We start from the raw sequence: 144,179 nt of genomic DNA, 5'->3' as shown, positions 1-144,179 counted from the left end.
AGGGATGATTGCCCGCTGCTCGTGCGTAGGAATCACGGTATGCCTCAAGGGTATTTTTGTCCTCTTCTATCCAAAAATTCATGTGCCGCCTTATGATTATTTTTGACTCCACATGTACAATTGATATTGTTCTAGAGATCATACTTGGGACCACTCGACTCTATAGCCTCGAAACGGATTATAAGCATCATTTCTCCGAGTTAAATTACACATTTTATTGTAGATATCTTGGACCAATAAAATTTGTTAATACAAATGACTTCTTCAACCTAATATATATTCAAAGAGAGTAGTTTGAAATTCACATGGATATAAAAAAACAAATGCTATAACCATTACGACTACGCTTACATCTTCGGCCTAGGGTTTATTAAGATTTTGAGATCATACTTAGGATCACTCGACTCTACAGCTTCGAAACGGATTATAAGCTTCATTTCTCCCAGTTAAATTACACATCTTTTATTGTAGATATCTTGGACATATAAAATGTCTTAATACAAAAGACTTCTTGAACCTAATATATATTCAAAAAGAGTAGTTTGCAATTCACATGGATATAAAAAACAAAAAACAAATGCTATAACCATTACGATTACGCTTTACGTCTTCTGCTTATGGTTTATTAAGATTTTCTAGTTTCACCACTACTTACGTAAATTGACTAAAAGAAGAAAACCAAAAGAACATTGACTACATAACACAATCATAACCTCCCTAAAAAAAAAACAAAAAAACAAAAAAAAAAACACAATCATAACCAAAATCATACTTAATACTCTTTCTTCAACTTGGTAAATTAAATAATACGTATTCAACTCTCATACACGAACCCCAACATCCTTCTCTCTCTCTCTCTCTCTCTCTCTCTCTGTCACCCCAGCCTTGACTCTTTTCGCACTGCACCATGAACACACACCCCACCACGATGGCTGTCCCCCTTTCACCATGCTGTGCCAACCTAAAGACAATGAAGGATAAATAAATAATAATACCACGATCACAACTGCAAATCAAGAAGTGACAAAAGAACAAGACAAAAATATGAGAAGCTTAACAAAGATCTATACCTATTACAAGAAAAAAGTTATCTTCGAATTTAATGCCATGTTTCAGCTGCAGCTGTTACAGAAAAATCAAGTTTGTGATGTTTTCTAGTATGTATCGAGAATTTTAGAGAACATTTAGTTTACACAAATTTGATTTGGAATAAATTTATTGGCTCCTCAATTTATTTCGTGACCAATTCACAAAATGCCTGGCTTATGATCATAACCTTAAATAATTAATAAAATATGAGAATTTTTAGTCATAAAATATATATAAAATCAGATAGATGAATTTGATAAAAACATTGTGAACTGTCTATCTATTTGCTACAATTTATTAACTAAATGACCTCAATTTTAATTGATTCTTTGTAGATAGGACATTTACATAATGATTTGTACTATAAATAATGTCGATCATAAACATGAAGTCTGTGAAATCGGCTAGAGAGTAAATTGAAGAGGAACTCCTCAATCTTACAATCTTAAGAAGCCAAGCATTCCTCATATAGTTAAGGACGTTTTCCATTTCAGAAAGTTTTGTTTGTACAAGGGATTTCCTCCAATTTCTTTTAGTTTTAGGAGCCCCCGCCAACTTTTGCATACCCTCCTCTTTCCAACAGAAGGTATGGACCAAAGGGAAGCAAAAAGAAAGCAGATCATACTAACAAAAAATTTTACGATGCATCGATATATTCCATATACAAAAGAAAAGGTTACTTCAAAATTGTTAAATAGATAAATTGATCTTCACAATTCAGTAGGTAACTAAGTAGGCATAACGAAACTCATTTAGTTATATCACTAAAATTACATAAAACAAAGGAAGATAAAATTACAAATTAGAGAGAAGCGCCAAGCTGAGAAGCTAATCTTGGATAATTCTTCTCTGTAACTTAAAAAGATATAAAAAAAGACAAACATCAACGTAGAGGAGAAGCAATATGCCACACTCCCAAATATGAAGGGTATTACTACTATTGCATCAAGGCTAGCTAGCTAGCAAGCTTAAATTTTCCTTCTAATAAGTTATCTGTTATGTAAGGGATTAGGACCAGTGGGAACAACCCTTTTGCTATCTGAGGTTGCGTTCTTAGAGTGAAAGAAAAAATCATGAAACTGGTGCCCCTTGGACTTGCATAACTCTCTGAAATTAGCTGCTGACCCTCCCAACACTCTTCCATTTGCTGACGAGCCCTTCACCCTCTTTCCAACATCGTGATGGTGATCATGATCAAGGGGAGGGAGGAAGAAGCTAGACTTTGAAGCTGCATTATTTGATCTGATACAAGCCAAAACCAAGGTCAACAAAACTGCAATCTCAGCGAGTCTCATTATACAGAAAAATCGACAGACCCAGAAGTCAACAAGGAGGACCAAAATATATGCAGGAAAGTCCCACAAAAGCACATATAAAAAGAGGCCGGGGAGATAGAGAGGCAAAAGAAATAGTGGGATTTGATATTTGGGAGAGCGAAAACAAAATCAAAGAAAAAGAGCTGGGATAATTATAAAAAGAAGGGTTATGAGGACATGCATTTACTGAGGGCATCTCAGGATATACAGTGAAAGACTAGTTTGGCATATCAACATCTGCAGCTTTGAACAGAAGGCCTCCTCACCAAACATCATTAAATGCCTTCAGCAGAATTCAACCCATCAGACATAATTTCCTAATTATGACCAAATTAAAACAAACATAATATTTTTTAACGGGGGTTACGTCAGTTAGGTAGCAGTTAGTCCGTCACTTCATGCTTGAATTCAATTTTTCTGTAGATTAGAGTAATTTAATTACAACCCCGCTTAGTTATAAAATAAAACAAAACAACACAGAATTTCTTTGAACAAGTTTGAAGTTTTGAAGGGGCCATATGAGAGAGTCAAAGGGCTCAAACGCCTAAATAATTAAAAAAAAACAGCAACATTCTTTTGCCTGCCATTCAGCTGCCTAGCTTAAAGCTACGTATTCATACATATTACATACCCTTTCTATTGCATCTCCCAAGGCATGCAGTGCAATCTAAAGCTGTTTTGTGTTTTAGGAGAAACCCTTCTGTCCTCCATGAGAGAGCTATTAATTAAAGCCCGTATGTCAAAAGCTGACACTCAGAGGAAAAGGAAGCAGCAAATTAATATTTTGTTGGGGTATGCAGATGAATGTTAATTAATGGGGCCAATGAGTCATGGACCTGTTTTGATCACATTAATTTGTAAAGCATGTCATTTGCTTAATAGGGTTGCGATTGAATTGGTAAATGATGGAATCAGTTTTTAGTTACTATTTTTTTGTCTTTTGGCGAATGGGAAGGAAGTGATACTCAGACAACCTTGTAATAAAGAAGCAAAGTTAACAATTTAAGTTCAGTTATTAAGTAGTTTGCTTTTGCTTATAATTGCAATTAGTAAAGATAGTTAGGGACTTGATGTAATTAGCAAATATACTCTTTCTTTGTTGTAATTATCCATTCATTCAAATCAAAGAGAAGTTTTTCCAGATATTTCATTCTTTCACGATCTCTCGCCGTTTGCCTTGCAGCTCCGATCCTTTCTCACTTTTGCTCTGCTATCTCTTGATTCAATCTTGTTGTTACAACTCCTAATTCTCTTCTCCATTTCTTCTCGTTGTTACGGCTTCTTCATCTGAATCTTTTTCTTCGATTGATTCAATTCCAGTTCCAATTCCTCACCCTAATTCCCTTTTCTCAAACCTCAATTCTTCCAATTCATACACTTCTCTTACGATTCAGAAATTTGAAAGCATGGTATAGATGAGGCTCAAGCGTGCCAATTATCTCTTTGGTTCAGAAATTTGCAAAAAATGCGTTAAATGGATTTATAATGAAAGAGTTACTAACATTTAAAGTTAGGAACATTTTTGTAATTTTGACCCTCATTTAGAATTTTCTAGATTTTCTGGATAGTGAGGAAGTGACACGTGGACGGCTGGGATGAAAATAAAAGAAGAGAAAGGAGAGAGGAAAGGGAGGAGGCGAGGTGGAGGATGGGCCAATGGAAAAGGGAAGAAAGGAGGGAAAAAGAAAATGAGGGGGAAAACTAAGTCTCTCTTGACCTGTGCGACCCGACCGGCGGGAACCATGGAACTCAGTGGTTTCTCAGCCAATTTCTGATGAATAAAGCAGAGACACCACCTAGAAAATATTTAACGACCCTCCCTCTTCCATTTCCACCCAAGATCAAAAGGAATTTGGTTGTAGTTTGGTGCAAAATCACCGTGGGTGCCGCATGAAACCTTGCCTGAGATCCACCAATTGTGAAACAATCTCCTTCAATTACCACCACCAAAACACTCCTCTAGAGGTCAAGAACAAAGCCCAAACAGGTTTGGGGGCCGCGGAGCACCGGAGGTGACGGATCAAAATCACCCATTTCTAGGGTTTCCGACAGATTTGAGTGAAATTGGGGTTTTTTTCCGGTCAAATTGGCCTTGGTCATAGGTATGAAACTTGCTCTACTCATTGAGATCTACAATTATGTGAATTTTGGTAATTTTTGGAATTAGTTGGATTTTCCGACGAGTCGAGGTTGCCGGTTGCCGCGTGTAGCGGTGCGTGGGCCAAGACCCACCTGACCATCCTAAGCTAATTTTGATACCCCAATTTCGTATTTGACATCCGTTTAGTGAAATTCGGATGTTTTAATATAGTTTTGTAGTTGACCACCTAGTTGGCTGCGCGGGGTTATTATATGAATTGACGATCTAACCGTTGGATCGACACCAAACTTAAGTACATAATAGTACATAATATTTGAGAATAGTAGGAACTAGCTAATTGGGAATCTTAAGTATGGATCTTCCCGAATTTGATTTTTAAGTTTGTAAAACTAATTGTAGACCGCCACTTGAATTTGAGATTGGTGGAGATCCGATCGTCAGATCGTGATGAGATTTTAGTATGTTGTTCTAGTAGCATAATGTGGACCTTAGGAAGTTACAGGCCTAAAATACTATGTGTGGATCTTCCGGATTAAATTACTAGGGTGTGGACCCCACTGTTGACTAAGAGTTAACTTTTGGTCAATAGGTCTTGAACCATTTGAATTATTAAAATTAGTATTACTGGAGACTCAGTGAGGCTTTGTGAACTTGTCTCGGTGAGTGACTTTAATATATGTGATATGGTTATTACCCTTTTTTCTTATATTAGTATCCTTTGTGGATATGACTTGGTTTTATAAATGTATTTTATGTTAAAATGTGATTTTTACAATTGGCCATCGATCTATTTTTATTAAATTTGATTTGATTCATGGATTAGAAATATTTGTAAAAAAGTGATTTGAAGTGCATATTGAAATGTTCGTTAAACTGAGGGCTAGTAGGGGGCTGTTACCCTAGTGTCATGGGGTTAGGTGACACCGAGTCTGCACCACGTAGCAGTGGTACATGGACGGTCCTGTTTGGTTAATTCACGATAGGGGACCATACTATCTATGGATCGCGCTTGGTTAATCCACAATGGGCGATCCTTATGGCTATGTATACTTAGGAGTGATCATGCTTGGTTAATTTGCGATGGGTGATCACTACTTAACAGTTTCGTAGGTGTGACCCTGCTTGGTTAATCCGCAATAGGGGGTCACTACCTACTTGGTTATCTTGGTCTTGCCTAATTAATCTGCGATAGGGGACTATACTATTTATGGATCGCGATTGGTTAATCTGCGATGGGCAATCCTTATGGCCATACATACTTAGGGGTGATTATACTTGGTTAATCCGCGATGGGTAATCACTGCCTAATAGATTCGTAGGAGTGACTCTTCTTGGTTAATCCGCGATGGGGGGTCACTACCTACATGGTTACTCAGGGGTGGCTCTGCTTGGTTAATCCGCTATAGGGGGCCACTTCCTGTTTTGTTACTTATGTAGGCTTTGGCCAAATTGCGTCCCTCTAGCCCTAGATTTTTGTGTATTTATGAGCGATAGTTTTTGAGAATTTATGGTTTGAATTGGAAAAGCTGTTGGATGTCTGGGTGACTTCTTCGGAGTTTTTGGAGACTTGACTATGGTTTCATAATTACGAACTTATATTTGAGGTTTATAAACTGTGATAAATTGTCTTTCTTTTTATTGATTATCACATACTTGTATTATTGTCACTCATCCGAGCTTCGCAGATTCGCAGCTTATCAGAGTTTTCTGGTTTGCCCAGTGCACTATTCCTATGATGTAGGCACTGATTATACATGCGACAGGTCTGGGTAGATTACGAGAAATCGCTTGATATTTTTGTTTCGTTGAGTGGTCTGGAACCCGATGTTATTCAATTCTGTTAAGTGGTCCGGAATCCTTACTCTTGCTTATTTCCATAAGGTCAGTCTAGAACCCTATATTCGAGTGAATGGGAATTACCCACAGTAAACCTTGTGAATATAAATTAGATTTACCATGTTTATTACTTATAATCCAAGTAAGGAATTATATAGAGTTCCTTAATTAAATTCGTGAAATGATATGTTATTGCATTGATTGATTAACGTAGTTAAATGCTAAGATCATGCGTCTTTGATTCATGAATTGATATTGATGGGATTGTGGAATGACGTTGGATATGATTGTTATTATTAAGATTATTTTAGTTAATCAATGTGGCTTGAGAATAACATTGTGCTTCTTTGGTTATGTGATATGCTACATGTTGTGGATGGAGGTATCATGTTGAAAACATAGTGATTTATATGATGGATGGAATGGAAACCTTGAATGTCATGTGGGTTTGTTATGTAGCCCTGAACCTAGTAATTTCATGCTTGCTAAGTTTTAATAATTGATTGAGGAATGCTATGCTTTTCGATTTGAACGTACTGTGATAAAGGTTAAAGTGTAGTAAATAGTGAACTACGAATGGCTTGATCCCTATTTAGGGTATGTAGGCAGTCTAACGAGGAGATTAGATGTAGCCATAAAGTATACAAAACTACTTTGAAATTCGAATCTTGAGTTATGCTTTGTACATATTCCGGAGATGGGGTATGTTAGATATACGGACATTTGGTGACGTCACGCGTCGATTTTGGACGTATGTTGGGAACAGGGTGTCACATGCTGAGGCACCCCTGTTGAAGCATAAGAGCTTCCCTCCAACCAGGAGACCAATCATAACATGACACATGTCAACGTCATAATAAAGCTCATAGAGTCCCACATCGACCCCAGACAAAAGCTGGAGATTCTCCTCAACTATAAAAGAAGATCATTCTTTTACAATGAATCCTTAATGTCATTATTATACTTGAACTACTCATTAGAACTCACTAATGATGATTATGCTTTAATCTATGTAATTGTGTAAACCTTTCACTATTAATGAGAACTCCTCTACTCCGTGGATGTAGCCAAACTTAGGGTGAACCATGTACATCTTGTGTTTGCTTCGCTATCTCTTTCTCTTTACATATTTATCCTCATTAGTGATCGGAGCAACCGAGCGAAGGTCATAAACTTGACATTTTACGTTGTTCCAAAGTCTTCACTGATTTTGTGCATCAACATTTGGCGCCGTCTGTGGGAAGGACACTTATTCCTACTCTATCTAGCTTTGTCAAGTTAGTTTCCATCGTTCGTAAATTCTCCTTTGATCAGGCATCCCTTTCCAACATGGGAAGGGAAGGAAGCCACAACACGCAGAACGACACCTCTTCGTGCCTAGTGTGAGACAAGGAAGGAAGGAAAGAAATAAGTTTTCTTTTCATTCTAAGGGCGAAAAGCTTGAGGCTCAGAACAACAAGATAACAATGAAAAATGAGATCCTCCAAGAATAGTATGAGAAAACCTTCGAGAAGCTCCACGAGGCTAGGCATATTCAATCTCACAAGCCTATCGCCCCTATGGATGGTAACCATCACCTATGTGCCCCCCCCCCCCAACATAGAGGGTCACTGGTCTTCAACATAGATACTCCTAATGAGGAGTGAACTACCCATCAATGTGTTGATCAACACGAGACTTCTTTTAACCCAACTGCTTCGACATGAAGCATGAGAAGTAGAGAGAGGCACCTCATCACAGAAGGAATTTAAGAATCGAAGGCTGTTTATCACAACTGTCGAGACTTCCTGAGGCAGCATCAAGAAAATCTCATCCACATAAGCTTAAGGATCAAAGACCTAAAGGTTATCGAAGGGCTTAGTCCCCTACCACAACGTAGGCCAACCCTCATTCTAAGAAAAAAAATGACAAGCCTTGGAGGGACAAGAAGGTGTAGGAAACTCGGAGGATTTCCAATGGGCACGTCCCAGAAGTGAGTACTTTGAATCTAAGGAAAGGCTATATTCCTTTGACCAAACTTTCCTACTTCCAAAGGATAAGGAAAACTTACAAAGAAGCATTTTAATGGTGCTTGACTCCACTCAAGACCCCTTTATTTTGCAGCTCCTCGAAGAAGTGAACAGGTTAAAGGCAGAGTGTCAAGCCATAATACCTGACAGGAATGAGCCAATGCCAGGCCCTTGTTAACAAAGAGGATCATTTACACCCCTCTACAAGGAAAAACTAAACATAAGCTTGGCTTACAATCGTATATTGGGAGGGAAGATCCATTTGAGCATATCTACGTCTTTAAATCTACCATGGCATATCGAAGACACAGTGATGAGGAACGATGTCTTATATTCCCCTCAACTCTCTTTGGTGAAGCTCTCAATTGGTATTGTTGTCTTCAACCTAATACTGTGGATTCCTTTGTCGAGCTAAGAAGGCTCTTTGTGGCTCAACACATCTTTCAAGCTGATCGTTTACACTCCGCTGATGAGTTATACACCATTCGTTAGAAGTTGGATGAGTCATGAAGTGAATATGATGGTCGTTTTAGTGGAAGACTTACTCTGATATGGACAAGCTTACAATCATGCCTTTGCCAGAGGCAATGACATACCAAGGGAACCCTCTTATGATTAACCTCTATCAACAAATAGGGAGTGGAAGTCAAGTTCTACCAAGTGAGAAGGTTTTGGCCATCCAGACACCCATTGCATCCTCTCCTGCCTCACTTAGCTACCTGCTAAGTCACCAAACGTATTTGTTTCTTGGCAAGAGAAATGATTTTTACTCTCAGTGAGCTCATTACAATAAGAGGGATAAAGGTTCGCATCAAGACAACCAGGGGTGAACATACCTTCAACTATTATGACCATAAGGTCAAGTTGCACTCTTTCAAAATGGGGGTATGTGTTGAAGGAAATGCTTTTACAAGGCATACGCATTACAAATGTTTTGACCTTCAACAGTTTGAGATCCTTTATAACACAAGTCATTCGACAAATATCTAATTAAGAGGGAATTCAGACAACTTAGTCTGAGTCTTTCACATTCTTAGCATTGGAACACTTGGTCTATGCTGACTTACCTCTATACTTTAACTCAGAGCTTCTGCATGCGTATTTGACATAAAGTAAGTGAAACTAAGTGTTACAACCAACATGGTTCACATATCTAAACAATGGATTCCTTCATGCATAACAAAACATTCATAAGCATCACTCATGTCAATCAACATAAACATCATACATTTCAACACATTCATACATAAGCCAACTGAGCTTCGAAGAGGTATCAATATGCATTTTGCCATTCGACACTTGTACAATGTGCCTTGGCAACTTGCCTTTATTCTCACCAACTAGGTGATGAAGGAACTCACCTTGGTATCACCAACCAAGTGATGAAGAGTACAACATATACTTTAATATCCTTTGATAACTTGCCACTCTTTTCACCAACCAGGTGATGAAGGCACTCATCTTTGTATCACTAACTATGTGATGAAGAGTACAACCAGTACTCTAAGAAACAATTTTGTGTTTCAGCAACTTGCCACTTTTTTTACCAACTAGGTTATGAAAGAACTCACCTTCGTATCACCAACCAGGTGATGAAGAGCACAACCAGTACTCTAATAAACAATGTTGAGATTCGGCAACTTACCACTTTTCTTACCAACTAGGTGATGAAGGAAATCACCTTTGTATTATCAACTAGGTGGTGGAAGATACAACTAGTACTTTAATAAACATTTTTGCCTCGACAACTCACCACTCTTCTCACCAACTGAATAATGAAAGAACTTACCTTCTTTTCACCAACTAGGGAAGAACAGTACATCATGCACCTGTGGATTCTTAGCATTCATAAGCAGTAAAAAAATTTCAAGCCTTACAACTTGAAAAAAGGCATATACAAACTCAACAAAGCCTTCCAGACTCTTGCTCAAGAGTGTGGAAGCAAAAACGTATTATATGGTTCAACAAACCTTCAACATCTATAACATGTAGATTGTCTTCTACACTCTTGCTCAAAAGTGTGGAAGCAAAATCGTATTATATGATTCAACAAACCTTTAATAGCTAAAACATGTAGATTGTCTTCTACACTCTTGCTCAAGAGTGTGGAAGCAAAATCGTATTATATGGTTTAACAAACCTCCAACAACTACAACATGTAGAATGCCTTCCACACTCTTGCTCAAGAGTGGGGAAGCAAAATCTATTTATATGGTTCCTCCGAACTTTCAACTACTAATACATGTAGATTGCCTTCCACAATCTTGCTCGAAAGTGTGGAAGCAAAATCTATATATTTGGTCTCTCCCACATTTTCTTGTCCCTAGTTCCAAAAAAAAAAAAAAAAATCAATCTGCCAAAAAAAAAATAATTCAAAACTAATTAATTAATTATGACATGTGGAGAAGGCCCACAAAGCTTCAACACATAAGAGATAACTACAACAAGTAGATTGCCTTCCACTCTTGCTTAAGAGTGTGGAAGCAAAATCAATTTATGGAGTCCTATAAAATGCTTCCCACACTTTGAAGGGTAGAGCTTTCCACACCGTTGAAGGGAGGGAGCTTCCCACCCCTTCAAGGGAGGAAGCTTCTCACACTTTGAAAGGTTGAGCTTCCCACAACCTTGAAGGGAGAGAGATTCCCACACCCTTCAAAGGAAAAAGCCTTCACACACATTGATGGAGGAAGCCTCCCACACCTTGAAAGGAGGAAGCTTCACACTTTGCCTAACTACAAAGAAAGGAAAAAACGTTCCACACTCTTGCTCAAGAGTGTGGAAGCAAAATCTATTTATGTGGTTCAAAAAAGCATTAACTAAAAGTTTCAACAAAAAATTCAAAAAGCCTTCCAAACTCTTGGTCAAGAGTGTGGAAGCAAAATCTATTTATGTGGTTTAAGAAAGCTTCAACAAAAAAATTCAAAAAGCCTTCCACACTCTTGCTCAATAGCATGGAAGCAAAATCTATTTATGTGGTTCAAAAAAGCTTCACCTACAAAACTTCAATAAAAAAAGCTTCACCTATAAAGCTTCAACCAAAAAGCTTCACCTATAAAGGTTCAACCACAAGCTATGTGCCCAAAGGAAAGAGCTTCACCTACAAAGTTTCAACCAAAAAGTTTCACCTCCAGAGCTTCAACCACTCAAGCTATGTGTCCAAAGGAAAAAGCTTCAACCATTCAAGGTATGTACACAAAGGAAAAGGTTTCAACCACATTTTCTTTTCTCACTAAAAAGAAAGAAGGAATTGGGCTTAATAAAAAATATATATACTTGGGTTACATTAAAAAAAAAAAAAAAAAAAAAAAAGAGGAGAGAATTTTTTAAGTTTTTTTTTTTTATAATGACTTAAGAATATGAAGCCATCTCCTTCGGCTATCCTATTCGCTTGGAAACTTGGGGACTATATGCTACTACACTTCAGTACTAAGAAGTTTCGTGATTACTTAGTGACTTGGATTTTTCAAGTCCCCAATTGAGAAGCTTTCCTTACTTGGGAACTTTGGGGAGCACTATTTTCACCCCTGCCAAAGCACAAAAGCTTCCTTCCAACTAGGAGGTTAATCATAGCACGACACATGTCAACGTCAGAATAAAGCTCATAGAGTCCCACATTGACCGCGGACAAAAGCTGGACTCTCCTTAACTATAAAAGAGACCATTCTCCTACAATGAATCCCTAAAGTCATTATTGTACTTAAACTACTCCTTAGAACTCACTAATGATGATTATGCTTGAACCTATGTATTTGTGTAAACCCTTCATAGATGTAGCCAAACTTAGGTTGAACCACGCACATCTTGTGTTTGCTTCCCTAGCTCCATCTCTTTACATATTTATCCTCACTAGTGAATGGAGCAACCAAGCAAAGGTCACAAACTTGACACTTTACGTTGTTCCAAAGTCTTCACTGATTTTGTGCATCAACAAATGTGAAGAAATATAAATGAGATGGATAAGCAATTAAATAGGTTAATTGAGAATGGTCAAGATTGATTAATTCGTTAATTGATCATACGAAAGGTTCGTATTGGGCTTTTAAGTTAGTTTCGAGTTTCAAGCCCAACAGGGTTTTTGTCCACAAGGGCCAGTGAGTTAAGTTGTATGAGAACTAAAAACTAAATGGAAATTAATCCAATGACAAAGCTAAAACGGCCATTGAGAGAGCTGTAGTGAACTTAGCTTAATTGCAATCTTGCCACTCAAGTGTGAGGTGCTATAAAAGGAACTGTATAGCCTTAACCTCGTTAGGGTTTTCTTTGAGGAAAAAGAGTGAACCTCTCTCTCTCTCCCTCTCTCTCTCTCTCTCTCTCTCTCTCTCTCTCTCTCTCTCTCTCTCTCTTTTCTTTCTATAGAAGCCGGCCTACCTAAGAGGGCTTACTAGCATCAAACTCCTTTTGGGTAATCCATTTCATCGTCACACCACCATCATTGGTGTGGAGACTTAGAGGTACGAAACCTTTGGTACTTTTGGAGATCCTTTCCTCACATCCTCAAGAAGCAAAGATTCAAGAAGTAAAGAGCCAAGAAGAAAGGAAAAAACTAAGCAGCAATGAGGTGACTTAAAGGCCCTCCACTTGGGTGAATCCCTTGTGTAAATAAGGATGAGCTTCAAGGGTGAGAAAAGCTCAAACTTTCTTCTTTCTTTTTCAAAGAGTCTTTAGGCTTTGAATTTCTTTGGGTCAAAGAATTGTTTGAATGCCTACCTTAAGAGTTATTTGTATGCTTGTATGTTCAAATATTCTCACATATTTTTAGTTAGGATAAAATTTTTCCTTCACATTTCACATCTAAGCCCACTTCTTCCTAACTTATTGATTCGGGAGTAACTTTACACACCTCTAATGATATCTCCAACATTTCTTCTCCTGCTCCATATAATAGGGAAGAAAATGTGTACATTAGTGATGGTAAAGGTCTGTTTATAAATCATGTTAGTTCATTGATAGGAGTATATTTATGCTACTTAGCTATGTTGTTTCCTTGCATTTAGTTAGTTAATTACTACTTATTATAGTCTTTTAAGCTATTTTCGTATGTTTGTAGGTCCTAATGGCAAAAGGAGCAAGAAAGTGTATTTTGGAGCCATTTGGAGTAGTTTTGGGCATCAATTGGATAACTTATGAGTGGAGCAAGGTGGATGGACGAAATTGAAGTCAAGAGAGGCTAGGAAATGCTACAAATCTGGAGAACAAGTTCAAATACAAAGAAGATAAGGAAAGAGCAAGACATAAGGAACATTATCCAACCTTATCTTATCCTATCCTAACCAACCTTATCTTTTCCTAAATCTAGCATTATCCTATCTTATCTTATCCAAATTAGTTTGTGCCTTAATTCTAGCTATTTAGAAGGGATTAGTTATACATTTAAATACATAACTCAGATTCTAGATACCTTATCCCTTATGTGCCGCATATATGCCATCCCTTGGTGGATTGGGAGTTGTAATCCCTCTCCTACAAAGGTGCCGCACCCCTTAGACTAAGTTCTTCTAGAAATCTGCCCTAATATTCTTTCTAAAAGACCTTATCTGCTCCTAATTGTATGTCGCACCCTCTCCATATTCTATTTGGTTTTATGATTTCTAGAAGGTCCAAAACCCTAGTCCTTTTCCCATTGGATTGTGCAATCATTTTCCTTCAGAAATTGTGCAAGACCTAGCCTATAAATACAAGCCTTTGCCGTAGGTTTTAACCATCCATTCACTCATTCATTCATTCATACATTCAGCCATCAAACACCATAATTCACACCACATCACCCTAGTGCCGCAAGCAAGGAAGGAAGGAGAATAAGACTTGTGCAATCTGCCATCCAAGGAGGGTTTGAAATCTACCATTGGAGTGTGGAGTGCTTCTAGGTGTATTCTATCCTTAGTTTTAGTTCAATGTTTATATTAATTTGGTTTTCAATTATGATGAACATGTGGGACTAATTTCTTTTTAATTGGAGGTGAATTCGAAGCCATGATTATATGTTTTATATGAATTGATTATATCCAGTTATTGTTTCTTGAGTCTTGAATGTGATTTGCTTATCTAAGTTATCAAAACTTGTTTATGCATGTTGGTTGAGGATCGACACTTGATTTGCATGCATGAATTTGATGCTAGAGTATAAGGGAGTTTCATGTAATAGTTATTCACTTATATTCACAAGTAGTGGAGGTTGCTAGTCACAATCGTGTTAAGTAAATCCTTGGTATAAGTCTCATGCGTTTCATAGTGATGAATGCCTTGTCAATGCTTATGATTTTCATAGAACTTAATGACTTTTGATATGTATCTCTATCATGCGTTTCATATAGGGAACTGGAGAAAGATAATTTGGTTGCGATGCATATCCCATCTAATTCAATGAAATAAGGAAAATCTGATGGTTGATTATGCGATGCAATTAACTTGGGGCGTTGTCATTCATAGTTTAAAGGAATAATAACTGGAAATTGGTTTATATGCATATATCAAGTGTGGAGAAGGACCATCTAACTAGCCTTTCACCCATTTAATTCACCCAAATTCATTTTTATACAGTGTTTTATGCAAAGTTTATGTTTTAAGTTTTAATTTCGTAAAAAAATCCCCCTTTCATTTAGTCTTGTTATTTGAGTCAAAATCTGTTTTCTTTTAGTCTTTTGAGTCAAGTTAAGTTTTGTTTTCGTCAAAATCACTTGTTAGGTCTAAAATTGAGTCTTTTTTATTGTTTGTTGCTGTTTTGAGTGTTTTAAGTTAGTTTTGAGTCTATAGAGTCTAGTTTAGTGTTTTTGAGTCTTATTTGTCTTGATTAGCATCCCTAGTTAATCCCCAGTCTAGAACGATCCCTACTTGCGTATATACTACAATTGTCATCAATAGGGTTTAATTTGTGTGTCAAGTTAATTTTCACATCAAATTTTGGCGCCGTTGTTAGGGATTAGCAAACTTGCTAATCCCTTTTGTTTGTGTCGTGTCAAAGTGTGTAGTGTGTTTCTTTGTGTCTTTTTGTTGTGTTTGCCGTGCCCTTTAAAGTGGTTGCTGATTGTTTTTGTTCTTGGTTTCTGGTACTAGTTTATGACTCGTCGTTCTCAACTTATTCGTACAAACATATTGGATTTTGATGACAATTTTGAACGAACTTTGAGAAGAAAGAGGAAGCAACCAGAACCTAATCCACCTAGTTCAAGTTCAAAGTCCGAATCTGAATTTGAAGAAGAAGAAAGCATGGCGGCGGACAATCGAACAATCAAAGAACTTTCAACCTCGGGGTTGGACAATGCCGTGCCTATTTGCATTCAATACCTTAGGGCAGCCCCCGATAAGACCGATGAGTTTGAATTAAAGTCAAGCTTGCTGCATCATATTCCAAATACCATGAGTTGTCCGTGGAAGATCCAAACAAGCATTTGAAGGAGTTTGAAGTCGTATGCTCAAGCATGACACCCATTAACGTGGATGAGAATATTTTGAAGATGAAAGCTTTTTTATTCTCTCTTTTGGAAAAGGCTAAAGATTGGCTATACGAATTGGCACCTGGAACCGTCACTTCTTGGGAAAGCATGAAGCGAGCATTCTTAGAGAAATTCTTCCTAACTTCAAGAGTGATTCTTTTGAGGAAGAAAATTAGTGGCATTCAACAAAACCAAGGGGAGTCTTTTCCAGCGTATTATGAACGTTTCAAGACTCTAGTTGCATCATGCCCTTAACATCAAAAGAAGGAAGAACTTTTAATTCAATATTTCTACGAAGGACTCTTTCCAATTGAGAGACCAATGCTAGATACTTCAGCAGGAAATGCTTTGGTTGACAAAACACCGGTGGCTGCAAAGATTCTAATTGCAAATCAAGCAACAAAATGACCCCCCACAGCAACACCAAGTGAATGAGGTAAGTTCCATGTCCGAAGTTCAATCACAATTGGCTAATCTTACTCTCCTTGTGTCTCAGGTTGTTGAAGGAAACAAAGTGCAAAAACATAGTGTTTGTGGTGTGTGCACCATGCAAGGACACCCCTCTGAGCAATGCCCTCAATTGATTGAGAATGGAGGATGGGAATATGCCAATGCCATAGGTTATCAAGACCAAAATCAACCTAGGCATGATCCATACGGTAACACTTACAATCCGGGGTGAAGAGATCACCCAAATTTCAAATGGATGGAGCCCCAACAACCTTAACAACAAGGAAGATTTCGTCCAACACCCCCTGGGATGTTTCCAAAACCATACGCACCAATTCAAAACCAACCACAATCTGCCCAACCAAAAACAGGTTCGTCCATGGATAATGATCAAATTGTTCAATTACTAACCATTGTGGTGTAGGGAATGCAAAGCCAAAAAGGTGGATGAATTGGAGAAGCAAATAGGGCAGATTTCAGAGTTCCTTGGGCAGTTTCGAGAGCAAGGCAAACTTCCTAGTTCAACCATTGTGAATCCAAAGGGAGGTTTTCAAACCGCCAAGGCCATTACATTAAGAAGTGGTAAAGAGCTTGGAAATCATCTAAAACCATCCAAACAAGGCCTTAACGAGGAGGAAAAACTGCTGCAAGAAGAAGAACAGCAAGCAAGGGCCACGACAAGGGAAGATTAAACCTTGCCGCAGCCCCCTAAGGCACCAAAAGCGTCCCAAACCTTCAAGGCAAGTCTAAATTCAATTTTTTCTAGTTCTATTCCACTAAATGTGCCCTTTCCTAGTAGATTTATGCAATCTAAGACAGAGGAGGATGAAAAAGACATTCTGGAGACGTATTAGGAAGGTGCACGTCAATATCCAGCTCCTTGATGCTATAAAGCAAATCTCGAAGTACGCTAAGTTTTTTAAGAAGATTTGTACAATAAGGAAACGGATTCGGGAGAAAGAGGTGGTACATGTAAGTGAGAATGTCTCTGCAATGTTGCAAAGAAAGCTCCCACCTAAATGCAAAGATCCAGGTAGTTTCACTATCCCTTGTGTAATTGGTAATACAAGGTTTGAACATGTTATGCTAGATTTAGGTGCATCAATTAATGTCATGCCATATTCTGTTTATGCATCTATGAATCTAGGAGAGCTTAAAATGATGGTGTTATTATTCAATTAGCTGATCGATCTAATGCATACCCGAGAGGAGTTTTGGAAGATGTTTTGGTGCAGGTATACCACTTGAATTTTCCTGCAGATTTCTATGTGCTTGACATGGAGGATTCAACCCACTATCCACCATCGCCAATCTTACTTGGATGACTTTTCATGAAAATAGCCCACACCAAGATTGATGTGGCCGAGGGAGCCTTAACTATGGAGTTTGGTGGTGATATGATTAACTTTAAAGTTTCTGAATCCATTGAAAATCCTAATGATGTTTGTTCTTGTTTTGCCATTGGTATAATTAAAAATATAGGGCAGGAACATTCAACACCAATAAAGAAGGATGCATCTAGAACTACCATCGAGGAAAGAATTGGAGTGAAGCACAATGAGCACGCCACTACCCTAAAAACACCCAATCTGGTCGTGCCTAATGATAAAATTGGCAAGATGGTGGCTACCCTAGGGGTATTGCCACAACATCCTAGTAAGTTTCCAAACCTAAGTCCAATTCCCATTTCAACTAATAGGCTGTTACCTTCTTTGGTGCAGGTTCCAAATCGATTTCAAGGTGGTGGGAGAATTTACATGGACTTTAGGAACCAAAACACCACAATTAGGGAATATCACTATCCCCTCCCATTCATTGAGCCATATTATGAGCATTTTGAGGAGCATGTAGTGGAGGATATACCCCTCCATGTCGTGGGCTCCAATGAAGCCTAAAAGGAGGTCTCGTCCGGCTGGAATATGTTAAAGCAAGCGCTTCTTGGGAGGCAACCATGGACGCAAATAAAGAAGACCTAGGAATCTTCAACACTCCATAACCAGATTTGCGTTCCTAAACCCTACTCTTTATTGCTTTTACTTTTCCATGATTGTCATGTTTGTTAGTTGTGTTATTTGTTTGTTTGTGAGTCTATGCTTAAAACATTGAGGACAATGTTTGGTTTAAGTGTGGGGGGGGGGGTAAACAAGCTGTTTTTGCATGATTTTCGTGGGATTTTATCACCTATCACTTCTAAAGTTGTTATTCACTATTTTTAAGTGTTTTTAGTGTGTTTTGAAGTGTTTTTATGTGTCTTAAACAGAAAATCCGAAAATTTGAAAAAAAAAAAAAATCAAAAAAGAGTGTTTTAAAAACCCAAAAAAAGTTGTTTTTAGAGTCGTTTTTGTTTTTATGTTTGTTTGTGTCTTAGGATACCTTCCAACACAATGATGAGGATTTGGTTTTTAATTGCATGACTATTAAAGAAAGTTACAAACATGGATGGAAGTTTGATATGCTCTTTGGTTTATGCTTAGTTGTAGTTGACATTTACGAATTCACATGTAATCACAAAGGAAAAAAATCAGTTTTTGTAACATGCTTGAAGGAAGAAACTCAAACTAACGCTACAACCCTGAGAGACTTGAGCCTAAACTTTATTTGGAGAGTTATTAATCTTGAATTTTTGTTTTCTAAAGTCGTTTCATGATCTCATTATTCTTTGCTTGGTTGCTACTTAGAATGCGTATTATCACTATAGTTCCAAATACTAGAACTCATGCCCATTTCATTCAAAGCATAAAATTGAGTGCATAACATAAAACAAGATGAAGTTATTTAGTTAAAACCAGTGCCAAAAAGCCCTACCCTTTGCATATGTATTGTAGGTTTAACCCCTTTGAGCCTTAGTTAGCCTATTTTCTTTGTTAGCCACACTATCCTTACCTAACCCAGAATAGGACTATTCATACCCTTGTTCTTAAAGTATAGTAAAGCATGACTTAGAGGGAATTCCTTTTTGATCTAAAAATTGCAGAAAAACAAGTGTGGGGGAAGGTGTTTTTCATGGGAATCTCATGTATGATTTGTGTGCCAAAGAAAGAAAGGGGCACGAAAGAAAAGAAAGAAAAAAAAAAGAAAAAAAAAAGAAAAAAAAAAGAAAAAAAAAGAAAAAAAAAGAAAAAAAAAAGTGTTGAAAATAAGTGAGAATGAACTCACAAGTGTTGATTGTTGAAGAAAGTGTCCAAAAGTTTGAATCTAGCCCTAAGTATTGTGTGAATCTTCCTTTGGTGTTCAAAGTTGATTTCTGCATTCAAAAGTGAATTCTAAGTGTTTATTTCATTACTTTGCTTACTATTGCTTTAAAGAACTTTTGTTTATCCTTACCTTTCTTTTTTAGCCAATACCTTAGCCCCATTACAACTCTTAGACTTCTATCTTGATTGTTATATGTTTCAATATGTGGAGTTTAAAATTGGTTTGAGCATATGGTATCCCTGGTTCTCGCATCTAAGTAGTGGCATTCCATTCATGAGATCATATTATTCATGTTAATAATTCCAGAAATTGCCTTCTTTGATTATAACTTATGTGAGTGCTAGTCTACATGTTTACATCAATCTTCTCACATATACCTACATGTGTGAAAATAGAGAGTATATCCGGTGAGGAATTGAGGGAATTCTCTAAGGCATGTTACTACATTCAAAATCATGTTTTAATTGATTAAATGGGAGCTAATGAGTGGTAACTATGATTAAGTATGGGCTCGAGGGTAGCAATAACTAAAATCTATGTGAGTGGTGATCTTTAATATGTCATGTTGCATTAGAAATCCCTGAGGCAATTGTTGGAAGGTTTAGGTTATGTTTTGTTGTTTTGTTTTGTTTTGCTCGAGGACTAGCAAAAGCTAAGTGTGGGGGAATTTGATAGGAGCATATTTTTGTTACTTAGGTATGTTGTCTCCTTGCATTTAGTTAGTTAATTACTACTTGTTATAGTGTTTTAAGCTTTTTTCATATATTTGTAGGTCCTAATGGCAAAAGGAGTAAGAAAGTGCATTTTGGAGCCATTTGGAGCAGTTTTGGGCATCAATTGGATAGCTTCTGAGTGGAGCAAGGTGGATGGATGAAATTGAAGTCAAGAAAGGCTAGGAAATTCTAGGTGTATTCTATCCTTAGTTTTAGTTCAATGTTTTTATTAATTTGGTTTTCAATTATGATGAACATGTGGAACTGATTTCTTTTTAGTTGGAGGTGAATTCGAAGCCATGATTATATCTTTTTAGTTGGAGGTGGATTCGAAGCCATGATTACAAGCCCCAAATCTTCCATCACATAATAGTTATTCACTTATATTCACAAGTAGCGGAGGTTGCTAGTCACAATCGTGTTAAGTAAATCCTTGGTATGAGTCTCATGCATTTCATAGTGATGAATACCTTGTCAATGCTTATGATTTTCATAGAACTTAATGACTTTTGATATGTATCTTTATCATGCGTTTCATATAGGGAACTGGAGAAAGATAATATGTTTACGATGCGTATCCCATCTAATTCAATGAAATAAGGAAAATCTGATGGTTGATTATGCGATGCAATTAACTTGGGGCGTTGTCATTCATAGTCTAAAGGAATAATAATTGGAAATTGGTTTATATGCATATATCAAGTGTGGAGAAGGACCATCTAACTAGCCTTTCACCCATTTAGTTCACCCAAATTCATTTTTATACAGTGTTTTATGCAAAGTTTATGTTTTAAGTTTTAATTTCGTAAAAAAATCCCCCTTTCATTTAGTCTTGTTATTTGAGTCAAAATCTATTTTCTTTTAGTCTTTTGAGTCAAGTGAAGTTTTATTTTCGTCCAAATCACTTGTTAGGTCTAAAATTGAGTATTTTTTATTGTTTGTTGCTGTTTTGAATGTTTTAAGTTAGTTTTGAGTCTATAGAGTTTAGTTTAGTGTTTTTAAGTCTTAGTTGTGTTGATTAGCATCTCTAGTTAATCTCCGGTTTAGAACTATCTCTACTTGCATAAATACTACAATTGTCATCAATAGGGTTTAATTTATGTGCCAAGTTAAGTTTCACATCATTCATCATTTTTACATACACCTCCATACTTCTTTTAAGTTGCATAATATTCTTTATGTTCCTAAAATGAAGCACAATTAAATGTCTTCTTATCGAATTCTCAAAGACAATTATTGTTCTTTGACTCTTCATTTGAATGGATCCCTTGTTAAGGATCGTTCTTCATTTTCCTAAAGTTTATGTTGTTCATCTTTTGCATTAATAAGTGTCAAAGCACCAATGCGAGTATGGCACAATAGACTTGGTCATCCATCTTCTTCTATCTTTAGAAGGGTTACTTCTCGCAATAAATTAATGTGTAAGGTAAACTATGATGATTTCTTCAACTCAGTTTGTACTATAGGAAAGAATTATAAGTTGTGTTTTGGTGCTACTAGTTCTTCAACTTAGTTCGAATTGTTGCATTATGATCTTTGGAGCCCTGTTCTTGTCACTTAGTGAGTGGTCACAAATTCTTCTTGTTAATTGTTGATGATTACAACAAATATAGTTGGTTTTTTTTCCTTTAGAGGAAAAGTATGAAGTGTACTATACTTTTGTTACTTTCAAAAGTTATGTAGAAAATTTTCCTGGTAATAAAATAAAGACATTGCATTCAAATTCATGGGTGAGTTTACCAGTGCTGTGTTTCAATATTTTCTTAGTTCCATGAAATTTTGCATCAATTTAGTTGTCCTCACACACTTGAACATAATGAATGTGTTGAAAGGAAACATAGACATTTGGTTGAAACCACTAGAACTCTATTGGTTACCTCTAATGTTCCTCACATTTATTAAGTTGAAGCTTTCTCCACTGCAATATATTTGATCAATCGTTTGCTTATCTCTAGTTTAGCTCAATCTCCATGGAAATTAATGTTTCATACATATCCAAATTACTATAGCCTTAAAGTCTTTGGTTGTAGTTGTTTCCATGATTAAAACCTTATGTCTCTATATAAACCCAAGGCATGCTTTGCTACCAAACATCCTTTTCCTGCACCTATGAATTTTGTTTATACCACATACTTGCAAGCCTCTAAACATGCACATTGGAGATCAGCAATGTAGGATGAATTCAATGCCTTTCAATCCACCAAAACTTGGATTTTCGTTCCTTCTTCTCCTTCTTAAAATTTAATCGATCGTAAATAGGTTTTTAGAATCAAGAAAAATCTTGATGGTTCTATTGAGAAGTATAAAGCTAGACACAAGGGGTTTCATCACCAAAAAGGTCTTGGTCATCAAGAAACATTTAGTCTAGTTGACAAACCAGTGACTATCTCTTAAACTTATTGTTCAATTCAAGTGGTTTTTTTAATCAATCACTATCAATAATACATTTTTGAATGATGATTTGAAATAAAATGTGTTATGCAACAACCTTTAGGTTTTAGTGATCCTAGTAAAGCAAGTCATGTGTGCAAACTCCAGAAATCTCTTATGGTCTTAAACAGGCTTCAAAAGCTTAGTTTGATAAGTTGTTTCATGTTCTGCAATCTTTTGGATTTCATCAATCATCTTTTGATGCCTATATGTTTGTTCTCAAAATTCTAGTTTAGATTATTGTTTTGGTCTATGTAGATGACATATTGGTTACAAGCCCTAACTCTTCCATCTATCAGTTGTTTCTTTAGAGGTTGAGGAATGTATTTCCAGTTATGGATCTTAGTCCATTGCATTATTTTTTGGGTCTTAAGGTTCACAGATTAGCATAAGGTTTCCCTTATTCAAGGTTAATATCTCCTTAATCTTCTAAGAAAGATCAACATAGAAGGTGCCACACCTTGTTCCACACCTCTCAGTACAGTTAAACTTGATCATAGTGGCCCTTTATTGTCAAATCCTCCAAAATATAAGTCTATTGCTGGAGGCTTACATTACCTTATATGCAAGCTGTTGAAAAGATACTTAGATTTCTCAAGGGCACAATTTCTCATGGTTTTTGGTCCAAAAAGGCCATTTTTATTTCTCTGTACATCTTGATGAAGATTGGGCATGTTCCACTTTTAATGAAGTTCTACTAGTGGTTACTGTTTTAATGGGTTATAATCTATTAGTTGGAATGCTAAAAAAGCAATCCATTGTTACTCGATCATCTATTCAAGCTGAGTATTGTTATTTGGCTCACACGGCAACTAAGATCACTTAGATTTGCAAGGTATTTCATGACTTGGTTTTCCCCTCTATGAGACTCCTACTCTTTGATGTAATAATATTTATGCCATTTCCCTTGCATCCAATCCAATATTTCATTCTAGGATGAAGTATATAAAGATTGATTACCACTATATTAGAGAATTGGTGCTTGCTCATCTTGTTAAAGTGCAATATGTGTGCGTAAAAGATCAATTAGCCGATATTCAAACTAAAGGTTTGTGCAAGAACATATTTTGTATCTTCAGTCTAAGCTTTCGCCTGGTCTTTTTTATTCTTCGAAGTTTAGGTTAAGGGGTGTAAAGAGGAAGAACTAAAAGCCAAGTAATCGAATATGTAGAATAATCCGAGAGACGGGCCAAAGACCCACTTCCAACAACACCGATATTGTCCCTAACTTGGTAATTACCACCTACACAATTCGTCAGTTGTGGGGTTTTATCACAAAATGCCTCAATATTAGTTGAAGTGGGTTAGAATTTTTGAACTCTTATTTTCTCAAAGATACAGCTGATGTAGGATATTTTAACACACCCTATCATGTGGGACACAATTAGTGGGACACAATTAGTGGGTTACAATTAGTGGGTCACACGTGGGAAATCCACACATTGGCAACCATGTGGAGTCAAGGAGACTCACCCTACACAGAGGGCAAAGGGACCCACCATCATCGCACAGGGCCAAGGTGACCCATCCATCACGTGGTAGTATGAGCTGCTCCCTGGCTCTGATACCATATAGAATTATCATATAGATGGGCTAAATGCTCACTTTCAACAACACAAATATTGTCCAAACTTAGTAATTACCACTTGCACAATCCATCAGTGTGGGGTTTTATCACAAAGGCCTAGGTATTAGTTAGAGTGAGTTTAGAATATTCAAACTCTTCTTTTATCAGAGATACGGCCGATATGGGATTTTTTAACACAATACAATTAACAATTTAAGTCCATTGATTAAGTAGTTTTTTTATACTTGTAATTGTAATTAGTATAGATAGTTAGAGACTTAATTGTAATTAGGAAAAGCTATATGTACTCTTTCTCTGTTGTAATTATCCATTCATTCATTCAAAGAGAATTCATTTTCTTCAAATATTTCACTCTTTCAAAAACTGTTAGTTTGGTGCCCTTGCTGGAGTTTCCAACAAGACGCTTGTCACCTCACAAAAACCTACATATAACTTAGATTAGCAGTAGTCGTTATACTAGTTGACCATATAAAATAATGAGAGAAATGTTGGATGTTGGACCACAATACAACGGTTAATAGGTCTACACAATTAATTTAAGGATTGCATGGAATATAAATAAGATTAGGATTTAGTTACTAGCTATAACTTCTACCCCAAGTAAGGTTAATATATTCCGAATTTCCTTGGGGAATAAGGGCTACTCATTCTATCTTATTTGGAATGAGATTTGGTGTATCAGTTATCCTTGGACTGCAAGGATTCCTAATGACATTATTATGAGAAGATTCATTAGGGTCAAGTCCATATAAATACAAGGCTAAGGTCCCTACTCATAACACATATAAACTCATATGAACGCCCCATTAGTTCGAGTATAAAGGAGTGTTGAGTGTGTAGAAGACTTTGGTCAACTAACATATTATTCCGCAAGATTCCAATATAATTTCCACCAAAGGAGAAGTCTATGGTTGAGCCTATTCCGCAAGGTTCTGTCAAAGATGGTTCATCCTCCTACGTGCCATGTTGACTTGGAGTACTTTATCAATTGAGCATAATTTATGGATTCTTTCATATTAGTGTTTTTAGTTGTTTATGAAATATATAGTCTAACAGTTGGTATCAAAGCTCACGATTACGGGCCCGTGCAAGCCAACGAACTTGTCACCAAGAAGTATGGGCTTGGAAACAAGCTTGGACTCTTAACATAGAGTCAGCCTCTGAGTTCTAAGAGTCATTTCCTGAAAAATATTGAAAACAAGTTTAGATTTCATTGGAGCCAACCTCTGAGTTTCAATTGCCGATGTGTGGATCTCCACATGTGAACCACTAAATGGGTTTACACATAAGGAGGAGTGTTAAAGTCCTACATCGGTGGGGTAAAGAAAAAAGCAATGATTTTAAATATGATTACCCCACACTTGAAGGATTGGGCCGGTGGTAAAGTTGGGGATAATATCAGTGTAGTTAGAGTGAGGCCCCCTGGGCCCATCGATCTAAAAAAATTTCAACATGGTGTCAGAGCAGGTCATAATACAATTAAAGACCTACTTGGTAAACCCTAAAAATTGATGTCTTGAATCGATGACATGTTTTGAGTTTTGCTCAATTTCCATACTCATGTTTCACGGCAAAAAGAATTGGTTTTCTATGTGAATTGTGTTTTAACTTAAATTTCATATTGAAATTTGAGATAGCTATATATTAAAACTTGTCCTTTGACTTGAAGGAATATTATTAATTGATATTGCATCCTATTTCGATTTCATTGTCCTATTGGGTTTATACATGTTTATTAGCTTTATCACAACTACCTTAATCAAGTCTCCTATGTGGTTGTGCACATATAATTTGGGATGTTAAAATTAAAAATTTCTAAAAAAATGCATTAAGTATATATAATTGTCATGAACTAGAACTTCTTGAGGTTGGCATATGTGTGTGTGTGTTTTGGTTTTGACTTTCAGTTCTTAGTTTGAATGTTGATAAAATTCTTGGGAATGACATATGGCATAGTCGTATAAATACTACCTAATATGATGGAATAATATTTTATCATGCTTGTATTCCCGGAAAAAGGAAAAGTACATGGCCTTATTAGTTTTATGATTATTCAAGGTTATTGCATAATTTTTTAGCAACGCGAAGAAATCAAGGATGTTAATAAGCATCAAGAATAGATGCGGCAACCACAACTTATTTTAAAATAAGCATCAAGACTTAAGGTTCTTGGATAATTCACATACGTTGTAAGTCTTGATATGTGTATAAATATATGAAAATTTTGATAGCATGAAAGTGGTAATTTAAAGTGATTATAAAATTCATTAAGTTTACATGTTATATGCATATCAGTGGTACTTGCAACCTTGCAATTGATATGTACATATGTAAATCTCATGTTTCTTTCAGTGATATACATTATTTTTCAGGCATGATAGGTCCAGATTGCATTCAGCGAGGTATGCATATGGTTAATCCATGTCTATTTCAATGGATTTTAATTTAAAGGTCATATCCACATATGTGCAATGACTTAGTTTTCAACTTTAACTAATGATACTTTGTAACAACCCGTCCCAAAAAACTAAAGTTTTTACAATTTTAAAATGTGAAATTTTGAAAATGCCCTTTGAGGCAAATGCATTGACTTTTGTTGACCGCCTTGTCAAGTCATGTAAGATCTATTTTCTTGGCCTGTCCTTGTAGTACTTGTCACTACGAACGCGTAGGTGCAAACGGAACATGATTTGGAGTTATAACGAAGAAGTTATGGGCGAGTAAAAATAGGGACAAAATAGTCATTTAAATATTTTCTAGAATGCTCCAGATTTTTGGAGTAAAATCTGGGAAAGCCACGTGTGTGGCCCAGATTAAAGGGAAGAAAAGATGGGCGGTGGAGATGAAATATAAAGGAGAGAAAGGAGGGGCGGAACGCCTAATCAGGAATAAGGGAGGGAGGGAAATGAGAGAAGAGAGAGATGAAGGGGATCGGCTAAATCCCCCTTGACCCGTTTCGACCCGTGACCCAAACCGATCCTTGGTGACGATCTGACGATTTTTTTGCTTTTTTTTTTTTCCAGCGATCCAAGGCTCACCATCACCTGCACATGACTCCACGACCATTCTTCTACAAGTTCCACCGCAAAACCAATGGTGTTTGGTCTTGATTTCGTGGAGATGGTGGCAATTTGCCAATTTTTTAAGCAAATTACCTTGATCACCACCACCATTAGATTCCCCTTAAGGCCAGGAACAAAGCCCAATCAACATTTGGGGTGGCGGAGCGACGGAATGGACGAATCAATGTTCACCCTTTTAGAGTTTTCCGGCGGTTCTTGATGATTTCAGGTCACTTCCCGGCCAAATTGGCCTTGGTCATAGTTATGAAAATTGTTCCCCTCATTGAGGTCTACTTTCTTGTAAAATTTGGTAATTTTTAGAAATAGTTGATTTTTCTGGCGAGTCAAGCCGGCCGACTGCCACGTGCGGCGGCGTGTGGTGGCGGCACGTGGGCCGGGACACCCCTGATCTTTCTAGGCTAAAATTGATACCCCAATTTCATATGTGATGTCCGATTAACGAAATTCCATTGTTTGGGTACAATTTTGCTAAGGTTCGCTACTTGGTTATTATAAGAATCGACGATCCGACTGTTGGATCGTCGCCAAACTTTAATAAGTTATTATTCATAATATTTGAGGACCTTAGGAACTTATGGATTGGGAATCCGGCGTACGGATCTTCCCGAATTGGATTTGTAAGTTTGTAAAATAAAACGTTGACCACCACTTGAATTTGCAATTGGCGGAGATCCAACCGTTGGATCATTCCAAAACTTTAGGATGTTGTTCTAGAAGCATAATGTGGATCTTTGGAAGTATGGATCAGAAATATGTGATGCGGATCTTCCTGATCGAGTTACGTAGGGTTGTGGACCCTACAGTTGATCTTTGACCGACGACTGACTTTTGGTCAATGGGTCTCAAATCATTTTAGAACGTCCTTGGGGATGTGTTTTATGTAAGTTATGTGTTCAATCAATAAGAATTCTAAGACGTGACTGAATATTTGTTCTAAGTGACGATCGTTCGTGATGCCTCGATATTCATGCTAGGGAGTTGTAGCGCGGACCTCAGGTGAGTGGGCATTTGTTATATATATATATATATATATATATATATATATATATATATAGAAAGAGAGAGAGAGAGAGAGAGAGACTTTACGATTTCCAGAAAACATTTTAAAATAAATTTATGTCTTGTATGCCATGCCTATACCGCTTATTACTATATTGTTGCATTAGTATGAATTGTGAATTATACTATTTGATGTTGCGAAGGCTTAGGTAAGCTTTAGGTGAGTTAGCATGTGATTGTTCTTGTCGCATTGCATATTGCTATACATTTATGCATTTAGAGCTTATTACACTGCACCCTGGTGTTAGTGTTCCCGCCTGAGGCCAGGGCACAACTTTCATGTGATTTTTCACCTCCCGCACTGCACGTTCACCTTGGATCCAAGTTTTGGTGCTAGCTGTCGTACAAACCATAATAGGTGGTTCCGACTAGTAGGTGACTTGCGATCTATCGCACAGCTTTCATGTGATCGTAGTACTTAAGCGTATTTATTTACACCCAGCCTATCATACAGGTCATATTAGGTGACTCTAACTCGTGTGCAGACATATGTTGATGAGCTACAAGTCTAGTCGTACAGGTCACGTTAGGTAACTCCGATTGGCATACTATTTTATATTGGTTTCACACCTGGCTTACATTTATTATTACTGAGATATTATGGCATGGCATATTTATGTTTTCACTACTCTTGTGCATCGGTTTTCATACCTACATAGTAGTATTTTTTGGAAACTATACATCTTTTACTGCGAGGGGTTATAACGTTTTAAAAAGGTTTTTATTAAAATTTTATTTTCAGACCCACTCACCCTTGTTTTTTGCCCCTCCAGGTGTTAGTAGTAGAGTTTTTGTACCGACGAGGATTATTGGCAAATCACGGGGTAGACAATGATCATCAATGGTATAATTCTTACCTTATTTTACTGTATTGTACTTATGCTCTGTCATAATGTGTGAAATGGGTTCACACCTGCTTACCGCGCACTCTTGTACGTAGGCACTTTTAGGTTTAAATTTATTCACAATTTCCACATCACTACACTTTATGGCTTCGTCACCTTCCAGGTGTCGACCAGCACAACTCGATTCGGAGTCCTAGTGGACATCCTGGATCGGGGTGTGTCATACTTTATGACCTTGAATATGTATATTGCTTATGTTATAGCCCATGCTTTGGTATTATGAGATTAGTTAACTATTGCGACAATGGTATGCAGACTATATTATTGATTGAATACCATATATGTATTACTGCTGAAATTGGCTAAAAGAGGGAACAACCTCATTAAGAACATTTGAGGACACCTTTGAGCAATATATGGGACAACTATTGTCGCAAAGCATGTGAATTCATAAGTTTAAATATAAGTACATCCCTACAACGTGCATAAATCACATTTGTTTCATGAATATCTATTATCGTTGCATTAACGTGCTAGTTGAAACATATGACTAAATGCATGTTAAAAGGGTACCTTACAAAATCAAGGAATATATCGTATTCAACTCATGAGTTATATCTGAAATAAGACATATATCAGGATTTAATTTGGTCTTCAAGCTTATTGCTACTCAGATTTTATTTGCAATTTTGCTTTATAAAAATTAGTATCTTTTCTCAATATGTTAATATGCTACGGCATGCTCAATCTCTATTAGGATTGGTTAACGTTTTCAATTTGATATATATGATCAAACCGAAAATAATTGATATGAATAACTAAAACTGGAAAAACTATTCTTACATATCAATAATTTTGTTGCCTAATATTTTGCATAAGTCATGCTAGAATTGCTTTCAGTTTTTCAATTCTATAGCAAACTATTTTTCTTATCATGCGTATATGGAACTAATGCATGGTTAAGATCCTAGATGAAATTAGCTTCACATGTTTTAAAATATTAGGTCTAATTAAAACCAGAAAATTGTATGTTTTCTTTAACTTTGGTAAATAAGCATGCTCTTTGATTGAAAATTTTATTATTAAGACTTGCTAAAAGTTATCATTAGATCAATGTTTTTGAAATGTTCTTGGGTGAATGGGACACAACAAATCTGTTCCATTAATTCAAGGGCTGCTAAAAATTCAAAGTTTAGTTGATTGAGTTGCATTAGTAGTCATAACAATATTGTGTGACTAGTTTTATTGGTTCGATTACTAGTGGCTTAGTGTATAGATTATGTGAAGCCTGTGATAACTGATTACCAAACAAAGGTGGATAGTTTTCATGTCTATATTTTGCTCACATGATTTATAATTTAACACTAAAAATTGATTAAGCTTCAACAAAACAAAGGTACGAGTTGTTTCAGTTGCAAAGTATGTGGGGCATTTGTTCATTTGTGAATATAAAGTCGTAATAGTTCTATGTTTAAAGCTTTTGGATGCTTTTCATATGAGCCCCCTTAAATCCCATATTGGGATAGATAAAGCATGGCATAGAATTTGTTTGGTCTTAAGGCTTCTTGACCAAATGTAACCTTCATTGGTATAAATTAATTTTTGGATCGAGATACACATTTGATTAAATTTGCCTTAATTCATTTCAAAAGTGGCATATTGCAATGTATTCAGAGTGGTGGTATGTTTAGCTTGTTAAAAGTTTTGGATTTCTTCAAGATTGGCTATGTGATTTAATGTTTGTTATGTGTTGTCTTCTCTTCTCAAAATTAAATGAAGCACATATTGTTGAACACATGAAGGATAATCACAAATTGTCTAAGGTACACATTGAAATCTGCTGCTATGTTGTTTATTTGCATATCTTTATGGTCAAAGATTTATTCATGATAGAGTTATATGTTGAAGTAGACTTCTTAAAGCTTCCGTAGACACCAAAATTACGAAAATACATGAAGAATTGAATTTTTGGTGGTTTTATGACATAGATGCACAGAATTTTTCTGTTGGAATATGTATTTTGGAATTAACAAACGAATGAGCTATTCACAACAAAATAACTTGAAATTTGAATATGTTCTTTGTATATATGTCTATTTTTAGACTGCAAAATGTCTTGATTTTAGGTTGTGTATTTTATTTATACGGATTTTATTAGTAATCCGTGCTCAATTGAAAGTCTAGTTTGGCAGTTTTCATTGTTTCAATTAAGTTTAACAAACGCATGATTGAATGACCTTAGAATGACTTGAAATTTGGATATGTTGTTCATATATATATATATATATATATATATATATATATATCTACTTATAGACTGGAAAATTTTGTGCTTATTGTTGGAGTAATAATAGAAAATATGAAAATAACACAAGAATTCCAATAATAATAATCATAAAGAAATTCACAACATCAATTATATATAAGATTAATATAAACAACTAGAGAGAAAGTTAGAAATACTAACAAACTTAAAGATTGAGGCTTGCATAAATGCAATGTCCTAAAGACAAAATTTCGCCCCTACTCTTATGCTTGTAGTTCGGTAGGCGTCCGTCTCCCAAGATTTAACAATCTATAATCCGAAGTCAAAGCACTTTAATCTTCAGACTCTGGCGAACTTTATATATTTCGTACTCTCAAGACACGACTCGGAAGACAAATGAAGAATGAGAGAAATAGAGTGGGGAAACCCTATTTCTCAAGAGTAATTCATTCTGTTATTTTCTACTTTTTCAATGCCATGGTTTGTGAGGTTAAATAAGTGGGTGTCATTTTACACCTGCTTCGCTCCTGTCACTAGTAAAGGTTATCTCTCTAATTTTGACCTATTTTATAACACGTTATCAACACGACTCTCTAAATATAACTATTCCTCATTTCTCTTTGCCGAGAGAAAAAAAAAGTTTCCTCTAAGGATTTTACTATTCATCTTCTTCCTCTACCTCAACTAGTAGATATACCCTCGCGAAGAACTATTTGCACCATGCCTGCTTTTAGTTCTCAACCTAACAGTTACATATATCTTTGATTTCTTGTTTAGTGTAGATCTTGATTACTACCCAGTGTTTATTTATGTTAAATTTACTGCAATCCAAGATGGTGTGGTACAATCGCCCAACTTGAACTGCAAATTTAATTTTACTGCAATCCATAATGGTGCGGTATCATCTCCTATCTTGGACTGCAAATCTAATTTTACTGCAAATTTTAGGTGGAGCGGTATTATCGCCCATCATACCCTGTATATTTAAATTTGTCTGTTTAATTTCATTGCAATTTTAGGTGGTGCGGTATAATCGCCCACCCTGCTTTGCATATTTAAATTTTCCTGCTATTTGAGTGGTGCAGAATAATCGCTCATCCTATGCTATGAGCTTGTGCAGTACAATCGCCCTTCTCATTTATCATGTAAATCTCGAGCCAGAAGTTTCGAATGCTTATCATTTTGGCTTGAAGATCAAAATGAAAAATTTGTAAGAACCAGAAGTTCTAACACTACATCCCCCAGATTACATATTATTGCAAGTCCTTACACATCTCAATTTTCTTTCAGAAAAGAAAATGACAAACTTGGCAAAGCTTGATTTCGTTGCCCTGGACATTACTGGGAAGAATTACCTTACTTGGGTACTGGATACCAAGATCTATCTGGAAGCAGGGAATCTTAGAGATACCATTAGGGAAGAAAGTAGCTCATCCTCTCAAGATCAGGCAAAGGCCATGATCTTTATTCGTCGCCATCTTGATGAGGGACTAAAGAGCGAGTACTTAACGATTGAAGATCCGTTAGCTCTCTGGAAGGCATTGAGAAACATATACAATCACCAGACAACGATGATTCTTCCAAGGGCTCGCTATGAATGGACTCACCTAAGGATCCAAGATTTCAAGTCAGTGGCTGAGTACAATTCTGCGTTGTTCAGAATTACCTCTTAAATGAAGCTCTATGGGGATACAATTACTTAGAAAGATATGATGGAAAAGACTTTCAGCACATTTCATACCTCTAATGTGCTCCTGTAGCAGCAGTATAGAGCGCGAGACTTCACTGAATACAACCAGTTGATCTCTGTGCTCCTGGTTGTTGAACAAAATAATGAGCTCCTGCTGAAAAATCATCATTCCCGACCTACTAGATCTGCACCATTCCCAGAAATGAATGCAGCTTCCCTCGAAGTGAATGCCACATCCTTTAGTGGCAATAATCATAAACGAGGATGTGGCCACAGGCGAGGAGGGTGGAACGGGAAAGGTAAGAATCATGGTGTTCAGTTTCACAACCAAGTTCCAAGGCATAATTCTGCCCCAAACTTCAAAAATGTAAATCGCCACAAAGGCAGAGCTCATAGGAACAATGCTCCCAAAAACTCCGAAGGAGCCTGCCATAGGTATGGTGGCAATGGGCATTGGGCACGTACTTGTCGTACCCCAAAACATCTAGTGGATCTGTATCAAGCCTCCCTCAAGGAGAAGAATGTCGAGACCAATTTTCTAGACCAGGCTAAACCAATGGATATACCTAATCTAGTGTGCGACTTATCAGGACAGTTGAACACAACCCACTTAGAGGTCTCAAACTTCATGGTGGAAAGGGGAAATGAAGTATACCAATCCAATTGAATCATTGATGTTCAATGTACTTTTATTATGCTGAACTTGTAGTTTAAAAACTAGCATTTCAGATTCAATAAAAGTGGCATTTAAATTTCCTATTATAAATTGCTTTTAACTGTGATTCCCTTACTCAGAGAGCATGGATAAAAACTATGGTTATTCTCAAAACATGAGAAATAACGGAGATATTTGTCTTACAGACAGCGCAACCACGCATACAATACTTCAAGATCGAAAGTATTTCTCAAGATTGATGCTTACAAAAGTAAAGGTAACAACAATATTAGGGCAATCAGATGTGATTGAAGGCTTAAGGAAAGCCCAGATTATGTTACCAAATGGAACAATATTGTCCATATATAATGCGTTATACGCTACTCAATCTACTCGAAATTTGTTGAGTTTGAAAAACATACATTTAAATGGATCCACATTGAAACAAAAAGTGCAGAAAATGTGGAGTATCTATGCATTACCTCCAATGATACCCAGAAGCGTATATTGAAGAAGTTGCGTGGTTTGTCGAGTGGATTGTATTATACATACATAAAAGACAATTGAATCATATGCTGTCATGAACCAGAAGTTCATTGATTCAAAAGTTTACATGTTTTGGCATGACCGTCTGGGTCACCCAGGATCTACCATGATGCGCAGAATCATTACCAACTCTAATGGACATCCATTATTTAGCAGACACATTATTATCTCAAATGATAACCCTTGCAAGGCTTATTCTCAAGGGAAGTTGGTAATTAGATCATCACAATTAAAGGTTAATGCTGAATCCCCATCATTTTTGCAAAGAATTCAAGGGGATATTTATGGGCCTATTCAACCATCTTGTGGGCCATTTCGATATTTTATGGTTTTGGTTGATGCATCTACCTGATGGTCACATGTTTGTCTCTTGTCTACTCGGAATATAGCTTTTGCAAGAGTTCTTACTCAGATAATTAAGTTGCAAGCAAAGTTCCCAGATTACCCCATTAAGTCAATCCGACTTGATAACGCTGGTGAATTTACGTCTCAAACCTTTGATGATTACTACATGACATTGGGCATTGATGTTGAATACCCCATTCCTCATGTCCATACTCAGAATGCTTTAGCAGAAGCATTGATCAAGCGGCTTCAGTTAATAGTCGCACTCTGCTTATGAAAACAAAATTGCCAATTTCTGCTTGGAGACATGCCATCTTACATGCTGCATCATTGGTTCGATTGAGACCTATAGCCAACCACCAATATTCATCAATACAACTCATGTTTGGGCATTAGCCAAACATTTCACATTTATGAGTTTTTGGTTGTGCTGTTTATGTACCTATTACACCACCACAATGCACTAAAATGGGACCCCAACGCTGACTGGGAATTTACGTGGGTTTTGATTCACCATCTATCATTAGATATTTGGAACACTTGACAGGTGATATGTTTACAGTTCGTTTTGCTGATTATCACTTTGATGAGACAGTCTTCCCATCGTTAGGGGGAGAAAAGACCGTTCCAAAATAACGGAAAGAACTAACATGGGCTATTCCCACCTTATCTCATTTTGATCCACGTAGCACTCAATGTGAAAATGAAGTGAAAAGGATCGTTTATCTTGAAAGTATTGCTAATCAAATGCCAGATGCATTTAATGATGTTATGAAAGTGACAAAATCACATATACCAGCTGCAAATGCACCTGCAAGAATTGATGCTCCTGTTGGACAAAATAAAGTGGCAGTGAATGATTCATCAGGTGCACGCCTGAAGCGTGGTAGACCTCCAGGTTCAAAAGATTTAGCCCCTCGAAAGAGAAAGTCGAGGACACAACTGAATTTAAATGAAATCATTCAAGAAGAAAAAAATGAATGACACATCCACAATTCATGATTCTGTACTTTCAGAAAAAGAAAATATCCTTGATGAGACACATGTACTTGAAGAAACAGAGGTACATGAAAGCAAAGTAATCTCCATAAATTATGCTTGTACTAATGAATTGTGGGATCGGAATGAAATAATCATTGACGACATGCTCGCATTTGTGATAGCCATTGAAATCATATTAAGTAATGATCTTGAGCCCTACTCTGTTGATGAATGCAAACAAAGACAAGATTGGTCTAAATTGAAAGATGCAATCCAGGCAGAATTAAATTCCTTGGAAATGCGAAATGTTTTTGGACCAGTAGTCCAAACCCCGCCTGGTGTAAACCCCGTGGGTTACAAATGGGTATTCACAAGGAAACGCAATGAGAAAAATGAGATTACAAGATATAAAGCATGACTCGTTGCACAAGGCTTTTCGCAAAGACCTAGAATTGATTATGATAAGACATACTCCTTTGTAATGGATGCAATTACGTTCCGTAATAAGTTTAGTAGTTTCAGAAAAACTTAACATGCGACTTATGGATGTCATCACCGCGTATCTATATGGAGAATTAGATACTGAAATATATATATGAAAGTCCCAGAAGGACTTAAGTTGCCTAAAACAACTAACAAACCACGAGGTATGCTTTCAATCAAATTAAGGCAATCATTGTATGGGCTGAAACAATCTGGACGAATGTGGTATAATCGTCTTAGTGAGTATTTGATTAAAGAAGGGTATATCAACAATGTCATTTGCCTTTGTGTGTTCGTTATGAAATCCAACTCTGGATTTGTTATAATGGTAGTATATGTCGATGATATGAACCTAGTTGGAACCCTTGAAGAGCTCAATAAAACTGCTGAATACCTAAAAAGTGAATTTCAAATGAAAGACCTTGGAAACAAAATTTTGTCTCGGCCTGCAGATCGAGCATTGTGCTAGTGGAATTTTGGTCCACCAATCAGCTTACATTGAAAAAAATCCTAAAGCGATTTGGCATGGACAAGGCTTATCCACTCAGCAAGCCAATGGTTGTTCGTTCTTTGGACATTAAGAAAGATCAATTTCGTCCAAAAGAAGATGATGAACTGGTCATTGGTCCAGAAGTACCATATTTGAGTGCAATAACTGCTTTATTGTATTTAGCACAATGTACTAGACCAGATATAGCTTTTTCAGTCAACTTGTTAGCAAGGTATAGCTCTGCTCCAACAATTCGTCATTGGAAGGGAGTTAAAGATGTATTGCGATACTTTCGTGGGACAACATACATGGGTCTCTTATACTCAAAGAAATCCATAAATGACCAGTTCCTTGTTGGATATGCAGATGCTGGTTTTCTCTTTGATCCGCATAAAGTCCGCTCACAAACTGGATATGTGTTCAAGAATGGAGATGCAGCAATCTCATGGCGCTCAACAAAGCAAACATTAGTTGCTACATCTTCAAATCATTCAGAAATACTTGCTTTACATGAAGCAAGTCATGAATGTTCTTGGTTAAGATCAACGATCCATCATATTCAGAATTCATATGGTCTACCTTCAAAGACAGACACTCCAACTATCATTCATGAAGATAATGCAGCATGTGTTGCCTAAATGAAGGAATGATTCATCAAGGGCGATAAGACTAAATACATATCTCCAAAGTTTTTCAGTGCACATGAGCTCCAGAAGGCTAAAGTTATTGAAGTCAGACAAATCTGTTCTAATGAAAATCTGGTAGATTTGTTCACCAAATCCCTACCAAAGTGCACGCTTCAGAAGATAATGCAAAGTATCGGATTACGTCGACTTACCAAATAACTAAATTTGGAGAATGCAGAATCAGGGGAAGATATATATATCAGGGGGAGCATCCATGATACATGCATGTTGTACTCTTTTTCCTTCGATTAGGATTTTTTCCACTGGGTTTTTCTTATCAAGGTTTTAATGAGGCAACATAAGCATATTTAACACTATATCAACAATCCAAGTAAAGTTGTACTCTTTTTCCTTCGCTATGGTTTTTTCCCACTGGGTTTTTCCAAGTAAGGTTTTAACAAGGCAACTGAAGTTGATATATGGGCATCCAAGGGAGAGTGTTGAAAACGTTGAAAACATTGGCATTGTTATGGATGTCCACACACAGGTTTTTCAATGCCCACATATGAGATGTAGACTTTGGAAACAAAAGGTTTGTATTTTCAAAGTCGTGTGACATAAATTTCAACCTGTAATAATGCGAGTTGCTCTATAAATAGAGCATTCAACTGCAATCAAAATACAGAGAGAAAGAAAGGAAAGATCAATAACATCATTATCTATTCCTACCTTCTTTATTTGTCATCCTCTTGTGCTATAGGTACAGTGTAATATTTTACATTTGTTTTGCTCCTGTTACTAGTAAATGTTATCTCTCTAACTTTAATCTATTTTATATCAACAAAGAATTAAAAGAAAAAGAAAAAAAAAAGTAGGTAAACAAAGAAAGATTTACAATAGACAACCCTATTATTTGATTAAACAAAATTAAAACATTCCATTTCCCCATCGGGAAGTTCACTGCCTCTCTCTCTCTCGGCAATTACACAGCCTCCACTCTTCACTCGATAGCAAATGCTGAAATGGCAGTGGCAACAACAACATCCAATTCCACGACCCAAAAGAATCGCTACACCTTCACTGCTCTCCTATTCATCACCCTCTTCCTCTTCGCCATTTTCGTCTTCTCCAAACGAGCTCTCGAGCCTTCTCTTTTTCTCTACAAAGATCTCCTTCCCAAAATCCCATCTTTTTCTTCCTCGCTTACCCATTCCAATCTCTCTCTCCTCAACTCCACAACCCCACTAAAGGTAGCTGTAGACCCACCTTCTCCTCCTCTTCCTTGTCCTCCTCCTCCTCCTTCTGGCACCGATTCCCCCTCCCCAGAACCAGAGGAGCCACCAACCCACCAACCCATTTCGTCCAATTCAGAAACTGATGAGCCGACGGAGTCCAATGACGGAACTGAGCAAGACCCAGGTAGTGGAAATGGGAACCCATTCGGGGAAATGGGTGAAATTGGGTGTGATTTGTATGCGGGGACTTGGGTGAAAGACGAGCATTATCCGCTTTACGAACCGCGTTCTTGTCCATATGTCGATGAAGCTTTTGATTGCCAGAGCAATGGAAGGAGTGACTCTGAGTATCTCAAATGGCGGTGGAAGCCTCAGGGATGTGATCTTCCAAGGTATCTCTTTTCTGCTTTATAATTGTCTCTTCTCTGTTGTGGTTCAAAGTAGTTGTAATCTTCCGAGGTATCTTCTTTTGGAAGAATATGCGTAATGGCTTCCATGTAGCTGCAATAACTAACTCGTACTATCTAATTTGAATGTCTACCAAGGATATAGATTTGACTAAAGTTCAAGCTCAATTACAGTTTAGGACCCTTTAGGTTGCCAATCGTCTTGTTTGCTTGAGAAAGCTTGCATCGACGAGGTCTGGAAATTTTTTTTTTGTGTAACGGACATAGATAACAAAAGCTTCTCATGAAAAACTAAGTTTTATTTATTTTATCCCATGAAGCAACCTTTCTGAGAAAAGGATGCTTGATGTCTCGTCATAAATAGAAATTTTGTTCAGATATTCTGCGTTTCTAGACCCTCCGTTTGTAGATTGCAAAAAAGGCAACCTCCCATTCACTTGTTATTGGTTATCACTTATCACTAGATTCATTACAACCATTGCATCCATTGGTATTGTGCTCTCTGTTTAATCACTCTTCCAAACATGTGCATATTTTCCTAAATCGACTTCATGCCTAGGAAGTTGCCTAAATTCAGCTTTTTCCTGTCTCATTAACAGCTTCTTCATGATGAGAAAGGGCTTGAGGCCAGTGATAAAATATGAATTTTGGAATCTCATTAAGTAAATGTCACCAAGGAAAATTTTATGCCGTTATACTAGAGTTCAGTAATTGGAGGTACATATATATAAATAATTGTCGAGAATAAGGCACATTTGATAAATCAAGGGAATCATTGAACCCATGATAGGATCATAGGAGGTAGTCAAAGCTAGAACCTATCTTCAAGGACATGATTCCTTGGATAGCATGATGATTATGGTGAAATGCTGCAACGAATTGAAATTGGAACTGGATCAGGATCTGATGAGAGAGGTGAAGCCAATCGATGATAATGATCTCATTACATAGAGGTGAACTTAAAGAGTTATGGTGATCTGGTTACAGAGGTGATGCCCATGGATGGCAACTGGTGGTTTGACTGCAGGGATGAGGGATGCGATGGAGGTGATCAGGATTCAGGAGTCAACTAACATCTTAGTAGGGGCTAGTTAACCGTATAGTTTTAAGAAAAGGAGCTAGTTAATGTATAGTTTCAAGAAATCACCAATTTTTTAAGTTTCCCTTTATGGAGATCCCCCCTGCACAGCCAGTGATGTTGAACATCTGATAACCTTGCATGAATTTGAAGGATTGAAACATCTCCTTGCCAAAGATGAGTCATTCATATATTTGAACTGCCATGGGAAATATTGGACCAGTACATAAAATTAGGGCTGAATACTGATATTTTTGCAATGAGTAGTTTACGGATGTATATTTACAAATTGAACTTTCAGATATGGTTTTGGGAAATGAATTACAAATGGAGTCTAGAGATATCATGATTGCTCAGTTTGGTTCCTTCAATTCGCAGCATCATTTGCCTCTTTGACTACAAGTTTAGAGTTTAGAGAGTTTGATGGTTTGCATAGTCCTCAAGTTTTATGCTACTTGTTCTATGTCCAGCCTCAGTGCAATGTAACTAGTTCCACTTCCAGCCTTATTTCAATGTAATTTTTGTAGCATGCTCTCACTGAAACATTATTGAAAAGGATTTCCTAGTAACTATTTGTTTCAGTATTTGAATCATTATTTTAACATCTTATTTTACTTTGGTTGTATTTGTCTCCTTGTTAATGAAAATTTATCAATTTGTTGGGATTACATTTTGTTTTGACACTCACTGTCACTCGTAGGTTTAATGCAACAGACTTTTTGGTGAGATTACGGGGTAAAAAGTTGATGCTGGTAGGAGATTCCATGAATCGGAACCAGTTCGAGTCAATCCTTTGCCTCCTCCGTGAGGGCTTGCATAATAAAAGCAGAATGCGCGAGATTCACGGCCACAAAATAACTAAGGGAAGAGGTTACTTTGTTTTCAAATTCGAGGTAATTTAGATCCTTGTGCTCCTAATTTTCCATTTCGTGGACATATATGATTTGCACTTCAGGAAATTTTTTCTTGATAACTTGTTGCTTTCTCAAGCATTGATTGGTTAGTATAATTTCGAGCCCCATTAGCCATTTGGAAAGGTTCACATGTATAATTCATGTTACTTAAAAGGTAGAAGTACTTTCATTGAACATGCTAAATCTGTGTGTGTGTGTGTGTGTGTGGGCAAGTTCACACATGCATCCGCGTGCATGTTTGATCATTCTAAATTGACTTCTACCAGGTTTGATAGAAAGCTTACCTTCTGGAACACAACTTCTAACAGACACTCCACATTTGGTTTGAGGATTGACATCACAATATTTTGTTCTGGCTGAAATTATCAAAGTTAAATCCAATTTTCCATAATTAGTTTTTCAGCATGCAGAATTACATCATATTCGTTTTAAGGTCAACGTAGATTTGGGGAGTCAATGGATCACTAAGTACCCTTAGTGATTATGAGGGTTTCTGATGATCTTGGACAGGACTATGACTGTACAGTAGAATTTGTGAGGTCACATTTCCTGGTGAAGGAAGGAGTCCGCATTAATGCGCAAGGGAGTTCAAATCCAACTCTCTCAATAGATCAAATTGACAAGACTGCTAAACGTTGGAAGAGGGCTGACATTCTTGTATTTAACACTGGCCATTGGTGGACTCATGGAAAAACTGGTCGAGGGTACATGCTTATCTCATATTTACTTTTCATACATTTGTTCTGCAGATCGGAATATAGTTTTCTGGTTCATTCAGGGGTGTTCACCACTGGTTTGTTTTGGGCGTTTCTTCCTTTTTAAAATTTTTTTGGGTGGTTGAAAACATAAGATCATCCATAGTACTGTTAATATCCAGCGAGGATAAATAAAATTTGAAATGCTGAAAAGTAATATGATGTCCATGCATTTCTTACCAAGAAAATTACTTGATTAGCTTATATTGATGACAACTAATTGAAACGTAGTCTGGTTGAGCGGTGCATTAACTCTTCCTTAGGCCATTTTTACTTCTGTAAAAGATACTGGAGCACTGGAGTAATATGACTTACTTCTCACAGGAAAAGCTACTATAAAGAGGGAGATTATCTTTATCCAAAGTTTGATGCATCTGAGGCCTACAGAAGAGCTCTGAGGACATGGGCCAACTGGATTGATCTTAATATTAATCCATCAAAGCAGTTGGTCTTCTATCGTGGTTACTCTTCTGCCCATTTCAGGTATATTCAACTACTTAATCCTTTCATCTTTCGTGTCCTTTTCAGTTCATATGAGACAACTAGGAGGGTATTTTTATGTAATTTGCTTTTCTGGTCTTGGAAAACATGCTTTGTCAAAATTCCAACAAAAAAGATAAAAGATGAATCCGGGGATTTTTGTCTAAATTTTTTTTGTGGTCTTGTTCGAGTGGTGGTTGATTTAGGAGGTCTCCCACTTTACATTGATATGATGAGAAACAGAACCAAATTTTGGGATAAACAACGCCTACAACAAATTCCTAAGCACTTAAGAGAATGAACAATTACTTCGGTGTTCTATTTATTATGGCAAGTGTTTGATCGAAAATTTATTATGTTCCCGTGTGTACAGCACATCAGAGCATACTAGAAACTCCCGTATATGATATATTTCTATTAATTCCAAACTCTTGAAAGCAGAGGTGGAGATTGGGATTCAGGTGGGTCATGCAATGGAGAAAAAGAACCAGTCTTAAGTGGAGCCATACTTGATAACTATCCTTTGAAAATGAAGATAGTGGATGAAGTGATCAAAGATATGCGGATTCCAGTGAGGCTGCTGAATGTGACAAGGTTGACCAATTTCCGCAAAGATGGCCATCCATCGATCTATGGCAAGAATGCAACTGCTGGCAAAAAAGTTTCCACAAGGAAGCAAGACTGCAGCCATTGGTGCGTTCCTGGGGTCCCTGATGCATGGAATGAGCTCATTTATGCCACTTTAGTTTTACAGAAAACGAACTCAAAGAGTAAAATTTCATAGGGTTTTCTCGATTTACCACGAGAGTAATTACTATATACATATGGAATGGAATATCTGCATTCTTTTACTTGACCAAGAATCAGTTAAACGGGCGTAGAAGAGGAGGTTGTTCATGTGTATAGGGATCACACGTATCAATCCCAGGCGATGTGGGGTTATGTATTTTCTGTGTTGGCCAACCCTTGTCCAACATACAACTCATTCCTTCCCTATGAGAGCAGTTCCATCGGGGCTTGATAGCCCGGCACCCAATCCAAAAAATGGACCGGCCTCCCTCATTTATGCTCCACCCCAGCCTAATAGGTTGGCACCCAGTCCAAGCCAGGCCATAGGCCGGCCCAAAATCGATATACATGTTGACTGGCCCATTTGACGTCATGCTAACACCAGCGTGGTGTCAGAGGCTGTTTGAATTTTTTTTTGCGCCAGGCGCGTGGGAAGCACATGCGACTGGACGTGCGTCGTCAACAAGAATCCAGAGTCGAGGCCCGCTTGCGCAAGCGCACTAAGCACACCGATAGGGAGGCCATGTGGTGGGTCTTGAGCCGTTGGATTTCCAACGACTAGTTTTCTGGACCGTTGGATTTCCAACAGTCAAAAAGTTTTGAATTTGAATTTTGATTTGGACCGTTCGATCACAGATCAATGATCCACGTTTTTCCCCCAAAAATTTAAAAAAAAATTAAAAAAAAAAAGGCACAACGGTTAGAATTATGACCGTTGGCCACATGTCAATTTATAGGCTGTTGGATTTGAAAATTTTTCAAATCCAACGGTCCAAATTAATTACCTAAATTAAAATTGAATATTTAGTGTGTTTTTTTAAGCCTATTTGATGAGTTCATGTAATTTTATTATGATAATGACACATGGCGTGATGAGATTAGTTAAAAATCCTATCCGAAATGAAAACAATTTATTTATTTATTATTTATAAAAAAATTAATAATATTTTAAATAGGTTGGGTGCTAGGGCATTTTGTAGAGGTGAAGATGCATTTGACCTATTACTGTTTATTGAGGTCTATCACTATTCATTGAGTCGATTAAATGGGCTGGGTGTTGGAGCATTTTTTTTGGACTGGAGTTGCTCTAAGAAGTCATTCTTTCTCTGTAGCCAAGTCACTATTAGTAAGATGTTTGACAGACTGTGATTTACAGATAAAGAAAAATGTGCGATGAGTCAAGCATTGTTCCAAGTAAAATTCACTCCTGAAAACCAGCTTACAAGAGAAGGTGGTCATGTGCTACCAAAAGCTCGTATTCATTTTCTTATTCTTATTTGTCAATGGTCAAGTCATGCATTTTTTTTCTTTTATGGAAATAGTATTACGTTCTTTCCACTTTGTTTAACCATGTTTTTCGGGTCAATGAATGGACGGCCCATAAGGAGAAATGTTATAATGATTGCTAATGAGATTGCCTATTTCTTGGATTTCCATTCTTCACTTATGCAGTCTTCCATGAGAATTTACACGGTACGGGTGTAGTGTCACAGTAGCGTTTATGTAATGTTATGATTAACCTTCTTTCTACTTAACATTGTACCATTAAATCCCGTATTTGGTTCTATTCTTACCAAATACAATTTTGAATCATATTATTCTTAGTTCATTGTGAGGCTAAGTCTACCATTTTTTCTTTAGTGTAGATAATATTATTTATTCTAAAAAAAAAAAAAAATTAACAATATACGGTATACGTGTCCCATGAAAGTGTCTTTGCATCCGCTTCTATTTGCTTCTTTCTTTGACGGGCCCCGCTGTCGGTATCTTGCCGGATTTTTCAAACCCCGCACTTGGTTAAAGCTCAAGGAAAACTCAACTCGGTGGACCCTGACATGGGTTCAATTCAAATATAATCATATAGAGAAACTGCATAGTTTATCAATAAAAGAGTCACGTTATTTATTTTATTTTATTTTATTTTTTTATAGAAGATCGATATGATTGTATTGAAACAAACAGTGGCAGAGTTAGAATTTTAGCTTACAAAGGCCCAACAAGTCTCAATCCAAAACACTCTTCTAATCTTGCAAAGTTACTCTGCCTTGTGGCGAGCAACCATCCATCGTCTCCTGATTTTACAAAAATTACTCCGCTTTGTGGTGACCAAACCGACCATCGTCATATGGGTTTGGTATGGTGTCGCCCTCATCATCCTCTTCCTTAAACCTAAACTCCAAGCCTTTCTGACTTTCTTCCTCTCTCACTTCTCAGAGCCTACAAGCAACGGGTTGTCTGAACTCCATAGAAGCCACCAACCTCAAATCAAACCTGATGAAAAAAATTAAAGTAAAAACATTGGATTGGAGCCATGAACCTATGGAAAAACCCTGAAAATCATAAGTAATACTAATTTTTTTTTTTTTTTTTGCGTAAAAACGTGTTGACGAAAAATATTGTTAAACACCTTATGCGACAAACAGATTAGTCGGGCAAAGGGGCTTTGCACAACGACAACAACTGTTTGTTGCACAAAGAGTGAGAAAAAACGCAGGTAGGGGGAATTTGGCGCCAAAACCTCGCAAAACCTTTGCGCGACACGGTTTTCGTCGTGCAAAACATTCTAAAAATGGTCAGTGGCCCTTTTAAGACTAAATATTTACTGCAAGGTTTGTGCGACGCAATGTTCATGGCGCAAAGATTTGAGCGATAAAATATGTGTTGTACACAATGAGTGGGTTAGCAATTTAAGGCGCGTATTTACTACGGACTTTGCGAATTCGTCGTGCAAAGGTCTGACAATTTAGCAATTAATTTTTAATATGCTTTGTCTTATTATTACAGGCGACGATGGTGGAGATGAGCTAGGTTGTTCTTCAAGAGGCAACTTCTCAGCTTCCCCTAGACACCCCGATCGAGAATGTGACACTGGCTGAGGATGCAAGTCTTCATATCCTCACTCAGACTCTCAACCAAGTCCTCGGTCCTAGGCCGGGAAGGTTTACCAGGGGATGGGAAATTCTCATCATCGGGACACAACGATCTATTCTTCCAAGCAGCCCACGGGCTAGGTCACTGAATTAAAGCAAGAAGTGGCTGACCTGAAGCAATAGTTCGCGGCCTAGGGGAGTTAGATGTTCTTGATCTTACATGCCCTTCAGTTGTCCGACATCTGTCTTTCACCAGATTCTCCTCATGTAGTAGTTGACCTCTCTTCACTTTTTATTAGGCTTTTTTTTTCCTGGATATTATTAAAAATTTTGACTTATACGTACATTTGCATTTATAGTATAGTTACATAATTTTATTATTATTTTTAATTATAATATTTCCAAAGTATTTATTTAGTTATGGAAGTTTTAAAAATAAAAAAAATAATAAAAAAAAGTAAAAAAGTAAATTTCTAAACCTTGCACAACAAATATCATCGTCGCATAACAATAAAAGCAACAAAAAAATTTTGTGGCACAGATTCCTAAACAACGAAATGTTCACCGTTAAATAACATTAAAATTAATTGACTTCTGTTGGATAATGCTTACTTGACGAAGGTGTTCGTCGCGTGTGATATTACCTAACGTCGTAATATTGTCACCATTAGTACCACATGTTTTCGCTCTGCAATATTTTATGCGACAAATTTGTCCTTTGTCGTGCAAGCAATATGTGACAAACTGTATTTCGCTCATCGCACAAACGATTTTTTCACGAACTTTCCGCAATGACATCTCTGCAACGAAGTTTTCATCACGAATGTTTAAGGGACAAAAATCATCCTTGTGCGGCGAACATTTCGTCGCAAGAACTGTTAAACGTAGTAATGTATCACATTTTTGGGCCACAAGAAAACAATACAACAAAATCTTCTATATACCGAGGTTTTGCGTCCTTTCTTTGTAATAGGTTACTAAAAGCAAAGAAGCAAAAGTTTACGACATCCAAACACGCTATGTAATACTGCTTTTGGATTAGGTAGTTGATAATTAAGATATAATTTGGACCAAAAATAATAACATGTTCGGAATTAGAAGGGTGAATTACTTTTCAAAACTAAAATTTTGTTTGGTAACTATTTTCAGTTTTCTTTTTTTTTTTTTAAATTGAAAACCAAAAGTTAAAACTACTTTTGAGTTTTCAAAATTTCCCTTGAATTTTCAGTTTTGATTTTTTATTTTTTTTAAATTGAAAATTAAATGTAGTTATCAAACAAGATTTTAGTTAAAAAAAAATTAACTAAAAACTGAAAACGATTATCAAACGCCCCTTAGTATGGAAAACTAAATGGTGATTGGCATAGAGTTAGGTTTGGTAGCCACCCTATGTCATCTATTCTATATATATAAAGGGAGAAGGCCAGTTTGGTGAAGCTTTCCAAAATGCCAAAAATGCCCATTTGTTTCTTTCACGATCAAAACCTAAAAAATTCAAAAAACGAGGACAAACTGGTAAAAAATCATAACTAAAAAAAAGCTATATTGGAAAACAAAATAAATAAATAAAAAAGAAAACGTAGTGAGTAACTGATCAATGCAATGTTGCTAATTGATCTTTATTTGCCACTCAGCACTACGGTCTGGTGGTATTCCTCTTCACTTGGAAGTGAGAGGTTTTATGTTTGAATCTCATGGATGGTGAATTCGATACCAAATTAGGCTGCCCATTATATGGCTTATGACACACCCTGACCGGAATGTCAACTAGGACTCCAAGTCGAACTGTGTTGGTTGACACCTGGAAGGTGACGAAGCCATAAAATATAGTGATGTGAAAAATGTGAATAAATTTAAACCTAAAAGCACCTAAAGACCAAAGTGCGCTGTGAGCGGGAATGAACCCATTTCACACGCGATGTTAGAGCATAAGTAAAGTACAATAGTGTGGGTAATGATCATACCCTCAGATGTAGCCACCCATACTGAGATTCGCCAAGAATCCTCGTCGATACGAACTTCAGTAGCTAAAACCTGGAGGGGTGAAAAACAGAAAATGTGAATGGGCAAAAACAAAGCTTTTTAGAACCATTTCTCTTTCCAAAAATAATAACCCCTCACCGTAAAGCCCGTATAATTTCCCAGAAAATAATACTGTAAACATATATGAAAACTATACTCGAGAATAACCAAACCATGTGTATGCCATGACAATCATCTCAACCATGAATAAGTAAGCCAGGTGAATTGCACTAATATAAAGTGACATATTAGCCGGAGTCACCTAACGTGACCTGTACGGCTGAATCTATAACTCAACAATCAAATCAAATCCTGCACACAAGTCAGAACCACCTATGTTGTCTGTACGACAGGCTAGGTGTAAATACGTACGCTCAAGTGCTACGATCACATAAAGGCTATGCGAAGTATCGTAAGCCACCTACGAGTTGAAACCACCTAATGTGGTCTGTATGACAGGCTGTCACTTGCCTTGGATCCAAGGTGAACGTATGGTGAGGGAGGTGAACGATCACGTGAAAGCTAAACCTTACCCTCGGGCGGAGCACTAACACTGGGGTGTAAGATATAAATCACTAAAAGCAACTCATCATAATCATACACACTACCATCACAACCACTAACATCATAATGTACTCACTTGTAGTTTACCTGGGCTCCGCAACATCATGTAACATTATGCATGACTACACTAATGCATATACTAAAATATAACGCAAGTATGACATGGCATTTCAATCACATTTCATTTAAAACAATTTCTGGGAAAAACGTAAAGTATACATACGTATATATAGAAAACCAAAAGCCCACTCACCTGGAGTTTGCACTACAACTCCCTAGCATGATTATCTAGATGTCTCGAACGACAGTCGCCTAAAGCAACTATCAAATCACATCTCAGAATCCTTACTAATAGAACATGTAATTTACATAAAACACATCCCCCAAGGACGATCTAGAATGATTTGAGACACATTGACCGAAAATCAATCGTTGGTCAAAGATCGACGGTAGGGTCCACAACCCTACGTAACTCAATCCTCAGAAATCTGGAGCCTTCCAAGTTAAATAAAATCACCAAAATATCCCTAACTTTAAACGTTAATAACTTTCGTTATAACTCCCAAATCACGCCTTGTTTGCGCCCACGCGTTCGCAACAATGAGTACTATAAGAATACGCCAAGAAAACGAACCTTATGTAACATGACACGGCAGTCAACAAAAGTCAACACTTTGCCTCGAAGGGCATTTTCGTAACTTCACTTATTAAAATTATAAAAATCATAATTTTTAGGAACGGGTTCTCACAGCTTAGCTGAACTTCTCCTCCCCGTAGTCTAAAAATGTCGATGTACTCAAAAATAAAAAATAAAAAAATAATTAAACAAAAAGTAGATAAATAGATGCTAAAAAAAAAAACCAATCCAAAAAAATGAAAAATGAAAAAAATGTTGGAAACATGGGACTGTGGGAGATATTGCAGTTTTCAAACTGCTTTCATTAATTGAATAAAATATAAAAAATAAAAAGAAACGTAATACGTTTACAGTTAGAACTGCTATTCAACAGTTGAAGGCTTGAACCATGCAATGGGAGCGGTTTTGTGGAACGCAAACGTGCATGGAAATAAAAGCAAACGTGGGATATGATCATATGAAGCAATTTTGCAGGAAGAGGTAAATAAAACAAAAAATAAAAGAGAGAATTTGAACATAACAAATTTAAATTGTTTTGCTGGAGAAGATGAAATTGGAAAAAAAACCAACAAGAACTGGTCCTTTGAGAAAGTCGGTAATAAAATTTCTTTTGTGGTTAATTGAGTTTTATTCCTATTCTAATTTCTCAATTATTAATCTTTTGTGCTTTGTTCTCTATCACAAGGCTCCTTATTCCTTAATGTTAATCTTCTCATGCATTTTCACAGGATTATTGAATATAAGTTCTTCTACCATCAATCAATCGCTGGGATTTTCATAATAATAGTGTAACAAACAATGAACAAGGTTTGAAATTTGTTTTCTTTGTAAACAATATTGCCATTTTGTTTTTGCATTGGGGAGGCTTTGGCAATGGTTAATTTTTTTGTTTTCGTTTTCATCTTTTATTACAAATTATTCATTGTTTTATATAGTAGTTTTTATATTTCCAGTACTAAAGTAATTTTCATTCATCATTTTACCATCATATTTCAGACTAAATGCAAAAGACAATAAAGTATGAACATGGCATTAGATTTCAAACTGCTATGAGCAGTTGCCATTTGATTTCACATTTAATTGATCGTCAGTCTCTCATCCTCAGTGTCTAAGGTATTTTCTTCCACCGTTTTCTTCCTATTTGTCTGCTTTGGCTTTTAACTTTTATCTCCCTTTCTATCCTGCGTTTTAATTTCAGATTCTGGGATAGTTTCTATTAATCCATTATCCCCATTTTTTCCCCATTTTTTTCCTGCTTTTTCCCGTACAAAGCCAGTCTTTTTCCTACTTTTTCCCTTATAAAGTGCATTGCAAGAAGGCGGAGCATCATATGGCCATTTTAAAAGGTAACTCCCCGGAATCTATTGCTTAATTTATATTTTTCTTATGGGCTGTGATTGGGAATTTAAAGACGAAGAGACAGGGAAGAAATGGTACTCTTGGTACTCTATTCCCAAAAGTTTATGGAATTTTGATTTTGGAAAAATGAAACTCAAAAGTTTCTCTTTATTGTTATTACGGTACCTTAATAATTTGCCCCTTTTCTTTGAACATGTTTGTCAGTCTTAATCAGACATTGGACATATTAGTTATACATGCCATGCAATTTAAATTGATTTTAAGCTTATTTGCTTTCTCTGATGTACTATAAATCCCTCCCTTGGCTTTGTTTGCAATCTTTTTTGGATTAATTCTTCATTTTCTCCCAAGTTTGTATCTGTTTGACGTAGGAATTGTTCTTTTATGTCTATCATATGTTTTAATTGTTATTATTTCAATGTAAGTCCTTCCTGGGAGAGTCTAACATATACTGCTCTTCTCAAGCGTCAAAAGAAAGAAATTGAGGAGCTTGGAGCTAAATTGCAGGTTAATTTTTCATTTGTATTAATTGTCGACATCCATGTATGATAATAATTATAAATATAGGCTGTGTACGTAAATTAAAGGAATTTAAATATTCCGCATGTTTTGGGAATCTCATTCAGAACATTGGCCATAGGAAATCCTCAATCTGCAAAACACGTTAATGCAGGTTTGGAATATACACGTTATGTTTATTGTAATTAGTTGAATTCAAGTGTCTGGAATATGCATATTTTCTGTGCAGACTGAGTTAGAGAGGGAGCATATGGCTTTGGCGTTGAAGGAAAAAAAAGGGCCCAAGCTGAGAGAGAGAGAACATGGTGCAACAACAAGCTAAGAAAATTGAGAACCTGAGCTCAATGGTGTTGTATTCAAATAGAGATGAGAATCGCGATTGCTTTAAAAAGGTTTGCATGACTAATTAATTGTCATTGCGGACTTCTGTATAATGTGTTGATGTTAATATTTATGTTCAATTCCTAATTTTGTTCTGAAAATGAAAAATAACTACTTCATAGTGTAAAATTCTATTATCTATAAACACAAAATATGTGCTTGACATTATAATGTGTCGGCAGTGATATAAGATTTAAACACTCTCTGTTGAACCGATAGCTTTAGCACGTTACAGGTTAGGAGGTGTGGTCGACGGCCGCCAGTGCCAACTCAAGAACTCAAGACAAGCCTCCAATTTAGCCTTCACACACTTCATCCTTTTTATTAAGTGCAAGTGGAGATGGCGACCCAAAATAATAACTAGCCACGGTATACTTCAGTTATCCATTTTATTATTTGTCATTTGCAGAGATAAATAGAGCAGTTATGTACTATGAGTATCAGATTTCTTTGTCTACATTGCAGGTAGTCAAATGTTTGTTAAAATGGCTTTATTTGCAGTTTACAACTTTCATTGGAATAATATTTGATTGAGTTAAAACTTTGATTTATGAATTTACACGTTTTTATTTCTTCTACCAGCTTCCTGTGGCATAAGCATTGGATTTATTCATTTTAAAAAAATATATTTAGGTGTTTTGGAAAAGATATTTATGCGCATAAAGGCTATTATGCTTAACCAAATCGTCCCCACTGGCTAGCTTCATCAGCCTATGTTTGTGAGGCAAAAAGGAGATGACTTGGTTGTTTAATCAAGTTAATTATTTGATTAAAACTTCAATTCGTTGTGGCTACTTATTAACTGTTATTTAATGGAATTTAGTTTTCTCATTCAGGATTATGTTCACTTTGCGGGGAATTGAAATAGTAATTAGAGAAGTTTGATCGTCTATGAGGTAACTTGCGAATCTATTAAATTTTAGTTATGGCTCTCACTTTTGACTGCTTTTTCTTAATTTCTTTTTATATAACAACATTGTTAATTGTCTTCATATGTTCAGATTGATTTCTTTTGTTTTTGTTTTTGTTTTCTGTTACACCATATGTTTAATAACAATGATGTATATACAAATATGTTTTTGGCAATGTACAATACAGTCATGCAAGTGGCTATTAACCACAGTAGTGGAAAGGTTTTGAGCATTTGCATGACTGTGTGGGTTCGAACTCTGTCGGTGGCTCATCTAACATTTAATAAAATCTATCATTTAACAAAAAAAAAAAAAAAAAAAATGCAATACAGTTTGGGGCAAAAAACAATGAGAGTCTCTGCACGCACTTCATTTGCGATTTAGAGGGAAGAATTTACTCTCGCTTTTGAGACAGTTTCCCGAATTTGACTACATTTTAAGTTTTTGCCTAAATAGTTGGACGAGGCCATCTCATTTGGCAACGAGATCCTATGTATTTTTAGTAATCACTTACGAAATATAAGAATATCTAAATCAACCCATTTTTGAGGCGTGTAACGCCCGTGATGCAAAAATACCTACCGCATACGCGTAAGCGCGTGCGGAGAGGCTAGTTTAGTATAAACTCACATAATTATGATTTTGGTTAGTAGCTGTATATATGTGCCTTATGCATTCAGTATGGTAATTAGACTGCCATTCTATATACCAAACTACTTGGCTAATTGCCATCTCTACTGTCATACAATTATAATCTTCATCGTGATAGCAAGCTCTATAACTTTCCTACTTTTCATCAAATATTTGATTTCTTAATAGGAAGAAAAAAATTAAACCTTGAACACAATACGGTTATTCAGTTATTGTCATTCTTTTTTTTTTTTTTTTTTTTGAAGAAGAAGAAGAAGAAGAAAAGTACATTATTCATTGATTGGAAGAGAATAATGTGCATACATGAGTCTCAATAAAAATTTTGCTAGAATTTCAACTCGGCCGAAGGAAAAAAAAAAAGGTCCCGCACAAACAACTCGAACAGTTATCCATCCTCAATAATCAATTGGTTTACAAATTGTCAATTTCTTTATTTCTGTTTAAGTATTATATATTTTATTTAATTGAGATTTTCTAAAATTATGGCTGGGAAAATTGAAATGTTTTTCTGCTTGACTTGCAGATGGAAAAGAGGTGGAGTTACTGTGATTAAACTGTAACATTGGAGACTTCAAGTTCGGGTTGACATACAGTAGGTCATAAGTGAGATGACAAAGTAATTATATGTTATTATTATTTTGTAACATGTTTGATGCCATATCATGATGTGCCATTTGTGTTTTATTGCTGTGTGACGTTGGATATGCACTTTTGAGGTCAAATAAGTGCTGTTGTATAGTTGTTCCCACAAATGTGTAAGAAGGTGTCATGGTTTTAAATTCTAAAGTTATTAAGTTTTCAAGAATAGGCTATTTTAGACCGTTTATTTCTTTTCTTCTTGTTTGTTATAATTTTTAGTGATTTAATCTTAGCCATGCTTATTGGTTTGAAGAACCTCCCAATGTAATTGTGGATCTTCTTCTTGAGGATAGTAATTCCTAATTTGTTTGGTGCGGGACACTCTTTTTTTTTCAATTCATCCGGTTTGAAATTCCCTGCAATATTTTTATCGATGCCTATTATATGCATGTTATTCTCAAAGTTTGTATGTATTCCTATCATTAATGAATGTCGTACCCTTTTCTTAAAAACTTGGCCATGCTTAGATCGGAGTTCCCACTGCTAATTTTGTGCTCCTCCTTCTTGACAAGTCCACTAATGATTCTGTCTCTCTAGTATCTTTTGTTTTCGTTATACTTCGATGCACCACATATTTGAAGGACTCTGTTACGATATACTCATGTGCTTTTCGCTTACTAAGTCAAATTAAGATTATTATTTGCTCTTATGTGCAACTGGATCATTTATGAACAAGTTAAAGACCAAAATCCCTCAATTATTCCATAGATTCTTTATAGCGAGATGCGATGAATTATATAGCAGCGCAACTTCAATTTGTGGTGGCAAAAGGCCTAGGGTTATGAGTTAAATCAGGGTTTTGGTTACTGCGAGTTGTACGGGTCAAGTTTGGGTCTTGCTTATATGTTATGATGTGGATGGTTTTCCTTTTTGGCTTTGTTTCTTAGTGTCTTTGATGTTCTTTTTTATTTTTATTTTATTTAAATTATGATAATATATTTACACTAAAGGTGATGAAAAAGTTGAACTAAACCACACAATGGGATAGTCTAATTTCGTATTGCCGTCGCCATCCACGAGCGTCGAACCTAGAACCTCTTACTTACAAGTAGAGAAAAATATCACTAGACTGTAGTACTAAGAGATAGTGTTTTTGATGTCTTTAGATGTCTTGTATGGTATTTTTCTAATAAAATGTTGTTTCATCTATAAATAAAATGACCTTCCTTTTTTTACTGAAAGGGTGGCTTTATACCAAAATCCTAGATCTAAAAAGTCCATAGCTGATGGCCCCTTGTTTCGATTTTGAGCATGTGGCATCCTTTCTCCCGTTCTCCTAGCCTTCCTCATTTCTCTTCTCATTGGACTGTCGCAGTTTTGTTTTTTATTTTAGTATTTTCGTCTATAATAGCCTCTTTGGTAAGGTAATTTGTGAGTATCTCCTACTGATTATTTTAATTTTGTGTTCGTGTGTTGTCTGGTTCTCCTAGGTATACTTTGTTGTTTCTGGTGGTTTCCCTAATGGTGTTAAGCACAAAATTCATGTTGGCATGGACACTAATTAGTTCCTCTTCGGAATCAGCACTGCTTGTTGTTAAAGAGTGCCTTCATGTTCGTTATATTGCTATTTTTGTGCACAAAATTTCTCAAGTTCCAAAACGGAAAGTTTTTGACTCTTTCACATGGAATTGATACGGTAGCAACTGGTTTGGCCAAGTTGACGTTTTATGGTTTGTTGAAGTTTATTTGAATTGAGGGCCTTTTGGATTTTATCCAAAATGTCCTAGTTGATGTTTGTATTAGTTTTTAATATTATAATAAAATTGTTACTCAGTACTACGGTCTGGTGGTATTCCTTTTCACTTGGAAGTGAGAGGTCTTAGGTTCGAATCTCATGGATGGCGAATTCAATACCAAATTAGGTTGTCCATTGTATGACTTAGCTGAACTCCCCCTTCCCCTAGTACTATCCCTTCATCTCAATAAAAAAACATATGCTTTTTAATTTATTATTTTTCGAGAATAGTACTATATTCATTGATGTAACCGCACAAGGGATCAACAAGGTGCACAAATGTGGCCTTATCAAATCTTGTTAGGCCTTTTAATCGATCAAACTAAAAGAACTTTAAGAGTGAGGCAGATCATCTTGGTGTTTTTGGAAAGCTCTTCGACGAGCTCTAATATCTAACTGAACGGTGTTGTTTTCGACAGAAAAGCACTGTGAATCGAGGCTGAGAAACAGCGGCTCATTCGAACTTTCTCCACCATATTCAATGACATTAAGAAACATGTATATATGCTATGTTAGTGAGTGATAATTCATCCATTAATTTTTTGCTAGAGTGGGATAATTCATAACTAGATTCAATAAAAAGAATTGTAACGGACTGTTATTTATTTATTTTTATTTTTTTGAACTAGCGACTAATTAGTGGCTTCGTCACGACAATCCTCTTCTGAAATCGGAAAGACTCACATACTGTTAAGTACTCTTGATATTAATTGATCGGGAAGACTCACAGACTGTTTTAAGTATTTCTTGATATTAGTTGTTCATGATTTATCATACACTAGGTATTAAGAATTATCTATTTAATGTTGCTACTGTTTGTTTAGGAGTTTTTTAGTAAGCATTGAACTGATCCACCACGTGTTACTTTTCTACAACAAAATTGAGTACGTTAAAGTTATTATGATTGATGAGTGCATATCCTGTTAATTCTTTTCCTGACATAAAATGTTTATCCTTATCATCGATCATCGCCTTATTAATCGGCTGGAATATTACTTCCTTAAAAATTTATCATTTTCATTCAATTTAAGTGCACATTTTATCGAAAATTAAAGGATTAACCATATATATAACAGAATTAAAAGAAGATTTGCTTGAAAGAGACTTGTCTACTGTGTTTCCCTGATTGATTGGAAAGAAAAATATTCCCAAAAGAGCCAATACCACCCTGCAAGTACTTACCTTTTAGTTGTGCTCATTGATATCGGATTATTGCTGGTACAATTTATTGTTCAACAGTTACGACATTTTTTTTCACAAAGCTAATATGCATGATAATAGCAAGTGGCACTTTGTAGAAAGAAGTTAAGTCATTGTATAACGGCGTGAGTTTAAACCTCATCGGTGATTAATTTAACATCTAATCTAATAAAATCTATCGTTTAACCCAAAAAAAAAAAAAAAAAAAAAAAAAAAAAAAAAAAGCATGATAGTAGATGTGAGGACATCATTTTCGTACTTTGTATTTGGTTTTCCTACTTAATGTGACTAAGCTAATGTGCATGCTAGTGGTTGGGGTATGCATTTTCCTAAAATTTTATTCCTCTTCACTTAGAAGTGAGAGGTCTTAGGTTCGAATCTCGTGGATGGCAAATTTGATACCAAATTAGGCTGTCATTGTGTGGCTTAACCAAACTCCCCCTCCCCCTAGTGTAAAAATATCAATGTATTAAAAAAAAGAACTTAATAAAAGTTCTATCACTTGACAAAAAAATAGGCAAATACCCAAAAATAGAACAGTTTCTTAATCTTAGGATAGAAATATGCACAAAAATAAAATAGAAGTACGATTTTTCTACACTTTGAAATGACTTAATTACCCTTGTATATAAATGGGTTATTTCTCCCATTTCTGATTTTTCTCTCTCTAGTCTCTCTCTCCCTCTATCTCTCTCTCTTCTCTCACTTTCTCCTTCATGCACTATCTCTCCCCTTCTCACTATGCACACAGTGCATTGTCATCCCGACCAACACCGTCCAAATCGAAGCCACCACCAAATTCATTTCGTCTCCACGAGTCCAAAACACCTAGCCATATCAAATCTCATCCCCGATCATTGGGATCGAAACTCAAGCAGGCCGCGAGTTTTCCGGCCATTTTCTGGCAACACGGCAAACAATCGAGGCCCAAGACCACCACCATTGGACTCACATCAAGGGTGGGAACAAAGCCTAATCATTAAATGTTGGTGTTTTGTTTGATGAATTTTTCAGGATTTGTCCACTGTATGTACACGACATGCACATGATATGCTCACAGATCTGAGCCAACCCAAAAACCCAAATGAATCAATACTTAGAAGTTAAATTAAGGTTTGTATTTCATGTTGGGGCCTACGGGTTGTGGAATAAATTTCAAGTTTTGACATGCTACAAAACTAGGATGGAACAATTTTTGGTTCAAGTGTCCAATTGCAGAAATTTTTGAAATTTTTTCCGTAATGTGCATGGCTACATCTTAATATGAGAAGCGGGAATGTTTCACTAGTTATGATGCACGTATATTATGCCTCGGAATTTAGCGAGTATGACCACAACGTAGTTGGCCTTGGCGATTTTTTTTTTTTTTTTTTTTTTTTTTTGAGAAAAATCTTAGAGGATGTTAAGGATCATGCATGTCCATGAAATAACAACAACGAGTATCATGTTTTCCACATGCACGGTTTGGCGGTGATTAATATATGTAACAAGACTTTTCAAACTACCACTGTAACCTTATATATGTAACAATTATTTTTTAATTATATGCATAATACCAATAGGTTGCCGTTAAAGTTTCTTATTAATGTGAAAAGAAGCTCATTGCTCGATCCCCAATTAAGTGCATATCATGTGCATGTAATGTACATAGGATGTGCATGCGGTGTGCATATAGTGTGTATAGGGGTGACATTGCAGGTGATGACATCATTTTTCTGATTTCAAAATAAGAGCTGTGAGCTCTAGGTTTTTGGAGTTGGAATTTTTTTATGAAGTTAGCCATGCACGCCACATGCACGTTATGAAAAAATTTCACAAATTTCTGCAATTAGACACTTGAACCATAAATTGTTCATTCCCAATTTTGTAGCATGTCAAAACTTGAAATTTATTCCACAACCCATAGGCCCTAACATGAAACACAAACCCTAATTTAAACATGAAACACAAACCCTAATTTAACTTCTAATTATTAATTCATCTGGGTTTTTGGGTTGACTCAGTTCTGTGAGCATATCATGTGCATGTTGTGTACATATAGTGAGCAAATCTTGAAAAATTCATCAAACAAAACACCAACATTTATTGACTGTGCTTTGTTCCCACCCTTGATGTGAGTCCAATGGTGGTAGTCTCAAGCCTCGGTTGTTTGTCGTGTTGCCAGAAAATGGCTAGAAAACTCATGGCCTGCTTGAGTATCGATCCCAACGATTGGGGACAAGATGTGTGACATGGGGACTCGTGAGAACGAGATGAAATTGATGGTGGCTTCGATTTGGATGGTGTTGGTCGGGATGACAGTGCATCGTGTGTGTATAGTAAGATAGGGAGAGAGTGACAGAAGAAAGAGAGGGATGGAAAGATAGAGTAGAGAGAGAAAAATCAGAAAATGGGAGCAAATAACCCATTTATATGTGGGTATTTTAGTAATTTCTGTTTGTGCATGGTATGCATGGCTTGTGACAACCCATCCCTAATTTTTCATGTAACTTTCTCCCCACGTGTGTAAATTGACGTTTTTGCTCTTTTTGGCAAAAATGGAACCTGATGTTGACGTAGTTATTCGATTCTTAAATTATTTTTCTTGTTATCGTAATTAAATAGTACTCGTTGTTACGAATACGTGAGCGGGAGTTAGACCTAAATCAGAGTTGTAACGAAAAAGTTATGCACAGTTAAAGTACGCTAACAACGGAAAAATTTGGTACACACATGTGTTAATTTATCAGTGTGGGAGACACTGTTAGTGATAAGGACACAGATTTTTGATGTACGACTTACTGTACAAACTCTGAAAATCTTATCCCCTTCTTCTTCTTTTAAAAATAAGACACGTGCCCTTTTGCCTCACACCAATCAATTCCTTTCCCACACTATTGCACCCAATCAGATTTTTCTTCTTCTCAACCAATCAGAACTTATATTCTTTCTCTCTCTCTTATTCTCTTTATCTCTCTATCCCGAGACTCTCTATTTTTTTGCAACAACTAAGAACAACCACTAAACTCCACGGATCAAGCCAAAAAATTCCACCATCACACTCGTCTCATCCTCACAAACCCAATCCTACAAACCAATCGTGAAATGGTTGAGTTTTGAACACCCAACTCGAAATCTCCGACTTGAACGAGTTTTCCCCGACGTGTTCCTAGTCGAGTTACAAGATTTTGGGACGTTTGGAAGCTTCCACACAACTCCATCGAGTCAATAGCCTAAGTTTGAAGTCGAGTTGACGTGGAAACACACAGTTTCGAGGCGAAGAAAATAAGTCTGAACCTTTCGAGGCTTTTTCAAGCTACTTCTATCCACCTATTGGCCTTTTGAAAGGTACAATCTTGTTCTACTCCTCAAGAGCTTCAATTCCATATAAAGTGCATTAAAAATGGTTGAGAAATGAACAAGTTTTGAATTTTTTTCCAAAAACGGGCGACTTTTTCCAGTTTTTGCCAAAACCAGACGGCGGCGGACGGCAGAAGTCACCAAAGAAGAAGGATAATATTCCGTCAAAGTTGACAGAATATCCTAATGCCGTTAGGTTTCATTACTATGTCATGGGCTGGGCGGCGCATAAGGTCGCGTTTGGCTTTTAGATAGCATGTGCTTGATGTGCACGGGTTCGTGACGTCAAGTAGAACATTTTTGTATATTCTCCCTCTGTTTAAGCAAATTATGGGGGTTTTTCCTAGCCTCTTTGTGTATGTGTTAATTAATTAATTATTTTAGTTATTTCACATATAGGAGAAAATTATCCTGAAGAAGTACGAGGTCAAGTAAGGCAAGGAGGCTACAATCCGACCACGTACTAGTGAGTGAGCATTTGTTTATATATATATATGATATATAAAGTTTTATAAATTCCACAAATGCTTTTGAATTGATTCATGCCTATTATGCCATGATTAAATAATGTTATAAGAAATGTTGTACTATTGTGAAATGCTAAAATAATACTACGGGATGCGCATGTAAGTTTATTATGTTGACTAGAATTATTGAATCGTTATGGCATGCTTATAATTATGTAGTTTGTTCATCATTGTTGCACCCGATGTTATTGCTCACGCGAGGCCAGGGCAGTCTTTCACTTGTATGTTCACATCCACACCACACGCTCGCTTTGGATCCAAGTAGGTGACAGTCATGTTGTACAGGTTGTAATAGGCAACTCCAACATCTTGCCGTACAGGTTGCAATAGGCAACTCCGACTCGTATATGACCGCGAATAGCCTCAGTTTTCACATGATTGTAGCACTAGAGCGTATATTATGATTACATGAAGTCCTATCGTATAGGTTGCATTAGGCAACTCTGACTTGTGTGCTAGCATAGATTGATGACCATCAATTCAGTCGTACAAGTTGCATTAGGCGACTCCGACTTGTGTGCTAGCATAGATCAACGAGCATCTAATTTTATTATGCTATTGTTGAGATATTGTGATTGGCATATTTCTGGAATTATTGTTGATTTGCATTTGATTTCATACTTATACGTAGTATGATTTTCTGGAAACTATACATGTTTTACAGCGAGGGGTTAGTATGTTCAGAAAATAAATGTGTTTTATAAACCTTTGTTTTTGCCTACTCACCCTTCTATTTTTCGCCCATCCAGGTCTTAGATAGCTGAACTCTTTGTGGCATACGAGGAATCTCTGACAGTTCTGACATATCTATAATTAAATGTAAGAGCTATTCCTGTTGTGTATTAAGTACTTAACTAGTTTCGACTGCACTACCTATGTCGTTTATGCTCAGAACATTTGTGTTTTATGGGTTCTTCCCATTATTGTGCACACACTTTATTAGCTTAAATAAATCCTAGTTCAATTTAAATTTATCCATATTTTTCTGCATCACTTTCCTTTATGGTTACGTCACCTTCGGGTGTTGCCCAGCACGCCTCGACTTCAGTCGGGGTGTGTCATGGCCGATTTGTCCTATTTTTGTCCCAAGATTAAGAAATTGTCCCAATTTAGGGTATTTTTAAAAAAAAAAATCATTATATCATGTACAAGTTAAACACTATCCCGAAGGAGTTCACCTTGTAAGTTTTTTTTTTCTTTTCCCAAATTGAACTGAAAGCTTATGATTTTTATCCAAAATATCCATCACTACAATTTTAGATAGTCTGCTCGAAAGTGTTTTAAAAAATAACTAAAATCACTTTTAGATCACCACAAATGCTAATGATAATGTTACAAAAAAAAGTTCAAAGTACTTCTGAACTAAAAGAGAGCTTGTAGTACTTTACTTCTTCAAAAAGCACTTTAATGATTTTTCAAGAAGCGTTTAGATTTTTATTGAAAAATTCGATGTGTTTATAGAGGTGGATCCTTGCCGGATCTTCTTTGTGAGGATCCCTGAGATCCTTCAATCATATCCGTTCATCGTATATCGTGCGGCCAGTTTTTGTCAGGTATTGTTTATAGTCAATTTTAAATTAAAAAAATCTCCAATTGAATACTAAAATATTCCTCTCTAGTGTTTCTCTAGGAGAGTGGCAGGACTGGTAATTATGGCGTTGGCCGTATAATTCTGGATGCTTGTGCTCGACAACTTGTGAAGATCACGGCTGGGAAAGTGGATTGGTTACTACGACATCTGGGGGAGAAAATTCGTGGGTATTATTGGATAAGTTTGCAAGTGGTGCAGCGACTGATGGAGGATATGGTGATGAAATTTGCAAAAAGATTGGCTCTTACTTTGGAGGAGCAAGATTAGTTGTTATTGATGACAAGGTTAGTGTCTTGCTCTGCACCGATAAGGCATTTCTGGTTGGGAGAGTGCTCTCATGCAAGGTGTTTAACAAAAAACAGTTTAAACGCCAGATGTTGAATCTGTGATGCCCCAAGGCTAGGGTTACGATAGTGGAGATGGATGATGGGCTGTTCTCGTTTGGGTTCAATAGTGTACGAGAATGATTGATAGTGCAGAAATGAGGGCCATAGTTGTACAATGGTGCTCTACTGGTGTTGGCGAAGGCGGACAACTCGGCACATCTTGCAAGTATTCGTTGAATTTGTACGAGTTTTGGATTCCAGTGAAGGGATTACCCCTTGCGTATATGACTCGTCACATAGGGCAATTCATCAAGAACCATATTGGAACGCATGTTCTTACTGATCAGAGTCAAAAAGTGATATCTTTGGAAGTATATTATGCATTCGAGTCGAGATCGATATTACAAAGCCGCTACGACGAAGTCTTTTGCTATCGTTCCAAGGTACGGAGGTGGGGATTGATTTGCGCTATGAAAAACTCCCAATTACGTGTTTTATCTGTGGAATTATTGAGCATATAAAGGAGCAGTGTGTACAGTTCAAAGGTAAGAATGAGGATTACCTTTCAAAGCAGTATGGATGATGGTTCTAGAATGATGTGTTGAGTGATAACTATTGGCGACCACAAGGTAAAAGGTTTGGGTTAGATGCTTCACAGGGATGGTCCATGATAGCGCCGCTGCATGTAGTGGATGGGGAAAGTATGAATGATGCTACAGTGGTAGATCAGAGAAAGCTAGAGGAGACACTAGTAATGGCTGCCGGGGGAGAGGGTTGGTCAAACAGCGAGATTATTAGGGTGGAAACGGATGATACCATAATCAATGGGGACATTAATATTCCTAATTTGAATGTTAAGGTTAACCCGGAGGAAACAGGGGAAGATGCTATGGCAGTTATGTCAACTCAGCAAATCCCGTTAGCTTGGGAATGAGTAGGGTTGACCTTGTTTGGAATTGATTTAAATGCACCACCAGTTGTGCATGGGGAGACTAGTTAAGGCCAATCAGCTTCAACGGTGGTAGGAATAGGCAATGAAATCAACATGAATCAGATGAATTTGAATGGGCCCAGGGGTGGAGATGCGGTTATGTTGGGCCAGCTTGTAGGCTTGTTGAGGCATAATGTGGCTTTTGGGAAAAATAAAGGGGTTCGGTTGTACCAGTTGATAAGGATTCGGGGCTAAGATCAAACCCTTTCAACCTCATGCCTATTATTAAACACCATCAGAGAACCAGAAAAAGGTGACTACGAAGACGTGTCGAGAGGGTTGTGTCGACCTCTTCTTAGCCTAGTGTAGGGGATCATGAAGTTGCATAAGTACATGCATTAGGGAAATGTGGGACTTAAGAAGATGAGAAAGGGGTGGATCATCGTGGAGGATAGAGAAGGTTGCTTAATAGCTCGGTGCTTTCTAGTTCATCGGCGGAGGTTGACAAGGGTCAACCCGCCATCAGCAATGAGTTGTTGAAGTTGGAACTGCCGGGGGCTTGGGAACCTCTGGGCAGTTCATGCACTCCAACATTTAATATCTATTCAAGATCCCACTATAGTGTTCTTATGCGAGACAAAAAGTAAATCTCGTTACATGGACCGGTTACGTTTAAAGCTAAATTTTTATCGTAGTTTTACTGTTAACAGCAGAGGTAATTCAGGAAGTTTATGTGTTTTATAGAAGAATAAAATAAATTTGTGTTTAAGATCCTATTTCCAGAACCATGTTAATTTTGATGTGGGCGTTCCAGGGGATACAATGTGTTGGAGATTTACTGCTCTATGGATTTCCAGCCACTTGTAATAGATATAAATCTTGGAGGTTGTTGGAGACTCTTGCTAACAATGAGACCACACCTTGGGTATGTATTAGTGATTTTAACGAAATCATCCAAGCCAACGAGCAGGAAGGGGGCAATATTGGATGGGATAGGCAAATGGAGGGGTTCCAAAATGCGGTGAACCTTTGTCGGTTGGTTGGCCTTGGTTTCTCAGGAAATAAGCTTACATGGTTCACGAAGAAAAGGGGTGGAATCAAGGTGAGGTTGGATCGAGCGTTGGGTAATCAAGAATGGATGAATTTATTCCCTCGTTTTAAGGTGCAACATTTAAACAAACCTTCATCTGATCATATTCCGGTTTTGCTTAATTAGTCGGGACGCACACCAATCTGAGGTAAAAAGAAACTTCATTATGATGGCATATGCATGAGGGTTGTAATGAAGTAGTATAGGATAGGTGGAATCATATTGTGGAGGGCTGGCCAACGTTTCAAGTTACAGAGAAGATTAAGATGACGCGAATGAAGCTCAGTAACTGGGCTCGTAGCAATGCCAGGTCAGGGCCAAGAAACATTAGTGAAGTGGAGGACAAGCTTACGAGTTTGTTGGGTCAGCCATTCACGGAAGAATCTATTGATTAGAAAAATGAGCTTATTGGAAAGTTGAATAGATTACTTGAATAAGATGAGCAGTTTTGGAGACAACGGTCGAAAAAGAATTAGGTTAAACTTGGTGATCGTAATACTAAGTACTTTCATCAGAAAGCTAATAGGAGGCAAAAGCGTAACTGTTTATATGGGTTAATGGATGATAATGGGTGTTGACGTGAGGACCACAGTGGAATGTAAGAGGTTGTGGTGTCGTACTTCAAAAAGATGTTTAGCTTAAGTGGGGTGGCGAATTTTGAAGACATCTTATGTCATATCACGCCTTCAGTGATGGAGGAGATGAATAACTATCTTGATAACCCATTCGCGGATGAGGAGATTAGAAATGCTGTGTTTTAGATGCATCATACGAAAGCACCGGACCCTGACGGTATGTCTCTAGGTTTCTATCAAAAACACTAGGAGGTGGTAAGTACTGATGTTTGTAATAGGGTTTGGTCTATGCTCATATCTGGTCAAATCTTATGGAAAATTAACTATACCCATGTCACGTTAATCCTTAAAGTCAAGGACGCTAAGTTAATGTCACAACTACGCCCTATTAGTTTGTGCAATGTTTTGTACAAAATAGTGGCGAAAGTGATGATGAACAGGTTGAAGCTTATCCTTCCACATGTTACTTCTCCTACTCAAAGTGCGTTTGTTCCAAGGCGATTAATTTCTGATAATTACTTGGTAGAGGCTGAAGTGGCTTATTATATGCATAAAACGGTCATTGGGAGTCAATGGCTTTATGGCATTGAAGTTGGACATTAGCAAGGCATACGATCATGTGGAATGGAAGTTTCTCGAGGCTATGATGCATCGCATGGGGTTTTCGGATAGGTGGATCCGTACAATCATGTTGTGTATTACAACGGTGACTTACTCTTTTAAGTTGAATGGAGACTGATTGGGTTATGTGCATCCTGAAAGAGGTATAAGACAAGGGGATCCGTTATCCCCTTATTTGTTTGTTACGTGTGCAGAGGGATTCTCGGCATTATTAACAAAGGCCGAACTTAATGGAGATTTGCAAGGGATAAAGGTTTGCCGGGTGGCTCCTAATATCCACCATCCATTTTTTGCTGATGATAGCTTTCTCTTTGCCTAAGGTACACTTAGTGAGTGCCAAAACATTAAACAAGTGTTGTGACTATATGAAATGGCTTCTAGTCAAATGGTAAATTTTGAGAAGAGTTGTGTTTCTTTCAGTCCCAATATTACTAGTTATGACAAGCAGTTACTAGCCAGCTGTCTTGGTATGAGGAGAGTGGAATTTCATGATAACTATTTGGGATTGCCGGTATTAATTCCGAAGTCGAAAAAGGAAACTTTCGCGTATGTCGAAAATGGAAAAAGTTGCAAATTTGGCGAGGTGGAATCCTAAGTAGTGCAGGTCGTGAGTTATTGGTGAAGACGGTGGCTCAGGCTTTACCTCTATACTCTATGCAATGCTTTCTTCTTCCCAAATCGTTTTGTGAAGATTTGAACGTGATGATAGCTAAGTTTTGGTGGAGTGGGAACCCGGGTAAAAGGAAAATACGTTGGCTTAATTGGAGGTACATGTGTAAGCCCAAGCACGAGGGAGGCCTTGGATTTAAAAACCTTTATGCATTTAATTAGGCATTGTTGGCTAAGCAAGCATGGCACTTTCTTCATGATCTAAAGTCTCTTGTATTCCGTGTCTTCAAAGGTAATTATTTCCCTACGGTTGATTTTCTTGAAGCGAGGGTGACTTCCAATAGTTCATATGTTTGGAAAAGTATCACAGTTTTGAGATTGGTGCTTCAAAAGGGACTTCGGTGGCAGGTGGGTAATGGGAAGAAGGTTTGGATATGGCAAGATAACTAGGTGCCGAGGGAGTCTTGTTTTCGAATCTTAATCCCGCCACTAGTGTAATGGGGTGTTGATGCCAGGGTGGACAGATTAGTTTGGGCGGAGTCGAAACAATGGAACGTTCAGTTATTGAATGAACTTTTCTCCCCAGAGAAAGTGGAGCTAATTAGAGGGATTCCATTAAGTTTACGGGATATGGCTGATAGTAAGATTTGGCATTATGAACGACATGGGAAGTTTACTATCTGAAATGCCTATCATGTCGCACAAAATTAATTGGCGTTAGTGCTGAAGGTGCATCTGGATCCTCTTCCTTCTTCTAACTCCAGTGGAGATAAATTATGGAAGAAATTATGGAAAGCCTGTGTTCCAGGGAGGGTGAAAATTTGTGTTTTGTGTACATGCTTGGATTCTCTGCCTACAAAGTTGGAACTTTGCAAACGGAGAGTGTTGAATGAGGAGATGTGTGTAGCTTGCAGTGGCCAAGTGGAATCCACAAAGCTTATGTTGCGAGCTTGCAATGTGGCAAGAGCGGTGCGGTTTCGAAGCTTGGGTATAAGGGTGGATACTGGCCAGAGAGTGTTTTTATGCATTGGTTAGCCAATCTACAGTTACAGTGTCCTACTTTAAGTTTTGAAATATGCTTAAGTTGATTTGGACCTTGTGGAAGCATAGAAATGAGGTACTCTGGAACGGCAAGTCGTTGCCTCCACTCGAGATTGTGCTCCAAGCCGAGGGTTAGATGCAGAAGTTCCATAAATGGCACAAGATAGCAAATAAGAAGTTTATCTGAGAAACTCAGACGTGGATGAGACCTACAAAGGGTTGGGTTAAGTACAATTTTGATGGAGCATGAAGTCAAAACGGGAACTAGGGAAGTTTAGGGTGGTGATCCGTAACCATTTGGGTGAATTTGTTGCCCCTGTTGCAAGTCTGATTGAGGGGTCATGTTGGGCTTTGCACGTTGAATTCATTGCAGCTCGACGAGCTATTTTGCTAACGAAGATTCTAGGTACGATGAAGATGAAGATTCATTTTGAAGGAGATGCTAGTTTGGTGCTGGCAGCCATGAAAGGCCAAAAGGATGATTATTCAAAGTTCGGCCCTATTATAAATTATTTGCGCTGTTTTATTACGGAGTGGTCGATTCTGTTGGTTAGTCATATCCAGCGGGAAGGTAATTCGGCGGCGCATCAGCTTGCTCGTATGGGGATTACTAGTGCTCAAGAGGCATTATGGTCTAAGGAGCCTCCGGATTTGATCTGGGATATTCTTTTAGAGGAGGGATTGTAAGCTCATATCTATTGTTCATTTGAGGATAGGTCTATTGTTGTGCGGGACGCTCTTTTCCTTCAACCGGGTTGAAATCCCCATCAAGGTTTTTATCGAGACTCAATATGCACACTATCCTTGGTTTGTACGTATTCTGATTTACTTAATGAATATCGTACCTTTGCTTCAAAAAAATAAAAAATTACAATGATTTATGACTGCATGATGTACGATGAACAGATGTGATTTGGATCCTCATAGGTGTTTCTAATAGAAGTGCTTTTAAAGAAGCATTTCCAAACAAGCAAAAGTTATGATAGTTTAACATTAATTCTTCTTTTCTAGCTTATTCTTTTCTATAATTAGTACAACACTTGGACCACTCATTGTAATTCATTACTTGTTGCACCTATATATATTGGCTGTGGTTATAGCTATGAAGTTATACCATGCAATCTCTCTAGTTAATTTGTACCGTCAAAGCCGCCCTGCAATTTATTAATTACTACTCTTTCGGACCACATTGAGATCTTCTGCATTCTTTGCAGCAGCTGGGTTATTTTCATGAGCTTTTACCATTTTCTCACAAGATGGGCACACCGGAGGCATTGTAGCCTTTGGAATCTGAATGTACAATGGTGATGTTCCGTTCGCATTTAATGATTTCAACTCCTGCAACTCTTTCTTCAACCTTCGATTCTCGTCACTTAGACTTTCACAACATTTCTTTAAGAACTCACAGTCTACTTCTGTTTGCTTCAACTTTGTCCTGTGATGCATAGACATCAGTTAATGGGTGTTGCCTTTTGAGAACATATATAACATGTCAAATTGTTTGATATGAGAATAATTTCTATTTATGAGTCACCTTGCTCTTCTGTTCTGAAACCAAACTTCAACTTGTCTTGGCTTCAGATTTAATTGCTCAGCAAGTGACTGTTTCTGGACCTACAAATTTTGGTTGAAAATATAAATTGAACAAACTAATAATAATATTAAGAAATTAAATATATAATAACAGTTCTTGACAAAGCAAGCCTTCAATCTCTTTTCTTTATCGTTTTCATTAACCCTTATGCTATGCTGATGAACCAATCTTCATGACGAAGTTTTGAAAATAAAATTAAAATAGAACAGCTCCCCCTTATGCACTTGAGTTCAAATCCCCTTTCTTATAGTTTTTATATAAATTTAAAATAAAATATCGTTTATATCTAAAATAGAATATGGTTATATCAGATGAAAGTTTAATACGTACCTGATTAAGGGTGTTATGCCGGTTGAAGCTCTCTTCCAACAAGGTGGACTGCTCTTTTGTGAGCCTCAGCTTCTTTCTCACACCATTTTTGTTGTTCATGATAACACTCTTGTTATTGGTGTGATCGATGCTTCTCTCATAACTCTCTTCATCTTCATCCATGGTCCTCACGCTTGATCCATTTGCAATGTGATCGTCCAAATTAGGAACCTCCTGTTTCGGGCAAAGCGCAAATGATAGGTCCAAGCAAACCAGAGGATTATCCTTCTTCTCTTGCCTTGAAGCATATTCACACACACCAAGCCCTAGTTGGAGCTTTGTGTTGCATGCTTCTTCAACATCACCCATTTTTGTGTGTGTGAGAGAGAGAGAGAGAGAAAGAGAGAGATATGAATATAATTGTGAAATGGGAGGGGGAATAAAGGGATATTTGATAGAGATTTTATTATGGGAGTTGAATTTCAATCAGTTATTAGTCCTAATAATAATTTTGATTGAGGAATTACTTACACCAAATGACCCGTTTTAATGTACTAATGCAAAGTAGAGTATATAATAGAAGAAAGAGTAAAGGAAGGCGTTAAAAGTTTGACTCCCATTAGGAAACCCGAACCTCCTTCAATGCCATATGTTTGACTTCAGGAATTCCATGGCTTAATGATTTTTCTTGAGCTCTTTTTTTTTTCTCTTCCACAAAGTTGACTTTTCCTCGGAACAACAATATCTACGTCCACTCTTAAAAAACAAACAAAAAGAATTCATATCCAATAATTTGCAGAATTTTGTTCAACTATGGAACCTCTCAAACAGTGAAAAGTGAAGGCATCTTTCCACGGATTTAAAAGAAAAAATCAATTGAATAGAAAATCGTTTAGCAATTTAATTACCATCACTATGTCACTTTTGTTTTGGTTAACTGACTCACTGCAAGGAGGATGTTTGAAAATGACATCCAAGGCTCGTTTGGTATTTAGAATTAGTATAAATTATGTAACTCATAGAATTTAAGATGTATTAAAATGAAGGAATAAATAAATTTTTATTTTGTGGCGATTAATATGAAGGAAATTTATTTCTTATAATCTCACTATGTTGGTGGGGAATAAAATAAATAAGGTTTCTAAGTAATTCATCTTTTACTTTCAAGTCTAAACAAAATTTATAATTTCTTCATGAACCCTAAACCCTAAAGCCAATCGTAAACAGCAAAAGAGTCCTTTATGATTTAATTCATTCTAAATCTTCGTCATTGAACTACATTGCTTATAGGAGGACATCACACATTTCTTAGAGTCTGAACATCCTCCTGAAATACAATATCGGATCATGACTTTCTTGTTATGGGCTATCCTGTAATGTAATGCAATAGTTTTAACCATTTAAATTTTATATTCCTATTCTTTCATCATCTTATCATGTAATATGCGTTTTTTATTCAATTATTTTTGAAGATCTTATAAAAAAACGCATAATTGCATGATAAAGATGAAATGATGATGGTGAAGAAAATCAAATATTGCCTCTTACTGTTGATGTATTTTCTAACATGAAAGAAAGATGTCTGTAGATATATATACAATAATCTTAAACATGGTTAGCCATTCCAACAGAAAAGTGCGGCATTAGTTAATGGCGGAATACAACTGGGAAGGGCCTTTCTTTCACGTGGTCACGGATCTACACGCAGCAAGCAGTATTCTGTGAAATTAGGGATGCGCCAATGAGCCTAACTTTTAAAATTATGATGATATCCAGTTAGCTAGGGACGGACTGTATATGTACTAACTAGGGTTACTCATTAAATAATTGTGATTGTGATGTACACTTTGTAAATGGTAATATCATTAATCATTATCTCGACAGATGCATGCCATATAGTATGTACTAATCAAAATGTCATTAGACACACAAAAATGATCCCCTAGTTGACAACCTCTCTATAAAAGTAAATCTTATCAGTGCGAGCATATTCTTGCCTCCAATACCATCCCATTGGCATTATTGCAACTGCATTATCACTCATCACTCTCCACATTTAAAAATTAATACATTCAAGACTCTGAAAAAAATAAGTAGGTGGGTAAGAGGTTTGTAGCACAGTTAGTTAAAAACATTAGCACTTATTAGGGTCGGTCTTGAGGGTAGCCGGAGTAGGTGGGCCGCTTCCCCAACTTTTATGTTATTATATATATCTAAATTAATATTATAAAACGTGTATGTCCAAATAAGAAGTTTACAGGATTTGAGTCTTTGAGTCTTTGTTAATAGAGTTTTGTTAAATGTACAATTTACATTTGACTCTGTAGAATGAAGTTTTCCGAAATTAAAGTTCAATCTTATCTTCGATAACTATGTCACAAGAAAGATTCAATGGGTTGACTATTTTATCTACATAAAATTAATTAGATTATTTCCGTCTAAAAACGTTAGACGTGTAGTACTTAAGTTTAATTTTTTATGATATTTGTGAGAACACGATTTTTCAGGGTCGCAATAAAGTTAATCGGAATACAGTTACCTCGATTGGATCAAACGGAGCAGTTGTGCCACTATTACCCTGTTCCGAGGCAAGAAGCAAAGTCCAAGCGACTTCGCTAGAATTATTATACTTATTTTTCAAGACATAGGATCTCATCCAATATAAAGTCATCCAAATCCCTTATAAGTGTTAGAGTTACTAGAATCTAGGAATTGGTGTGTGCTGTAATTAATCACAACTCATAAGAGGGTGCAATATCTACTTCAAAATATCCTCTAGGGTCCTTCCAACTTAGAACAAGGATTCCATCCTAAAAAGAAGTCTCTCTATCTGAGTTGGTATAAATACACCCATCTAGGGTTCGTCTCTAATAACGTTATCTTTGTACTCTGATTCTCTTGCCTACTGCTTGAATCTAAAACTTGCTTACTAAGTTAACCGTCGAAGAGCCTTTGGCCAGCACATTCCCCTCATTCTTAGGCTTGCTCATGATTGTTCTCTGTTTTCTAGGTTACTCCGATTTGTACCTCCACCATCTGAGGTGATGCACAAATTTGGTTCCAACAATTGCTCCTTGGTGTACAACAGTGGCTCGGTTGTTACGAGACATTACCTCCTCTAGTGAGAGTCTTGAAGAGCTGGCCCGGCTAAGATCAAGGTCGTGGTTCTTCATGAGTTATCGGTTAGTATTTTCAACTTCTATTATTAATTTTTAATAAAGTAGTTAAAAAGAAAAAAAAATTTACTTGTTTAATATTTTTGAAATTGGCAGCATCACTATGATCTTCAGGGCCTCAATATTGATAAGACCAAGTATATATACAAGATGTTCTCCGGCAAGTCCACTCAGCAGAATAGCAACCTCCACAAGTATTATGAGAAATAGTAGGATCCAAATATTGCTCTAGCAGCTAGGTGCCCCCAGGAGTTGGTGAACTACCCTGAAGATTGGACGTGGCGCTATGGCCATCTTCAGGACGAAACATACCTCGTAAATAAAATATATATTATTACCACGTCCAATCTTCGGGACGAAACATACCTCGTAAATAAAATATATATTATTATACTTTAATAATACTTAGTAATATTTCAATAATTTTTTTTAATATACACACTAATACGTACTTCCTTTGTTTAACAAAAAAGAGAGAAGGCCAAAGCCATAAATAGGTCGAAGAAGAAACTTCTCCACCATTCCGGCTCGCGATGCTTCTCCTATAGGATAGAGGAGTGACGTTAGGTAAGCACATATTTATTTTAAAATTTAATACATTTTAATCTCTATTAAACAACTAATAACATATTTGTTAACATTCTTTAAATTGCACGTGGGATCAAATTTTCTTGAGATTGACGGAGCAGCTCCATGTAAGTTTGAGGCAACTTCGCAGCTTCCCCAGACATCTCGATCGAGGCCGTCGTTCTTGCCCAGGATGTGGGTCTTCACATCATGACGGACACCTTGATCAGAGCCTTAGTTGTAGGCTAGAGAAGGTTTATCAAGGCATTATGACACACCCCGACCCGAAATGTTTATCTGGACTCCGAATCGAGCTGTGATGGCCGACAACATAAAGTTGACGAAGCTATATAGTGTAGTGATGTGGGAAATACAAATAAATTTAAGCCTAAAAGTGACTAAATGCAAGAGTGCGCATGTGAGTTGAATTGAATCCAATTCACATGTGATGTCAGAGCATAAGTAAAGTACATCAAAAGTCGGATAAAAAATATACCATCGAATGTACTCTCTTATACCAACATTTGCCAAGAATCCTCGTTGACACAAAAGCTTTGCTACTAAAACCTGAAGGGGCGAAAAATAAGGGTGAGTGGGCCTAAAAATAAAGCTTTGTAAAACCTTTTAATAACCCCTCACTGTAAAATAAGTATAGTTTCTAAATATAACATACTACGTATAATATGAAAATACTTACCGTAGCCAACAATATTTTAAGAATGCAATACTTCACAATAATTCATAAATAAACACATAACATCTAATAATTACAATATCTCTCATAAACAACATATCATATCGAGTGCTCATCAACATATGCTGATACACGAGTTCAGGCAAAGATACTGCGACATGAACATGACTGAGTGTAACAATGATTTACGCTCTAGTACTACAATCACGTGAAGACTAGCGCTATGTGCATCACATACAAGTCCTAATTGCCTATATCAATCTAGAATAGAACTGGCACCTACAATGGATCCAATGTGAGTCTACCATGCGATGTGAACATGCATGTGAAGTCTGGCCCTAGCCCAGATGAATACTACCACCAATGTAGCACACAATGAACAGATAACGTAAATATGATCATGCAACGGTAAAGCGATAATTCAAGTCGACATAATACTATTCAACGATTGTACAAATAATTAAGGCATCCCAAAGAATTTATAATGATCTCATAAATCTCATCATTACGACATTTCTTATAAACGTTAGTTTAATTATGGCATCACGTAGAGAATGCATTATTAATATGTATGGAAACTAAATGAATATATATACCATATAAAAGACAAGACCCACTCACAGATACTTACGAGGTCGCAACCGTTCGAACTAAAAAAGCCAGAGTCTTCGATAGTAATTGCACCTAAGCATAATATTGAGACCCATTAGTAAAACTCAATTGAAATGATTAAATTTGGATTAAAAAAAACAAAATAAAATAAAAAAAGAGCACGAATTTTGGAATTAGGGCATCGAAATACACTAAGAATGGTCTTGACCAATTTTCGTAAAAAGTCAATGAAAATTCAACAATCAACCAAAAAGTTAACCGAGCCACCAAGCTGATCAACTACAGTAAAACTTCGGAATTTCATGAAATGGATGCCAAAAAAGGACTCGGGACATCGAAATTAGCGTAGGAAGGTTTTGGAGAAAATTTCGAAAAAGTCAACACAAATCAACTAACAGTCAATAGGAAGTTAACAGAATATTCCTCCAGATTCATAAATAAGTCCGGGTTAGCCGGTTCAGATCCTTTTTTTTGTATCAGGTCGGGTCAACCAGTTTAATCTTGTAGGTTGCACCTGCCGGACCCAACGAAGAAGAAGATCGGTTTCTGGGCATTTTGGTCAGAAAACTTTTCCGACTTCGTTCAGCTTCAAATCTCAACCAAAACTCATCATTTAAATACCAGAATGAAGTTAGTAAGGTAGGGGATTCGAGTTACACCACGGGTCCTTCGTCGGAAAATTGGGGAGACTTTTCTCGAGCTATCTCTGCGTCCAAACAACACCAAAGCATCTCAAACACGTCCTAATTGTACTCCTAAACACGATCTACGAAGATTTGAAGAGTTTTTGAAGCTTACCTTTGCCAGGAATGGCGAGAAATCACTAAAGAAACTTTTGAACAGTGGTGGTGCCACTGTGCAGAGAGAGAAAATAGGAAGAGAGTGGCCACGTCCAGGGCTTTAGGGTGTGTGACTCCGTCATCGATTGCCATGGAAAGAGTTCGTGAAGGTGGTGCTCGCCGGAATGGCGATGGTGGTGTGATGGTGGTGCTACGTGATTCCCAGAGAGGGAGGGTGAGTGAGGGAGAAAGAGCTAATAGAGAGGGGAACGAGAAAACCTCAGGGAAGAGAGTCCGAGAGATAAGAAATGAGGACACGTGGTGAGAGAGGACAGTTTGGGTGAGATGTGGATTATTACAGTGTGATTTTGACCCTGTTAAGTTTGGCTTATTACTTCTCTGCCACTATCCGGGAAACTATATATACACTTTATTTATTTTGTTCTTCCCTTCTATCTCTCTCTCTTGCTCTTCTCCCTGTGACTCGGAGGACGACGACGGCGAGCTATTTCCGTTCGAAAGCCGTCGAATCAGACCTCATCGTTTTATCTATCGTCTCCCTTTCATCTCAGGAACAAGAGACACCCGTTGCATGCGCATGCCTCGATTTGTTATGGTTTCAACGAGGATTTTCAAAAACTCCTCAGAGTTTTCCCACGTTCAGGAACAAGAGACACCCGTTGCATGCCTCGATTTGTTATGGTTTCAACGAGGATTTTCAAAAACTCCTCAGAGTTTTCCCACGTTTTTGCGACTATTCCGGTGAAGATCGGCGTCGAGGTTGGCCTCAAACTATTCCTCAGTACTTAAGGTACCTTCTGCATCTATTGCATGTAAAGATATGCTTCAAATTTTTTTTTCAATATAATTGGGTTTTAGTTAAGTTTTCATAGATTTTTTTCCTTTAAATTTCTAGGTTGTGAACAAATTTTCGTTAAATTTTTGGGTTTTTTTTGTGTGATTTTATCTGAAAGTTCTGGTTGCCTTGAAGGATGGTAAGAATCCCACCCCCCCCCCCAAAAAAAAAAAAAACTCTCCTCTCTCTCTCTCTCTCTCTCTCTCTCTCTCTCAACTCTTGTGGATATTATATTTTGTTTGATTGCAGATTTTTTGGTTCTTAAAAATTTCCAATTTGTTTTATTTGGTTTCCTCTTAATTTTATTTATGATCTATTGTTGCCTAAAAATCTATGAAGGGTTTGCTCTTTTGATTGTGGACTAAATGATTTGAATGAATTATGATAATCTCTTTAACTTTAACTAGCTTAATCATGTTCAATTAGAAGCCCTAAGTTTTCATGTTGGAAAATTATCCCCAAAAGATCTGTATCTTAATAGTTAATTCATTTTGGACCCTTGAATATGAGTATCAAACGCTTCATAGATGGCATTGCAACTTCCAGTTCATGTTGAAAGCAGAAAGTGCTTTTGCAGATTTCAGTGCTTTTTTTGTCATTGAATACCTTTTGCAGGTTTGGCTTTTCCACTGCAATTTGGTGTTTTGTATTGGGCTCTTAGCATAAGTTAGTTATTTGTTGCACTTGTCTTATGATTATCTGGTTTGATATCAAATTATCAATATGTGTGATTTTTTTAAATTTTCTCTTATATGTGCTCACTTTCAATGTGATGTGAAGCAGTTGGCTCGTTCATATGGATGTTTCAAACAATATGAAATGCTGTCGGACATTTGGAAAGTTTTCAAAGAACCTCAGGTTGGTCTCTCTGGGCTTGCAAAGGTAACAGAGCACGAAATTGAATTCTAATACTCTTTTATTGATGTCTCTGTTGATCTATTTATTTGCATTCTAATGCTCATCGCGTACAATTCATTTATAATTAATATGGAATGGTTGGTTTCAGGGGCCAACTGAGAAGGAACAAATTTAATCACCTTTTTCAAATGTTTAGTTTTTAATTAACAACTCTTCTCCTAATTCTTTTCTTTGACACTTTTAATCTCCTTTTTGGATTTTGATAATTACCCAGATGAAATTTGTGATTAAATTTTGTTGGATGTTTTAATTTAATTTAATCTATACTTTGTGTAAAATATGCAGGGGAGTTCAAAGTGAAGAGGGCAAGCATAAATTAGGCTTCTGTATCTCAATCTGATTGTTTGTAGATTTCGTACGATTTTTAATAGGGCTATCTATGAAAGTTTGAATGTAAAATCCGTGTTATGTTTGGTACGCGCAGGACGGAACGGGACAGTTGTTCCATTCTTGCGTTTGGTACACGCTGGATGGAACAGAACCAAAAGATTAAATGACTAACTTACCCATGCATCACATGCCTTACAATAAGCACTAGAAAACCCCAATTAATTAAAAACCAGAAAACTTTCAACAAGCTATCAGTCCCAGATTGTCTTGGATGTAAGCTGCATAGAGGTTAAAGGCAGGACCAGTAATTTTGTGGGCAAGTTCAGGATTGAACACAATCTGACTTCGATGATCAGTCTGGTCGAAGATAATGAAATTCTTCGGGCAGATGCTAGAGGTTTGAAATTCAACACCATGGAAAGGTTTAACGTTTACTTCTTCAATTCCAAATCAATAGTAAATGCCCTCACTCTTCCACAGGAAAAACTAAATGGAAACAAAATACCAGAGTTAATCAAACATTATCCAACACTTCGCACAATAAACACACAAAGAAAACCCAATTAGTCCAACGAATCAAAATTTCAAAAAAAATGAAGACTATTTCATTAGTCTAACAAAGCAAAAGCTCATTAGTCATTACTAAACTGGAACCTGATCAAATCACAACACAAAAATCAAATTAAAATGATTTATTAATTTGAGCAGTTTCCTAGCAACATAAACAGAAGCTAATTACACAGAAACACTAGAAAACAGACAATCAGCAGAATTAAAAATTACTTGAACAATTAATCCCAATTCAAAACCCTAGATTATGAATCCAAACCAAACTACATCATTCATTATATCATATCATCCAATGAAATCAACAGGAACTACCTCAAAATCAAACAAATCAACCTTCAAGCCCTTTAAAAACCAAAACCCAGAAAAGTTACAGCAAAAAAATGTAAAGATCAAAACTTTGAGAGCAAAACCTAGGGTTTAAGGAGAAGATGGCAGATTAGAACCAGATTATCAATTGCAGAGGATCATATAATATTGTGAAAAAAAAATGAGATTGGAATTGGATGCAGAGATCGAACTTGGAGATGCAGAGCTTTGAGTTCCACTCCTTCAGGAAGAGAAAAGAGAGGCTACGGGAGAGGATGAGGAGGAAGGTTGCGAGATACCTGGGAGATGCAAGCGGCAGAGAAGAGGGAAAGAAGGCGATAGGGTTTTGTTCTGCAATTTGGATGGTGTAAACATTGAAAAAGGTAAGGGGCATTTTTGTCTTAAAATGTTAAAATTTTGTGTTCCACGGGCGTAGAATGAGTCGTTCCAGGGGGGAGGCGGAACGAAAAATCAGTTAAATTTCGTCCCGTGGGACAGTGCGTTCCACGGTTTTTGGGCGCACCAACCGTGGGATGGAACATCTCGTTCCACTACGCTCCGTCCTGTCCCACCTACCAAACAGTACCTAAAGTAAAGGAAATGAAATGATTCGCCGCACAAAACAATCAACGACAAATTACCTACAGTTTAATAATTTTAGTTTTTCCGAAAAAAATGAAAAAAATGTCCTTGCGCTAATGTTTACACAACAACAATATTCGTTGCGCAAATACCTACCTAGGGAAATGCTTTCGTCGCCATTACTTCAAGTCGACAACATATTTCATGGTTCTAAATCTTGCACCACGAATCACTTCGTTCCTTAAAATTTAGTGTGACATACAATCCTTCGTGTTTGTAAATCTTGCGCCATGAAGTTCTTCGTCCCTTAAAACTTAGTGTGATGAATATCATTTTCATTGAGCAAAAGTTTTTGCGCGACGAAGATCTGTGTCTTCATCGTGCAAACCCTAACTTCACAAGCCTTGTGCGATGAAGCATTCGTCGTGCATTCGTGCAATTTTTTGGGTGACGAAATTCTTCTTTGCGTGGTAATTGTAAAATTTAGTAATGTGATAAACATCTATTAAATAGTTAGGTCGATTTTGAACACATAACAAACATTTAATGAACAAATGACAAACATGTAATAAATTAGTAACTTCACAAGGACTATGCATTAATTTAAAGAGGAAAATTCTTCAAATACGCAGATCAATATTCTCCTCATAACCATTCCCGACCCATTTTTCCTTAACCACTACTGAGTTGACCCTCATCACTCGTCTGGATTGACAATTATGGAAGACCTCCATAAAAAAAACCCATGCAGTAAAAAACGTTTCATAGCCTTGAACACTCTCATCAGTCTCTCAAACATCTTTTCATGATCTCGTGTTGCGGTCTACAATCTGCGTGCAGTAAAAAACGGTTGAACACTCAATTTTTGTACGATCTATTTGATAACTATTTCGTTTTTTATTTTTTTTTGTTTTTATGTTTATCTTAGAGATAGAGGGATAACATACGGAAGAAATGAGGGGTTTAGACGAGTCGTAGAGGAAGGATATATATAGGGGTATGCTATCCACACACCTCATTTTACTTCTCACACACCCTTGATAATTTCTGTCCGTTGATCTTCTTCAATTCATCTGATCTGACGGTTGAAAATTGAAAATGTGTGTAAGAAGCAAAATAGAGTGTGTGGATATCACACCCCTATACATAGTGGAAAATATATAAAGGATAATAGATAAGAAGAGGAAGACACAAAATGAAAACTAAAAACCAAAATTATTTTAAGTTGTTTTCAAATTAAAAATTTTATTTTCAATTGATACTTAGTTGTTTGTTGCCTTCTCTTATCACCCATCTTCATCCCTTCTTTTTCTATGTACTTTCTTCATATATCAAACACAAAAAGGTGAAAAACAAAAACAAAAAAACTAAATAGCAATCAAGTGGGACCTGAATTTTTGAAAAATGAAAAACATGACTGTAAATATGAAGCCGACAGCAAGGGCCAGGGATTGCATTTGACAATAATGCCATCATCACAGATTGCATCTTGAATGAAAGATGCCTTCAACATCGAACTATTGGAGAGAGGGAGTGAGAGTGAGAGTGGGGGAAAGCAGCCAAAGAGTGACATGACCAAAATAAGGAAATTATTGGTGAGGACAAAACATGGATAATGATTCAAGCGTGAATGGCTTTGTTTGACATGAAACGTAAACGTGAATTTCAGTTTCTTCTCTTTACCTGCTCTGCAACACAAGAGGGGGCGGAAATGGACTTTACCTTCCTGTTACAAATTATTAAAGCAGTTCCACTCCATCCTTCCCCTCTTACCTTTCTTGCATGTTTAACTCCCTTTCTCTCACATTTACTTTATCTCTAGCTTATTCTTACTCATAGGATAAACTTTCTTGCTCTATAGTCAGTGCATGTTGGTGAGCCAATTTGTCAACTAATTTCGAATAATCATTATTCGAACGCCTCCCTCTTGTAGCTCTTTACTTAGCAGCCTTCTTGCCTCGGGATCTCTTGGGTCAGTGCGACCAATTCAATTGGGGCTTCAATGGTGACTCTTCGGTAGTTGATTCATGTAAAGGAGTGTCGTTCAACACAACTTCTAGACCAATAGGAAGAACTTTGTACTTTGGAATATGCTTCACATTGTTCCAACATTCGTGCCTTGTAAATGAATCTTCTTCTACATGTTGCACCCTCCTCTCATTTCCCGTGACCAGGTCATGACTGATCAGCACCCAAGTCTCAAACAAAGCAACGTCTTCTCCAATCAACCAATTTGCCTTCCCACTCATTTTTTTTTTTTTTTTAACAAAAGGATTTAGAAAGTGGAAAACAAATATAGGAGATTGTGGTAAAAATAAATATTGAATTGTAGTGTGGTATGAGGAATGAAGAAGATGGTTAGGTATTTATAGAATTACAAAAAATATTTGGTATATTTTTTATTTTTTTACCATTGGATTAATCTTCGCCGTTGATTTCCATACTATTTGGAAATCAGACGCACCTAGTTGTGTGAAGTGGCACAACGGTAAAGTGTTCAATTTTTTTACCATTGAAAATACAACGGTCCTGACCATCAGACTGTTGAAAATCCACTAGTCTATGTTAAGCGGTTTAGAGAGTCATTGGACTCTGTCTGCTTTTATTTGTCTCGGGGCCCGCCATCCATTAGCTGATGTCATGCTTACGTCGTGCAACATCAGCAGGAGCAAACCCTTGCAAACGTTGGCTGCACAACGGACTTGGTGAAGCCCACGAATCGCCCCCTATTTTTTGGGCTGTTGGAGCAACCCTTCAGAATTTTGGGCATATTTTTTTTTTCTTTTTTTTTTGAACAAACCATATTATCTACAGAGGAGGTGAGCTTAGCCTCACATCACAATAGACTAGCACTAATGTGGTTCAAATTTGCCTTTGGCGAGAATCGAACCTAAAAACTCTCATTTACAAGTAGAGAGGAAAGTAACTTGACCGTAGTACTAAATGGTTTTTTTTTTCTTTTTGAACAAACGATATTATCCACATTAAGAGGTGAGGGGGTGGACTAAGCTTCATAACAAGCTAGCAATAATGTTGTTCAAATTCACTTTTGGCGAGAATCGAACTTAAGATCTTTCACTTACAAGTGAAGAGAAATACCGCTAGACTGTAGTACTAAGTAGCTAGAGTTTTGGGCAATTTGGCAGCCCTTACCTTTGCCTTTCTTCTCTCCACTGGAATTTGCTCTTAGGCCACAAGTGAGTCTTCAAAGAGTGTATATTAGGAAACAGCATGGGACACACCTGTCTACGCCATTTCATAAACAACAGAATCACAAGCATGGGCTCAGACATGTTTCTCAGTCCCTTAATCAATAATTCTCTCTCCCTCTATCTCTCACACACCCACACACACACACACTCTCTCACACAATATATATCTATATTCGTTCTCCAACTTTTCGCTCCGCAAGTATATGAAGCTTTTCATTCAGCTGCATAAACGATGAAATCCGTGTACATCATTTTCTTATGCTTCCTTGTAACAGTTCTATGTCTTTCTTCCCACAAGATCAGTACCGCTTCACGGACTTCTCTCCCGGGAAGACGACCCATGAGAAAATTAAGCATGTCATTGACCAACAACAAGGTTAAGTATCAAAAGTTGAAGGTAGGTTTTTTTTACATGATGCATAATGTTTTTATTCCAAGTTTTCGTGCAATTCATGAAGTTTTTCGTGATGGGACTTCAACTATTTTCATATAGGGTCCAAAAAAGATCTGTTCCCAGTTCTCACACATACCAAATTCCACTTGAAAAATGAATCCTGCTCAAGCTTATTTTCTTTGAACACAATGCATGAGTTGATAATCATAGTGTTCAGTCCCCGAACAGTCCGCTCAGTGACAGAAAACATAGTATTTTTATTTTCAAATTTGTATGCTGAAACTATCTGATTCTATTACGATAACTTTTTTTAAGTTCTTTTTTAGTAGATGATTGTGTTTGTCTTCTACTTTTATCCAAAATCATCGCTGGGGTTGTGTTACATGCAGGTCGTTGATGGAGACGGAGAGTCAGAAACATCGAAGTTCCAAGAAATTCCAGTAGTAATCAACTTTTCAAACAGCAAGAGTGATTTAGACGAGCTTGTTTATCACATCGATTACCATGGAGTGACCACTCATCCAAATCCAACACCTAGACATCCCACACCATAGATCATTACTGAACCTTCTTGATTGAGAGTTATGCAGATATGATGTACTTATATGTGTCATGAAGGAACTCTTGATTAAACTTGTCGTTACTATTGTTGCGGAATTCATGTTTCTTTTCATCATTTCTCTTTACCTACATAGCTGTTTCTTCACACGAATAAAACCCAAGCCAACAAGTGAATTATGATGTACCTTGAGCCATAGGTTATGGAAGAGCATGACACTTCAACCGTAAACTGGCTACATTACCTATAAATCTGGATCATTAACAGATGAAATCAGACTCCACTTTGAAAGAGCTAGCTGGTTCATTCCTGTCCATCAAGGGCTCACTCCGTCGGAACTAGCTTTAATTTAAGAACAGATAGCGAGTAGCGAACACGTGAGATAACTCATAATTCGCAATGCAGTGAAACCACTCCATATCACTCACTAACCTAGATCTTAGCTGCTGAAATGCAGCTTCCACCTTGTCTGTATGTTGAATGCACAATCTCAACAAGTTTTTCATTCCCATCAAATACATAATCTGCTCAGGAGTCGGACTGCTTTCCTCCTCCGTGTTAAGAAACTCAAGCCATCCAATCTGTTGGAAAGGATCTTTGTTTTTCTGCACTGCTAATTCCACACTCCGGAACCCTACCAACAACTGTGACTCTATATTAACTTTGTCAATCAGCCGACGGGAAATGATTATTTGGTTCAAATCAAGCCAATTATGGATATGTGATTGCAAAAAAAAAAAAAAAAAAAAAAATTGAAGCAACCAATCAAGCTGTCCACCAGGTAGAATCAGAATCACTGATCATCCCAATTGCAGCATCCTACAAGTTAACAGATATATGATGAATAATTCCGGTTGAAGACTCGGAAGAAATATGAGCTTTTCTTTGGTTCTGGTTCCAACCTAAGAGCGCAACGCGAACAACTCCTTCCCACCTGTATTGCACAATGAGAACCAAAGTATGTCAGACTTCACTTTCTTCAACTTCACTTTCTTCAATCCATATTCCACGTGAAACAGCGATGAACTCTGATAGTAATTATTTAGATTCAAAGTTCGAAAACCTAATATAATTTCCAGTAACTGTGTGCTTTGCTTTGTCTTATAGTATAAGCCAGCACACATCTTAGCCTGGTAGCAAACAACAATCATGGAGTATAATATGCACGCACATGTATGTGTCTGTCTGTGTGTAGTATAATTGTATGAGTCTGCTTCAATATTATTAAGGCATGTCCGGGCATCATCTTTTCCATAGACATTGGGGTCAAAAACTTGTCTTTCTTTCTTGTTAAGCGACACCATATGATTTGGTCACAAATGTGGATCAGCCCACATGCATTGTTCACCCTCCAGAACAAGACATTTCAAACAAGAATCATTTTAAGCAGTCAAACAAGATTTTTTTTCAATCGATGCAGAAGACAATCATATCAAAATGTAAGTGAAAAGAAACTGAAAATATTTAGTGTAAGATTCACAAAATAAGAGGGGGAGAGAGAGAGAGACAGAGAGAGAGAGAGAATTTTAACTGAGAAAAATCACATATAAATTGAGAATATACCACCAATACATCAAATCATACCAACTTGAAACACGACCAATTGGCAATATTATGTGTAACCCAACTTCTTATAAGCACATTCAAGATCCTTCAATTAATTCCCCGATGTGGGATTTACACTCTCAACATACACCCTCACTTGTGGTGTCATTTAAGCCTACACATGGATAACACCTATTGGGTGATGTTGGGCACAACACATGGGCAACCTACTTTGATTCCATGCTAACACTAGAGAATTAAACTTCAACAGATCCAGAAGGGGGTTGATTTCTTGACAATTCAACTAGTTAATTTTGTGTTGCAGTTACCCAAGTGTTGTGAACCCCATGATTTTATAGACCAATAACTAGCTCATTCTGTTTGGTGACGCTTTTAGATCAAGTTCTGCACACAGAAACTGCAAGTGCCATCAACGACAGCGATATTGCGGAATTCAGGCTATAGAGAAGGCAACCGAAGTTCATGGTGCTTCATATAACCGATCGTTCTGCTTCTCCACCGGATCAGAGGATACAACAAAGGGACAACTAGTTTTTGTTTTTCACTGACTGTATTCCACCATCTTCTGTTAGTATTTCATGTCTCTGCAAACCTCATCAGTACCTTAAGATCCAAGCGACAAATGAAAAATGAAGCAATCTCCTTTAAATTACTAAAATACAATAATCCAAATAAAGTACAAGATTATGCAAAAGTGAATGCCATAACATGTGCGCGCGCGCACATTTGAAGGAAGGAGTTACTTGTAAAGCATTACATTCAATTTATTGGCTACCAGTTTTTAATCATTGACGATTCAATTTAAAGATCATCCCTATGCTTCTTGACCTCAATGCCGAGAAGCTTAGCCAGTTCTCCACTTTCGTATGCTTCAACCGTATCTAGAAAACAGAGCATTCATCAGCTACTAGCAATTTTCTTGGTGTAATCACGTTTCCCAGAAATAAAGAGAACAAAACATTTTGAAAGGAAAAACAGTTACCATCTGAGCCCCCAATGTATGTCCCCTTCACGAACACCTGCGGTACAGTACGCCTCCCAACAAGCTCACTTAAAGCATCTTGTATGTCCCGACCATCAACTGAAAAGACACATTGCCATCTTCAATCAACAACTTATAATGGAATGGAACTTGCACTTGAGTATAGTACAGGCATACATATGCTAATATGCAATTTCAAATTTCAAACGAAACAGCACAAAGCTGTTGAACAAATTGCTTAACAGGCAAACTATTGTCCTGAAAGCAAATTCAAGCAACCCTATCACATTTGCGACTCAGCAATCCAGAAAAGCCAATCCTAACAACAAAATTTGGAACTTGTTGCAAGCTAATAGGGCAGTTAGAAGATGGAATAATTAATGCACATTCCTAGAACTCGGAAACACATTTAGCCATTTCTTGAGATTGATTTCAACCCACAAGTTAATTTGCACCAATCTCATATTTCAGCAACAAGCTCCTTACTTTCTATGTTTTCATGCACATTGTGTGAAAAAATCCGTAAGGCCTAAATGAAACATACTTCTCTCGTCAAGCTCAACCACATACGGTACTTGGTTCAACTCTTTGAAAACTGCTTTCGCCCTTCTGCAATACCTGCAAACAATCCAAATAAATTGCAAATCAGAAAATAAAATAAGAGGAGGAATTCAATATATACGTTACACAAAAAAGACAACAAAAAGTAAAATTTGCAGTATGTCCTTGTGCTTCTGATGAAATTGCCCTCTAAAAACCCAAATTTGCTGTATGTCCTTGTGCTTCTGATGAAAAATTAAATAAAAAACAAAGTGTAAATCCAAAATTACTTCTAATTGGTTATTTCATTTTTTTTTCCTCATAAATTCAAGCGATATTCTAATCTAATCTAAACTACGGGAAGTATGTTTCGATAAAATGTACCTCTAAAAACCAAAATTAACTTCTAATTGTTCATTTTTCTTTCTCTTCGACCTGGGTGATATTCTAATCTAATATAAACTACGAGAAGGGGAATTCGTCAATTTGAACTTGGGAGTTCTGCAATTGGCGATTTCTTCAAAACCCAGAAACTCATCAATGGTAACAAAACCGAAAACTCCTCATCCTACTCGGATCAATCGAAATTTCAACCCAACCCCAAATTCCAAAAACATAAAAACTGAAAAATTAAACAAAATAGTAAATGGGCTGAATTCAAATCAAACAGATGAGATGTTGAATCAAAGTTACAAGAAATTAGTGAAAAAAGAACGGAAGAGAGTGGCACGACGTACGGGCAGTAGGACTTGGAGAAGATGGCGATCTTGTTGGAAGAGATGGTCTTCTTGATGAAGGCGAGGGAGTCGGCCGAATTAGGCGACGCCGATGACGATGCCAATGTCCAGAAGAGGGACGTCGCTAATACTAGAGCTGCTGTTGCTGATAGCAGAGTCTTGCACGACGCCATTGATGGTTGGGATCACACGCGCTGCTGTTTCTGAACTATTTGGAAGTCTACGTTCCGGGCGGGGATCTCGGGTTTCTACTGCGCTTTGGTGTAGGCGTCGGGAAATGTAGAATACTAACCTTATAATTCTAACCAAATTTATTGCGCATGGACCTAAATGCCCTCACAACAAAATAGAGTGCTATTGACTCAAACGCAGAAGTTGAAGGATTCAATTCCACCATTTCTTTTAGCGGTAAGCCGTCGAAATGAATTATCGTTAAAATTGAACCTAAGATTTCTTAATTAATAATAAAAAAAAATACTTTTAAATTATAGTATTAAGTGATAACATTTGTTTTTCTAATCCCTTTATCTTCAATTTACTCTTCTTTTCTTCCTGAATGTTTTTCTTCTTTTTTTTTTGGTTGAAGAAGCAATTCTTCAACCAACAAGGCATAAGGCCATGAAGCAAACAGAAGGGTGCCCTTCACACCTAAAAACAGTAGCAAAGATAGAGGATACACCAGATGCCGCCACTAAGGCCACTAGCGTCATCCCAATTACCCAAGACAAAAACTCCCCCACCTACGAAAGACATGGCAGACCATCTTTGTTCAAAATACTCACAAACGAAGATGGAGGTGTCACCACCCAACCTAAACCGCACATCTCCGGTGACAAGTTTCTAGCGACAAAATTTGTCGCCATATTTGCCGATCATGGAGACCACGACCACGAGCATGATTGAAAACTCATCCCGACCTCCAAAGCACGAGACAGAATTGGGAGCAGTTCCCAATCACAACTCATAGAAGGGGAATTAAGATATTGAATAATAGTCTGAGTATCGGATTCAATTACCACCTCCTGCACCTGTAAGTTTTTTGCCAGTAAGCACCCTTCCAGTACCGCTAACGCCTCCGCCATCGCAGCCGTGGAAGCATGCACCCTCACACATTGCACCGCTTTGCATCCCGAGTTCCAATCTCTAGCCACAACCCCAATCTGCCCACACAAAGAGTCCCGCTTCCAACATGCATCAACATTAAACTTAAAACTTAACCCAATTAACAGGGGAAGGAGACCACTGAGGAAGATGAAGCATACCTCTAGAGTGCTCAGTGCTAATAGAAGTCATCAAACTTCAAGGAGTAGAAGCCTCTTGAAAGGAAACCAAGGTAGTGGCTATAGAATGCAAAGTTCTAAAGGGAGAAGGATTAAAAGCAACATCACATCGTGCCCTCCAAAATGAACCAACATGAGAAGATCACATGAGCCAAAATACGGTCAAAATTCTCCTTACAACCCAAACATTGATTGACAACCAAGCACAACCAATCAACCAAGGTAAAGATAGAGCTTCAAATAATTTTCAATCCAAGAAGACCCCCTACCCCACCTTGGTAGCCCACGGACACAGAAGGAGCACGTGCTCCATAAACTCCTCACTTTAAGCACAAATGGGACAAATCGGGGACACAGTACATCAACGCCGGAACAGATTAAGTTTGGTGGCACAAGCGTTCCAGAGCCCCCTCCAAAGGAAGTTCCTCATTTTTGGTGGCGCTTTGCTACCCCAAATCCAAGCCCACACCCGGGGGTCAGTACTTTGGGAAGAGGACGGGCGATCAAGGTTTTGTTGGGGTAGACAATTTTGACACCACCTATAGCCTGATTTAACAGTATAAGAACCTTGCCTTTCAAAAGGACAAACAAGTTTATCTGAGATTAAGAAGGGTCCCACATGAATCTGAGAGATAACCTCACATACCATTTCCTGGACAAGATCTAAAAGCAAATCCAAATTCCACTCCCTTGAAACTGGATCAATGAGCTTCGTAACCCTACAGTCACCACTAGTTTCCGAGAGCAAGAGGAGGGATGGGATGCCCCGCAGGTAAATTATCCATCCAAAATCTAACATGTTGACCTCCCATAATCTTCCACCTAACGCCCTTTAGAACAATATCTCACCTTCTAAAAGACTCGCCCACGCCTATGAGGCTTGACTACCTTTTTTAGCCTCCAGGAACAAAACATCTGGGAAGTACCTCCCTTTCAAAACCCGCGCCCATAACGAATCAGGATCATGGATCAAGTGCCAACATTGTTTGGCAAGCAAAGCAAGGTTAAAATCTTTAAAGTTATGAAATCTCATACCTCCCTCCCTCTTTGCCCGCCCCATGTCCTTCCAATTGATCTAGTGTAACCCACGATCCTTATCAGCTCCCGCCCACCAAAACCTCGCCACAGCTGCATCAATATCCTTATAAAGACCTTCCAGGAGTCGAAAAACACACATGAGGTACATAGGAATAGCCTGACCCACTGCTTTAATGAGGACTTCCTTCCCCGCATGGGATATGAACCGTCTCTTCCACCCTGAAAGTTTATCTAAAACCCGGTCCTTGATATACTGTAAAGCCATTCGCTTTGACCTTCCCCAAATTGTGGGAATACCTAGGTATTTACCCGGGTTCTCCACGTTAGGCATATCTAAGATATTACAAAGCTCCAACGCCAAGTGGGCCGAGATATTAGCTCCAAAATATACAATCGAGTTTTAGCAACTAACTTGTTGACTAGAAGCTTTGCAATACACCTGGAGAAGAGTGGATAAGTTCCTACAATTTTGCTCAGAAGCCTTAAGAAAAATAAAGGTATCATCCGCAAACAAAAGATGTGAAAGCACTGGCCCCGAAGCCAAAATCTGAATGCCCTCCAGATAACCTCGTTGAACTACTCGATTAATCACCAAGGAGAGAACATCACTGATGATGAGGAATAAGTAAAGGGAGAGTGGGTCCCCATGCTGAAGACCCCTAGTAGGTTTAAAAACACACCCTGGCCTCTCATTAATAAGAATTGAGAACTCCACAGTCTTCACACAGCGCATCACCATATTTATCCATCTGCGCTAGAAACCAAGATGCTCCATTATGGCCTCCAAGAAATCCCACTCCACCCGATCATATGCCTTATTCATATCAAGTTTAATCCCCATCTCGAAATTAGTCTTTGTCTTTCTTAACTTTAAAAAGTGGAAAATTTCATGGGCCAAGATGATATTGTCTTGGATTTGCCTACCCTTGATGAAAGCATTGTGACTTGGCGAAATAATATTGTAAACACGAAAAGTTCCTGAAACAAGAGACAAGAATAACGCGTACAAAATATATTTTTGTGTTTAATGATTTTGGGGTTACAATCTCTTTGTAATTTGATCCTCTGATTCTATCTTCGTAGGGTGTAGGTTTGTGGATGAGCTGTTGATCCAAAGGGCCGTCGGGGCTTGATCTAGGGATGAACAGTTGATGAACGGATCTTCAAGGGCTTTTGGGCTTGATCTTGAAGGTTGATGGATGAGCGGATCTTCAAGGGCTTTTGGGCCTAATCTTGAAGACTGATTGGATGTGTGGATTTGTTGAGGTTGTTGATCCAAAGGGCCGTTGGGGCTTGATCTTAGGATGAATGGATGATGAACGATGAACACTTTCCTCAAGGGCCGTCGGGGCTTGATCTTGAGTTGGTGGAAGTTCTTCAAGGGCCGTTGGGGCTTGATCTTGAAGGAGGGTTTGACGAAGAACGAAGAGTGTTTTCTTGATCCTTCGGGATTTGCTTTAGAGCTTTAGAGTTTCAAGGCTTCAAGGTTTTGGTGTGATGTAAATTCCCTTCTTTCTTTCTCTTCTTCCTTTTCTTCTTCCTTTCAAATGAATGCCTTGGCTTCCTATTTATAGAATTCCAAAACTTGATTTTTGGATTTAAATAATCAGATGAAATAAATCATTTCTGCCAGGTATTGACACGTGTCCTATTTGATGACTTTTCCAATTTATTTCGATTTTTCGTTGAGTCACACGCTACATGTAAAATTTATGTGACACGTGAGCGTTGAAATTTTAATTATTGGTTAACATTCATTTCACCGAAATTTCGATATCTACAAATGCCCCCACTTCAAGGCGCGTCGTTGACATGTGCTTGTCACGTGTAGAAGATGCGTTTTGAAGTCCCTTAATGTAGATGTCAACCCAAGGGCCGTCGAGGCTTGATCTTGAATTGAGCTGGAAATTTCTTCAAGGGCCATCGAGGCTTGATCTTGAGTTCGACTGGAAGATTTTCTGGTTTCCCCCAATTGTTGATTTTCCACAGGCTTAACCTTGAACTGGGCCGGAAGATTCTTTTGGTCTCCTCCGAAGGTCTGAACTTACTCTTTTTATCTGGAGTTGAATTTGATTCAAGGGTGGTGAACTCTTGATTTTGAATCGGACTTGTGATTTCTTCAAGGGCCATCGAGGCTTGATCTTGAGTTCGACTGGAAGATTTTCTGGTTTCCTCCAATCGTTGATTTTCCTTTGTGCTACTCTTGAACTGGGCAGCAGGATTCTTCAAGGGCCATCGAGGCTTGATCTTGAGTTCGACTGGAAGATTTTCTGGTTTCCTCCAATCGTTGATTTTCCTTTGTGCTATTCTTGAACTGGGCAGCAGATTTCTTCAAGGGCCATCGAGGCTTGATCTTGAGTTCGACTGGAAGATTTTCTGGTTTCCTCCAATCGTTGATTTTCCTTTGTGCTACTCTTGAACTGGGCAGCAGGATTCTTTTGGTCTCCCCCCGAAGGTCTACGAGCGGTTTCAGGATATGGCAGGCAAGTACGAGGTGGAGGTGCTGACCTGTTTCTTTGTTCAATCTTTCCAATTCGTATTGAATACGAATCGGAAAGATTGAAGTTTCCTTGTCCCTTCTCTGGCAGTGTATCAACCATTGAAGATGACTACTCGAGAGCAATACTAGGTAAGCAATCAGGAATAGATTCCAGGTAGTCGGTTCCAGATCGGAAGACTGACTCCAAGTGCCGGCTGATTGCTTCTTTCACTTTGCCATGCAAGTAAGAACAAGGACAAAGGAAAAGACAGGGAAAAAGCATGATATGAGATACCTTTGCTTTCGAAGAAGCAGCGAATGAATCAACACATATATTTGTTGTGCTTGTCTCCACATGCTTCGATGTATCATTTTCACTTGCCTTACTTGCTCCCCTTTGCAGAAGTGGTATTTCCTTATGCAGGTTTAGCATCTTCTCTTGTAGTATTTGTCCTCCGATGCAGGAGTTGAATGCAACCTTTGCATTTAAATGGTGCTTCACTTCTTGGTGGCAACTGGTTTGAGTGGAGGTTCCGACATATTGCTTTCTCTGTCCTTGTCTTGGCAGGTGAGAACAAGGGCAAAGGAAAAGATAGGGAAAAAGCATGATATGAGATACCTTTGCTTTCGCCCTTGATGATATGAGATACCTTTGCTTTTGAAGAAGCGGTGAATGAATCAGCACATGCTTCAATCTATCGTTTCCTCCTGGGTCATCTGTACTCCAGGCATCTGGTGTCTTCAAAGGTTGAATAGGTTTTCTCAAGGGAAGAAGAAGAATTGAGTATTTCGAGAGGCTTTGCTGGGAGTGCGCCCTCAGAGGTGAGGAAGAGTTGGGCATTTTCTTCAGGTCTGCCTTGCCATAAGAGACGAAGGTCGACACATATAGGGATTTCTTAATAGCAAGTGGTGGTACCGTTCTTTTACCCTTGTCGACAAACGTCTCTTCGATATCTGAACGACGCCTCTTCGATTTCTGAACGACGCCTCTTCGATTTTTGAACGAGCGCCACTTTTGACAAAGTTGCACGCGTTTTCTGAAAAGCAGAGAAAGCGTCGCCGAACTTTGCGCTTGTCGGCTAAAGACGTGTAGTTGCGATGATGGCCTCCACGTGTTCTCGACTTTGTCAGATATCTTTTGACAAAGTTGAACGCATTTTCTGAAAAGCCGCGAACGCGTCGCCGAACTTCACGCAGGAAAATCCGGATTTTTGAATCGGTGGTCGTGTCGCTTGGCTTTTTACAGAGGTATCGATCACTCCAACATACACACTCTGAAAATTGCCCATTCTTGAAAATCGTCTCCGGCCTTTTGAGAATTATCTTCATCCACCCATTCTCTCTGAACACCTTTGAAAACATGACTAACTCATCGAACCTTTGCTTAGATTTGAGTCTCAGCAGCGATCCGGTTGCACCCGGTCAAGGTAATGTATGGCGCCCTTCTTTTTTATCTTCTACCGGTCCTCTTACAGGTGAAGACTCCGTGATGCAGGACGCCACAACAGCTACAATAGTAGCTAGGAACCTCCTCACTCCAAAAGATAGTAGGCTGCTGTCAGGACGGTCCGATGAGTTGGCCGTTCAAGAGTCCCTCGCTCTCAGCGTTCAGTGTGCAGGCTCTGTGTCCAACATGGGCCAACGCCTACTTGCTCGCTCCCGTCAGGTTGAATCGTTGATGGCAGAGGTGGAAAGTCTCAAGCAAGAGATCAAGCAGCTGAAGTATGAGAATAGAAGTTTGCACGTGCTTGCAAACAACTATTCGACGGGCATGAAGAGGAAGCTTGATGAGCTGCAAGAATCTGAAGGTCGGATTCAAAGTGACCGTCAAAGGTTTTCGTCTTTCCTCCAGAGGCACCTTTTTCCTGGGTCATCTAGCGTTCCACCCAGTATTGAGGCCTGGAATGCTCTAGCTTCAATGCCTCCCGCTCCGATGCCTTCCGCTTCTAGAGTTTTGCCAAGTAATGGGGCTTCACGTGAACATCCTTTGTGAAAGCTCCATCTTCTTTTTTTTTTTTTTTTTTTTTTTTTTTTTTTTTTTTTTTTTTTTACACACTTGTAATTTCTTGGAGATTAATGGACATGCTTTATTTTATTCAGTGTATTGTGCTAAATACAGATAAAACATATACATCACCGTCCATCATCATTCCTTTTTATTATATTTTTTTTTTATTCTTTTCTTTGCTTTCGGTGGCGCTTATCCACCATTCATTTATATATATATATATATATATTTCAGATGGTGCCAGAAGCACAACCATTGTTTTTTTCTTTCTTTTTATTATATATATATATTTTTTTTCTTTTTGTAATAAAATTGACTTTCTTTAATGAAACATTTATTTATTTATTTTGATGTGACTGTACTTGAAGTTTTGAAGTTTCAAGTTGCCTACGTACTCTTCCAAAGAAGAGATCAAGTCATAACGTAGTTCAAATGAGTGATGATTTTGGTGATGATTTTGCTGTACACAGTTTATGCTCTTGCGGGCCAGGAGCATTTGGTGCCGTTTGCAGTTTCAGCTCATGCAGACAAGGAGCTTTTGGCGTCGTTTGCAGTTTCAACTCGTGCAGACAAGGAGCTTTTGGTGTCACCTTTTAGGCTCGTGCGAACGAGGAGCTTTTGGTGCCGTTTGCAGTTTCAGCTCATGCAGACAAGGAGCTTTTGATGTCGCCTTTTATGCTCGTGCAGACCAGGAGCGTTTGGAATTTGTCAAACGATCTTAGAGAGGCATTCCTTGCAATCTTCATAGCAAGGAGTCTTGACTGAGTGATTGAAGAAGTCTTCGGGGAAGAAATCGCGCATTGTGATGGCAACGGGCGATCTTTGTGTCATAATGTCATCATCCTCAACATTTTCATGTAGCTTTGAAGGTTGACGGTAGCTGCTTTGCCCCCTTTCCGATTGGTGAACTTGTGGAGGAGACCTATGTTTCTTGTGCATTTTCTTTGGAGTGACATGAGTCCATCCTTCAACTTCACTTGACTTGACTGACATGGTTTTGGAGCATGCCCCCGGCGGTTGAGGTGAAGATTTTGAGTTCAAAGAGCCAGAAGTGATGGTGGTATAGTCTGACTTCACCACATCATTAAGATCTAGCTCGATGATCCCTTTCTGAGCCAACTTCATGATGAGATCTTTTAGCACAAAGCACTTTTCCGTCGGATGACCAATGAAGCGGTGGAATTTACAGTACCTTGGACTGTCAGTACGGTTCATATCTTCTGGCCGTTTGCACTCAGGTAGGTCGATCACCTTTTTGTCAAGCAAGTCTTTCAACATGGCAACCACGTCAGAGTCGGGGAATGGATAAGTCTTCTCCTCAAGCTCCTTCAAAGTACGTCTACGTATCTCTTGATCACGAAAAGCTTCGGTTTGAATCGCCTTGCCTCGTGTATGGGTTTTGACTGGAGTTGTGTTGACCGTCATTGCTTCCTTGGTGGGTTTCCACGCAGCCTTATCCACCTTGGGCCCCAAAACTTTGTCATTCTTGTAGTCGGCGATCTGTTCTTTCTTCCCATGACGGGTGATGCTTAACTCCATATCATGGGCGCGGGTGGCTAACTCCTCAAATGTTCGTGGTTTGATGCCTTGAAGGATGTAGTGTAGTCCCCACTGCATGCCTTGAACGCACATCTCAATGGCAGAGGTTTCAGAAAGCCGATCTTTGCAATCCAGACTTAAGGAGCGCCATCTATTTATGTAGTCGATGACAGGTTCATCTCTCCACTGTTTCGTACTGGTCAGCTCTAGCATGCTTACAGTACGACGAGTGCTGTAGAAACGGTTGAGGAATTCCCTTTCTAGCTGGTCCCAATTGTTGATAGACTCAGGTTCGAGGTCAGTGTACCAGTCAAAAGCGTTACTTTTCAGCGAACGCACGAACTGTTTGACGAGGTAGTCTCCCTCTGTCCCAGCATTGTTGCAAGTTTCAATGAAATGGGCGACATGTTGCTTCGGGTTGCCTTTTCCATCGAACTGCATGAATTTCGGGGGCTGATAACCCCTTGGCATCTTCAAAGCATCAATCTTCTTGGAGTAAGGCTTTGAGTACAGTGCGGAGTCATGCGAGCTTCCTTCGTACTGTGTCTTGACAGTGCTTGCGATCATCTCCTGTAGCTGCTGGATAGAGAGAGATCCCATGAATGCCGTTGCTTGGTCTAGCTTCGGCTTCTCTTCAACTTTCTCCACTGGTGGCTCCTCTTCTTCGTCGTCTTCTTTCTTTAATAGGCCAATATTTGGGTCGACTTTCACGTCGGGCAACGCATCTAGTTGGTTGACAAGTGCAGCAATCTGCAAGTCCTTCTCTTCCACAGTCCGTGTGAGCTTTGAGATTGCTTCATTCATCTGAGCTAGCTGTTCCTCGATTGAAGTTGCTCCAGTGGTCATGACTTGCATGGTTGTACTGCCGCTTGGATCAGGGTCGGAGAGTAGGGACTCTGAGTATTTCCTCGGGCTTTCGTCTTCTTTACCTTCTTGAACCGTGATGTAGAAAACATCTTGGATCTCCTCTTCAGTGTCGTTCTCTTGGGTTTGTTGGCATGAAGATTTGCCAGTGTGGACGATGATGCGCCTCCTTACCTTCAGTGGTCCTTTTGTGTCGACCTCTAGGATTGCTTGGCGCTCCATCCTTGAAGGAATCAAGCTTCGAGCGTCGTCTTTTTCTCCTAACCCATTGAGCTTTTCTCCCTTTGGGGTTGTCTTCCTCTTTCCAAAAGGCTTCTCATTATCTTCAAATCTTTCTGAAGCTGATCGTCGCAGAGGAGAGATAACTGTGTTGCTTTGTTTCTTAAGCTTTAACAACCTTTCAAAAACAGAGCTTTGGGATGTCGGTGCGTTAAGCCTCTTGAAGACAGAGGTTCGATCTTGACCACCAATGCGATTAAGCACTGAAGTTCTGGAGCTTGAATGGCTCATCCTATCGAAGACCGACGTCCGAGGGGAGGGTTTAGGCTCTTTTTGGTCTTGTTCAATGCTCACGCTGATGTGTTGAGCGCTAGCTTTCTTCACTTTGCTTGAAATCTTCACGGGTGCATTTGGTGTGAAGCCAAGTCCAGCCTTGTTGTTGTTAACTCCATAATCATGCTCCTTCAACTTCTTTTGAGTCTCGGTGAGGTCGCGATCTTTGTCGTTGACGGTGTTTGAAACCTTCTTTCCAAGATTTGAAGAGGAAGCAAAGTCATGCCTAGCCTTTGACATGAGTTCGTAGGCATTTGGGTTGAAACCTTCTTCGGTCCTCTTAGTTGGAAGAGAGCTTGGTTTCACTATGACACCATGTTGTGCCTCCAGACGGTTGATGAGTCTGGCGGTTTGCAAGTTTTTCTCCTCTGCAGTCTTTATCAGCCTTGCAATTGTTTCCTTCATCTGAACCAGCTGTCTTTCAATGGAGGTAGTGCCGATAGTCATGACTTGTTCTTTGTTTGAAGCCATGGACTGTGCTTGAATATCTTGAACGGAGACAGAGATGAGAGGTAGAGATTGTCCCACTGGGCGTGCCAAATTTGTAAACACGAAAAGTTCCTGAAACAAGAGACAAGAATAACGCGTACAAAATATATTTTTGTGTTTAATGATTTTGGGGTTACAATCTCTTTGTAATTTGATCCTCTGATTCTATCTTCGTAGGGTGTAGGTTTGTGGATGAGCTGTTGATCCAAAGGGCCGTCGGGGCTTGATCTAGGGATGAACAGTTGATGAACGGATCTTCAAGGGCTTTTGGGCTTGATCTTGAAGGTTGATGGATGAGCGGATCTTCAAGGGCTTTTGGGCCTAATCTTGAAGACTGATTGGATGTGTGGATTTGTTGAGGTTGTTGATCCAAAGGGCCGTTGGGGCTTGATCTTAGGATGAATGGATGATGAACGATGAACACTTTCCTCAAGGGCCGTCGGGGCTTGATCTTGAGTTGGTGGAAGTTCTTCAAGGGCCGTTGGGGCTTGATCTTGAAGGAGGGTTTGACGAAGAACGAAGAGTGTTTTCTTGATCCTTCGGGATTTGCTTTAGAGCTTTAGAGTTTCAAGGCTTCAAGGTTTTGGTGTGATGTAAATTCCCTTCTTTCTTTCTCTTCTTCCTTTTCTTCTTCCTTTCAAATGAATGCCTTGGCTTCCTATTTATAGAATTCCAAAACTTGATTTTTGGATTTAAATAATCAGATGAAATAAATCATTTCTGCCAGGTATTGACACGTGTCCTATTTGATGACTTTTCCAATTTATTTCGATTTTTCGTTGAGTCACACGCTACATGTAAAATTTATGTGACACGTGAGCGTTGAAATTTTAATTATTGGTTAACATTCATTTCACCGAAATTTCGATATCTACAAATATCATCCAACAAAGGCTTCAAACGATTCGCCAAAATTTTTTACAGGACCTTATAAGAATAATTACAAAGACTTATAGGTCTGAATTGACCAACAGCTTTTGGGTTGGAGACCTTCGGAATCAGAGCAATGTTGGTGGAGTTAATATGGGAAGGGCAACCCTTCCCCCTAGACACTCTGCCACAATACCATGGACCTTAGCTGCAATAATATCCCAAAAAGATTGATAGAAAATGCCTTGGAAGCCATTAGGCCTAGGCGCCTTTGACCCACCCATGTTGAACATTGCTTCCTTAATCTCCAAATTAGATATGAGACTACAAAGTGTTGCATTCATTGCTTCAGTTACCACCGGGTCCAGGCAGCTAAGAATATCACCTCGGTATTTGGTTGGTCGAATAAATTACCCATGGTTTAGTTGGTGAGAAAATGAATGAAAAGCTAGATTCAAATTTGAGCACAAATGAGTATTTTGATATGATATTTATTTTTGTTTAGATACGTACCAAGTTATTAATACGTTTTTATATTATCATAATTTTATTATGTAAAAAGCTAACGGGCAAGTTATTTGTAACTCCAAAAATTTTTTGTACGTTTCAAGTCAATATGGGTACATTTCAATTTAGTAAGCACACATTGTAGTTTGGCATAAATACGTTTTTATTTAGCGTAGGTACGTTTCAATTTGAAAATAACTTGTGTAAGTACATGTCAATGTTTATTTTTAAAGAAGGATGGTACATTTCAATTCAATCATACTTGAATTTTTAGAAACAAAAATAAAGAACAAAAAATAAGCATTAACGACAATAACTACAGTAATGAAGAACAAAGCATGACACGATCCGTTAATTTTAATTTTCTCTTTAATTAAAGGGCCTTAACAGGTCTGGTTATTTTACTTGTTAATTTTAATGGGCAAAGTGACATGATTTGTTAAAAATCCGTTAAGATAATAAGTAGGATTCGACACCACCTCACTTATTAAGATAACATATAATGGGACCCGTCCCACAAGGTAGGCATTTCATTTGATTCGTTCAGTAATAGAAAAAGTGGGAACTTTGACCAAATAAAATGAAAAAGACGGAGAGAGAGCCTTGTCGTCAGATAAAAAAAAGAAAAAAAAGAAAAAACTTGTGGGAAGGGGAAGGGGAAGGCTTGCTTGTCTTGTTTTCTTTGTTTCTTTCCCATTGCAATTTCTTCAAATCACCAAAAAAACCAGGAGGGAGAGAAAGCAAAAGAGGAGAGGAGACACAAGGCTCGATCACAAAAAGGTAAAAACTTTTCCAATTTTCTGGGTAAACAACCAGTTTTCTAGATCTGGGTCACCATGATTAATGCTCATTTCTTGAATTTTATCACTTTTTTTTTTCTTCTGGAATTTTCAGTTCCATGCTTTTCTTCCCATTTTCTCTCTATCCGTTAATGCACAGCTATTTTTAACTTTTTGTATTCTTGGTGAAGTTCAGGTGGGTTTCTGGTTTAGGTTCAGAAATAAATTTCGTAATTTGAATTTGCTCAATAATTCTATTGAATATTTGGCATCATTTTGCATCCCTACACAATTGACCTTTAATCCAGTTCCAAAAGTCTCTTTTAACATCTGAATTTTTTTCTTACATTTTGGTGCAATTTGGTATTTTCAAGCTCTAGATTTGTTTAGTATTTTCATCCTTTTTTCTTTAGTTTTCGTGGTGTTTAAATCTAATTTAAGGTAATAAAAGCTATGTTGATTTCTGATTAGCTTTTTGCTATTGTGGCTTCAGGTTTTGTGTCTCCTCCTGCTAAGCAAAGAGATCAAAGGAGATTATAAGGCAAGAAGAAAAGGGTGCCACCATGGAATATGAAACTAACAACTGGATTTGGGATGGAATGTACAACCACCCACATGTATTTGGCGGTCTAATGCTCACGGCCGCCTTGCTCGGCTTGTCCACGAGCTATTTTGGTGGAATTACGGTGCCCCAGTTGCCGTATTTATGGTCTGATTCAGGGATCTTTCATAAGAAGAAATGTGATAGGAAGCACATTCGGGTTTACATGGATGGTTGCTTTGATCTCATGCATTATGGCCATGCCAATGCCTTGAGGCAAGCCAAGGCTCTGGGAGATGAGTTGGTGGTGGGCGTTGTTAGCGATGAGGAGATTATTGCCAATAAAGGTCCACCTGTTTTATCCATGGAAGAGAGGTTAGTGTTTATGAACATAATTAGTCATGTTAACATACTCATTTCTCAAGAACACGCTTTTATGTTTGAATGCCGAAAACATTCTTATCTGAGTTCGAGTTGCATCTTTGTTACTTACATACCAACTTAAGTTATAGAATATGTTGTTATATCTTATACATGCATATAAAGTACGTTGTTTGCATAGTTTGCAGAGTTAGCTTCCCTAATAGTGTTATTAGGCAGTCCTTAGAATTAGAATGCACTGTTTGGTCCACTTGTACCTTTTATTGTTCCAATAGAATCTCTTGCAAACGTTGTATAATCTCCTGGTGCATACTTTATGTGGCCTTTGTTAAAATTTGATAAGATCAATGTATATTATGTACCTACTTATTTCTATCTAATTTGAAGTTTCTTTCTAGATTGGCTCTCGTGAGTGGTTTGAAGTGGGTGGATCAAGTCATAACAAATGCTCCTTATGAAATTACTGAGCAATTCATGGGCAAGCTCTTCAATGAGCATAAGATTGACTATATCATACATGGTGATGATCCTTGCCTGCTGCCAGATGGAACTGATGCTTATGCCTTGGCGAAAAAAGCTGGCCGCTACAAGCAGATTAAACGCACTGAAGGTGTCTCCAGCACAGATATTGTAGGTACTATGATTCTCTTCATCTCCCTCAGAGGTTCCTCCTTTTGTTTAAAATGACTCGGTACTTATTATGCAATTCCACTTCGTGACATTTTTTGTGGTCAAGCTTGCTAGAAGTGAAGAGATTTGATCAATGAGCTGCCTAGATAGTTAAAATGTTGTATACTGAAATTGTCTTCTTGTTTTCAATTGGTCTAATAATAATCATGTGTAGGGAGGATACTTTCTTCTTTAAAGGATACAAATGATGGTGAAAATCAAACTGAGACATCCTTGCATAAAACCCCAGAAAGTCAACCCAAGAGTGCCAGTTTATCTCAATTTCTACCAACATCCCGGCGTATTGTGCAATTCTCTAATGGAAAGGTGTGCCTCACTTGCTATATTGGCACTTTTAAATTTTACTTTTTGTATTTTTGTTCTTGTAAGTCATAAGTATTTCTTACATTCGACTAAACTCCTTTCTGGGATCTTGGCTCAAGTGCATCTAGTTACATGTGAGAATAAATATCTTTGGAAGTGAATAAATGGACCTGTTTTATGGTACATGTAAAGATCAAGAAGTCACAATGTGAAATAGTTATGACTCTGTTGAAATGACAAGAACGGAATAAACAAAAGTAATCCGCATTTAGTGGATAACACAGTCCTTCATTGATTCTTTACTAATTTACATAAAGACCAAAGCATCGGCCAATCCGTGGGAGCGTGTGAGTAACTCGGTATTGACGTTTCATTTATTTCATATCTATTTTAATGTGCAGCGACAACATATGGAGGTGGTGGAAATTTTGTTTTTTGTTTCTTTTTTATGCATATTGTTTTTTTATCCTCCATAACATGTTTCATATTCTCAGGGACCTGGACCAAATGCTCGTGTTGTGTACATTGATGGGGCATTTGATCTCTTTCATGCAGGACATGTTGAGGTATAATTATTATCTTTGAATTACTTCTGTAAACATCTTAATTTTTATGATGGTTTAAGTTGGATCTTTGTTGTGCATTTACCTATTTTGTTTTACAAAGTTTGAGGTGCATCTAGAAATGGCAGTATTCTACATCTTCCTAGATGTTTTCTATCTTCAATATAAACTTGGAGTAATTTCTAAGTAGCCTTCCATATAGCCCTTTATCATAATGCACTCCAGCATGACTCATTCGTATATTTAGTCTGGTATACTCACCACAAATCATGCGTTAGTTCAATCACTTTAAGAGTGAAATGGATCCTACCATTGCATTAATTTATGAAATGAAGTTGTGAATTGTGACAGTTCTCTCTCTGCTAACCATTAGTTGTAAGGCTATCTATGAAGCCTTGGGTTAAGGTTCGACCTTCTGGCAACACTTGAACAGTATGCTTGTATGTAAACAACTGAATGTTGCCATGTTATGTTCACACCCCTCCCTTTTGGCAATTCTATGCTGTGGAGATTCAATGCAGCATCCCCCTTTCTGTATGAACAGTTATCAAATTTTTTCTCATCATTTTATCATATGAAAGCTGTTTCTCTTTTTTGGTTGCTTGCTCAGATTCTGAAGAATGCTAGGCAGCTCGGAGACTTTCTACTAGTGGGCATCCACAATGATGAGACTGTCAGGTAATTCCGTTTTCTTGATTTGAGATCAATTCATTCGTTGTTAGTCAACAAAAGTAAACTTGTAAACAGACCAAAAACTAAAATAATAAAATTTGGTTAAATGCAGTGAACACAGAGGGAAGTATCCAATTATGCATTTGCACGAACGTAGTCTTAGTGTGTTGGGTTGCCGTTATGTTGATGAAGTCATCATTGGTGCTCCCTGGGAAGTTACCGTGGACATGGTGAGTAAATGCATATATCTTTCTTTTGCTTTTTACACCAAATCATTGTATTTGTATGTACAACCATGAGCGACTGTTTTCATTCTTCAGAGGCCGCGTCTTCTCTTGGTTTTATGTACAGTTTCTTCAGTCAACATGTTCATGATGTTTCTTCCTGGCCTTGAATGGGATTATAATATGTAAATGTCATCATATTAGTTATGTTTCTACCTTGAACAATAAATTTTCCAACTTTATTGCTGCTTGGGAATGTGGATAGATTCATGACATGCTTGCCACTTGTATTCATTAATTTAGATTAGAGGAGGCCATGGATCCAATACATGCTGGCATGTGTGTGATATATCAATAAGTTTTATCATACATACGTAAGGTAAGCAATTGGAAGAATGCCTGTTCCCAGATTAAAATGATTCAGACAGTAAATTGGACATTTTCTCGTACACATCCTTGACTAACTTGAATTTGTTAAGAATAATGTAATCCTTCTGATGCAGTCTGAAATTAGATGTGTTGATCACTGTATCTGAGATCTATATTCTTGCATTGACAGATAACAACTTTCAACATTTCATCGGTTGTGCATGGGACAGTTTCCGAGTACAACTTCTCGTTAACTGTAAGTTGATGGATTTTTCTTCAAATTTGATCACTGTAAACTTTTGTCTATGCAAGCTGAGAATTGACTTATTGAATGGGATGATTTATACCGTGCAGGGCGAAAGCGATCCTTATTCTGTTCCCAAGAGCATGGGGATTTTCAAATTGCTTGAAAGCCCTATAAGTATAACAACAACATCAGTATCCCAGAGGATAATTGCAAATCATGATGCTTACTTGGTAATTTTAAAATCCTTGTCTGCCTTTTGGCTTATGTGCACTACCATTGTCAAGAGATTTAAAACCATATTTGATAACTCTTGTACAAGCATCCTTCGTTGAGCGATTCTTCCACATATCGCAACCATAATTTTCACATTGGATGTTCGTAAAGCTAAATGAAGATATTGTAGCAAAATTTCTGCTGTTTAGAGTGCTGATAAAGTCATTCCTCTGTTGTCCTTGATGCAGAAACGCAATGCCAAAAAGAACGAGAGCGAAAAGAAATACTATGCACAGAAGACATATGTCTCGGGAGACTAGCCCTTATGGAATATATAGTAAAGTTGACCGGTGCTCGTTGAAGAGCTGCGCGTTGTTGAGGCTATAGAAAAACGCCATTTTGCTAGGACAAGAAGAGAATTGAAGGGAAGGACATGGAAGGATACCCTCAACAGACTTGTGTAGAGCATTTCCTTTTCTTCTTTCTTTTTTTCCCATTTCAGTGTATCTCTGTTAGAATAGAGATGAGAATCTGAGTAATATTTTAACCTCGTCAAACCCCCCTTGTGCATATTTATGATCAAAATTTATTTGGGTGTTTACACTTGCCCCCATTTAAGCCATTCTTCTCATTGTTTTGATTCATTAGGTTATGCTGCATTACCTTTCTTCTTTACTGCAACGTCCGTCCAACAAGTGAAAGACTGATTGTCGCTAGATCAAATACTCATTGACTTTTGTATCTTCCCTCTTGGTTTATTAATCCATCTTTCAGCCGGTTTAGTTGCCTAATTACAAAACCGTAAGCTGAATTGAACTGTTACTAAAGGAGATTGTTGTTTATGCCTTCGCTTAGGGTCCCGCGTTAGAATTCACTCTAATCCCAATAAGGGAGCGTCTACGCCTTCACCCAACCTCAACTCAATGAGAGCATTTCCACCGGAGGTTGAATAGCCCAGCAACCAGTCAAAAAAACAAGACTCTGTCAATCCACTCCAGCCCACAAATTTGCCTGGCACCCAGCCCGTGCCAGTCTCTAGACCAGCCCATTTTTTACTGACCTTGGGACCGGCCCATCTGACGTCAGCGTGACATCAGCCATCTTTTTGGTTGCCCAATACCAGATCTCACAAAATGTACGGAAAAGCCACCTTCGCCCTCATCTTCACCTTCCTCCTCCTCCTCACCTACTCAATCTTCATCGGCACCGTCGACATCCGATCCTACTTCCTCCCATTCATCCCCTCATCACCACCACTTTGTCCGGTCCCTCTGCGCCACCACCTCCCCGCCTCTTAAAGTCTACATGTACAATCTCCCGCGCCGCTTCAACGTCAACAGTCGGAGCACCGACTAGACTTCCATCACCACCCGAACTTGGCCTTCGTGGCCAAAGAACTTCGGGCTCAAGAGGCAGCATAGTATTGAGTACTGGATGATGGGCTTGCTTTTGTTCGACGGTAATGGCGGTGATGGGAAGGAGAAAATAAAAATTTTATTTTAGTTTTTATAAATTCAGAAATTAAAAATAAAATTATTATTATTTATTATTTTATAATAAATAATAATAATATTTTAATAAAATGAACCAGGCTATTTTTTTTAAAGGATGGAGATGCTTTGGCCTATTACTGTTTATTGGGGTCTATTACTGTTCACTTGAGTGGATAAATGAGCTGGATGCTAGTGTAAAGTCTTAAGTGTGGAATTGCTCTGAGGTCCTATGTTCGAATTCACCTTATCCCAACCACCCAGTAAGGTCGGTTTACGCCTTCACCCAAGGCCCCGTGCTCGAACTCACCCCACCCCAACAAGGGAGAATTTTCGCCCAAGGGCTTGTGTCCTCTCCGAACCGCGGGAGATGTTGCCCATCATACGGCTCACCAACTTGACTTGTCTCTATGAGAGGCTCACTCCGGGCGGATTCGGATCACTTACAATGCACGGCTCTCCGGTTAGGAACGTTTTCACTTGTATCAAATTGCGTTGATAGTGTCTTTAAGATTCTGAAGTGAAACGAAACTCCAAATCAAAATAATAACCTCTAGGAGTTGGATATCATTAAAATCATAATTAACATAAAAATCATTCTTCGACAAATTCCCACACTGCTCTGCTGCTATTAACATTAACACGACTTTCTGCTTCTGCTCTTTCCAAATATATGATACAACACAGTCGAAATGCTGAAAAAAGAACGAGGCACCACTCGATTTCCAACCCGAAAAACCCTACCGCCTTTCGGTCTCATCGGAACCAAGTGATGGGCATGGTGGTGTTTTGTGGAGGTTGTGGAATCATACAATGCTGCTGCTGCCACTGAGGAAACCCTTCATTACTCGTCCACATTCCTCCGCCGCACCCGTTAGCCATCCCTTGTCCTTCTCTGTTCTCTTCTTCAATCTCCATTGTTGCTGTTCCCATCTCCTCAGCCTCCATCAGCTGCTCCGGGGCCTCAGATTGCGAAACCTCCATCGATGGCCTAGGCCGAAGCTTACTATAAACCCATGGAACAACAGCTTTACATTGATTTTCGCTGTTTTGCACCGCCTCATCATCTCCCGCGGCTGATTGTCTCGGACCGTAATGCCCGGAGCGCGGAAATTGGTCTGCAGAAAACCAATAAAGCATCAAATTACAGAAATTTCGAGACGGAAATCGTCAGGAAATCCAAATGGGTAGTCGAAATGCGTACCCTTGAAGCCGCAGATCAATTCGGAAGGTAAAGAGAAAAAAGGAGGGGAATTGACGGGCTTGAAGAGCACAATGGCCTCCTCAATAATTGGAGCAGCCGACTCCACCTGATTCGGAGCCGCCGCAAAATCAGCCTCCTCCTCCTCCATGATGGGCGGCAAATGCGCATCCTAAATTACCAAATTTTCACACATACCAACGCATTGAATCAGAAAATTTGAAAACTCAACAGATTTGGGTCGAAATTTAAAGAGAAGAAAGCAAAGAAAAAGATGGGGTTTTAGAATACCAGACGGCGAATCTTTCTGGCGGGAGAAGAGAGAGAGAAGTCGGAGAAGTATTCGTTGACTTGGTCAAGCTCCTCAACCTCCTTCCTCTTCTTCTTCATCGTTTTCATCAGCATTCCGTCTGAGACGAAGTAGTCCTCCATGTGAGAGATTTCTGCAACTCTGTTTTCAGATTCTGAGGAAACGGAGATTTGGGTTTTTGTTAAATTGTGCGATTGTTGAAGTTTTGATTGGATTTTTTTATTTGATTTGCAGAGACAAACTGAAAGTCTGGAACTCAAAGAGTCTCTGTAAAGGACAAGGATTGTCCTTGTCCCTCTGTAAAAAGAGGGGAGAGAGAGAGAGAGAGAGAGAGAGAGAGAGAGAGAGAGAGAGAGAGAGGTTTGTTACTTTCTGCAGGTGTCCAGATTTCTCCAGAAGACAAAATTGACAAGTGATCCATGTGCCTGTTAAAGTCCATTTCTTTCTGTTGGCTCCTTATGTCCACTTGTGGTATGGCCCATGAGCTTTAAAGTAAATATCTATTATTTGTCAATAGCAAAAATTACAAATTAATAACAGCCGGTTTAGTAATATTTCTCTTTTACATGTAAATAAAAAGTTTTAAGTTCGATTTTTGTCAAAAAAAATTTAAACTACATTATTATTAGTCCATTTTGAGGTTAAACTCACCATTCTCTAGTGTAGATAATATCATTTATTAAAAATTACATACAAACAAAATTCTAATTATGTCATTAAATTTAAAATTGGGTAGGAAAATAGGTTATGGGGTAGGTGTGACAACCCGTCTCTAATTTTTTATGTAATTTTTCCCAAGCGTGTAAATTGACATTTCTACCCTTATTGGCAAAGTGACTTGGATGTATTATTCCACGTTTATTTTATGTTTCCTAGTAGCATAATTAAATATAACTCGTCATCACGAATGCGTGAGTGCGATTTAGGCTCAAATAATGGAAAAGTTACATTATATTAAAGTGTGTTAACAACAGGTAAATTTCTACACGAGTGCGTGTTAATTATTCAGTGTGGGACACACTGTATTTTGATAAGGGGATAGATTTTCTTAGTACTTTTACGGTGCAAATCTAAAAAACCCTATCCTCTTTTCTTTTTAAATTGGACCTGTGTCCCCCATTTCACTCACAACCAATCTTTTTTCCCTCATTTTACTCTTCACCAATCAACATCTCTCCATAATTCCCTCACCAATCAAAGAACCCACTCCTCACACCTTTCCCCCAATCAAAGACTGCTCTCTCACTCACTTTCTCTCTTCTCTTCCTCTCTCACCCAAACTCTCCCTTTCCTTGCAACCCTTTAGAACGATGTCACAACTTCACAAATCAAGCTCTAAATCACCTTCATCGTGTTCCTCTCATCATCACAAATCCAGCCATACCAACCGATCACGAAATGGACGAGTTTTGACCCATCAACTTGGAAGGTCCGACTCGGTGAGTTTTCCTCCAACGAGTTACAAGGTTTTAGGACATGGGGAAGCTTCTACACAACTCCCTAGGGTCCCTAGACTAAGTTTGGAGTCGAGTTGACATTGAAGCAAGCGAGTTCGAGGAGTCGAGTTTTAGGCCGAGACTTTCGAGGCATTTTCAGGCCATTTCCGGTCCATTTTTGGACTTCCAAAAGGTATAGAATTGTTCTACTCCTCAAGAGCTTCAAATCTATATAAATTTTGTTAAAAATGGTTGAGAAATGAGCAAGTTTTGAAGATTTGAATTTTTCCCCAGAAATCGACGAAGTCTTCTAGTTCCTGGCGAAAGTGGACAACGGCGACCGGCGAAGGTCCATGGAGAAGACGACGAATATTTTGTCAAAGTTGACGGAATATTCTAACGATGTCAATTAACGTTGTTAAACTCTGTTAATTGTTTAGCAGAATATTCTGTCAAGACAGAATATTCCTGACGTCTGTTAGCCACTGACCTGCGTTTAGGGGCACGTGAGGGAGCCTCCGATCACCGGCCGGTGAGTGGTTGACATGTGTAGGTCGGTGTCGTCGTGTAGATCATTTTCGTATATTCAAACCTTCCATTTAAGCAAGGTATGGGAGATTTACCTAGCCTTTTTTAATATGTCCGATTTAATTTATTAGTTTAGTTATTTCACATATATGGTGAAAATTATCTCGATGACGTACGGGGTCAAGCGAGGCTAGGAGGCTATGATCCGACCACATATCAGTGAGTGGGGATTTTGTTTCCTTATATATATATATGTGCGTGTGTGCGTGTGCGTGTGTGTGTGTATAAACTTTATAGTTTCCATAAATGCTTTTGAATTGATTTATGTATTTTATGCCACTGTTGTTTTTAGATTGATATTACGCCTATTATGCCATGGTTAAACGTGTTATAAGAAATGTTATATTGCTGTGAAATGCCAAAATGATCCTACAGGATGCACATGTACGTTTATTATGTTGACTAGAATTATTGAATGGTTATGACATATTTATATTTATGTATGTAGTCTGCTCATCATTGATGCACCCCAGTATTGGTGCTCGCCCGGGGCCAAAGCTAGTTTTTCATGTGTATGTTCACCTCTGCACCGCATGCTCGCCTTAGATCCAAGTAGGTGTCAGTCCTGTTGTACAGGTTGCATTAGGCAACTCCGACTTGTAGGTGTCCATGATTATTGCTAGTCTTCACGCGATTGTAGCACTAGAACGTACTTATACATTACACCACAGTCCTATTCATGTCAGAAACTATCTACATGAACTCGTGTGCTAGTGTAGATTGATGAGCAACTTGTTTTCGTTATGCTACTGTTGTGATATTGTAGTTTAGCGTATTTCTAGCATCATTATTATTTATAGTTGTTTTTGTACTTATACATAGTATGATTTTCTAGAAACTATACACGGTTTACAGCAAGGGGTTAGTAAATATGTTTTATGAACCTTTGTTTTTGTGCCCACTTACCCTTCTGTTTTTAGCCCCTCCATGTCTTAGATAGCTGAATTCTCTGTGGCAAACGAGGAAACTCCGGCGGATTCTGACATATCTAAATAAATGTAGGGAGCCTTTCTTGGTTGTGTATTAAGCATTATAACTAGTTACAATTGCAATCTTTTGTTAGCTATACTCTGAATATTTGTATTCTATGGGTTTTACCCATTATTGCTCACTCATTTTATTAGTTTAAATAAGTTTTAGTTTCGGTTTTAATTTATTCACTCACACTTTTGGTTACATCACCTTCGGATGACAGCCAGCATACCTCGACTCCGGTCGGGGTGTGTTAGTAGGTCCAATAGCTCTCAAATAAATCCATATAATCATGAAAAAACTAAAAAATTAGAATAAAAATAAGAAGAAAAGGGAAGAGCCCAACCATCCATTTCAGAAAACACTCTTTCCTCTAAATTGTTTCGGACCAAAATTTCAAAATATCGTTTTCGAACATCTTCTGTTTTAAATCCAAATAACACCATTGAGATTTGTCAGGGAAAGTGTGACATCCCACATCGCCTAGGGGAGTGATCCTTATATGTATATTCTCATCTTTACCTAGCACGAGGCCTTTTGGGAGCTCACTAGTTTTGGGTTCCATAGGAACTCCGAAGTTAAGTGAGAAGGGGACTAGAGCAATCCCATAATGGGTGACCCACTGGGAAGTTGCTCGTGAGTTGACATCACACATCGCCTAGGGGAGTGATCCTTATATGTATATTCTCATCTTTACCTAACACGAGGCTTTTTGGGAGCTCACTGGCTTCGAGTTCCATTGGAACTCCGAAGTTAAGCGAGAAGGGGGCTAGAGTAATCCCATGATGGGTGACCCACTGGGAAGTTGCTCGTGAGTTCCCAAAAACAAAATCGTGTGGGAATGGTAAGCCCAAAGCGGACAATATCGTGCTACAGTGGTGGAGCGGGCTCGGGAAGTGATCCGCCCCGGGCCGGGATGTGACAATTTAGCATCAGAGCCTAACCCTGGCCGCATATGTGCCGACGAGGACGTCGGGCCCCTAAGGGGGGTGGATTGTGACATCCTACATCACCCAGGGGAGTGATCCTTATATGTATATTCTCATCTTTACCTAACATGAGGCCTTTTGGGAGCTCACTGGCTTCAGGTTCCATCGGAACTCCGAAGTTAAGCAAGAAGGGGGCTAGAGCAATCCCATGATGGGTGACCCACTGGGAAGTTGCTCGTAAGTTCCCAAAAACAAAACCGTGAGGAAATGGTAAGCCCAAAGCAGACAATATCGTGCTACGGTGGTGGAGCGGGCCTGGAAAGTAATCCGCCCCGGGCTAGGATGTGACATTTCGTATCAGAGCCTAACACTGGCCGTAGTGTGCCGACGAGGACATCGGGCCTCTAAGGGGAGTGGATTGTGACATCCCACATCGCCCAGGGGAATGATCCTTAAATGTATATTCCCATCTCTACCTAACACGAGGCCTTTTGGGAGCTCACTGGCTTCGGGTTCCGTAGAAACTCCGAAGTTAAGCGAGAAGGGGGCTAGAGCAATCCCATGATGGGTGATCCACTAGGAAGTTGCTCGTGAGTTCCCAAAAACAAAACCGTGAAGGAATGGTAAGCCCAAAGTGGACAATATCGTGCTACGGTGGTGGAGCGGGGGTCGGGAAGTGGTCCCCCTCGGGTCAGGATGTGATAGAAAGTGTTTCGATGATCCAACAGATTCTTCATCGATTTCAGTAGTGATTGCGATGAAGAAGATTGGGATTATTTTTTCGTAGTCTCTTGCGTTAGCGAGGTGAACATGTTCTGGACACATCGTGAAAGGGGGTTGTCATCAAATTGTGTTGGGTGATGTCCTTGACTGGCCCATCAATAGGGAGGGAGGTCAGCTGACCATCCGAGCTCCGATGAATTTTCTTGGATGACTTGAGTGATGTCCTTCTAAAGGTTGAAGTCACCATTCATACATGCTCTAGAACTGCTTGATAAAATGCCTCAAAGAGTAGTTGTCCTTTTTTTTTTTTTAAATATCAACTTAGACATTACATTCTTGGTCGTCTTGCAAAAAGATGGTGGATACAAGGAAGAATTAAGTATAACCATGTGTATTTGCTAATTATATTGGCTTTGGTTCTACCTATTGCTACTACTTAAGTGGAGAAAACCTTTTCCTCTATGAATATTGTGAAAAGTCCATTGCGTTACAGATGGGAGATCAATAGTTGAGTCATAGCATGGCAGTTTATGTAGAGAGTTTTTTTTTCTTCCATTGACAATGAAGCTATAATGCAGTGCTTTCAAAATATGAAAACGTGTCGTGGACAATTGAATTTTTTATTATTATTTGTTCTATAAATTAGGCTTTTTAGTCAAAATAGTCCCTGAGATTTGGATAACACATCACTTTGGTCTCAAAGATTTGAAATCAATAGAAGTGGTCATTGAAATTGCCTACCATCAATCAATTTAGTTATGTTAAATAAAGATCAAAATGATAAATATGCCCTCAATTTAATAAACAATATGCCAAAATGATTTGACAAAAACTAAGGGTATTTTGGTCATTATATTCTTATTTAATGGAGATTTTTCAAGGAATGACCAAAGTGATTGATGGTTGACAAAATTAGGAACCAATTTTATTGATTTCAAATCTTAGGGACTAAAGTGAGGAGTTATGCAAATCTCAGAGACCATTTTGGCTAAAAAGCCTATAAATTATGAATTATGGAACTATGGTTTAACTTATAAGGTTATTATTTGTCTGAGAAGTGTTTGTCAACTTTTACATGTGACCCTCTGAAAATTTTCTTGGATCCGTGCCTAGGTAGTGTGGGGGTCGGGTGGGGTGGCTCTTATTTTCAGTTCTAAGTTCAAATTTTTGAAAAATAGTTAAATTAATGCAAGGAACAAAAATATTGGTGGCACAAAGAGAGTTTGAAGGGTAAATTACAAAAAACTACCTTAACTATTGGTCGAATAACAATCTCATACCTCATCTTACAAATTTGTTACAATGTCAGACCTCCGTTAGTTTTTCTGTCAATTTCTTTATTAAATACTGACTTGGCTTGAGGTGGAACCCACTTACTAGCCCAATTGGATTAAAAAATTAATTAAATTTTAAAATTTTAAAAACAAAATCATTTAAATATTTTTAATAAAAAAAATAGGGAGCCCACCCTCTATACCCACCACCCTAAGTCCTAATTAAATTAATCACTGTAACCAAACACTCCACAATATCCATGCCAATTTCCTCCATGTTCATCCTCTGTCACCGCACCATCATCCCACTACCACCACCACCCTCCTAACCGTCACCAAACTCATCCCAAATCTCAATTCTCTAGTACGTCTCTGTCGCTAAAGGCTCGTATTTTTCTCAAACAAACACAGAGACTGAGGTGTAAACTTTATTCAAAAGGATCCAATCAACCAAGTTGCTAAAGTACATGAACGTCAAATTTGTAATGCATGCATGCACCCTAATGAGTTGCTGCATTAAGTGCTTAAACCCTCATAACAAGTAGATGTGTGTATTGACCAAAATTCGTAGCCATACTTCTTGTTATGGTGAAGTCTTATCTTCTCTTGTACTCAGTGCTATAATGTTCAAGATACACAATGGGGCTTATCCTTCTTAATAAACACAAAGATTATATACCGAGAAGAGGGACCAATCCACACCATTGATTTTGGTAATTGCCTCATCCCATTGCCATGACAATTACCATCAGTTTTCGAATTACAAACCAACTGCCTTATGGCTTAATTAATATCATGTGGTTTGTATCATTTTTCCCTCCATTAAGTATTAAGTTTGTTCGGATACAAACTCTTATAAGTTCATGTGAGTTATAGCTCATTTCTAAGTTAACTTGATGTCCAAGTTTTGATGAACTCATTGGAATTCAAATGTGATGAAATCACATGAATTCTAACATTCTCCCACATGAGTGATGTCAAAACTCTTTACTTTATTACAGCAACTTAGTAAATGTGATCACTGAGCTAATCTTGATTTAAGAACTTTCTAACTAAAACATTGTATTTGTAAAACCTAAGAGAAGCATAATACTAATTTATGTACTAGTTCTCCAAGATCAGTAAACAAATACAATATATTGTGAATGCTGACATTGAGGAACATTATTACTTGGGATCATAATAGTATACTAACACACTCCCACAGTTTTTGTCCTAAGATGTTATGAACATCTCTTCTTCATTAACTTTGCAAAGATTCATTTTAACTAAATAATATACTCAGTAATTTGTATTTTGCATTACAAGTGAAATTAATCAACTCAATACAATTCATCAACTTTATTAAACACAAAATAGCAAGATTTAGATCTATAATACCTTGCTCCCACATTACTTATGGTCCATTGAAGATTGCAGTCCCATCTTCATCACATGCTTATTAAATGTAGTGACATTCAGTGCTTTTGTCAATGGATCTGCCATCATTTCATGAGTACTAACATGCTCAATGTCTATAACCCCATCTCTAACTTGATCCTGCACTTTCAAGTACTTGATATCCATAAGTCTCGAGGCTTCTGATCTCTTGTTTTTCTTGGCAAAGAATACTAAAGAAGTGTTGTCACAATATATATTTAGTGGTCTCTCAATGCTCCTCACTACCTTCATGTGATGTAGTAAAATTTTCCACCAATTTGACTGTCTCATTGCCTTAAAACAACCAATGTATTCAGACGCCATTGTTGACGCAGCTCTTGTTTGTTGTTTCTTACTTCTTCATGACATCGCACCTCCAACAAACATGAAAATATATCCACTGGTTGACATTCTGTCATCCACACGCCCTCCAAGATCTACATTTGTCTAGCATACTAATTCCAAATTATCAACTTTATTATAGCATAATACATGACCTTGTATTCTTTTCAGATACCTAAGAACCTTATTTCTAGCATTCCAATGAGCCACACCAGGATTCGATTGAAACTTTCCTAAAACACTCAATGCAAATGCCAAATTAGGTATTGTGTACACTTGTGCTTACATGACACTGCCAACTAGAGATGCATAAGGTTTATCCTTCATTACTTGTATGTCATGATCAATAATGGGACACTATTTCAAAGAAAGTCTGTCACCTTTACCAATAGGTAATTCACCATCACTGTAGTGCTCCATATTGAACATTTTTAACATTTTCTTGATGTAAGCCTTTTGTGCCATTCCTAAAGTTTGTTGAGACTTGTTTCTAACAATTTCAATACCCAAGGCATATTGAGATGGTCCGATATCCTTCATATCAAAATGACTGAACAAAAAATTCTTGGTTTCATTCAATAAGTTAATACTGGTACTTGCAAGTAAAATATCATCACCATTCTCATGTAGATGCAATTGTAAATTTTGTTTTCTGCAAAACCAGAAGCTATCACAACTTGATCAAACTTTTTGTACCATTGTCTTGATGCTTGTTTGAAGCCATAAATAAACTTGTTCAATTTGCAGACCCATTGCTGATTCTCCCTTTCAATGAATCCAAATGGCTGCTTCATACAAATAAGTTCATCTAAATCACTATTCAGAAATGCTGTTTTTACATCCATTTGATGAATTCAAGATTAAAATGTGCAATCAATTCCATAATAACTCTGAAAGAGTCTTTAGTTAACACAGGTGAGAAAGTTTCATTATACTCTATTCATTTTCTCTAAGTTTATCATTGGCCACCAATCTAGCTTTGAATATTTCCACATTTTCTTGTGAGTCATGTTTGGTTTTAAAAACCCACTTGTAGCCTATGGATTTCATATTTTCTACATTTTCAACCAAGGTCCAGACATTGTTTCTGGACATGGATGCTAACTTATCTTCCATTGCAGCCTCCCACATACCAGAATTAGAGCTTTCCATGGCCTCTTTGTAGTTTGTTGGGTCATCCTCATCACCAATATCATACTTCATTTCTTGCAAATAGACCATATAGTCATCTGGTATGATTGATTTTCTAGCTCTAGTAGACTTTTTCATAACTGTGAAGGGTGATCCAAGCCTAATTATGGTTGGACAACTATTGGTACTTGAGAAGTCAATGCAGCATCTGGAAGCACAGTTAATGGAGGCAAAGTGCTTGTTAGAGCCTCTTGTAAAGTGCTGCAGATGCCACATTACCACTGTCAAGTGGTGTTGTGGTATTGTTGCTGGAAAATGAAGTTACACTGGTTCCTGCAGCTGCCAATGGTAACAAGGATTGATTTATCACATAACTATTGTTTAGTTATGCAATTTCTTCATTTCTCTCTTCAAAAACACTAAAGTGATTACTTGGAACACATGTTTCACCAACACTTTCAATGAACTTAGCATGATGACTTTATGCTATTCTGGTGTATGAATGAGGACAGTAAAATTTGTAACCTTTTGACTTTCTGTATAACCAATAAAATAACAACTAGTTGTCTTCAAATCCAATTTCTTCTCATTTGGATTGTATAATCTAGCTTCACATTGACACCCTCATGTGTGAAAATAGGATAAGCTTGGCATTCTCCCTGTCCAAACTTCAAACGGAGTAACCTCAACAGCTTTTGTAGGCACTCTATTGAATATGTAATTGACAGTTTTGATTGCTTCCCCCCACAATAATTTAGGCAAATGTGATTGAGAAAACATACTTCTCACCATATCTTTGATAGTCCTATTTTTTCTTTCTGCTACACCATTATGAAATGGTGTTCTTGGGGTAGTGTACTATGATACAATACCATTTTGTTGTAGATACAAGGCAAAAGGACCCATGTGTAGTCCACTTTCAGTGTACTTACCATAAAACTCTCCTCCACGATCGGATCTTACAACCTTGTTATGTTTTCCCAATTGTCTTTCCACTTCAATTTTGAAAACTTTAAAACAATTTAAAACTTGAGATTTTTCTGAAATCAAATACAAATGTGTCTTGAGAAATCATCAATAAGGAGAACAAAATATGAATTTGCACATATTGTTTTTGTTGGGAATGGACCACACACATCTGTATGAATGATCTCCAAGAGATCATTGCTTGTTGTGGCTTTCTTTTTGTTACTGGTATTGGTAGTTTTGCCCTTATAGTAGTCTATGCATTCCTCAAAGTCATCAAAATTGATATTTGACAATATGCCATTCTTAATTAGTCTCAACATTTTCTCTTTTGATATATGCCCTAGCCTTCTATGCCACAACATTGAAGATTTCTCATTAACAAGCATACGTTTCGAGATTGAATGTTCAAGATCGAGACATTCTTCATAATATGTGCATTGGATTTGCCAAAGATCTCCATTTGGGAATGCATAACCAATTGGATTGTCATGTTGGTTTTGAATAAAAATTGAATTTGATTAACATCACCAACATATGAAAAACCATTATTGACAAGCTGAGTAACTGAAAACAAGTTCCTTCTTGAAGGAACATACAATACATTGTTCAAAATTAAAATAAAATCAGATGACAGTCTTAACATAATTCTGCCAATAACTTCAACTACTACTTTATTCCCATTTCCAACAAACACATTGTAGACCTCCTTACTTGTCCCATTCTGGTTTTGAAATCCCTACAATGAATTCGTTATATGGATTGAAGTGTTTTTGAAGAATTTCTTGGCACCAAAGTCTACACCAGCTTGGTGTTTAAATCCTAACTGCTTTTTGCCTTTGTAATTCTCATTCTTGAATATTGCAACCCCTATCTTTCCTTTGCCCTTCCTAGAATTGACAAGATTTGCCAACTCCATCTTTTCAACCTTGGACTTTTTCATTCTCGCCTCCTATTGACAACAAATGGAAATGAGTTCATTGATTGTCCAAGTCTCTTTCTGTGTGTTGTAATTCACCTTAATCTGATCATAATCACCAGATAAGGAGTATAGGGCCCTGTGTACTAGAAACTGATCTGTTATCCCAATCTCCAATGCATTCAATTTGTTGGAGATGTTCACCAATTTCAACAGATGTTCACGAACACTGCTCAACCCATCATGCTTGGTGTTAATCAGTGCAGTGAAATATGCACCTATCTTAGCTTTATCAGACCTCTTAAATTTCTCTTCAATCCTAGCCATGTAATCCTTGGCTAAGCCACATCATACCACCACGAATGTGCTCTTCTATAACATTTTGCATAATGAGGATAGACATTTGATTAGCTCTCTCTCCATCTTGCAAAAGTCTCACTATCTTGTGCAGTGCTTGAATCAGTTAGTGCAGCAGGTTGAGGGGTCTTGAAAGCCACAGTGAACTCTAAGCAATCCTAGCAATCAATTTCTTTGGAAACATTCTTACTTGTTAACCAAATAAACATAATACATCGACACTCAATACTTTATGTAACTCAATCTGCATAAATTTATCAGTTCATATGTTCATAGTCAAAATATTGATATATTAGTAGATCAATTTGTAGTAAAACACAGAAATTCATAATAAGTTGCAGGAAAAAGAATCAAATATAATAGTTATAACATGATAGTCTTTAAGTTATAAAACTGATTATTGCAGAATTTTAAAACAACATAGATTGAGTTCACAAATCTCTCCATAATCATGAGTTTAGAACTTGAATTGACCGGCTCTGATACCACATGTAAACTTTATTCAAAAGTATTCAATCAACCAAGTTGCTAAAGTACATGAACGTCAAATTTGTAATGCGTGCATGCATCATAATGAGTTGCTGCATTAAGTGCTTAAACCCTCATAACAAGTAGATGTGTGTACTGACCAGAATTCGTAGCCATACTTCTTGTTATGGTGAAGTCTTCTCTTCTGTTGTACTCAGTGCTATAATGTTCAGGATACACAATGGGACTTATCCTTCTTAATAAACACAAAGATTATATACCGAGAAGAGGGACCAATCCACATCATTGATTTTGGTAACTGCCTCATCCCATTACCATAACAGTTACCATCAGTTTTCGAATTACAAACCAACTGCCTTATGGCTTTGTTAATATCATGTGGTTTGTATCAGCTTTCGCTCCATTATGTATTTAGCTTGTCCGGATACAAACTCTTATAAGTTCACGTGAGTTATAGCTCATTTCTAAGTTAACTTGCTGTCCAAATTTTGATGAACTCACTGGAATTCAAATGTGATGAAATCACATGAATTCCAACACGAGAAGAGAGGATGGAGGGTCAGCGGGCAGCTCTGTTTCAATGCCAGCGAATTGGCTGCAAAGCCATGTTCTTCGATGACGACAATCTCGAAGGTTCCTGTTAATATCATGATTCGGTCCTCTGCCGTTCTTACTGTGCTCTGGTTTGGATGTGAGAGAAGCAAAGAAGATTATCGCTTTCCCTTTGGTTCAATTTGAATAATTAAAATATCCCAACTTAAATTAGTCACAAAATTCTGTTATTTATTTATTTATTTATTTTATTAATTCTTATTATTTGCTTGTAATTTGCTTTTAGTTTAAACAGCACCGGAAACCTAGCAGGCGGTGGATATCAACCATACGCGGTCGCCTCCACCGATTCACGTCCCTGCAGTCCGCGGCCTCCCTCTTCCTCTTTCTGGTGCTCACGCTGGCTCTGCTCCTTTCCAAGCGGGCCCATCGATTCTTCCGTTACCCTCGGATCTGGTGTTCGGGCTAGCCATGACCCTTTTGTACCTGCAATCGCTGGTGTCCCGCAGGGGGGGGAGGTGGCGTTAGTGCAAATGTCCGATCTCAAATCTAAGAGACTCTCGTTTCTGGGTTTGCAGGTTGGTGGTGGTGGTAGTTTGGCTCCAACGGGAACGGCGGCAGACGCCGTCATTGATTTTCTGCTTTTGCAGAAATGAGCGGGACAAGAGAGTTGGGAGAGAGGGAGAGGTTGAGGGACAAAGAGGGGGAGTAAAAAGAGTGTAATGAATAAAAAATAATAATTTATTATTTTTTATTTTAGTTAGCGAATGAGTGAACCCGTTTTTGTCATGTCATCATTTAACAGTTAAATTAATAAAAAAATTTAACGTAGGTCTGACATTAAAACGAATTCATAAATTGAAGTATGACATTGCAATATTTAAAACATAAGGTATGAGATTATGGTTCGATCCATAGTTAAAGTAGTTTTATGTAATTTATCCTTTAATTTTTTAAACTTTTTATGAGGGGTGAATATAAGATGGCGTGGGAAATAAGGTTGTGGAGTGGGTTTAGTAGCTTTCTTTATTTTATTTTTTTGGAACAAAGAGTATGAAGTTAATAAACTAGAAATTAGATTTGCAACAAACATGCAACGTTGAAGACTTATAGGTGAAAAAATAATGATATTATCCTTTCAAATGTACCATGTGCAATTCACATGACTTAAATTAAGGAAAAGTTGAATTTAAGAGTTTTTAATATAATAGTATGAATGAAATTGGTAATTTTTTAATGAATATAAAGACTTATTTTACCAAAAATATAATTTAAAATTTTAATTTTCACTCGGAAGATGGAGAGAATCGACAATTCACCTACTATCATCCAAAAAAAATTATGTGAGTGGACTGAAATAAGAACGACATTCTCCTTCACTTACAGGAAATTAAGCCTACAGTAACATCTGCATTAAATGAGGTAGACATGGCCTCTATTGGATTTGCATGTTAAACACGCATGACATGACCGAACGGCCACCAAACTCAACAGAATTACTGAACCTCATGGAAAGTGAAAATTGACCAAGGTGAGTTGAGTCTCATATTTCTTCTAAGGCGTTGGTTCTCGTAGCTGGTCACCCCTAAAAACCCAACTGTATCAATAATCTATGTTCTAGAATGTAGACATAGGGATGCTGATAAATATGTGTAATTCAAATGACCCTTCAAAATCTTAGAAATACTGATAAAAAGGTTTAATGTAAGAACCTTCACTCCATGAAGTATTGGGTCATTACTTATCATGTCAACCCAATGGTGGGGTAACAAGAGGGGTTCCAGTTGTCAAAAAGTCACCTTCTATTGCACTCCCATATACATTAATTGCATCCCAGAGACTGGACAAAGAAGTGAAGATAAAACGACTGAAATGACACCAGTGTCCAGTATAAACTGATTCATAATACAGCATCTGGCAGAGACCTGCTACCCCTGGTCATAATAGAAGCAAGATCAAAGCAGAACGCATCCACATGCATCTCTGTTACCCAATATCTGTTGTGCAGAAAACGAAAACAGTGACCTTTCTACCATTTGGGGTTTATAAGTAGCAGATGATGGTTACGGAAAAAAAAATTCAATAGTTAAACACAACCACACTTCAGAATCATAGACATAACATCAAAATTATCAAAAAGTGATAAACAACACAGGATGGAGTTGCAATTTTTCAGACAAATGATGGAAGAGAGGATAGATAGCAGACAACAAGAAAAAGTGAGTGAGATTCATTCAGATATAGCAGTGGCAGGGCATCTTATCAAAGCACTTGCCAATGTAGGAGTACATAAGCCAACTAGCATATGAGTTGTCAACTATAAACAATTTTTTTCTCTTCCAGAGACATGGAGTGAGTGAGCTTACAAGAACATTAATTTGCTAGTTCCTTGCCACAATAATTACAGAGGGAGAATGTCATATAGAGACAATCTGACAATGACATGATTCAGAAGCACAATTGGGTTATGAACTGGCACTATTACATGACTATGCACAACATTAGGTCTCAGAGTCACAATGCGAGAAGTTAAAGTTGTCAATGCCTGCATGACCAAATAATATATGAAGCATGACACAGCCTTGGCTTCCATAATGTAGATTATCTCCGGGAACTATAAATAATTTCCACATATCAAATTCACCAATGCAAATTTCAATTGATAGGAAATTCCATCGGATAAAAGCAAGACTGAAGATTAGGGAAATTCTACCTCAAGCAGTCTACAATAAACTGGCGCACAACAGGATAGTTGCAATTGAATGTGTTACCGCATCCCGAATAATTATAGAACTCTCCCTGTTAAGAATAAAGGGACAACAGATTGAGTTCACAATGTATGAATGAAGAGACACCAAATAAAAAAAGATGGCACCAGAAAAATAAAAAATGTCACATATTTTTCAGTTTAGGACACAAATGGATTCTAGGTCTGGGGCATACAACGCAAACCTGACCTTGGTATGGTCTTCCAATTCAATATGCATATAAGTTATATGTTCAATGATCAATATCAATCGACCTGCTTTAGTAGATATTTGAAATATGATTACAAACAAAACATAACAGCATATACTTTTCTGCTGCTCCATTTCAGATTGACCATTTATCAGCTATGTAATTCATGAAAATTCTCCTCATAAAAAAGAACTCTCCGGAGTGAAAAACTGAAAAAGGGGATAAGTATGATACTGATAAAACTGAATGAGCTACTATTGACAGAGAGATACCAAATTGGCCCACCACATGACCGCGAGACTTGTAAATCACTTGTGTTTTAAACAAATTTACCACAAGCAGTAGGGTACACATCATTCCCTTAGGAAAAACTATATCTTACTGTTTTTTTCCCTCAGTTTGCGCTGCTTTTATTTGGATAGAATAAATACAAACTTAATTTTATTTATTGAATATGAAAGAAAATCTATGAAAACGGACATAAACTTACTTTCTTTTTGCTGAATATGGTTGATGCTTGATAGACAGACATTAGAGGACAAGACTTAAATCTAGTACCAAATTCACTTCGAATTAGAAAACTTCACTTGGAGAGAAAGCAGCTAATTGCATCATATAAAAGCATGCTCTTCTTCAACAAAACAAACCACAGAATAGAAGCTTATGAGATTAAAGCAAACATCCAATTACATGGAACAACATAAATAGCAATAGCAAATAAACCCACCATGTTAAACGCATTAAAATTGTCTACAGATTTTGATTTTAGAAGATTTGTTTCGAGTTACAATCTAGATTGTTGTCTTGCATTTACACATAAAGAAAACAATGTGTTGGGTTGTCCAGCCCATGATCAATTTCCTAAACTTAATAGAACTAATCATCTATGAGGATATGAATCCTGCTCCCAAATGTGTTGCTTTCCCAATTGAAGAAGGTTGGACATACTTGGTAATGAGATTCTAATTAGGATTAGATTTCTTAATTGATGAAGCCACTACCGTAGCTATATAAGAAGTCACTGCGCTCATTTACCTGTAACAGTAAGTGACAGAACAATGTTCAGCACACCATTCAAAGAGTTTGAGTGAGAGAATGTTGTAGGGCAAGGTGTGTGAAAGAGAGAAGAAAAGAGATGAGAATGCTCTTTTTTTTATCCTGTTCTTTTTATTTGTTCGTCGAGCCTTGAACCTAGATGCTTGATAAGATGTTTGGTTGTACCCATTATTTATATAGTTGGGATTATTTGTTGCTGCCCCATGTTTGCAAGCACATAGCCAAACCATATTCATTTTATATTATAGCTTACTTTCTTGCGTTTGTTTGTTGTTCCCATTCTTAAACAATTTCAAGACACAACGTACATAGAAGACAGAAGTATTGTACTTGCAGTCACCCAAGATAGAATTGTAGCTGAAGTACTGTTAGAATTGTTTAAAACTTCTAGCCGTTATCTGATAAGGGTTTACAGCTAGGGTTCCTAGTTTTTAGGGTTGTTTTATCTCTTAGGAATCAATAATCCCTATACTTGAGGGACATGCTGCATGTTTCTGTTTTGACATAGTCTCTACCACGATCGTAGGTCCGGTGATCGTGGGAAGTAGTTGTTTCATTTTCTTGTTCAAATGTAAGGCTATTTAATAGCCATGAAGTTTGCTTTGCTTAATAAGAATTCTCCCTTGTTGCTTTGTAAGCTCTCGAACTTTGCATTACAGCAGTCCTTTGCAAGTTTCTGGTTCCAACATCTGGTATCAGAGCCCCACTCCAGGGCCTGATCGAGAGCCTGCAACCTAAGCGGAGAGATACAACCATGGCGTATGAGAATAGTTTCGTACAACCAGCTATTCCCAAGCTTGATGGACACTATGACCACTGGAGTATGCTTATGGAGAACTTCCTTCGTTCCAAAGAGTATTGGAACTTGGTGGAGATTGGGATCACTGCAGCAGCAGGATGATCAGAAACTGGGGAAGCACAGAAGAAGATCTTGGATGAACTAAAGCTGACAGACTTGAAGGCCAAGAACTATTTGTTCCAAGCTATAGATCGGTCCATTTTGGAGACCATTATGAAGAAAGACACAGCAAAGGATATATGGGATTCCTTGAAACAAAAGTATCAAGGAACTGCACGTGTAAAACGTGCACAACTGAAGGCCCTTTGCAAGGAGTTCGAGGTGCTGCACATGAAGAATGGAAAAACAGTCAATGGCTATTTTGGCAGAACTCTTGCCATAGCTAACAAGATGCGGACTCACGGAGAAAGGATGGACGACGTGGTGATCATTGAGAAAATCCTGAGATCCATGACAACGAAGTTCGACTATGTTGTCTGTTCGATTGAAGAATCGAATGACCTAGATGTCATGTCTATCGACGAACTCCAGAGCAGTCTTTTGGTGCATGAGCAAAGGATGAGTCGACATCAGGAGGATGAACATGCTCTTCAGGCTACTCATGGAATCCAGCAAGGAGGACGAGGACGAGGAACCTATCGAGGAAGAGGAAGAGGACGGGAAGGCTAGACAAGTCAACCTTGGAATGCTATCACTACCATGAACTAGGGCATTTTCAGTGGGAGTGTCCAAAGAAACCTAAGGAGGAGAAGGCAAACTATGTGGAGACAAAAGAAGAGATTTTGTTGATGGCACTTGTGGAGTTCAATGAGGCAACAGCGGAGCACACATGGTTCCTTGATTCTGGATGCAGCAATCACATGTGTGGCAAGAGGGACCTATTTAGTGAGTTTGATAGCAGCTTCAAAGAATCAGTGAAGCTTGGAAATAATTCCAGCTTGACTATCCAAGGCAAGGGAAACGTTCGAATGGAGGTAAATGGTATGATACACGTGGTCACCAGTGTGTTCTATGTGCCAGATTTGAAGAACAACCTGTTAAGCATCGAACAATTACAAGAGAAGGGACTCTCAGTACTTATCCAACATGGAAGGTGCAAAATCTTTCACTCGGAGAAAGGTCTAATCATGTAGACCAAGATGAGTTCTAATCGAATGTTTGCAATATCAGCTCGAGGTCCACCAAAGGAACAAAGATGTTTCTCATCTCAAACCACTGATCAAGCACGACTTTGGCACTGTCGCTTTGGGCATCTTAGCTAGAATGGGCTTAGAATACTTCAACAGAAGCATATGGTGGAAGGAATGCCTCAGTTCACTGCCTCTCAAAGGGTATGTGAAGACTGTTTGGTGGGGAGACAACACAGAGATCCTTTTCTCAGAGAAAGCACATGGAGAGCTTCCGAGGTACTACAACTAGTGCATGCGGACATATGCGGGCTAATTAATCCTACATCAAACAACAAAAAGAGGTATCTTATCACCTTTATAGATGATTTCAACAGAAAAACATGGGTTTATTTTTTGGTAGAGAAGTCCGAAGCATTTGGCACGTTCAAATCCTACAAAGCAAGGGTAGAGAAGGAAACTGGGACATCAATAAAAAGCTTAATAACAGATCGAGGAGGGGAGTTCACTTCACATGAATTTACAAATTTTTGCCAAGAGAATGGAGTCCACAGGCAATTAACCGCAGCATATACTCCCCAACAGAACGATGTAGCAGAACGAAAGAATCGCACCATCATGAACATGGTGCGAAGTATGTTGTCAGCCAAGCAAGTTGCAAAAACTTTCTGGCCATAAGGAGTTAACTGGGCAGTGCATGTGTTGAACTGATGCCCCACTCTTTCCGTGAAGAACAAGACACCTGAGGAGGCATGGAATGGACACAAACCATCCGTGGACCACTTCAGAATCTTTAGTTGCATTGCTCATGCTTACATACCTGACAATAAAAGAGTGAAGCTAGATGCCAAGAGCTGTAAATGTGTATTGCTTGGGGTGAGTGAAGAGTCTAAAGCTTATCGATTATTTGATCCTGTCTCACAGAAAATAATCATAAGCCGAGATGTAGTGTTCGAAGAAGACAAACAATGGGTTTGGGATGACAATCACAAGGAAGTTATTATGACAGATCTCGAATGGGATATTGATGAAGAAAATGGCACTGAGATGACAAGTCATCCTGAGGTTGAAAGTAATGAAGATATTGATGAAGACAGCCAAGTTAATGAAGCCTCACCTTTCACAGGACGAACTCAAAGACCACCAACTTGGATGAGGGACTACGAAACAGGTCAGGGCTTATCCGATGAGGAGAATGAGGGTATGGCTCAATGGGCACTATTTACTGATCAAGATCCTATAACCTTTAAAGAAGCAGTGACGTCCGAAATATGGAGACAGGCCATGGATTAAGAAATACGGGCAATCGAGAAGAACAGTACGTGGGAATTAGTCGAGCTACCACCTGGAGGGAAAACTATCAGAGTAAAATGGGTATTCAAGACGAAACTTAATGAAAATGGAGGAGTAGATAAACATAAAGCTCGACTAGTCGCTAAAGGTTATTGCCAACAATATGGGATCGACTATGCAGAAGTCTTCCCACCAGTTGCTCGTCTAGACACCATTCGCATAGTAATCTCGCTTGCTACGCAAAAGAACTGGGACATTTATCAGCTTGATGTCAAGTCCGCATTTCTGCATGGGAAGTTAGATGAGGAAGTATTTGTTGATCAACCACGCGGGTATGAACAGAAGGATGCAGGAGACGAAAGTGTATCGACTGAAGAAGGCTCTATATGGACTCAAGCAGGCTCCTCGAGCCTGGTACAGTCGTATAAAGTCGTATTTCATCAAGGAAGGTTTCAAAAAAAGTCTTTTTGAGCACACATTGTTCATCAAAACTGCAGAAGAAGGTAAGATCTTGATAGTATGTCTTTACGTCGATGATCTCATTTTTACTGGAAATGATAAGATGATGTTTGAACAATTTAAGAAATCTATGATGGTGGAGTTTGACATGACTGATCTCGGGAAAATGAGATACTTTCTTGGTATTGAAGTAATACAAGGTTCTGGAGGAATCTTTATTAGTCAAAGAAAGTATGCTCAAGAGATATTGGAAAGGTTTAACATGGATCAATGCAACTCAGTACTAAATCCCATTGTTCCTGGTTACAAACTTACAAAAGATGAAGGAGGAATAGAGGTTGATGGCACTGTTTACAAACAAATGGTAGGAAGTCTCATGTACCTAACAGCTACACGCCCTGACTTAATGTTTGTTGTAAGTTTGATTAGCCGACACATGGAGCGTCCAATTAAAGTTCACATGCAGACGGCAAAAAGAGCTCTCAGATATGTTAAAGGAACTACTGATTTGGGGATATTCTACAAGAAGGGAGGAATTGAGGAGTTGATTGGGTACACCGATAGTGATTACGTGGGTGATCAAGATGATAGGAAGAGCACCTCATGTTACATATTTATGGTGAATATGGGCGCAGTCTCTTGGTCCTCAAAAAAGCAGCCAGTTGTTACTTTATCCACTACTGAGGCAGAATTCATAGCAGCAGCATCAAGTGCATGCCAGGTGGTCTGGTTAAGAAGAATTGTGAAGAGTCTTAACCATGAGCAACGTAGTCCAACCGTGGTGTATTGTGATAATATTTCGACTATCAAACTATCAAGAAATCATGTGTTGCATGGTCGAAGCAAACATATTGATGTAAGGTTCCATTTTCTTCGAAATTTGGTCAAGGATGGAGTTTTAAAACTGGTGCACTGCTCTTCTCTGGAACAAGTTGCATATATTTTCACGAAACCGTTGAAGGTCGACTTGTTTCTGAAGTTGCGGGGATTACTGGGTGTTTGCAAGCTTTAGGAGTAAACTGAATAGCTGTGGTATTCAGTTTAAGGGAGGATGTTAGAATTGTTTAAAACTTCTAGCCGTTATCTGATAAGGGTTTACAGATAGGGTTCCTAGTTTTTAGGGTTGTTTTATCTCTTAGGAATCAATAATCCCTATACTTGAGGGACATGCTGCATGTTTCTGTTTTGACATAGTCTCTACCACGATCGTAGGTCCGGTGATCGTGGGAAGTAGTTCTTTCATTTTCTTGTTCAAATGTAAGGCTATTTAATAGCCATGAAGTTTGCTTTACTTAATAAGAATTCTCCCTTGTTGCTTTGTAAGCTCTCGAACTTTGCATTACAGCAGTCATTTGCAAGTTTCTGGTTCCAACAAGTACTCCAACTCATTGAACTCATGACATGGCATTAACTCTAAACAATTGATCCCGAGCTCCTACAAAACAAACAAAACCTAATAAGAACATCCACATGCTAACTCTAAACTGTTGATCATATTATTTGTGGTAGATAAGCACTTAAAACACTTTACGTAATAAAGAATATTATTCCTCTTCCATACATGAAATGATGATTCTTCTTTATTTGGGAATACACTACAAAGTCGTTAAAGAGATACTATCATGTAACTTCATTCCAGTAAACACCAAGATCGGCGAGGACGTTGGTACAACAGAAAGTGTCAAGTTTGTGACCTTCGCTAGGTTGCTCTAGTAATTAGTGTGGATAAGTATGTAAATGAATAGAGACAGGGAAGCAAATAACACAAGATGTACGTGGTTCACCCAGACTGGCTACGTCCACGGAGTAGAGGAGTTCTCATTAGTTGTGAAGGGTTTACACAAATACATAGGTTCAAGCTTTCTTTTAGTGAGTTCTAGTGAATAGTTTAGTACAAATGACATTAGGGATTATTGCAGGAGAATGATCCCCTTTCATAGAAGAGAGTTTCTAGATTTGTTCTGACATTGACACGTGTCGTGTTGTGATTGGCCTCTGATATCGACACGTGTCGCGCTGTGATTGGCTTCTGATACCGACATGTGTCATGTTGTGATTGGCCTCTGATATCGACACGTGTCGCGCTGTGATTGGCTTCTGATACCGACATGTGTCATGTTGTGATTGGCCTCCTGGTTGGAGGAAAAGTCTTGTGGGTCCTTGACGGTATGCTGTTGATCGGTGCTTAGTAGTTTCGGGATTGGTCAAGTATGGTACAAACAGTGCTCCCCTAAGTTCCCAAGTGAGGGAAGCTCCTCGGTTAGGGACTTGCAAGATCCAAGCCATTGAGTAATCACGAAACTTCCAAGTACCGAAGTGTGGTGTCGCCTTCACTTGCCTTCTCTGTCCTGTAAGTAGATGTGGCATCTTTTCGTGGAAGTACTTTTCCTTCATCCAGGAGTGGTATCTTTAGTTGGCGTTGATGCACAAGGTAATGTATCATTTTCATTTGAAGTTTACTTGTAGTTTCGGGTTTGGTCAAGTGCGATACAAACCATATAGTAGAAGTCCCCCAAGTCTCTAAGCAAGGAGATCTGCCGAAGGAGGTGACAGGTAAGGTAAGCAATCAGGGTTCCAAGCAAGCAGTCTCAAATCGGTAAGTTGATCTTAGGTTCCGGCTGATTGTACTCATTCTCCCTCTCTCTCATTCAGCAACAAGGATAAAGAGAAGAAACAGGGAGAAGAGATGATATGAGGTATTCTTGTTTTTGGAGAAGACGGACGAATCGGCACGTGCTTTGTTGTACTTGACTTTCCACAGGTGTATTCTTGAATTGGGCTGGAGGATTTTCTGGTTTCCTCCAAAGAAGCAAGCCGACTCCAGAATTTGAGGGTCAAAACAAGTTCGTCAAACCTGGAGTATGTTCGATCCTGATGATATGGGATACTTTTGCTGTTTGACAAAGTAGTAGATGTGATATGGCGAAGTTTTGTTCTTCGACAACGGTGTTGGCAAATGGCTATTGAGGCTTCTCAATCTCTTCAATTAGAGCAATGATGCCGAGCCTGGATTTTTTATTTTGTTGAAGTTTGTATGTTGAAACTTCGTTGGTGAACCTTGTAGGTTGAAGCAGTGCTCCCTTAATTTCTTGAGTGAGGAAAACTTCTCGGTTGGGGACTTGAAAAATCCAAAGCATTGAGTAGTCGCGAAATTTCTGAGTACCAAGGTGTAGTGGTATATGGTAGGAGTCCCCCAAGTCTCCGGTCGAGAGAGTTGACGAGGGAGGTGTCTTGCTAGTAGGCAATTTTCCAAACAAAATTTCACCATTTTCCTTTCTAAGTGGTTGCCCAAAATTCCTCCTTCATATATATTTGGTATGAAAGTTGTTAGGCCTAAAGAAGGGGAGGCCTAGGCTCATTTCTTTCTTTCTTTCTTTCATTTTTTTTTTTTTTTTAATGGGTGAAGTTTTGTAGGTGAAGCTTTTATGTTGAAGATTTTGTATTGAAGCTTTTGTGTTGAAGCTTTTGTATTGAAGCTTTGTGGGTGAAGCTTTGGTGTTGAAGCTTTTGTGTTGAAACTTTGGTGTTGAAGGTTTTGTGTTGAAGCTTGTAGGTGAAGCTCTTGTGTTGAGGTTTTGTAGGTGAAGCTTTTGTGTTAAAGCTTTATAGGTGAAGTTTTTGTGTTGAAGCTTTTGTATTGAAGCTTTGTTGGGCACCATAACTTGATTTTGTTTCACACTATCTTGATCAAGAGTGTGTGAAGTTTTTGAGAATTGTAGTTGCTCTCCATTAATGAAGCTTTGTAGGTGAAGCTTTTGTGTTGAAGCTTTGTAGGTGAAGCTTTTGTGTTGAGGCTTTGTAGGTGAAGCTTTTGTGTTGAAGCTTTGTAGGTGAAACTTTTGTGTTGAAACTTTGTAGGTGAAGCTCTTGTGTTGAAACTTTGTAGGTGAAGCTTTTGTGTTGAAGCTTTGTTAGGCACCATAAATTGATTTTGCTTCACGCTATCTTGATCAAGAGTGTGTGAAGCTTTTGAGAATTGTAGTTGCTCTCCATTGATGAAGCTTTGTTGTTAAAACTTTGTTTGATGTTGAAACTTTATAGGTGAACCTTTTGTGTTGAAGCTTTGTTGGGCACCATAAATTGATTTTGCTTCACACTATCTTTATCAAGAGTGTGTGAAGCTTTTGAGAATTATTGTTGCCCTTCACTTGTTGAAGCTTTTGTTGGCACCATAAATTGATTTTGCTTCACACTATCTTGATCAAGAGTGTGTGAAGCTTTTAACATTTGTTGTTGCCCTCCATTTGTTGAATCTCTTGTGGTGAAGCTTTTGTATTGAAGCTTTGTAGGTGAAGCTCTTGTGTTGAAACTTTGTAGGTGAAGCTTTTGTATTGAAGCTTTGTTGGGCACCATAAATTGATTTTGCTTCACACTATCTTGATCAAGAGTGTGGGAAGCTTTTGAGAATTGTTGTTGCCCTTCACTTGTTGAAGCTTTTGTTGGCACCATAAATTGATTTTGCTTCACACTATCTTAATCAAGAATGTGTGAGGCTTTTGACATTTGTTGTTGCCCTGCATTTGTTGAAGCTCTTGTGGTGAAGCTTTTGTGTTGAAACTTTGTGGGTGAAGCTTTGAGGTTGAAGCTTTGTTGGGCACCATGAATTGATTTTGCTTCAAACTATCTTGATCAAGAGTGTGTGAGGCTTTTGACATTTGTTGTTGCCTTCCATTTGTTAAAGCTCTTGTGGTGAAGCTTTTGTGTTGAAGCTTTGTAGGTGAAGCTTTGCGGTTGAAGCTTTGTTGGGCACCATGAATTGATTTTGCTTCACACTATCTTGATCAAGAGTGTGTGAAGCTTTTGAGAATTGTAGTTACCCTCCATTTGTTGAAGTTGTTGAATTTCCCAATTTCCTCTTTTTTTTTTTGGGGAAAATTAGAAATTTGAAAATGTGGGAGAGACAACATATACAAATTTCCACACTGTTGAGCAAGAGATTGTGATGCAAGCCATACCTTGTAATAGTCGAAGGTTTGGATGAACCATATAAATTGAATTTGCTTCGAACAGTCTTGATTAAGAGTATGTGAAGCTTTTTACGAGCTGTAGTGTTTGCATTGTTACAGATGAGAAATGTTTGAAGCAGATGTAAGAGGGCTGAAGAGCTTGATCTTCGTATACCATGCACTGAAGCCGTTGTTGGCTTGCAATAAGACTTTGTTGGTGACTATAACTCTTGTTAGGCATAAGTGCTCTCCTAGTTGAGTTGTAAAGCTTGAGGGTTTTTGATTATTTATGAATGTTAGGAGTTCACATGTACAAGTTGTACCACTCGTCTTCTGGTTGGTGGAATGAATGATGAGTTGCTTTCATCACTTGGTTAGTGGTACGAATGTGAGTTCCTTTATCACCTTTCATCACATTTCACCACCTGGTTGGTGGCACGAAGATGAGTTCCTTCTTCACTTGGTTGGTGGCATGAGTGACAAGTTGCCAAATGATGTTAGAGTACGGGTTGTACATTTCATCACCTGGTTGGTAGCACAAAGATGAGTTCCTTCTTCACTTGGTTGGTGGCATGAGTGGCAAGTTGCCAAATGATATTAGAGTACAGATTGTACATTTCATCACCTGGTTGGTGGCATGAAGGAGAGTACGAGTTGTACATTTCATCACCTGTTTAGTGGCATGAAAATAAGTTTCTTCTTCACCTGGTTGGTGGCATGAGTGACAAGTTGCCAAATGATATTAGAGTACAAGTTGTACATTTTATCACCTGGTTGGTGGCATGAAGGAAAGTACAGGTTGTACATTTCATCACCTCGTTGGTGACATGAAGATGAGTTCTTTCTTCACATTTCATCACTTGGTTGGTGAGAATAAGGGCGAGGTGTCGAGGCACATTGTAGCAAGTGTCGAATGAGAAAAAGTATGTTGAACCCTTTCGAAGCACAGTTGGCTTATGTATAGATGTGTTGAAATGTATGATGTTTATGTATGAATGTGTTAGAACGTATGATGTTCATGTTTATTGACATGAGTGATGCTTATGAATGTTTTGCTATGCATGAAGGGATCCGTACTTTTGATATGTGAACCATGTTGGTTGTAATACTTAGTATTACATACTTTGTGTCAAAGTACGCATGTTGAAGCTCTGAGTTGGAGCATAGGGGTAGGTTAGCGCAGACCAAGTGTTCTAGTGCTAGGAATGCAAAAGACTCAGAAGAAGTTATCTGAATTCCCTCTTCTTTAAACATTTGCCTAATGGCTTGTGTGACAAAAGATCTCAAGTGGTTGAGAGTCAAAACATTTGTAATGTGAATGCCTTCTTATAATAGCATTTCCTTCAGTACCCAATCCTCCACTTTGAAAAAGTGAGGCTTGGCCCCATAGTCATAATAGTCAACGGTACGTTCACCCCTGATTGTCTTAATACGAACTTTTATCCTTCTTGTTATAATAGGCTTGCTGAGAGTAAAAATTCTTCCTCTTACCCAGAGACAAATACATTTGGTGACTTAGCGAGTAGCTAAATGAGGCAGGAGATGATGCAATGGGTGTCTGAATGGCCAAGATCTCCTCACTTAGTAGAATTTGACTTCCACTTCCTACTTGTTGATGGGGGTTAACCATATGGGGGTTCCCTTGGTATGTCCTTGCTTCGGCGGAGGCGTGAGATCCCACATCGTCCAGGGGAGTGGATCCTGTAAGCCTTATATGTATATTCACATCTCTACCTAACACAAGGCATTTTGGGAGCTCACTGGCTTCGAGTTCCATAGGAACTCTGAAGTTAAGCGAGTAGCACGTGAGAGCACTCCCATGATGGGTGACCCACTGGGATGTTCTCGTGTGAGTTCCTAGAAACAAAACCGTGAGGGCGTGGTCGGGGCCTCACAATAGAACTTCCCAGTGGGTCATCCATCATAGAAGTGCTCTCGTGCGAACTCGCTTAACTTCAGAGTCGATGAACTCCGAAGCCAGTGAGCTCCCAAAAGGCCTCGTGCTAGGTAGAGATGAGAATATACATATAAGGCTTACATGATCCACTCCCCTGGATGATGTGGGATCTTACAATCCATCCTCCTTAGGGGCCCGACGTCCTCGTCGGCACACACGCTGCCAGGGTTATGCTCTGATACCAAATTGTCACATCCCGGGCTCGACTCTGCCACCGTAGCACGATATTGTCTGCTTTGGACCCCGAACACGCCCTCATGGTTTTGTTTCTGGGAACTCACACGAGAACTTCCCAGTGGGTCACCCATTATGGGAGTGCTCTCGTGCATACTCGCTTAACTTTGGAGTTTCGATGAACTCTGAAGCCAGTGAGCTCCCAAAAAAGACCTCGTGCTAGGTAGAGATGAGAATATACATATAAGGCTCACAGGATCCACTCCCCTTTGTGTGAGTTCCCAGAAACAAAACCGTGAGGGTGTAATCAAGGCCCAAAACGGACAATATCGTGTTACGATGGTGGAGCAGGCTCGGGATGTGGTGGACCCCATGCCAGGATGTGACACATACATACATACACTTCTTGTGCTTTACACCTTTTATATAATAGTTTACATTGTGATTTTATAGTATTAATTTCATCAAATGTATTTGTAAAATACAATCTTGCTGATCTATTTCCAACATACCAAGCCCAACACTAGTAATAGCATCAACTAAAAACATGTCTCCAAGAAATAAAATAAAATGAATTTGCCAACCACGGCAATAATGGAGCTATAAATTATTTGGTGGGTGGGCGGGCTAAGCTAAAAGTATTACTACGAAATCAAATACTTAAATTTTTTTTTGTTAATTACATAAAGTTATATAATAATAAACCTGAAACCAATAATTTGAAGTAAGAAATTTTACTCTGAACAAATCAAGTTTCAACTAGATTTAACAAAAAAAACATTCAAAGTTGCAACTTATAATAGAAAGAAACATACATCATCAATCTTGTTATAAGGCCATCTCCAACCGAAGGCTGGCCATATGACTCGTTTTAGCCTTTTGGCCCTCCAAGATATTAATATTTTAATAAATAGTACAAGGCCATATTTGCCTCTATCTCCAACCGAGGGCCAAAGGGTCATAGGGCTCGTTTTAGCCTTGTCACAAAAATCTGTCTCCCACCTAGGGCCAAACATAATTTATTATTTAAATTTAAAAACTACAACAACTTAAATTTAAAAACTACAACTTATATTTAAAAACAACATTAACTTAAATTTAAAAACTACAACTTATATTTAAAAACTACAACTTAAATTTAAAACTACAAATTATATTTAAAAACAACATTAACTTAAATTTAAAAACTACAACTTAAATTTAATATCCATAATCAACATCATCTTCATCATGTGCCATTGTAGGAGTATAGTCAGAGGTAAACAACTGCCGCCAGGTCATAATATATATTTTTTTCCTATCAAAATAGGCCTTACTCATTGGAGTGTAATTCAAAGTGTTCATTTCCATATTCTTATCATCCATCTCTTCTTGTATTTGTTTGGCCCGTTCTTCATGTCTACAGTTCCTTTCTTCCACGGCAATGGCTTTTTGCTCCGCCATTAATCGCAATGAGCCTGCCAATTCCTATTGAGCAGCGTAATCATCATTTGCCTTACCCTTTTCCTTCAATCTTCGAGTCTTGTTTCATCTCATAGCCCTAGGTATGGAACCTTCACCCAAAAGATGGATTTTCTACCCTTGTTTATTGAATGGTAAGAGATCCATCTTCATCCATATCTACAACTGGGGATGCAATTCCGAACGCCGGCGTAGGTCCTACTCTATGTTGAGGTGGATCTTTAAATAACACCCACCCTTTACAAATTTCCCAACAGCCGTGAAGCTGAATGGGTTTCAAGCTACCCTCCGTATACAATTCCTCCGCTTGGCATACCTAGAAAATATAATTACAAAAATTAAAGGAAATTAAATGTAATATAATTAAATATATTTACAAAAATTAAAGGAAAGTAATTCATGAAATTAAATGTAATATAATTAAATATTTAAAATAAATTATGAAAACACTTACTTCGTCGTAGTAGTTAGCGCCGCTTTCATGTCTACTTGTGGTTGCTAACAGTGCTTGATGTCATTTGTTCAAACTTGGCTGAAGATGTTTCTTGCATCTTGAAGAACAACTCTTGTGGTTTCGGATATTCGATGGAGTGGTGTCTTCGTAGAACTCTAAGTATTTTTTGGACACACAAGTCCAAACACCTTCACTTGTTTGAGAACTCCCCCTCACACTATCTTCTAACACCCATCTATAAGCCTTGCAAAGAGCTTCATCTTCTTTTCGGATCCAAGCCTTACCTTTCATTGCAGACGAGGCCATTTGAAAATTATTGAAAAAATTAAAGGAAATATTTTTGGAAGATGTAAGAAAATAAGAGAATTGAAATGGCGTAGGAATGGTGAAAATTTTGTGAGGAATGGTGAATGAATGGTTTAGGTATTTATAGGGAAAAAATGAGATTTTTTAAGATTTTTTTTTTTAAAAAATTTGGCCCCAAAAAAAAAAAAATTCAAAAACCAACGGGTAACTGACGTCAGCTAGCCGTTGAGGATTCAAATTCTAGCTCGGCCCGAGGCCGACTGGCTGGCTCGTTTAGGTTGGCCGGTTGGCTCTTTGGCTCTTTTTTGTCCAGTGGGGCCCACAAGCCCTCTAGCCTGGCCCTCGGTTGGAGACTGTTTTCGGGCTATTTTCAGCCCTCTGGCCTTCTGGACCATTCGGTTGGAGATGGCCTAACAACCTAATAAATGAAAAGAAAATACCTAATCAAGTTGTGCCCTTCGATCCTTAATGGAATTGAAATCCTTTGTTATTTCAACTGAATCAACATTTTTGTCAAGCTCTTTTTCAATGTAAAAACCATTGATTATGTTAGGAATTCACTCTCCATTTTGCTGCGACGTCTTGTTTTAATAAGATTCATTGCTGAAAAAGCTCGTTCAGTAGTTGTAGAAACGAGAAGAGTCGATACAGGTCAAATTAAACAAACATTTGACTTAACCAATTGAACAACAATAATACAACTTTATATAATAAATTATATTTCTAATAAATCTATCAGAAGAAAATATACTAAATTTTAAATTAAAATTTTCAAATACGAACTCTTAAAATTCAAACAACAAACAAGTAAACTCATCAAAAAATACGAATAAAGTGTTAAAAAACTTACGTACTGATAAGAAAAATCAATAAACTTTCACACTTGTAGGCGGGGGTCTCTTTGGATTGTGATTGTGGATGCAAGCTTTCTGGAAAAATCAGCTACTGTTATAGCCTTAAAAAAACCTAAAACCCGTGAGTTCTAATTTGACTAAAATAATAAAATATTAAAACCTACTAAGTTACTAACTACTCCCTAGGAAACCTAGGAAACTTGTGTGTTGTAAATTGAACAAATAATCAATTTTTTAAACACTAAAACTACAATTAAAAATAATAAAATAGCCCAAATAATTAGTATTTCTAAACTCAAACAACTAAAACTCTCCTTATGTTGCACCCCATCCTAGCGTTGTTACTGACTCTGCCTACGTAGTATCTTTAATGATGTTCTTCAGCCTCCAAGGTGGTAGGTAAGTCCCCTTGATCGCTTCAATAACTAGTTTAGAATCTTCTTCTACACACATATTCATGGACCTTTTCATTTTGCAAACCAGAGAGTATGTCTTTAGGTCAAAACTAGTTGTTTTAGAAAATGAGTGGGTTCGTTTGAATTGTTACTAATAAAATATTCAAACTTTGTTGAAATAGAGAGTGTTGTTTGACATGAAAAATTAAATTGCGTAGTTAAAATAGTTTTTTGATACTGTTTACTTGCTAGTTTAATAAAAATTCAGAGTTTCTCTTAGAGATGCTCTTATTAGCTATTGCATTGGAGTAATTTACAATTGGATCATAAATGTAAGGTGGAAATTCAAGTTGGCATTTGGTTGTGCTTGGTACTATACTGCACATTTGCATATTGTCACTTCGTTAAGGCGAGAAATGGAAGTTCCAAAAGAACGTCGTAAATAAACCTTGACTAGTCTCTTCCATGCCTGAAGTATTACAAATCTGTATGTTTTAAAATATGAACTCTAAAAGACTAGAAATTTAGAAGTTCAAGTCATATTCAAAATAACACTTCATAGGAGGTCATGATCAAATCCCCTAAAAAATGAAAGTCCAATAAGAGGTATGGGTACCCCAAGCAATGACTTGTTTATGTAAAAAGATGTATGTGCTCGCATATGAGAAGTGTGAGATACAAAATTGATCATAATCAATGAGAATTACAATGTTCGTAGTAGATACTCATATCATCAAAGGGTATGATAATATCGGCACACGGGTTATTTTATGGTGCTTCATAGTATTAGATATCTATGTGTTTTAACTGTTAGATCTTTGGTCAAAACATAAAATCAAGATCTAACGATTAAAAAGTTCAACGTATCGTGTACTTCGAAGCACCATAGATTTTTTCTCATTAATGTCAATAAAGTAAAGGCTTTTAGCCAAAATGGTCCCTGATATTTGCATAATACATCACTTTGGGCCCTGAAATTTTAAATCAATAGAAGTGTTCCCTAAGATTGTCCACCATCCCTTATTTTGGTCATTCCGTTAAAAACTCCGTTAAGTGTCTCGAAGCTCTTGGCCGGAAGTTTGGGCAATTTTCAAAGCTTCGTAACTCAATCGTTTCTTAACCAAATTCGACTCATAATATATCAAAATGAAGATAGGAAAGTGTAGAATAAGATTATACCTATTTGAAAGCCCAATGGTTGCCAGAGATGGTTGGAAAATTGCCTCAAAGTTACTGGTCCGAGGGAAAACTGGAAAACTCACCGGAAACTGGGTAAACGTTAAATGTTCATAATTTCTTCAATACTCAACAAAAGCAAGTGATTCAAAAACGAAAATCATACTTCTCGATGAGACGAACAGAATGGTACCTTTTTTTACGGCTAACTCGCCGTGGTTTGTCCGAAAAAGGGCTCGAAAGTGGCTAACTCGAGACTAAGACAGCCATTTTCGAGCCGTTTTCTGGCCAAAAAACAACGATTTATTGTCAAAAAGTTACCATTCTCTTTTTTTCGTCGAGAAGTATGATTTTCATTTTTGAATCACTTGATTTTGTTGAGTATTGAAGAAGTTATGAACGTTTAAAGTTTACCCAGTTTCCGGCTAGTTTTCCAGTTTTGCCTCGGACCAGTTAACTTTGAGGCTATTTTATGACCATCTCCGGCAACCATTGGGTTTTTTAATAGGTATAATCTTATTCTACACTTTTCTATCTTCATTTTGATATATCATAGGTCGAATTTGGTTAAGAAATGATTGAGTTACGAAGCTTTGAAAATTGACTAAACTTTCAGCCAAGAGCTTCGGGGCACTTAACGGAGTTTTTAACAGAATAACCAAAATGAAGGATGGTGGACAATCTCAGGGACCACTTCTATGGATTTGAAATCTCAAGGACCAAAGTGATGTGTTATACAAATCTCAGGAACTATTTTGACTAAAAAGCCTAAAGTAAATGGTTGCCCAAGCTAGAAAGAGACAATTCCAATGTTGAATGTTGTGGAAAAAGTGAAATAGACAAACCTATAATTCAAACAACAAATGCCACAAACTCTTTGTCACACGTATTCATTTTGACCAGTTCACAATTTGAACAAAAAAATATTCATTCCCATGTTTTACATAAAACAAAAAATGAAAGCTGAAAGTATGTTAGTAAACAATTTTCAAACAGTGTAAACTAAAACCAGTTACTAAACAAGTTTCGTATGTTCAGTTACTTAAAACTAAAAACCAAAATACTTATCAAACAGTCATTTCCGTAAGTGATATTTTTTTAGCCTCCTAAAGAATAATGTAGAGCTAAATTTTTTCATCTCTAGTTGGTGCAAGACTATATAACCTTCTAAATATTTTAGTTTTTAGTAAATTGGCAAATACTATGGTACGACACACATATTTAGCTCTTATTTATTGTTAAGTTAAATTACTACTTACACACTCCTACTTAAATACAACATTTGCTATCCTTTAACAAGGTGACCAGTTGTGGCTTTGTTATGACAGTTCACTATTTAGGGTTATGGAAGACTCACATAGGCATTCTAACCCCCTTGGCCACTATCGTGTGGTTCACAAGCACTAGGAATAAAACTAAAACATGTCGTGTAGAATATGGACCATGAATTTATCCCAACCATTGGGCTACCCCGAAATATAACATTTGGGACAATTATTTTATTTTATTTTTACTTGAAAGATGGATATAGAATCTATTTTAAGAAAAGTTTTGGATATGACAAAAGTATGTTGATAAATATTTCGCAAGATTTCAAATAAGAAAACGGTCCACGTGACAAGTTATTATGGCTGAATCTTAATCATTTTTCAAGTAACATTTGAGCGACACGTGTCGATTTATGAGCAGTTCTATAAATTTTCGATTAGATTTTTGTTAACGTGATACCTTGTATCATGATTGTATCTTAATCATTTTTAACATGATTTTTGGAGAGATCAAGGTTCTAAAAAATGTTAGGCGCTAGTCGGCGGACAGGCGCCTAGTGCCTAGGCGGCTTAAGCGGATTTATGTGTATATATATATATATATATATATTATAAAGTATGAGTATATTTGTAAAATTTTAGGGCTTTTTATGTTAGTTTTATAACATTTACTCAGCCCACATATTTTAATTATTATTAGGCTTTGCTTCTCATTTAATAAACAACATTGTTTTTTTAAATAAAAATAAATTTTTTATATAAAAATAATTTTTTTATTCCCTAATGGCAGACAAAAAATGATTAAAAAAAAAAAAAATTTGACATAGATATGGCAAACAGCCACATCTCTCTTCCCACAACTCTCTTCCCACTTTATTTCTTATCTACCCGTGAACCATATCACAAATCCCAGGAATCTCATCTTTCTTCCCACCTTATTTCTTATCTACCCATGAACCATATCACAAATCCCAGGAATCTCATCTTTCTTCCCACCTTATTTCTTATCTACCCATGAACCATATCACAAATCCCAGGAATCTCATCTTTCTTCCCACTTTATTTCTTATCAACCCATGAACCATATCACAAAATCCCAGAAATCTCTCTCTCTCTCTCTCTCTCCAGAAACCTCTTGCAAGGCAACCTCCATGGCTATCTCTCTCTCTTTCTCTCTCTCTCTTTTTCCAGAAACCTCTCGCAGAGTAACCTCCATGGCTATCTCTCTCTCTCTCTCTCGTTATTTTTCTAGAAACCTCTAGCAAAGCAATGGCTATATTTAGAAGCAGACACAGATGGGAGTTTCGATGTAGATGCGAGAGTTAGAGTTGCAGATCCGATGAGAGTTCGAGATGGCAAAAGTTGCAGAGCCTTCAACGCTAGCAAGAATTTCAAACCGCCTAGCACCACCTAGAATGCCAAGCGAGCGCCTGCGCGGCTGCCTAGATACCTACCGACTTTTGTAACAATTTCCTCCAAATCGCATCGGAAGACCACCGCCGAACGCCTAGGCGCCACCTAGGCGGCCGCCTAGGCCGTTTTTTAGAACACTAGGAGAGACACACATCAAGAGCTACAATTGTCAAGGATTTCTCCATGTGGCCGCTTGTGATTGGAGAGATGAATAAAATTCTAAAGTGTTGTAGCTCTCTTTGTTTTTTGAAAAGATAATACTAGGAAGACTAAATTTTTAGATAAAATTTGCAAACTAAATGATGTGTCACTAAGAAGAATGAACACGTTTATCAATGCTCAAGTAATGATCCAATACTCAACTTTTATGTCATTTAGTTTGGCAAATTTTGTTTACAAATTTAGTCTCCCTAGTATTATTCTTTTTGAAATTCATTGTAGGTCTATGCTACCTAGGTTGGGAAAGGGTCTAGTTTGGCCTCCGAGCTCGCCTGGGCATTATCTTGCCTTGTCCGGAGTCCCATCATTAGAAATTGAAAAACCCAATTTTGGGCTAGAATTGTATTGGGACTACGCTAGGGCATGTTTACAAAAGGGGAATGAAAATGGTGGGAATCAGAATTGCACATATCCCCAACCATTCCAACGTTTACTAAACCATCACGAATCAAAATGATTGTGGGACCCACATAAAATCAGGAATTCAACTCCTGAAATGGCCAGAGTCCAATTCTCAAGTGGGAAAAGGTATTTGGATCCCTGGTAATGGCTTTCATCAGGAATCCAAAATTTATACCGATAATACCCTCAAACTCTAAAGATGAGAACAATGTCAGTGTTTGTAGCCCTTGCGATGGTGATGGCTGGCCATACATGCTGCCTTCAAGCCCTTGCTTGACAAGCCTTGTGTTCTCGACGAAGACCAAAGAATAGGGAAGATGGTGGTCTTGCGATCAGGGGTGGGTTGACAACAGAGAAAGATGGGGAAGAGACGGGGACGAGAGAGAGATGCTTGGGAAATTTTAGAAAGGGGTGGGTCAGCAGAGAAAGATAAGGAAGATAGGGGAAGAGAGAGAGGTGCTAGGAAATTTTAGAAATGGATGGGTCGGCACGGCAGTAGAGAGATGGGGGAAAGAGAGGACAAGAAATGAAATTTTTTTTTTTTTTCGGGTTTGTTTTATGCTGGTAACTAGTAAGGAGCAATGAAAGAATAAAAGTTACTAGAAAATGAAAAAATAGTTATTCTCTCTTCTGAAAAATGAAAGAATATAAATCTTACTAAAAATAATTAGATATAAAATAAATTGGTTACAATAGGGGTATTTTTGTGACAGCCCGTCCTGGATTTTTCATACCGTAGGGGTGAAATGACGGTTTTGCCCCTCGTGATTTTGTTTTGTTGTGTGGTCGTTTTGGGGTTTTGGTTGGCTGATTTTGGACCACACACACACACCCACACTCATTCCTGTTCTCTGCCCTGTCCCGTAACTATCTCTCTCACCCTTTCCTTTCTTCCTTCTACGGACAAGAACCAAAGTGCTCGAAAACATTACGGATCGTGGAAGAAAATTGTACCTTTGTGTTCGTGAGCTTCATACGAGTTCAGCCATACCCATTTCAGGTAAGGAAACCCTTGTTTTCACGTCGAACTCGAGATCCCCGATTTGGTCACTGTTCATGCACACGTAAATTCATGTGTTTTTGGGAATTTTATGTTTGTAGGAAGCTTGGTGAGGTCCTTAGGAGTCTCGGGGTAGTTCGTTTGAAAGTTTTAGACGGCGAGATCGTGAGTTGCAGGTTTGGCCGAATTTGGTGGAGTTTTTCCGGCAAGATTCCATTGGTTTTAGTGCTTGAAATGGTAAAGATTTGTTCCTCTAGTTGTAAGCTTCATTTTGGTACCAATTTCATGAAATTTGGGTGAAAAACGAGTGAGATATGAAGTTTGGAAAATTTCTCGGTTTTCCAGCGACGGCGCCGGAGGTTGGCCAGAGAAGACGACGGAATATTCTGTCAATTTGGACGGAATATTCCTAACAGCGTTAGTTAACTTTAACAGAATCTGTCAAATATAACGGAATATTCCTGACAGCGTTAACTGACGTCGTCAGTGTGCTAGGCACGTGCCTGCGCGTGGGCGACGCGTGTGGCCGTGCCTTGGCCAGCACGAGGGGGCGCATGCGGTGTTGAAAAATTATTTCAAAAATATGAGGTTGTTCGTGAGGTTGAGTAAATCACGTTGGTGTATTCATACACCCCATTTGAGCATTGTATGAGAAGTTATTACCTAATTTGGGTTATGTGCATTAAATTAACTTTTTTATAGTTGTTTCGCATATAGGTGAGACCTATCCCGAGGACGAGCGCAGTCACTCGAGGCAAGGGGGTTACGACCCTTCTACATACCAGTGAGTGGGCTTTTGGTTTTCTATATATACCTATATACTTGTGATTTTTCCAGAAAATGAAATGAAACGTTTATATGTTTTAAATGTCATGTTTTGCGTTTGCCTAATTAATTATGCATTAGTAGTTGCATATATATATATATATATATAAATGTTTGGTACTGCGGACGCACAGGTAAGTGCCAGGTAAGTTGTGGTTTATGTTTATATTTAGTAGTGAATTGAGATGCATAAAGAGCTCATAACCTGCACCCCCGGTCTTAGTGCTCCCGCCCAGAGTAGGGCACAATCCTTCACGTGATGTTCATGATAGGAGCATATTTAGGCGACTTAGTTAGCTTGTTTTCATACATTTATGTTGTTAGTTCATAATTATTTTAGTAGTTTAAGCTATTTTCGTGTGTTTTTAGGTTCATATGGCTAAAGAAGCAAAAAGGTGCATTTTGGAGCATTTTGGAGCAAAATTGGACTTGGAATGGATAACATACGTTTGGAGCAAAAGGAATGGACGAAATTGAAGACCTAAAGGTGTTAGGATTCCTAATCACAAGAGGATTCCTAAGCAAAAGAGGAATCCTAGTCAAAGAAGGTTTCCTACTTGAAGTAGGAAAGTTAAGCCAAGGTTTCCTATTTTGGTTTAACCTTTCCTAATCCTAAAAGACCTCATGTTTCAGCAACATTGAAGACTCCTATGCATTTTAGGACACAAACCAAGCCTTCCTTGCAACATAACAATCCTTGCCATGCACCCTATAGACTTTCCCTTCCTTGCCGTGCAAGGGAGGTCCTTGTTTCCTATTCTATGTCATAAAACCACATTCCTTTTCACCCCAATCTCAGCCGCACCTTACAAACATTTTCTATCCCAAATCCTTGCCTAATTTTAGCATTAAATCACATTCCCTTTTCATACAATTTGTGTCGCAAGTTTCCTTCCCCTTTCCCTTTGATTTCTGATTTTTATATATCCTTTTCCTTATGGATTTGGGGTTGAATCCTTTCCAAAACTATGTAATAAACCTTAGGATTCTTTCTTTCAAATAAATACCAAAGCCGCACCCCTTATTCTACCCTAATCATTCACCCACACAATCTGCCATCCTTCATCCTTTCTCCAACCCTTTGCCGCAGCCTTCCAACCCTTCTTCAACCATTCATACACTTCCATACCTTCACCCAAACACCCATACACCATTCTTAACCTTTGCCGCACCACCCTACCAACCTAAATCCATTCATAACCTAGAAATCCATCCAAAATCACCCAAGAACTCTTGTGTCGTAGCCTTGCAAGGAAGAAGAAGAGAAGAAGAAGCTTTGGACGTTTGTGCATTCAAGTTGGAGTGTTGAAACGTTTTTAGGTGTAATCTATCTTTTGATTTTAATGTTTAATTCAATTTTCCATTGTTTTGTTGTGAACATGAGAGACTAAACTTGTTTTTAGCTAGGGGAGGCTTTGAAACCATGATTACGTTTATAATATGAGTTGATTAATTCCAGTTGTGATTTCATAAATTGTGAATGCAATTTACTTAACCGTTTGATGGATAACTTATTCTTGTATGTTGATTAGGGAGGCCTACTTAATTTGCATGCTTGAATTTGGTGCTAGAATATAAGGGAGTTTCACATAATCGTCACAAACTTATATTCACAAGTAGTTAAGG

At 37.9% G+C, this 144,179-nt stretch overlaps 9 protein-coding genes, 2 long non-coding RNA genes and 2 pseudogenes across 13 annotated transcripts; 7 read left to right on the top strand and 6 right to left on the bottom strand.

The window, feature by feature from the left end:
* Window positions 1–32,708: 32,708 nt before the first annotated feature.
* On the top strand, window positions 32,709–33,083 carry LOC137732805 (uncharacterized). The gene has a single exon (XM_068472072.2). It carries the CDS (start codon window positions 32,709–32,711, stop codon window positions 33,081–33,083), a length of 375 nt encoding a protein of 124 aa, XP_068328173.2.
* A 5,045-nt stretch (window positions 33,084–38,128) lies between these two features.
* TBL5 (TRICHOME BIREFRINGENCE-LIKE 5) lies at window positions 38,129–42,946 on the top strand. Its single transcript, XM_068471539.2, has 5 exons — window positions 38,129–38,853; window positions 40,647–40,839; window positions 41,371–41,564; window positions 41,940–42,098; window positions 42,537–42,946. Exons 1-5 carry the CDS (start codon window positions 38,249–38,251, stop codon window positions 42,877–42,879), a joined length of 1,494 nt encoding a protein of 497 aa, XP_068327640.2. The 5' UTR covers window positions 38,129–38,248; the 3' UTR covers window positions 42,880–42,946.
* A 24,322-nt stretch (window positions 42,947–67,268) lies between these two features.
* Window positions 67,269–67,709, top strand: LOC137732804 (uncharacterized). The gene has a single exon (XM_068472071.2). The coding sequence runs from the start codon at window positions 67,269–67,271 to the stop codon at window positions 67,707–67,709; it is 441 nt and encodes a 146-aa protein (XP_068328172.2).
* A 292-nt stretch (window positions 67,710–68,001) lies between these two features.
* On the bottom strand, window positions 68,002–69,294 carry LOC137730796 (homeobox-leucine zipper protein HAT22-like). Its single transcript, XM_068469768.2, has 3 exons — window positions 68,947–69,294; window positions 68,557–68,636; window positions 68,002–68,457 (listed from the first exon to the last, which is right to left on the bottom strand). Exons 1-3 carry the CDS (start codon window positions 69,292–69,294, stop codon window positions 68,187–68,189), a joined length of 699 nt encoding a protein of 232 aa, XP_068325869.2. The 3' UTR covers window positions 68,002–68,186.
* Window positions 69,295–75,419: 6,125 nt separating this feature from the next.
* Window positions 75,420–76,926, top strand: LOC137732462 (uncharacterized). 2 transcript variants are annotated; one of them, XR_015957534.1, is made up of 3 exons: window positions 75,420–75,564; window positions 76,393–76,491; window positions 76,813–76,926. It is a non-coding gene; the product is annotated as an uncharacterized LOC137732462 (long non-coding RNA). The 2 variants fall into 2 exon arrangements; XR_015957533.1 differs by lacking the exon at window positions 76,813–76,926 and having other exon boundaries at window positions 76,393–76,689.
* Window positions 76,927–77,045: 119 nt separating this feature from the next.
* On the bottom strand, window positions 77,046–78,077 carry LOC148690081 (uncharacterized). The gene is made up of 2 exons (XR_015957535.1): window positions 77,946–78,077; window positions 77,046–77,343 (listed from the first exon to the last, which is right to left on the bottom strand). It is a non-coding gene; the product is annotated as an uncharacterized LOC148690081 (long non-coding RNA).
* Window positions 78,078–84,669: 6,592 nt separating this feature from the next.
* On the bottom strand, window positions 84,670–86,586 carry LOC137730978 (Glutaredoxin family protein). Its single transcript, XM_068470006.2, has 4 exons — window positions 86,306–86,586; window positions 85,573–85,646; window positions 85,029–85,127; window positions 84,670–84,927 (listed from the first exon to the last, which is right to left on the bottom strand). The coding sequence occupies exons 1-4, from the start codon at window positions 86,476–86,478 to the stop codon at window positions 84,848–84,850; spliced, it is 426 nt and encodes a 141-aa protein (XP_068326107.1). The 5' UTR covers window positions 86,479–86,586; the 3' UTR covers window positions 84,670–84,847.
* An 11,861-nt stretch (window positions 86,587–98,447) lies between these two features.
* On the top strand, window positions 98,448–103,535 carry LOC137731080 (ethanolamine-phosphate cytidylyltransferase). Its single transcript, XM_068470154.2, has 10 exons — window positions 98,448–98,711; window positions 99,204–99,626; window positions 100,031–100,266; window positions 100,477–100,628; window positions 101,120–101,191; window positions 101,799–101,866; window positions 101,973–102,090; window positions 102,644–102,709; window positions 102,808–102,930; window positions 103,162–103,535. The coding sequence occupies exons 2-10, from the start codon at window positions 99,274–99,276 to the stop codon at window positions 103,231–103,233; spliced, it is 1,260 nt and encodes a 419-aa protein (XP_068326255.2). The 5' UTR covers window positions 98,448–98,711; window positions 99,204–99,273; the 3' UTR covers window positions 103,234–103,535.
* A 1,406-nt stretch (window positions 103,536–104,941) lies between these two features.
* On the bottom strand, window positions 104,942–106,333 carry LOC137732496 (uncharacterized). The gene is made up of 3 exons (XM_068471813.2): window positions 105,896–106,333; window positions 105,608–105,776; window positions 104,942–105,521 (listed from the first exon to the last, which is right to left on the bottom strand). The coding sequence occupies exons 1-3, from the start codon at window positions 106,034–106,036 to the stop codon at window positions 105,160–105,162; spliced, it is 672 nt and encodes a 223-aa protein (XP_068327914.2). The 5' UTR covers window positions 106,037–106,333; the 3' UTR covers window positions 104,942–105,159.
* A 10,100-nt stretch (window positions 106,334–116,433) lies between these two features.
* On the bottom strand, window positions 116,434–117,789 carry LOC148690080 (uncharacterized; annotated as a pseudogene).
* A 1,775-nt stretch (window positions 117,790–119,564) lies between these two features.
* Window positions 119,565–121,714, bottom strand: LOC137730700 (isoamylase 1, chloroplastic-like). 2 transcript variants are annotated; one of them, XM_088688130.1, is made up of 4 exons: window positions 121,460–121,714; window positions 120,725–120,810; window positions 119,937–120,008; window positions 119,565–119,851 (listed from the first exon to the last, which is right to left on the bottom strand). In XM_088688130.1, exons 1-4 carry the CDS (start codon window positions 121,499–121,501, stop codon window positions 119,761–119,763), a joined length of 291 nt encoding a protein of 96 aa, XP_088544256.1. In that variant the 5' UTR covers window positions 121,502–121,714; the 3' UTR covers window positions 119,565–119,760. The 2 variants fall into 2 exon arrangements, 1 of the variants encoding a protein (XP_088544256.1); XR_015957948.1 differs by having other exon boundaries at window positions 119,565–119,945.
* Window positions 121,715–123,037: 1,323 nt separating this feature from the next.
* On the top strand, window positions 123,038–123,493 carry LOC148690079 (uncharacterized). Its single transcript, XM_088687176.1, has one exon. The coding sequence runs from the start codon at window positions 123,038–123,040 to the stop codon at window positions 123,491–123,493; it is 456 nt and encodes a 151-aa protein (XP_088543302.1).
* A 2,472-nt stretch (window positions 123,494–125,965) lies between these two features.
* Window positions 125,966–126,715, top strand: LOC148690078 (secreted RxLR effector protein 161 pseudogene; annotated as a pseudogene).
* The last annotated feature ends 17,464 nt before the right edge of the window (window positions 126,716–144,179 follow it).

This window comes from Pyrus communis, chromosome 16, assembly GCF_041283825.1.
Source record: "Pyrus communis isolate YQ-2024b chromosome 16, ASM4128382v1, whole genome shotgun sequence".
Taxonomy (NCBI): Eukaryota; Viridiplantae; Streptophyta; class Magnoliopsida; order Rosales; family Rosaceae; genus Pyrus; species Pyrus communis.
This window is presented reverse-complemented; position numbering and strand designations above follow the sequence as displayed.

What these genes read in the sequence shown, in the direction of transcription:
- LOC137732805 (XM_068472072.2), top strand. Translation starts at nt 32,709, where the DNA reads ATGACAAACTTGGCAAAGCTTGATTTCGTTGCCCTGGACATTACTGGG.
- TBL5 (XM_068471539.2), top strand. Translation starts at nt 38,249, where the DNA reads ATGGCAGTGGCAACAACAACATCCAATTCCACGACCCAAAAGAATCGC. An exon ending in CAGGGATGTGATCTTCCAAG is followed by an intron (nt 38,854 to 40,646) that starts GTATCTCTTTTC and finishes TGTCACTCGTAG; the next exon opens with GTTTAATGCAACAGACTTTT. An exon ending in ACTTTGTTTTCAAATTCGAG is followed by an intron (nt 40,840 to 41,370) that starts GTAATTTAGATC and finishes GATCTTGGACAG; the next exon opens with GACTATGACTGTACAGTAGA.
- LOC137732804 (XM_068472071.2), top strand. Translation starts at nt 67,269, where the DNA reads ATGAAGTCAAAACGGGAACTAGGGAAGTTTAGGGTGGTGATCCGTAAC.
- LOC137730796 (XM_068469768.2), bottom strand. Translation starts at nt 69,294, where the DNA reads ATGGGTGATGTTGAAGAAGCATGCAACACAAAGCTCCAACTAGGGCTT. An exon ending in GGCATAACACCCTTAATCAG is followed by an intron (nt 68,637 to 68,946) that starts GTACGTATTAAA and finishes CAAAATTTGTAG; the next exon opens with GTCCAGAAACAGTCACTTGC. An exon ending in TTTCAGAACAGAAGAGCAAG is followed by an intron (nt 68,458 to 68,556) that starts GTGACTCATAAA and finishes TATGCATCACAG; the next exon opens with GACAAAGTTGAAGCAAACAG.
- LOC137730978 (XM_068470006.2), bottom strand. Translation starts at nt 86,478, where the DNA reads ATGGCGTCGTGCAAGACTCTGCTATCAGCAACAGCAGCTCTAGTATTA. An exon ending in TTCTCCAAGTCCTACTGCCC is followed by an intron (nt 85,647 to 86,305) that starts GTACGTCGTGCC and finishes GATTGTTTGCAG; the next exon opens with GTATTGCAGAAGGGCGAAAG. An exon ending in ATACATTGGGGGCTCAGATG is followed by an intron (nt 84,928 to 85,028) that starts GTAACTGTTTTT and finishes TCTGTTTTCTAG; the next exon opens with ATACGGTTGAAGCATACGAA.
- LOC137731080 (XM_068470154.2), top strand. Translation starts at nt 99,274, where the DNA reads ATGGAATATGAAACTAACAACTGGATTTGGGATGGAATGTACAACCAC. An exon ending in TTCATGCAGGACATGTTGAG is followed by an intron (nt 101,192 to 101,798) that starts GTATAATTATTA and finishes TTGCTTGCTCAG; the next exon opens with ATTCTGAAGAATGCTAGGCA. An exon ending in CACAATGATGAGACTGTCAG is followed by an intron (nt 101,867 to 101,972) that starts GTAATTCCGTTT and finishes GGTTAAATGCAG; the next exon opens with TGAACACAGAGGGAAGTATC.
- LOC137732496 (XM_068471813.2), bottom strand. Translation starts at nt 106,036, where the DNA reads ATGGAGGACTACTTCGTCTCAGACGGAATGCTGATGAAAACGATGAAG. An exon ending in CCAGAAAGATTCGCCGTCTG is followed by an intron (nt 105,777 to 105,895) that starts GTATTCTAAAAC and finishes TTGGTAATTTAG; the next exon opens with GATGCGCATTTGCCGCCCAT. An exon ending in ATTGATCTGCGGCTTCAAGG is followed by an intron (nt 105,522 to 105,607) that starts GTACGCATTTCG and finishes GGTTTTCTGCAG; the next exon opens with ACCAATTTCCGCGCTCCGGG.
- LOC137730700 (XM_088688130.1), bottom strand. Translation starts at nt 121,501, where the DNA reads ATGTCTGTCTATCAAGCATCAACCATATTCAGCAAAAAGAAA. An exon ending in CCATATTCAGCAAAAAGAAA is followed by an intron (nt 120,811 to 121,459) that starts GTAAGTTTATGT and finishes TATTCTTAACAG; the next exon opens with GGAGAGTTCTATAATTATTC. An exon ending in ATTATGACCAGGGGTAGCAG is followed by an intron (nt 119,852 to 119,936) that starts GTCTCTGCCAGA and finishes TTCTTTGTCCAG; the next exon opens with TCTCTGGGATGCAATTAATG.
- LOC148690079 (XM_088687176.1), top strand. Translation starts at nt 123,038, where the DNA reads ATGAAGAAAGACACAGCAAAGGATATATGGGATTCCTTGAAACAAAAG.